Source organism: Schistocerca americana, chromosome 3 (genome assembly GCF_021461395.2).
Source record: "Schistocerca americana isolate TAMUIC-IGC-003095 chromosome 3, iqSchAmer2.1, whole genome shotgun sequence".
NCBI classification, from domain to species: Eukaryota; Metazoa; Arthropoda; class Insecta; order Orthoptera; family Acrididae; genus Schistocerca; species Schistocerca americana.
Genome location: NC_060121.1, coordinates 557,859,710 through 558,003,888, shown reverse-complemented (window position 1 = coordinate 558,003,888; position 144,179 = coordinate 557,859,710). Strand labels below are relative to the sequence as shown.

The following is a 144,179-nucleotide window of genomic DNA, read 5'->3' as shown; positions in this document are numbered from 1 at the left end:
AGTCCATGCTGCTGCAAACGTAGTCGAACTGTTCGTGCAGATGGTTGTTGTCTTGCAAACGTCCCCGTCTGTTGACTCAGGGATCGAGACGTGGCTGCACGATCCGTTACAGCCATGCGGATAAGATGCCTCTCATCTCGACTGCTAGTGATACGAGGCCGTTGGGATCCAGCACAGCGATCCGTACTACCCTCCTGAACCCACCGATTCCATATTCTGCTAACAGTCATTGGATCTCGACCAACGCGAGCAGCAATGTGGCAATACGATAAACCGCAATCGCGATAGGCTACAATCCGACATTTATCAAAGTTGGAAACGTGATGGTACGCATTTCTCCTCCTTACACGAGGCAACGCCGGTCAACTGCTGTTTGTGTATGAGAAATCGGTTGGAAACTTTCCTCATGTCAGCAAGGTTTAGGTGTTGCCACCGGCGCCAACCTTGTGTGAATGGTCTGAAAAGCTAATCATTTGCATATCACAGCATCTTCTTCTTATTGGTTAAATTTCGCTTCTGTAGCACGTCATCTTCGTGGTGTAGCCATTTTAATGGCCAGTAGTGTACCTGTATGTTAGAAGAGAATTGTAAACAAGCTTTCTTTTACGTACCGTTCAATACTTCCCACAGTCCTTAGAAATCTAAAGAAAATCAAATGAGGTGAAATTTTTAGTCAGTGCCATTTTAATATCGGCTGGAACGCTGTTGTCACAGTGTATAACAAAAATGATCAGGAGTGTCGTGACTCTATATGGTATATCAGCGGGATGACATTTGGCGGTGACTAATTTCTTGTTCGTTACCATTACACTCCTGGAGAAAACTTCTTTCTGGTGCACTGCGATCGTACAGTGGCCCGACTGCTAATTTTGGCGAGTGTTTAGAATATCTGGAAAGTTAACATTATGAAATGAATGAAGAATAAGCCAAGAACTCCAGTTCTTTGTTATTACGGACAATGGCTACAGCGTGTCTGTATGATATAACGACAAAACGATAGAAGCTAGAGAGCAGACCAAGTGGAGTACTTTAAGATTACAAACCAAAAAGATGTTCGTATCGCACTTGTTGTAGCTGGGATTCACAGTCGTAAAAAAATTTTTTTGTAGGACATTATCTTTACACCAGTCACTGTTACAAGTTTTTATTACACTATTGCAATTTCGGTCTTAGGCCATATCAAGTGCTGATATTATGGCAGGATTGACAACGACACACAAATGCGTCAGTTTACATTACGTTGACATGGCTTAAAGCCATAATATCAGCCCTTGATAGTGGCCTAAGGCCGAAATTGCAGTAGTGTAATAAAAACTTATAACAGTCACTGCCGTAAAGTCGATGTCCTTCAAAAAATGTTCGTATCGCTTAACATGCATCAAGGCAATCCACTTCCGTATCGAATCCGGATGCCGGGTTGAGAACATTTTTCTCTGCCTGCCTAATAGTTGTTGTTGGATTGTTTATCACCTCCGTCTAAACCAATACTTGGCTGGTCCCTTATATATGAGAAGTACAACACGCAAACATTTGAAACAAAAAAAAACACAGTGCACAAATATCAACTAATCACAGGCAGACGGTCAAGCAACTTTGCTACCTTAATGTAACTGACGTTTATGACAACAGAAAGAGCATCTTGTAATAAAGATAAATGAAATAAAAATAAAATTTTGGAAGTGTGACTTACATTTGGTAACGAGTGGCGGCGAAGTGATATCACTCTTATATCCGTCGTGGTGGTCTCTCCTATATATGTCTTCATAATAAGAATCTTAACCGTTAAAAATTATTAACTTAAAGTCCGTCGTAGTATGTGTTTCTTCAACAAAATTCTGTTGTAGACCACGCACACAAAAAACTTATAACTCACCGTAGATGTTTCAAGTGGATACTAGCACTTCAATATTTGGGCGGCTCTGATCCAAAGGTTCTAAGTGTACTCGAGAATACAGAATAATGCAATTACTGTCATACAGCTGTCACACTATTGATATGGCTAAAATCGACAGTAATAACATTTCATCTTGATCTACTTTGACTGCACCTTCAGATCTAGGTTATATTTCCAATTAAGTCTGCCCTGAAATATTTCGAAGTGTGAGCACTCATTACATCAATCCCACTTGGAATCCAGACTGATGAAAAACAGAAGGAGACATGAAAGTTTCTGTTCGAAGGCCGTACAGTCCAGAATCGATAAGCCAATCGGACGAAATCGCCGTGAACATTGAGGCAATTATCCAACCGGCGCACCTGGCTGAGGTACCCATTTGGTAAAACGCCGTATCCTGCGCCTGGAGAGATCCGTAACGACCTGCTGCCCATCCTCGTCCGACAGCAATCGTCGACCCTTCAAGGCCTCTTTTGAGGGACCGAAGGCGTGGTAATCGCATACTATAGGGCGGGTACTCGACTGGCTCCCACATGAGTTAGCGTAACTTCGGCGGTACGACATTTGCGATACGGGGACGTGCGTTATCAGGAAGCAACAGAGCCACTTGGCGTATCATTCCACAACGCTGGTTTCCGACATACACACCCTCATTCTCCGATAGATATGTACCGGTGGTTATCCCTCGGCAGCCAAGAAAAGAATAACAGCGCGTTGGTTCTGTTTGGAAACATTTGCTAATAGTGTCACCATAGTTCACGTTTCCGCATTTACCGCACGCACATTGGGAAGACACGAATGCCACACTAATCCGTTGCCTACATGTCGGTGCTTGTATACGCGCATTGGAGACGCGCTACCTTACATATACGCTGCATCAACGCTCTCAAAGGATACATTTTGTTCGTTCTTTATACTGATAGTAGGTCTTACAAATATTTTTTAAAGTACTTCTTTCGTGGTTGAATTACACTTCATGTGGAGTCTCCCAAAGAAAGCCTGGCATGTTTTTCGTGCACATAGTTTTATGTGGTCATAGCAGTTTAGGCCGCTTCTAGGTATTTTTCAGTAGTGTTTTTCCGGGACTTCACTGTCAATAGTGTAATAAGACAACAGCATACCTCTTGAAATGTTTATGAGCAGTGAGTGTTTTTCTTCTCCTTCAGCGGATCAGCTGCCAGTTGCAGTTGCACCAAATGTCGCTCCTTTGCAGGTTTCCCCACATTTCATCACAGCCCGTTGCAACCTTCTTACAGATCAGCCAGTCAGCAAATAGCCTCACGTTCCTGTCAACATCCTCCACTAATTCATTTATACAGGGTGACAATTACTGAACTATATGAAGAAAAACGTAAATTAGTTACAAACTTTATACAACGTATGAACGTACCCAGATATTCGAATTTAGGTTATGATTTGTTCCATATACCTGCTATCGCTGACGTTTATGTGGCGCAGACGAATAGCGAAATTCTGCATGACCTGCTGAAGTGTCGGAACATCGATGCGTGCTTCTCCAGAACATCAAACACTTTTCTGCTTCGATGGGGTCGAGCTCCGTCTTGCATGAAACCACATCTGTCCAAATCAGGGACACTTTGGATAACGGGGATGAAATCATCTTCCAAAACCTCGACGTACGGTTCAAGGAATATGGCACCAGTTATTCCGTGACTAGACTTTGCGCACCACACTATCACCTGTTTCAGGGTGAAGAGACTTCTCGATCGCGAAATGCGGATTCTCAGTCCCCCAAATGTGCCAGTTTTGCTTATTGATGAACCCATCCAAATGAGAGTGGGCTTCGTCGCTAAAGCAAACCATACAGATACATATTAATTCCCATACCGGCCCGCGGCCAACCGTGCAGTTTGAGCGCCCCACGGTAAACCGTACAGATTTTACTGAGCCGAGGCGCCTTTAAGTTAGTAGACTGTTCCGTCTGGCGCCACTAGTTCAAGGGTAGTATCGACTGTCCCTCATGCCAATATCTATGAGGAAGATTTGGTATCTGTAGGTTGTGTCCGTCTTTGCTTGCCGATATATACATGGGTTCGCTGGCCCGAGAGCTGGAGGCACCAAGTTTGGGGATTGGCGGTAGCGGCGCGATAAGACGCGGTCACGGGGTCCGAGCGGCCGAAATCACGAGCTGCGCAAGGAGGGCCTGCGCAGAGGAAAGATACCGGAGTACTTCACCGGCGTCAGCGTCGACTACAAGCAGCAGACCGACATCCCGACGGTTGATTGGCAACATTCGTGTCGGACGACCGCTCGTGGCTTGGCAGCCCTCTTCTACCTGGCTGTCATCGGCACCACTCAGTAGCTATAGCGATGCACCGTGGATCCATGAACTGCTTGCTGATAAAGGGGAGTAACATTCTGTAATCCTCACTGTGTCGTTGTCTACCTGACCTCTTAATTATTTTCTGGTTTGTACCCGACCCTCAGAGTTTTACTCGGTCGGCTCTTTAGTCGTAAATATAGGCCGTAGTATTATACTAGACACTAGCTGTCGTTTGAAAATTTGTTCTGATATGATATTGCCTTTCCTTTCTGGTTTATACCCGATCATTAATGTTTTAATGAATCAGCTCCTGGTCGTAAATACAGCCAGAACAGTTGTACCAAGGCACAGGATGCCGTTAAACAAACTGGGGTCTTGTGGTTAGATTTAGATGTTAACCAGTTCACTTCTTTGGTTTTAGTTGCGTTAGTTACAATCTGAACAACCTGTTGTACTAAGCTGTGCGTTGCTGTCTTTGAAAGAATGGGTCTTTACTGGTGTATTTTTAATTGGATCTTGTGGTTCCCTCGAGTGAGTTCTCTTTGTTCATATGTAATGTTTTAAAGCGTTCCTTCATAACAGACAATAAGTTTAACTTTTCAAATATTAACAGCCAACTGAGCCGTGGTAAAAACTTCTGTTTTGAAGAGCGCGCCGCATCGCGTAGTGTGAAGCATTCGTCCTCCGTTTCTGGCCGTGGCGCCGCTGTGGCAATCGCAGCTTTGGTGTCTCCCTCTGGTGGGAAAGGGGGAAGGTTGCCTGTTCACGTGCATTTAAGGGGCGCTATGCATGCTCGCCAGTCAGTCAGTCTGGGTCAGTCTCTCGTCCGCATTTGTTAGGCATAAGAGAACTCAGCGAGTGGTCGCCCGGTCGGGGCTTAGTTCCTGCATCTGAGTTTGCGCATTAGGCCGCCAGTCTGCTCGAATTTGCTCAGACAATGGTCATTGGCGGTTGGATCGATCGGTTGGTCGGTCGCACACTGAGACACAAGATGACTTGTCCGTCTTGAGCGTCGGCGCATGTGAGGTCGCCACGTGTCCAGTGGGCCGCGGCATATAGCGAGGGGAGTGACTTCGCGGTCGACACGGGAGCAACAAGAGTCAACCCACGATATCAGTCTGGCCGGTGCGAGCTGCGACGCCGTGAGACGGGAGATCGGCGCGCCTTCCTGCGTCCCTTGAAGCGGCTGGCAGCGGATGGATCGGGAGAGCGATTTGGGGGTGCTGCGCCAGGTCTTCTCGAGAAATCGCAGTTTATAATTATTGTCATGTTGTTCTTGTTTTGATTTCTCTTGCAGAAGCTTATTCATTTCACAAATTTGTTACTTTTGTAAATAAGAATAAAATTTATGATTATATATTATTAAATAAACAGGTTCTTCTAAAGTCACATTGGTGGGTCCTCCCTTCCACGTTTTCGTTAATTCCAGTAAATACCACGTCTTAGTTATGACGATTTTATTTCTTATAGTTCACTAATTGTTTCATGTGGTCTTGGGGTAGCGTCTTTCATACCTATTCAAAACATCTTCGGTCCCGAGTTCGAATCCCGCCGCTGTTTAAATTCTGATTAATAATCAGCATTGGCGACCGAAGACTTCTGGCGTACGAAGTCACCCTCATTCTGCCAACGGCCTTGTCAAAGAGGGCGGAGGACTGCACAGAGGTTCAGGACACTCTCTTGTCCTAGGGGTGGGAAACTGCCCCTGAAGGCGGAAGAATCAACAAAGATCAACGGCATGAGGATGCAGAAGGAAATGGAGACCACTGCATTAAAGACACTTAAAGTGTATCCACAAGACATGTGGCCTGTAACTGAAGAAGTTTCATGATGATACCTCCTTTAGCAAAAGATTCCGGAATAGTCCCCCATTCGGATCTCCGGAAGGGGACTGCCAAGGGGGAGGTTACAATGAGAAAAAGGTTAAATAATCAACGAAATAATAGCAGTCTACGAGTCGTGGCGTGAATTTCAGAAGCTTGAACGTTGTAGGGAAACTAGAAAGCAGGCCGGGGTGGCCGAGCGTTTCTCGGCGCTACAGTCTGGAACCGCGTGAGCGTTACGGTCGCAGGTTCGAATCCTGCCTCGAACATGGATGTGACGGACGGAACAAAGGGGATATCAAAAGCAGACTAGCAATGACAAAAAGGGCATTCCTGGCCAAGAGAAGGCTACTAATATCAAATATCGGCCTTAATTTGAGGAAGAAATTTCTGGGAATGTACGTCTGGAGTACAGCATTGTATGGTAGTGAAACATGGACTGCGAGAAAACCGGAACGGAAGGGAATCGAAGCATTTGAGATGTGGTGCTACAGACGAATGTTGAAAATTAGGTGGACTGTTAAGGTAAGGAATGAGGAGGTTCTGTGCGGGCCGCATCAAATCAGTCAGAAGACTGGTGGATATATATATATATATATATAACGGCTGCTGAAGGGAATGAATCGTCTAATGATTGCAGAATGTGGACTGAAAGTAAATCGAAGAAAGACGAAAGTAATGAGAAGTAGCAGAAATGAGAACAGCGAGAAACTTAACATCAGGATTGATGGTCACGAAGTAGATGAGGTTAAGGAATTCTGCTACCTAGGCAGTAAAATAACGAGTGACGGACGGAACAAAAGGGGATATCAAAAGCAGACTAGCAATGACAAAAAGGGCATTCCTGGCCAAGAGAAGGCTACTAATATCAAATATCGGCCTTAATTTAAGGAAGAAATTTCTGGGAATGTACGTCTGGAGTACAGCATTGTATGGTAGTGAAACATGGACTGCGAGAAAACCGGAACGGAAGGGAATCGAAGCATTTGAGATGTGGTGCTACAGACGAATGTTGAAAATTAGGTGGACTGTTAAGGTGAGGAATGAGGAGGTTCTGTGCAGAATCGGAGAGGAAAGAATTATGATGAAAAACACTGATAAGCAGAAGGGACAGGATGATAAGACATGTCTTAAGATATGAGGGAATGACTTCTATGGTACTAGAGGGAGTTGTAGAAGGCAAGTAACAAAGGACGTAGGTTGCAAGTGCTACTCTGAGATGAAGAGGTTAGCACAGGAGAGGAATTAGTGGCGGGTCGCATCAAATCAGTCAGAAGACTGGTGGATATATATATATATATATATATATATATATATATATATATATATATATATATATATATATATAGTAAGTGATAACGGCTCTTTTTTTCCCTCTCTTAGATGATTACCGAAAACAGTTTTGTTCCGTTACCTGTTGAGTTGTGTCTGAAAGGAAATCCCAAATCCACTCGTAGATCTAGTCCGGTACTCGATAAGTTCGTATTTTATTCACAAAACAGCCGTGCAGAACTGTGTCGAATGCCTTCCGAAATTAAGGGAACGTGGCATCTTTATAAACAAAGCAGCTAGCTTCATATTGTTTCTAAGATACGGAGCAGAGTTACAAATTATCTATAAAGCCATAGAGCAAATATCATAGTCTTTTAGATGTATCCTGTGCAATTTTTCTTGAAAGGAATCCGCAGAATCATTGGTCACCGAGCTAGTATGAAGTATTGCTTTAAAAAGTGGGCGTGGCAGGAAGATAGCGTCACACATTTCATTATTTTTCAGGCACTTCAGATGCTGTTTCATCACTATAACTTGGGAACGTATTTTCCATGAGTTCTACGAGTACTATAGTCCGATTCATTAACAATGGCGGTTCGCGCAGGCCGAGGCACGGATGAGGATTGAATTGCTGCTGGTTGCATGCGACAGTTGCGGTACGCAAATACACATGCTTTGCGCTTGAAGAAAGCGTATAACCTGCAAGTTATGTTTCTTTCTTGCTAATGTAGAATTTGTCACTTACCTCCACCATCAGCGATGATAACTAGCAACAAATGAAATAACAAATCACTAAATAATTCGCTACGATCACGTTTTATGCTCGTACTGGCTATGAATTTCACGGCAGAGCGATCAGAACATTACTGAACGCTCACTGGCTGACGGAGAATACGTGACTTAGGTGCTCAGAACGAGCCTAAATTCTATCGCCATCGTTCGTAACTCCAGCTATAATAGATAATAAGTAAATTGAAAATTGTTATTTTGGCCAGTTTCATGAAAGTTTCCTCTTAAGTGGGTTTGAATATGACTATGAGAAGTAGACAGGCTAAACTTCTCGTTCTCTGTCTCTGGAAAAAATAATATTTACTACCACACAAAGTTAGTAAATAACTCTCCTCTACTTAAGGATTACTTTATTTTAAAAGCTGCATTTCTTCTATGTTGTCAAGATATGGAAGTACATCCATTGACATCATTGCGAGACAGTGCAGGAGTACTGACGACTCTAATGGAAAAGAAAATTGTAGATTATGCAATGGGTTAGTTTGTGTTATTAGGCATGGCAAATCTCTCTCATAGCTTAAATTTAATATCACTTATTCATTCTTGAAAGGTGGCTGGGTGTCACCGCCAGTACGTCTGAGGTAGTGTCCTTGGTCCCTCTTCTCCTTCATCACTGGCCACAAAAACATCCCTAACTCAAAACAAAAACATCACTGTTCGCCATCAGCGATGTCGCAACATGTTTGTCCGCGTACGGAGTGAAGATTTAGACGGTGATATGCAGCCTTCGCAGAAGAGTCGTTTTAATAACTAGCCAAATACTGCAGCAAAAAGGAAAGTCTTACACGTTTTGCTGCTAACCATATACATCAACTTCCTCATCTCACAGATAGGTCGTACCCATGATATTTGATCCAAAATATTTCGAAACCGTTGTCAAAGGACGCTCACTGGAAAATACAAGCCATCAGGAATAAAACAGACCTCACTAAACGATACAGTGAGTCTGAGTGTCTTTCCAAGTTGGATTAATAGAAGAGATAGAGAAACTATGAGAAATAGTGACACGTTTTGACAAGGTGTCACTTAGTCGGTGCTAGAGCATTACAAAACTCCAGTGCCTGTTGTCGTGTTTAAATATGCGGGATCATTCAATAAGTAATGCCCTACATTTTTTTTAAAAAAGGCATTGTTATGCATAGACAAACGTCCTTGTTGGTGCTTCACATTTTATGTTTGTTCCGTGCGCCGGTGAAGTTTCGAACCGTTCTGGCAGTGGCAGCAGAAATGTATTATGGGCAAATGTTAAGTTTGCTCAAAGTCTTCTCTAGCCAGCACCAAGCCAACACAAGCCAGGCCAGCGCTCTTTGTCGCACTTAGAACGACAAAGAGGAAGAAAGCTGACATTGCCCACAGCAGTGTCAACCGGGAAGATATTGAGAGAGAACAAGTTACTCTCTCATCTATTTTTCGTATACGGAAAATTATTAAAGATTTTATTACAACCTGATGTACCTTGAGCGAGTCTCTAGAAAGTTAACAGCCTGAGCAGACGTTGATGGAGTCTGGTAGGGTTCTAGGGCGCTAAAAGCATGAGGTATTTTAATGGTTATTAGCTCGTAGAAATGGCATATTTGGAGCTGGAAGCCATTTGCGGCGAGCTACGAGGATATTTGCTTCTAAGTCGCTCTGTTGGCAGCAGTTCTTGATTCGGATTCTGGAACATTTACTTCGTCTTCTTTGGTGCAGGAATTTCGGAAGGCTGTGTTTAGTAACTTTGCTTTAGCAGCACTATCATTGATAGTATTTCCTTAGCTATCGTGCAGGGAAGGCATTGATTGGGTCTTGCCCATCCCTCAGTGATCCAGGCGGTGTTTTCATTCAGTATACGAAAAGAGATCACGGTTTCCTGTTCTAACAGTTTCTTGAGACATACGGTCAATTATGAAATCTTCAAATGGTATTTCAGGCATCGTACTAAAACCTTGTCTTGATATAAGTATGACAGCGTCCACGCTTTTGTAAACCGTTGAAGAGTCATGCAATAGTTCCTGAAAGAATATTCAAAAGTATTCAGTGCAACCAGTGCATGCGCTTTGTTATACCGTACTGTGATTTCCATTGTTTTTCTAGGTCTTTACGGGATAAATATTTCCAAATGACAGACCTGCTTAATAACTGCAGACATAGCAAAGGCAACTGGTGGCCTACTAATATATATAATTGGTTAAATGGCTCTGAGCACTATGGGACTTAACATCTGAAGTCATCAGTCCCCTAGAACTTAGAACTACTAAAAACTAACTAACCTAAGGACATCACATACATTCATGCCCGAGGCAGGGTTCGAACCTGTGACCGTAGCGGTCACGCGGTTTCAGACTGAAGTGCCTAGAACCGCTCGGCCACAAAGGCCAGATAATCTTTGTCTGTTTTCACATTATGAGGACTAAGAGAAACAGTGCTGCCTGAGAATAATGTCGGTAACGTGGAATCTCGTTACCTGACTGACTCTCATAATTTTGATTTTCCTGCCGTGCTTCTGAAGTATAATGAAAGTTGTAGTGTTTACAAGAGCATTAAAGGCATTCCCTTTACAAGGACAGTCATATTTTAACAACAGAAAGAGGAGAGTCAAATGAAGTAATGCATTCACGAAAATAATACTAAGTTGTAGTGCAGAAACATTAAATACGCTGTTTCACAAAGTTTGGTGCTTGGCGCATCCGTCTTCTTGAGCTCCAAAAATGATTTACCAGGGACAATGGAGAACTCATAAAAACTGTCATGTTTAATAATGACACAAGTGTACTGGTACAGGACCCAAAAGAATCCATTGCAGACACAACTGGGAGAATAATGGAACTGGCTAACAACTAGTTCACATCGAACAGTGTAACCCTTTAATATTATGAAACCTCGTATTATGCAGCTCCAAATAATTAAAAATGACAGTATCGAGGAGTCAAATTGCAGTCAGTCAACTCTTACAAAGCCGGCCGGAGTGGCCGTGCGGTTCTAGGCGCTGCAGTCTGGAACCGAGCGACCGCTACGGTCGCAGGTTCGAATCCTGCCTCGGGCATGGATGTGTGTGATGTCCTTAGGTTAGTTAGGTTTAAGTAGTTATAAGTTCTAGGCGACTGATGACCTCAGAAGTTTAAACGCATAGTGCTCAGAGCCATTTGAACCATTTTTTGAACTCTTACAAATATCTGGATGAAACAACATTTAGGGATTTTAAATGGAACAATCACGTAGGCTCAATCGTATCATACAAATGTATCACAAATTTCTTCTTCTGAAATTAACAAAATTAGGTGACAGAGATCCGTTTTAGATCGAAAACACTGTAGTCAAAGAATACTTACACATACCAGAAACAGAAGTCAATAGGCACATTGGATGGGACACCATGAGTGAAGTTACTAGGCGTCTAAACTTAAAACTAGAGCTTCAACGTTCAATGTGTACAAAAAGATAAGAATTGCACCACCAAAACAAAGGTGGTTCAATTATGATTCATTAACCAACATTTCTACAATCTTTGTTTGTTTTCAGATAATAAGGACCAAGAAAATTAGTGCTGCCTGAGAATAATGTTGGTAACGTGGAATCTCGTTACCTGACTGTCATAATTTTGATTTTCCCGCTGTGCTTCTGAAGTATAATGACAGTTGTAGTATTGCCATGTAAGTGTTAACTTACGCTGTGTTCGCTTCTACAGACAGCCTGTTGCTTTGCTCGATTAATTTCCAATGACTTTCCTGCATGGCTTATAATAGGCACCTATGTCTATAGTTTTGACTTGTCCTTTCCTTTCTTATGGAGGAATTTTATTACTGATATTGTATAAATAATTTTCCAATTTCCTTTTTTATCGTCTTTACTCCAGCTTGAACCATTTCCATTGAAATACCAATTATTTCCAGTAGCTTCTCCTTTTTCCATACCTCATACGTCTTTATCCATATCACCTCTCATTACTGGTGAGATGTAACTATTTTCGTTATTAACAATATTTCTGACCTTTCCCTTGAAATATAAAAATATTCAAAGAATTTTTCGAACTGTTATGTAACTTTCTTACTGTTGTTAGTTATTGTGTCGTCTGTCATTTCAACTAAAGAAATGTGGTATCCAGCGAAAACGTTTCATTTTGTTTCCTTGACACTCTTATTTTCTATTTTTTATAAGTAGACCTATTGCAATACTATAAAGATAATATAAGGAAGAGAAAAAGTAGTAATGTGTACAAACGTGGAACGAAGTCCCTGGTAATAGAGCTAAATTAGTATAGAACTGAACAGCTTTTTTCAGTGCTGTGCTTGAGTGACACTCGAGAAAGGATATGCAAAATAGAGATTCCGACAGTGTGTAGACCTGCAACTGAAAACGCTTTAAACTCCGCAGTCATTTAAGAAGAGTAATAATAAGACTCAGTAGAAATAACTGAGAAGTCACTGAATGTGGTGATTTCAATATTGATTTCATTTTGGATTGTACTCAAGACACCTAGCGCTAATCATGTTCAGATTTCGCTTGTTCCCTACAGCACCACTGAAAGCAAGAATGAAAGGACGTAGCACTGCAGTAGTTTGTTAGATTTCTTTTAAGACCTACCGTCTTTTATAAAAGAGATATTACCCTCACTATAAATAAATTAAAAATGACTTCAAAGAACTAAGTAACGAGTTTTTCTATGTAGGGCTTTTAAAGACCGCAAATAGATGGACAACAGAAGAAATAAGATTCCAGTGTGTCTCAGAAGGAACTTCAGTCAGTATCTATCGCCATTTTTCGCTAATTTTTTATCCACACCTACATAAATACTTCGCTAGCCGCCGTACGCTGCACAGCGGAGGTTACGTGGAATCACCACTTATTTCATTTCCTGTTCCATTCGCAAATAGAGCGAGGAAAAACAATATTTATATGCCCCCCCCCCCCTACGAACCCTACTTTTTCTCATCTTCGTGGTCCTTACGCGAAATGTACATTGGTTGTAATCGTTCTTCAGTCAGCTTCAAATGTCAGTTCTCTGAGGTATTACAATTGTGTTTCGCAAAAAGAACTTTGTCTTCCCTCCAGTGATTTCTATTTGGGTTTATGACGCATTTCCGTAATGATTGCAAGTTGATCAGACTTCTGGATAACAAATCTTGCACCACCCCTCTAAATTGCTTCGACGTGTTCGTTTAATCTGGCTTAGTTGGGATCCCAAACAATCGAGCTGTATTAAAGAAAGTCGTTCTAGTGCTCGCACACATGCTCTCCTTTATAGGTGAGGAATACTTTCCTAAATTCTTCCAATAAGCCTAAGTGCCTACTCGCCTTCCCTACTACTGTCCTTAAGGGCTAATTTCATTTCACATACAGTAGCTTGCAATGTTATGCCGAAATGTTTAGAAAGGCGTCTGTTTCTGCCAGCTTTCAAGAAATTATTACTTGTAATGATTAACTTGGTTTCATTTAGGTTGGCAGATGGTTTCTCTGTTATTTGTTTAACTTATCTTCTAGTAACTTTCTTCCCCACCTGTAGCGAGTGCTTGAGTCTTAGTGCGTTCACAAGAGCTCCTGTCTTCCATCCTTCTCATGACACTATCCTTCGCTGAGAGAATTATATCAAGAGAGAAATGACTTCGCTTTGTTAAAAGATTGCTAAAATCCAGCAGAGAGTATCTCACTCGTAATAAATGTACTCTTTCATGGGTTATTGTCCGTTAGTCTTTTCTCCTACATGCAATCCACCACACCCTTCCACCTCCTGTGGTTGACAGTAGCTGACCTGGTTGAGCAATGTCTTTACACATGATTAATGTCATTCATTCTCTGATCAGTCGTGCTGAAGTCGCTTAGTTACTTTCAGTTGCGCTTTACAGTTAGGTCTTAAGGCTAAATTGCTTTAAAATCTCTTAATGACTTCACTGTAGGTCGCAAATACAGAGGCACTGGTTGTTCATGATAGTTTTCAAAAAATGGCTCTGAGAACTATGGGACTTAACTTCTGAGGTCATCAGTCCCCTAGAACTTAGAACTACTTAAACCTAACTAACCTAAGGACATCACACACATCCATGTCCGAGGCAGGATTCGAACCTGCGACCGTAGTGGTCGCGCGGTTCCAGACTGTAGCGCCTAGAACCGCTCGGCCACTCCAGCCGGCCATGATGGTTTTATGAAATGGCGAAAGATGTATCCCTTATTTTACTAAAATCGTCAGTTAGGCCATGATGAGGTGACAGATAGTACCAGTGCGTAAAGTAAATATTATAGAAAAAGCAACGGCCATCTTTCGACTTAATCGACGTGACTGTGCCAAGCAGCACACTAGTACTCTGTATTCGAACATCAAGGGATTGTTTATCCTTCTTATCTGCATTAAATTATATTTTCTACATTTGGAGCAACCTGCCACTCATCATACTGACTAGAAATTTTTTTGAAGCTATCATGTATCCCCCTACAGTCACTCAACGACGACACCTTCCCGTACTCCTCAGGGTCGTCAACAAACGGCTGCTGATAGCTGTGCCCGTAGAGAGAGAGAGAATAAGAACGGTCCTACCACACTTCCCTAGGGCAATCCTGACGATACCCGTGGCTTTGATAAAACTCACCTTCGAGGACCACGTATCGGCTTCTGGTACTTTAGTATTCGAGCCGCTCACATACCTCGAAACCTAAACCGTATGCTGCGACCACCTTTAACAGCTTGCACTGGGGCTCCGAGTCAAACGTTTAACGCAAATCTAAGAATATGAAGTCTTACAATTAAACATGGCTGTGCTTCAGCAATGGTGAACGTAGAAACTTAATAGGATTAGAAAATAACAGCCAACCAGTTGCTGAAGGTTTTTAACCCTTCACCATGGTTTCGACAAATTTAATTTTGTCTTCTTCAGAAGGAAAATGGACACACAAAATCACAAAATCACCTAGTGCAATGTGCATGTCACCCACAAATATAAACAACTGAAACGCATAATTGAAGGTAGTAGCCGAATACTGTATAGCTTAGTCGTAAATATTTAAAATAAAATAGACGTGACATTGACTCCAGTAGAATTTAGTATGGCACAACTTTTATGTGCCGTAATACGTCCATAGCGGATACTATGTACCATACTGCACAAATTTTTGTTGGGTGATACCATAACGAACAGCGTACCAAGGTATTTTTGTGCCTTGCTCTTTGAGGCTATTCATTAAAGCTAATTAATATCCTTCGTGCGCTAAAACGAGTAGGCGTAGCAAATTGAAATTTATGTCACATACTAAGTTTTGTATTCCCTTGGCAGCGTATAAATTTTAAGCTTCTAAGTCAGTTCAATCAAAAGATTCGGCCATTTATGTGACTTATTTTGATACTCGAAAACTCACTCTCATAACGTATAGGTTACGTTCTTTTGACGTAGAATCGTAAAATTAGGCAAGAAGCAAGGTTTCACAGTACCAATAAAGTAAAAAATCTGAAAATTGTTTATTTATAATTACATAACACGAAAAAATATTTTTTATTGTTTTTCATCCGTCTGTCTGTTTCTGTCGGTCTGATACGACCTCTTTACTTGTGAGCAGATTGGCGTAACGAGTTCAAATTTGCATCACTTTCTAAGGTAGATGTTCTCTTGGCGGTGTAAGAATTTTAAGCTTCTAAGTCACACCAATCAAAAGATACGGCCATTTATATCATATCTTGATACTCGAAAACTTAGTGATCAAAGCCTACAGGACACTTCCCGTTGACTTAGAATCGTGAAATTTGCCAACGAGCAAGGTTTCAGAGCACAGCCGAAGGAAAAAAATTATCAGACGAAAAATTTTTTTTTTTTTTGACTTTTGTTATCAGGCTGTCTTTCTGTCCGTCTTTTTCTCAGGAACGGGTAGACGTATGAAGTTGAAACTTATGTCACATATTAAAGTCTATGAACCCTTGACGATGTAAAAAAAAATGAAGCTTCTTAGTACTCTTATCACACGGAAAAATATTCTTTTGTCATTTCTTATCCGAGTTCAAGCTTTAATTTAAAACATTCTCGAAAATCTTGGAATCACAGGGACCGATATCTTGACAGTATCAATGTCGATAACAGGCAAAGATCTTTGAGATTCTCGGTTCCCTGAATGGATGAACTGTCTATATACATAATAAAGTTTGTACGGAAAGTTTGTACTCACACCTGGCCAATTTCCTTTTATTTGTTCTCTGACAAACCAGGTACAAAGTTACGGGTCATTTTACTTCTTAAAAACTGACTATGCTTTTGCAATCGGGATCAGCTTTAAGCTTCGCGAAAGCGAGGCAATAACAATGGGATACAAAGAGACACATTATTAGTCGTTTCTAGGGAACGAAATTTGTTTCGTCACGGAGCCAGCGATTGCATAAAATTATCAGGTATGTGTGAATGAGCTAAGTAGTTAACATAATTTCAGAATCATTTGGTTACATTACCTGTTTAGATTCTTTCACGGCATTTTAGAAGTAAGGTACTAACTTTAGCCTTAGCGAATATACATCATCTAATCAGTATTTGGACACTGCTACGTAATGCGGAATTGACTGTAAAATCTTACGAGAAGCCGACCCGCCAGTATGAAAAGAGGCGGGGAGTACTGCAGAATGGGTCGGTTGGGAGAGATCCATGTCTTGGAACGTGGACTACGTATTGAATGACTTCTGAGTAACAAATGCATCACGAACGATTCAGTTCTTCCAAAGCTGCCATGTCAACTGTGAAGTGATTATGAAGTGGAAACGCGAAGGGCATCCACGACTAAGCAAAAACCAGGCAGACCTCACATACTGATGAACAGATACCGTCGAACATTGTGGAGTATGGTTGTACAAAATTCGCGTAAAATCAGCGGAAGGAATCACTGCTGAGTTTCAAAGAGCTACTAACTGTGCAGCTAGTATGGTGATTGTGCCTAAGCGACGCTTCAGATGGCGTAAAGAGCTACGTCACTGGAAAGTAGATAACAGGAAACAAGTGATTTGAAGTGGTGAATCACACTATACCAAGTGGCAATCCAATGAAAGGGGTTAGGTTTGGTGGATGCCTGGACAACGTTACCTGCTATCGCGTGTAGTGCCAACAGTGAAGCACGGAAGAGATGATGTTAAGGTGTGGGTTTCTTTCGTGGTTATGGTGTGGGTCACTTATTGCGCTTAAGGTTTTACAGCATTGACTTGAGCAATAATGGGCCGCTATTCTTCCATAGACTTTCAGATACACTATGTTATCAAAAGTATCAGGACACCTGGCTGAAAATAACTTACAAAAAAATGGTTCAAATGGCTCTGAGCACTATGGGACTTAACTTCTGAGGTCATCAGTCCCCTAGAACTTAGAACTACTTAAACCTAACTAACCTAAGGACATCACACACATCCATGCCCGATGCAGGATTCGAACCTGCGACCGTAGCGGTCACGCGGTTCCAGACTGTAGCCCCTAGAACCGCCGGTCACTCCGACCGGCTATAACTTACAAGTTTGTGGGGCCACCATTGGTAATGCTAGAATTCAATATGGTGTTGGCCCCCCTTAGGCTTGATGACAGCTTCCACTCTCGCAGGAATACGTTCAATCAGGTGCTGGAATGTTTCTTGGGGAATGGCAGTCCGTTCTTCACGGAGTGCTGAACTGAGGAGAGGTATCGATGTAGGTCGGTGAGATCTGGCACAAAGTCTTTGTTCCAAACCATCCCTAAGGTATTCCACAAGATTCCGGTCAGGGATCTGTGCAGGCCAGTCCATTACAGTTAACGTCGTGTAACCACGCCGCCACAGGCCGTGTGTTATGAACAGGTGCTCCATCGTGTTTAAAGATGCAATCGCCATCCCCGAATTGCTCTTCAACAGTGGGAAGCAAGAAGGTGCTTAAAACATCAATGTAGGCCCGTGCTTCCATAACACCACCACCTCCGAATTTTACTGTTATCACTACACACGCTGGCAGATGACGTTCACGGGGCATTCGCCATACCCATACCCCCCTCCCCCCCCCCCCCCCCCGCCCATTGGATCGCCACTCCACACAACGTTTTTCCACTGTTCAATCGTCCAGTGTTTACGCTCCTTACACCAAGCGAGGCGTCATTTCGCATTTAACGCCGTGATGTGTGGCTTATGAGCAGCCACTCGACCGTGAAATCCAAGTTTTCTCACCTCCCGCCTAACCGTCACAGTACTTGCAGTGGATCCTGATGAAGTTTGGAATTCCTGTGTGATGATCTGGATAGATGTCTGCCTGTTACACATTACGACCCTCTTCAACTGTCGGTGGTCTCTGGCAGCCAACAGACGAGGTCGGCCTACACGTTTTTGTGCTGGACGTGCCCCTTCACGTTTCCACTTCACTATCACCTCAGAAACAGTGGGCCTATGGATATTTAGCAGTGTGTAAATCCCGCGTACAGACGTATGACACAAAGAACACCCAATCACCTGACCACATTGGAAGCCGTGAGTTCCACGAACCACCCCATTCTGCTCTCTCACAATGTCCAATGACCGCTAAGATCGCTGGTATGGTGTACTAGGCAGTAGGTGGCAGCACAATGCACCTAACATGAAGAACGTATGTTTTTGCGGGTATCCGGATGCTTTTGATCACACAGTGTATCTCACTGAAAATGTCCCCAGCAGAGGTCAAGCCGTCATAAAGGCGAAAGGAGAATACATCTTATGGCTGTGTTGAATATCACTCCACGTTACAACCACTACAACGGAGGACAGGACAACCAACCACAGGACAGGATACGATTACTATTGAACTGACTGGAAGGACTATAAATGATGTGTCACAGGTAGCAAATGTATTTAATTATCATTCTTAAGTACAGCAGGAACTATAGGGACCAACAGTTCAAGAGAAAAATCACTGCAGTATGTTAAAGAAGCGACTCTCATGAAATTGTCATATCAATATATCACCAACTTCTCCTTCTGAAATTAAGAAAATTATGTATTCTATCAAGAATAAAACCTCATCTGGTTTTGATAGTGTTACCAATAGAGTACTACAGATTTGTTCCTGTTTAATATGCTCTGTCTTACCTGAAATATGTAATGCTTCACTAATTCAAGGCAGTTTTCTAGAGAGACCCTTCCATCAGATAGATGACGGGGGAGATGTCAATAACTATGGACCTGTTTCGTTCCTGACGTAATTTCCCAAATTTTTTGAGATGGTGATGTGTTCTAGAACAGAACCTCATCTGAGCAACAACAATATCCTCAGCAAATCACAGTATGGATCTCAGAAGAGTTACGGTACTGAGGATGCCATGTACATGTTTATTCACTAAATTTTACAACAGTAAATAATAAAAGAGTGCCGGTTGGTATTTTCTGTGACCTATGTAAGACATATAGCTGTGTGACTCACAGCATTCTCCTCAATAAATTGAATTTTATGGGGCTGATGGTATAACCAAACAATGTATAATGTCATATCTAACCAAAAGAATGCAGAAAGTTGTACTGAGTAGTAAAACCGATGTAGCCCTTGAACATGATTCTGACTGGAGATAAGTTACACATGGTGTTTCCCAAGGCTCAATCTTAAGCTCACTGTTGTTCCTTATATATGTGTACGGTCTTCCGTTGAATATGTAAGGAGCATAATTAGTCCTTTTTGCAGATGGCACTAGTATTACAATCAATCCAAGCATACATGCTAAGTATCATTGGCTGGTTTTCTGCGAGTGGTCTCACCGTCAGCTTTAAAAAGTTCCGCACATCTAGAGGTACTACACCAGTGATAAATGTAACAGATGATGCGGAAAGAATAAACAGGGAGGAAACTCCAAAAAAATAGGTGTCCATATTGATGAGAATTTAAACTAGAGAATGCACTTCTTGGAACTCCTAAAAACAGTTTAGCCGCTTTTGCACTTAGAATCATTGCAAATCTTGGGGAGAGACAAGTTAGGAAGTTGACACATTTTGCAAATTTTCATTCAGTAATGTCATGTGGAATAATGTTGCAGGGTAAGTCATCTTTAAAAGTCTTCATTGCTGAAAAACGTGCTGGAAGAATAATATGGATGCTCTTCCTTGATTATCTTCTACGTCTGTATTAGGAGTTGGGTATTCTCACTACTGCTTTACAGTGTATTTACTCCCTCATGATGTTTGTTGAAAATAATACATTACATTTCAAAAGCGACAATGACTTACGTAAGTAGAGCACACGAAGAAAAAATGACGTTAATTACTCCACATTCAGGCTGTCTTTAGCACAAAGAGCGTTGCACAATGCCGCAGCAAAACTTTTTGATAACTTAACCAGAGATATAAAATGTCCGACAGACAGCAAAGTAAAGTTGTAAAACAAACCGAAAAAGATTCGCCTTGACGACGTCTTCTATTCGATAGAAAGATTTCTGTTATTGTAACGTGTGAAAGGTAGTAGGTAGGAATTACTATCTCGCATCTGTATATTTTAAAAAAAAAGCCTTATAAATTTTCAACATGAAACCATGTTTACAAATTTGCTATGTTAATGTAAAATAACTCACTCCACATCATAACAATTTGTCGTGCAAATGATTCATGCAACATGAAACTAACTAAAACTAAACGCTTATCACATCGTATGCCGAGGATCATAATGTTATTTAACTAAACAGGATGACTGACCTAAGTCGTTAAACTCAGGTGATTCTGGTGTTAATGAAGATGTCCAAAGAAGTTTTTCGAAAGTCCCCTTGAATAGGCGTTTCAGTAATGTCGTATTTACGTGTTGGAAAGTTTAATATTTTGGTTTATATAAATGTTTTTAACAGATCTTTATCTCGGCTACTCTCTGTTTCGTATACAGGTTGAGAAATGTACGACAGGCCGTCCCAAAAATATCCAAAACCAGTGGATGCAGCGAGATACGATTTTTGCTCAGTTATAGCGGACAATGTGGAGAATTTTCTTAAATATGCTATATAATTTTTAACATCTATGGCTACCGAAATATGACATCTTTTAAAATGGAACTGGGTACGTCTTTTCGCATTAGAAAGAGCTTTCGAAGAGGGCTTCATGGTCATGACATGTGTGGAACTTGATGAAACAGTAACAAGATACCAGCACCGCAGACCACTATCCCGCCCTTCATGAGGCGAGATCCATCGAGAATGGATTGCTGTAAACTGGATTGAGAACCTGAGTTGTCATGCACCGTTTACCGCTGACGATATACCACAGGCTACAGAGAGTAGCACGACGCAGAGCCAGAGTCAAATGGTTCAAATGGCTCTGAGCACTATAGGACTTAACTTCTGTGGTCATCAGTCCCCTAGAGCTTAGAACTACTTAAACCTAACTAACCTAAGGACATCACACACATCCATGCCCGAGGCAGGATTCGAACCTGCGACCGTAGCAGTCCCGCGGTTCCGGACTGCGCACCTAGAAGAGCCAGAGTCAATTGGGACGTTAAGTGGAATTTTGTCGTGGTCACCAACGAATCTGGTTCTGTTTGTGGCGGCCAAATCGCCCTTAGACGACCTAGACAGGGGTCAGAGGCAGCAACGATTCTCAAGACCCATGTTTCTCCAAATCCTGATATCATGGTGTAGGGAGCTATTAGATACGACAAAAGGACTGGTTTCGTAGCTGAAAGGAGGGTGAAAGCCCGACAACATGATGCCATTTGTGGCCACGGAGCAATGCATATTCCGGCAGGATAATACAAGAGCCCACACTACAGTTCACACCACATACGTATGCCTTGACGAATTTACGGGCCACTGACTGATCTGCCTGGTCCTCTCATTTGTCACCCATAAAACGTGTCTGGGATGCGATGGGAAGACGTTTACTCGTACTTTCATACCAGCGTCCTGCTGGCGATCTTCATGGACTGACATAAAATGTGTTACTGACATAAAATGTGTTTCAGGGATGATACGAAATTCCTCAAGATGACATTAGAAGGGTATTTAATTGCATACCACAACGAATACAAGAGTGTATTCGAGTGCATCGGGCGGGGGGCACATGTTGAAAATGGAAACCAGTTACAGATGGAATGAAACTTTAGTCATTTAATAACAGTTATGTGAATAACATCTTCGAAAAGTTGATAAATGGCAGATTTCTAAATGGCTCATATTAACCATGTAGGCTGAGAAGCTTTTTAAAATAATTTAGTAATACCAGCAACTACTGTGGTTTCAGCAGCTTAACCACCTGAAAATTCCTCTCAAGTGACCATCTTTAAGCCATCTACATATTAATAAAACTGCATAAGAAATATTACATGCCAGAATACACTGCTCAGAATAAATGGGGGAATATCTATATCAACGTCCGGTATGTTAAATCTATTTCGGTATGTGCTGTACCTGTGGTCTTCTTGCATAGCTAGAGATCTTCGCTTTCAGCATATGCAATAATTAAACTCATTCTCCATGTATTGACTGGTTTATACATTACAGTATCAGATGACCCCTCAGAAGGAAGTGAGTACCGGTGTCCCAGTGCTCTATGGTGAGGTACACTGATGACAGTTGTCAATTGTGGAACTTCTATTCAGCCAAACGCATGTAATGCAACATCTTACTTCAGTGTAGGTTGTAAGGGCGATCCGTTTGATACCAGAAAGATGGAATATCAGTCATTTTGCTGCAGGTGCCAGCTTCCGTGATTGATAGGTTGTGGCCAGTCTACAGGGAGACACGTCAGTACAGAAGGCGAATTGCACAAGTTTGCGACACATTACAAACCTACATGAAGACCAATGTATGGCCATCTCAGCATTACAGCTATTACCAGGGCTCTGCTAGACCATCTCCAGAAGCGCCACTGGAGCCGGTGTGTCCTATGAAACTGTATGGAACAGGTTACGTCAAAGGACCTTACGTTCCTGAAGACTTGTTCGACTACCCCGCTTGACACCACGACTGTTCGCTTTCACTACTGTCGTTCACATTTCAACTCACAACTTCATCAGTTGCGAAAAGTGTTATATACAGACGAGTCCAAATTTCCTCTGACACAAGCTGATGGCAGTGTTCATGGGTGGAGACGCCGTGGTGGCAACTGTTGTTCAGAAAATCCGCAGATTCGACCAAGGCTCTGTGATGGTGCGGGGATACATCAGTGTTGACAGCCATATAGATCTTGTCAATGTCCAAGCTCACCTTACCGGCAGGCGCTACATAAAACAGATCCTGTTGGGCTATGTGGTGGCTGTTGAATACGTTGGTGGCCCTGAATTTCTTTTCATACGTGATAATGCCAGGGTCCAAGTGGCGTGTGAAAACAGGGATGTCTTGCAAAACCTGGACACCGAACCAATGGAATGGCTACCGGTGACTCCCAACCTAAGCCCCATCAGGCATTTGTGGGACGTGTTTGACAGACATTTTCATGGTCGCCCTGTTCCACCACAGACTCTCCAAGAGCTCTCAAGGACTCTCACTGAAGAGCGGGAACAGATACCACAGAGTTACATCTGTAGACTTATACGGAGCATGCCATGTAGGTGTCAGGCGGTGATCAACGGTCATAGGGGGTACACACGTTATTGAAGCTCTCAAAGTCCAATAAAAAGTACGATGATGGGATGAATGATTGTTTCAACTCTTTCGGACATACGTTGTATTTTTCAGTTCTTGATGTGTAAATTAACGGGGATGTAATGATATGTGTTGTGTACTTGACTTGTGGAGGATAAAGGTATAAGTTGGTAACACAACCAGTGCTCAAGAGCTGCTCACTGGACTACGGCAGACGCCCAAAATCCCTCTGAACAGCTTAATTATTCTGATTCATTGTATTATATCATGATAATGGCACGTTTCTTGGCGTAAGTACATAATTATTATCAGCTTCTACATCTAAATGAAATTATTGAAATACAACATGCGTGAAGATATTAAAATACATGATATATATATATATATATATATATATATATATATATATATACGTTATAGGTATATAGATATGTATTATTAGGGACTTTGCTATATATAATGGTTCACCATAATTTTTTTGGCGTGAAATATTCCTTTGCAGTATTATTAATATGCAGAGGACTTCAAGATACTTGCTTGAGCTAAAGTGGTTGTCTGTGAATAAATACATACACTATTTGATCAAAAGTACCCGGCACCTGGCTGAAAATGACTTACAATTTCGTGGCTCCCTTCATCGGTAATGCTGAAATTCAGTATGGTGTTGGCCCACCCTTAGCCTTGATGACGGCTTCCACTCTCGCAGCCATATGTTCAATCAGGTGCTGGAAGGTCTCTTGGGGAATGGCAGCTCATTCCTCACGGAGTGCTGCACTGAGAGGTATCGATGTCGATCTCTGAGGCCTGGCACGAAGTCGGCGTTCCAACACGTCCCAAAGGTCTTTTATACGATTCAGGTCAGGAATCTGTGCAGGCCAGTCCATTACAGGGGTGTTATTGTCGTGTAACTACGCCGCCACAGGCCGTGCATTATGAACAGGTGTTCGATCGTGTTGAAAGATGCAATCGCTATCCCCGAATTGCTCTTCAACAGTGGGAAGCAAGAAGGTGCTTAAAACATCAACGTAGCCCTGTGCTATGATAGTACCGCGCAAAACAACAAGGGGTGCAAGCCCCCTCCATGAAAAACACGACCACACCATAACACCACCGCCTCCGAATTTTGCTGTTGGCACTACAGACGTTGGCAGATGACGTTCGCCGGGCATTCGCCATACCCACACCCTCCCATCTGATCGCCACGTTGTATACCGTGATTAGTCACTCCACGAAACGTTTTTCCACTGTTCAGTCGTCCAATGTTTACGCTCCTTACACCAAGCAAGGCGTCGTTTGGCATTTACCGGCTTGATGTGTGGCTCATGAGCAGCCGCTCGACCATGAAATCCAAGTTTTTTCACCTCCCCTCTAACTGTCATAGTACTTGCAGTGGATCCTGATGCAGTTTGGATTTTCTGTGTGATGATCTGAATAGATGTCTGCCTATTACACATTACGACCCTCTTCAACTGTCGGCTGTCTCTGTCAGTCAACAGACGATGTCGGCCTATACGTTATTATTGTGTACGTGTCCCTTCACGTTTCCATTTCACTATCACATCGGACCTAGGGATGTTTAGGAGTGTGGAAATCTCGCGTACAGACGTATGACACAAGTGACGCCCAACCACCTGACGACGTTCGAAGTCCGTGAGTTCTGCAGAGCGCCCCATTCTGCCCCCTCACGATGTCTAATGACTTCTGAGGTAGCTGATATGGAGTACGTGGCAGCACGATGCACATAATATGAAAAACGTATTTTTGGGGGGGGGGGGGGGGTGAGTCCGGATACTTTTGATCACATAGTGTATGACAACAGCTTTTCGGGGTTCCATGCGCCTATTTATTTTCTTATTTTTTTCCTACAGTTGCTTAACCTATCTTCACTCTCCCGTTGTGATCTTCAGTCGGAAGACTGGTTTTATGCAGCTCTCCTCACTATTCTGTGCAAGCCACTCCAACGCTGTATTACAATTGCAATCTATATACATTTGAACCCATTTAGTGTGTTCATGCTCGTCTCCCTCTGCAATTTTTAACCCCCACACATTCCGCCATTACCAGATTAACTATTATTTGGTGCCTCCGGATTTTTTCTATCAACCGATCCCTTCATTTCGTTAGTTGTGCCACAAATTTCTTTTCTCCCAAATTCTATTCATTATCTTCTCATTAGTTATCGGATCGACCCATCCGAACTTCAACATTGTGCTGTTGTTCCACACTTAAGATGCTTCTGATCTCTTTCCTTCTGAGCCGTTTTGGTCCACGTATAAGTTCCGGACAAGGCTACACACAACAAAAACTTCATAACAGTTTTGTATTCGATGTTAACCAAATTCTACATTCCACAAACACTTTTCTTGCTAATGCCAGTCTACATTTTACGCCCTCTCTACTTCGGCCACCATCAGTTATTCTGATGCCCAAATAGCATAACACTTAGACTATTTCTAATCGAATTCCCTCAGCATCACCTGATTTCATTCAACTACATTCCATTATCCTTGTTTTGCTTTTGTTGATATTCATCTTATATCCTCCTTTCAAGGCACTATCCGTTCCGTTCAACTACTCTTCCAAGTCTTTTGCTGTCTTTGACAGAACTACAATGTCATCCGCAAATCTCAAAGTTTATATTTCTTCTCCCTGAACTTTAATTCCTTCTCCAAATTTTGCTTTGGTTTCCTTTACTGCTTGATGAATGTACAGATTGAATAACTTCGGCAATAAGCTACAAACCTATCTCCCTTCTTAACCACTGCTTCCCTTTCATGCCCCTCGACACCTGCAACTGCTGTCTGGTTTCTGTACAAGTTGTAAATAGCCTTTCGCTCTCCATATTTTATCCTTACCATCTTCAGAATTTCAAAGAATATGTTCCAGTTAACATTGACAAAAGCTTCCTCTAAATCTACAAGTGCGATAAAAGTAGGCTTATCTTTCTTCAGTCTAAGAAATGCCATAGGGCCAGTAACGCCACGCGTGTTCCTACATTTCTCCTGAAACCAAAATGATGTTCCCCGAGATTCGCTTCTAACCAGTTTCTCCATTCTTCTGTAAATAATTCGTGTCAGTATTTTGTATCCAAGACTGATTGAACTATAGGATCCGTAGTGTTCAGATCTGCCAGCATGTGCCTTCTGTGGAATAGGAATGATGTTACTTTTCATGAAGTCGGAGAGTTAGCTAGATAGTTACATTATACCTGTCTCATATATCTCGCATACAAAGTGGAATAGTTTTGTCATGGCTGGCACTCAAAGACCTCAGTAATTCTGAGAGAACGTCGTCTCGTTTCATCTTAGATCTTTCAGATCCTTCAGATTTGTGTCAAATTTTTATCGCAGTATCATATCTCTCATCTCATCTTCATTTCCTTCCTCTTGTCTTGCTATAACAGTATCTTCAAATTTGTCCCCCTTCTGTCTATCCCCTAGGTATTCCTTCTACCCATCTTCTTCCCTTATTTTCTTATTACAAACTTGACATCTGAGCTCTTAATATTCGTACTGGTGCTTCTCTTTTTGCAAAAGGTTCTTGAACTTTCCTATACACATCTATCTTTCCCGTTGTCGTGCATGCTTCTATAGCCTTGCATAGTGCACTTCTCTTTGAAAGTTTGTAGGTCCTGTCAGTATCACTTTCAAGACTTCCATACCAATGTTTTTAGACTTTTGTGCCGAATTTTTAAGATGTCTCTTCATTATCATTTCCTCACCACCAATGGAAGGCAACGGGAAACCACTGCTGGAATCACTTCCCTAGACACTCATGCGGTGGATCTCTCTGACGAGGCTTCCCCCATGACAAGACCTGCCGTAAGGCAGGACACAAGCTTACAGAGCAGAACATATAGGTTTATTCATTAGTAGCTCTGGGGTTTCAGAAGGCGACTGTGTGAAATCTACAAGACATACAGGAAAACGGGATCAACGCGTAGAGCATGTCTGAAAGTTTTTAACTCACATTTCGGATGGTAAGTATGGGCTCACTTTGTGATGTTTCAAACGTCAACAACAGCTTCGAAATTGCCTGGGAAATTGACCGGCAAGGCGGGACTGCAGCTCACTTTGTAAATCTGTCTAAAGGGGTGCCCATCTGAAGATACGAGCAAGTTTGGTGCTACAGTTATACTACTGTTCGTGGAAATTGCAACACCAAGAAGGAGACGTATGGGTTCATTGAAACTGATTCCTCAGGTTAGGGAAATGACAACGCGCAAATGATTAGAATTACAGAATTGTACATGCAGTTTAACTAACGGTTTGAAGCTGCCAGATGCTGCAATCAGAGCCTCCAGATGTCGTGGTATGGAATCAAAGAGGATCTCCTTATGCTGTTGGGGGAAACACTGCCACGTTATTTGTAGGAGCAGCCACAAACCATGGGCAGTGGTTGCATGAGAACCAAAACGAACAAGCTGCTGGAAGACCGTTTTCCAGACAAATTTGATGGACGACTTGGTCAGGCTCACGTGCACGATTGGGAATTAGTCGTACACGTCATTCTCTGGAGGAGGTTTGCACATTCCTCCCCACACGTAGCTAGCCTCTGTCGTGTTCGTATATGGCATGTGGAGCTGCCTGCAAAATGGGCAGTGCCCCGGGCTCTAGCATGTCTCTGATGCTGTGAGTGCTGTTCAGATTGCCCTCAGTACATAGGAGACGAGATTGCACATTGTAGTCAATGACGCCCGGAACCATCACATTTGGTGTTGTCGGTTACGCCGCTCAATGAACACGGTAGCATGTAACGTATATGCTACCATCACTGTAGAACATGTAGAAGCAGTATCCATCTGAAATTACTGACTTTTGCCACTCAGCACTCCAGGTGGCATTTACGCGGCCATAGCAGTGTGAGGCGTTTGTGGTTTCTGGACAATGGAAGCCGACGCAATGACATGTGTCCCACCAGCCCAGTCAGCGGAAGGTGTCAAACCGTCGACACAGACACGTCCACTCCCGTTGCAGCACTCTAACATCGAGTCAGTGCTATGGAAGTAAGTTACGGCTACACGAACAAGACGGCTGTCATCCTGCGCTATGGTAATATTGCGTGGTCCAGTAACCACTTGTTGGTGTATGCGACCCTTCTCTGTCCAGTGGTTCCACACAGGCATTACTCTCACACCAATGTGCTCCGTACAAGCTGCAGTGTCACAGTGCGACAAATTCGTTTCCCGGAGACAAATCATTCTACCCCGTTCGAGCTCGCTCACATACTTTTATTTCAGAGTTTGACATTACGAGGCGTACCGGAACTTGTCTGGACATTTCTACTTTGTTCGACAGCTTTGCACCAACTGAGCTTGGCATAACACTTACCTGTTTGGACACACAAAAGGAAGCATTGCTGGGCCTACGTGCGTGCCATCACTCTGAAATCTTAATCACTTATTATGATTCCACTGTTCTACGCATCTACCGGTTTGGGAGTGATTCAGAGCATTAATTATGGGTGTTGCAGTATTCGCAAACACTAGAGTGGAAGAAAAAAATTCGTATACCGCCCCCCTATTGCAATTACACCTTGGCGCGTATTGCGAATCGAGAACTGGACAGATGCTCTATCCACTGATTTGTATCCGTTTTCTGCATGTCTTGGCAGTTGTCGCGTAGTCGTCTTCTGAAACCACAGAAGTACTTCTGAGTAGCGCCGTACTGCGTATTCCTGAGGGCAAGTGAGACGCTACATTTTTTTTCCCCTAAGGCTGCATTTCATTTAGACAACTACGGCCCATCACCTGACATGGCTTGTGCTGTCCGTAGTTTCCCACTCAGTCCACTTAGCCGGTACTCACGGCCCCCCGCCGCACACTGAAATTTGACTGCGCAACTAAAGCCGTAGGCACCGTTGCCCATGCAGCACCTCGTGGAGGTGGGACTCCATGGAAGTTTTTAGTTCTATTTTGTGCTGTGATTACTTCTAGAAATTTTAGTACATGAAAGTACAAAACGGAAAGTTAAAACATATTAACTTTTAAGAAGAGAAAAGAAGAAGTTAAAAAACATCAGTGCCGGTGATAGTCGTTCCTTAACCGGCGCTGCTCAGGAAGGTGGTCTCCGAATGTACACTCCTGGAAATTGAAATAAGAACACCGTGAATTCATTGTCCCAGGAAGGGGAAACTTTATTGACACATTCCTGGGGTCAGATACATCACATGATCACACTGACAGAACCACAGGCACATAGACACAGGCAACAGAGCATGCACAATGTCGGCACTAGTACAGTGTATATCCACCTTTAGCAGCAATGCAGGCTGCTATTCTCCCATGGAGACGATCGTAGAGATGCTGGATGTAGTCCTGTGGAACGGCTTGCCATGCCATTTCCACCTGGCGCCTCAGCTGGACCGGCGTTCGTGCTGGACGTGCAGACCGCGTGAGACGACGCTTCATCTAGCCCCAAACATGCTCAATGGGGGACAGATCCGGAGATCTTGCTGGCCAGGGTAGTTGACTTACACCTTCTAGAGCACGTTGGGTGGCACGGGATACATGCGGACGTGCATTGTCCTGTTGGAACAGCAAGTTCCCTTGCCGGTCTAGGAATGGTAGAACGATGGGTTCGATGACGGTTTGGATGTACCGTGCGCTATTCAGTGTCCCCTCGACGATCACCAGTGGTGTACGGCCAGTGTAGGAGATCGCTCCCCACACCATGATGCCGCGTGTTGGCCCTGTGTGCCTCGGTCGTATGCAGTCCTGATTGTGGCGCTCACCTGCACGGCGCCAAACACGCATACGACCATCATTGGCACCAAGGCAGAAGCGACTCTCATCGCTGAAGACGACACGTCTCCATTCGTCCCTCCATTCACGCCTGTCGCGACACCACTGGAGGCGGGCTGCACGATGTTGGGGCGTGAGCGGAAGACGGCCTAACGGTGTGCGGGACCGTAGCCCAGCTTCATGGAGACGGTTGCGAATGGTCCTCGCCGATACCCCAGGAGCAACAGTGTCCCTAATTTGCTGGGAAGTGGCGGTGCGGTCCCCTACGGCACTGCGTAGGATCCTACGGTCTTGGCGTGCATCCGTGCGTCGCTGCGGTCCGGTGCCTGGTCGACGGGCACGTGCACCTTCCGCCGACCACTGGCGACAACATCGATGTACTGTGGAGACCTCACGCCCCACGTGTTGAGCAATTCGGTGGTACGTCCACCCGACCTCCCGCATGCCCACTATACGCCCTCGCTCAAAGTCCGTCAACTGCACATACGGTTCACGTCCACGCTGTCGTGGCATGCTACCAGTGTTAAAGACTGCGATGGAGCTCCGTATGCCACGGCAAACTGGCTGACACTGACGGCGGCGGTGCACAAATGCTGCGCAGCTAGCGCCATTCGACGGCTAACACCGCGGTTCCTGGTGTGTCCGCTGTGCCGTGCGTGTGATCATTGCTTGTACAGCCCTCTCGCAGTGTCCGGAGCAAGTATGGTGGGTCTGACACACCGGTGTCAATGTGTTCTTTTTTCCATTTCCAGGAGTGTATTCTCGAGGCGGACGTCTCTGAGCAGCGCGTCGCCGTGTTAGTTCGTTACACGAGATAATTCACGTCTCGGATGTCACGATCCGGTTCATCTCTCGTATAACTGTTCAAATACCTAAGTTTCGTTAGTGTTTTATACTTTCTGTGTGCTGGTTAGCTAGATTATTTGTGTTGCAGTTTTTCTACGCCAGCGTAGTCAGTTACACATTTTGCGTGGCTCCTAGTACAATAATCGGCCGCCATGTATCCAACTTAATGTATTAGCAACTTTCTATTCTAATCTACATACACATCTATACGATTACGCTGCAATTCACAATTAAGTGCCTGGGAGAGGGATCATCGAACCACCTACATCTACATCAACATGGATACTCTGCAAATCACATTTAAGTACATGGCAGAGGGTTCATCGAATCACAATCACAATTCTCTATTATTCCAATCTCTTGCAGCGAGTGGAAAAAGCGAATTCCTGTATCTTTCCGTGCGAGTTCTGATTTCCCTTATTTTATTATGGTGATCGTTTTCTCCTAGGTCGGCGTCAACAAAATATTTTCGCATTCGGAGGAGATTGAAGTTTCGTGAGAAGATTCCACCGCAACGAAAAACGCCTTTGTTTTAGTGATGTCCACCCCACATCTTTTCAGTGGCTCTCTCTCTCCTATTTCGCGATAATACAAAACGTGCTGGCCTTCTTTGAACTTTTCCGATGTACTTAGTTAATCCTATCTGATAAGGATCCCATACCGCGCAGCAGTACTCTAGAAGATGACGGACAAGCGTAGTGTGGCCAGTCTCTTTAGTAGATCTGTTACATTTTCTAAGTGTCCTGCCAAGAAACGCAGTCTCTGGTTAGCCTTTCTCACAACATTTTCTGTGTGTTCCTTCCAATTTAAGTTGTTAGGAACTGTAATTCCTGGGTATTTAGTTGAATTTACGGTCTTTAGATTTGACTGATTTATCGTGTAACCGAACTTTAACGGCTTCCTTTTAGCACTAATGTGGATGACCTCACACTTTTCGTTATTTAGGGTTAACTGTCAATTTTCGCACCAAGCTGAAATCTTTTCTAAATCTTTTGCAATTTTGTTTTGATCTTCTGATGACTTTACTAGTCGATAAACGACAGTGTCATCTGCAATCGACGAAATATGGCTGCTCAGATTGTCTCCCAAATCGTTTATGTAGATAAGGAACAGCAAAAGTCTATAACACTACCTTGGGAAACGCCAGAAATCACTTCTATTTTACCCGATGACTTTCCGTCAATTACTACGAACTGTGACCTCTCTGACAGGAAGTCGCATAACTGAGACGATATTCCATAAACACGCAATTTCATTACAAGCCGCTTGTGTGGTACTGTGTCAAAAGCCTTCCGGAAATCCAGAAATACGGAATCAATTTGAAATCCCTTATCAATAGCACTCAACACTTCGCGCGAGTAAAGCGCTAGTTGTGGTTCATCAGAACGACGATTTCTAAATCCGTGTTGACTGCGTGTCAATAGACTGTTTTCTACGAGGTAGTTCATAATATTCGAACACAATATATGTTCAAAAATTCTGTTGCATATCGACGTTAATGATAAGGGCCTGTAATTTAGTGGATTACTTTTACTACCTTTTTTGAATACTGGTGTGACTGTGTAACTTTCCAGTCTTTCGGTACGGATCTTTCGTCGAGCGAACGGTTTTATATGATTGTTAAGTAGGGAGGTATTGCATCAACATACTCTGAAAGGAACCTAGTTGGTACACAGTCTGGACCAGAAGGCTTGCCTGCTTTTATTAAGTGATTTAAGTTGCTTCACTACTCCGAGCATCTCTACTTCTACGTTACTCATGTTGGCAGCTGTTCTTGATTCGAATTCTGGAATATTTACTTCGTCGTCATTGGTGAAGGAATTTTGGAAGGCTGTGTTTAGTAACTCTAGTTTGGCAGCACTTTCTTCGATAATATCTCCACTGCTATCGCGCAGAGAAGGCATTGATTGTGTCTTGCCGCAAGCATACTTCGCATGCGACCAGAATCTCCTTGGATTTTCTGCCAGGAGTCGAGGCAAAGTTTCGTTGTGGAAACTATTATAAGCATCTCGCATTGAAGTCCACGCGAAATTTCGAGCTTCTGTAAAAGATCGCCAATCTTGGAGATCTTGTTTCCCTTTAAATTTGGCACTTTTTTTTCGTTGTTCCTGCAACAGTGTTCTGACCCGTTTAGTGTACCAAGGAGGATCAGCTCTGCGTTTGTTAATTTATTTGGTGTAAATTTCTCAATTGCCGCCGATACTATTTCTTTGAATTCAAGCCGCATCTGGTCTACCTTTACTTTGTTAATTTGGAAGGAGTGGAGATTGTCTCTCAGCGACGCATCAAGTGAATTTTTATCTGCTTTTTTGAGTAGGTATATTTTTCTTGTAGTTTTGTAGGTTTTGGGAGTTACAATATTCAATCTCGCTATGTCAGTCCTGTGTTCTCTAATCCCTGTATCCGTTATGATGCTCGTTATTAGCTCAGGATTATTTGTTTCTAAGATGTCAAACGTGTTTTCACAACCGTTTACTATTCACGTGGGCTATGAACTAACTGCTCGAAAGAATTTTCGGAGAATGCGTTTAGTACAATTTCGGATGATGTTTTACGCGTACCTCCGGAATTAAACATGTATTTTCGCCAACATATCGAGGGTAAATTAAAGTCACCACCAACTATAATTGTATGAGTCCTGTAGGTGTTTGAAATCAAACTCAATTTTTCTTTGAACCTTTCAGCAATTGTATCATTTGAATTGGGAGGTTGGTAAATTGATCCAATTATTATTTTATTCCGGTTACCAGGAATGATCTCTGCCCATACTAACTCACAGGAACTCTCTACTTCAGTTTCGCGACAAGGTAAACTACTTCTAACAGCAACAAATACACCACCGCCAACGATATTTACCCTATCCTTTCGGAACACCGTTAGCTTCTTCGCAATAATTTCGGCTGAACTTCTCTCAGTGCTATAACGATTTGAGCATCATTGTTTTCTATTAGTGCTTGGAGCTCTGGTAGTTCCCCAACACAGCTACGACAATTTACAACTGTTATACCGACAGTTCCTGTATCTACGTTCTTCCAGTAATCGGCGTGCACCCTTTGTGAGTGAAGCCCTTTTTGTGTTTTCTCGAGACCCTCTAACGTAAAAAACCTCCCAGTCCACGCCACATAACCGCTGCTACTCGTTTACCCGCCTCCTGCGTGTAGTGGACTCTGACCTATTCGGCGGAACCCGAAACCCAAATACCCTAAGGCTCAAGTCGAGGAATCTGCAGCCTACACGGACGCAGAACCGTTTGTGCCTCTGATTCAGATCCTCCACTCGGCTCTGTACCAGAGGTCCGCCATCGGTTCCGTCGACTATGTTGCAAATGGTCAGCTTAGATTTCCTCTCGCAAGCAAGACTGGCAACCTTTACCACTTCTGTTAGCCGCTCGAAACCAGAGAGAATCTCTTCCGATCCAAAGTGACACACATCATTGGTTCCGACCTGAGCTATTTCTGTACAGTTACGCACTCTAACGGCGCGGGGGGAAACGAACACCTATATTTTTCCAAATGGTTCAAATGGCTCTGAGCACTATGGGACTCAACTGCTGAGGTCATTAGTCCCCTAGAACTTAGAACTAGTTAAACCTAACTGATCTAAGGACATCACAAACATCCATGCCCGAGGCAGGATTCGAACCTGCGACCGTAGCGGTCCTGCGGTTCCAGACTGCAGCGCCTTTAACCGCACGGCCACTTCGGCCGGCTATATTTTTCCGTGCGATCTCTGATTTCCCTTATTTTATTATGGTGATCATTCCTCCCTATGTAGATCGGCGTCAAAAATATATTTTAGTATTCGGAGGAGAAAGTTGATAACTGATATTTCACTAGAAGCTCCTGCAGCAACGAGAAAAGCCTTCGTTTTAATGGTTACTACCCCCCTTCACGTACTTGTCCGTGGCATTCTCTCCCCTGTTTCACGATATTACAGACGAGCTGTCCTTCTTTGAACCTTTTCAATGTCCTGCTTCAGTCCACTTTGTTGTAGATCCCACGCTGCACAGCAATGCTCAAAGAGAGGGCGGACAAGCGTTATGTAAGCAGTCTCTTTCGTAGACCTGCTGCACTTTGTGAATTATTGGCAGAACAGTTAGAGTCTTTGGTCTGCTTTCCCCACGATTTAAGTTATTCGTAATTTTAATCTCTAAGTATTTATTTGAATTTACAGCCTTTAGACTTGTGTGGTTTACCGTGTAACAGAAATTTAGCGGATTTCTTTTAGTAGTAATGCGGATTTTACGCACGATACAGATATCTCGTCTAAATCTTTTCCAATTGGATTTGGTTATCTCCTGACTTTACAAGATGCTAAATGACATCATCATCTGCATACAACATAAGACGGCTGCTCAGATAGTCTGATACGTCGTTTATGTGGATGAGGAACAGAAGAGGGCCTATAACACTTCCTTGGAAATCGCCATTTATTACTTCTGTTTTACTCAATGACTTTCCGTCTATAACTTCGAACTGCGACCTTTCTGATAGGAAATCACGAATCCAGTCGTACAACAGAGATGATACTCGAAAGGCACGCTATTTTATTAGAAGTCTCTTGTGAGAAACGGTGTCAAACGTTTTCTGGAAATCTAAAAATATGGAATCAGTTTCACATCCCTAGTCGATAGCACTCATTACTTCGTGAGATTAAAAAGCTAGTTGTGTTTCACAAGAGCGACATTTTCTGAATCCGAGCTGTCTATTTGTCAACAAATCGTTTTCTTCGCGGCACTTCATATTGTTCTAACACAGTGTACGTTCCAAAATCCTACTACAAATCGAGGTTAATGATATGGGTCCGTAATTCAGCGGGTTACTCCTATTTCCTTTCTGGGTATTGGTGTAACTTGCGCAGCCTTCTAGTCTTCGTGTATGGATATTTCGACGAGCGAGCGGTTGTATATGATTGCTAAGGGTTAAGCTATTATATCAGCATACTCTGAAATGAATCTGACTGGCATATAATCTGGACTGGAGGCCTTGCCCTTATTAAGTAACATAAGGTGCTTCGCTACACCGAGGATACCTACTTCTCAGTTATTCATGTTGGCAGTTGTACTTCATTCGAATTCTGGAATATTTACTTCGTCTATGTCTGTGTATTACTACTTCGTCGTTTAGTGATTTAGTGTCATGTATGGGTCATGTACATGTTACTGTTCGTTTGTCTCGTGGTTGGTGTTAATGTCAGAGGAATCCGTTGTGCCGGAGTCTTCATCTGAGCTAATCCACTCGCCTCGCGCTCATCTAAATCGATATGGGTATATTCTCATTTCCTTCTAGACTTTTTTTCCTTTTTCTCAACAGTGTCCTGACTGGTTTGATGCGGCTCATCACGAATTCCTCGCCTGCGTTAGCATCTTAATCTCAGAGTAGTACTTGCAGCCTACGCCGTCAATTAATTGCTATATGTAATCCAATCTCTGTTTTCCTCTACAGTTTTTACCCTCTAGTACCACGGAGGTGGTGTCTTCACAGATGCCCAACCATTCTGGCCCTTCTTCTTGTCATTGTATTTCATATCTTCCTTTCCTCGACGATTCTCCGGAGAATCCCCTCATTCCTTATCTTATTAGTCCACCTTATAGCACCACATCTCAAATGTTTCGATTCTCTTCAGTACTGGTTTTCCCACAGTCCATGTTTCACTACCACCGTGCCTTCTCAGAAATTTCTTCCTCAAATTAAGGCCTATGTTTAACACTAGTAGACTTCTCTTGCCCAGGAATCCCCTTTTTGCCAGTTCTAGTCCACTTCTGATGTTCTCCCTGCTCCGTCCGTCGTAGGCTATTTTGCTGCCTAGGTATCAGAATTCCTTAACTTCATCTACTTTGCGATGACCAATCCTGATGTTAAGTTTCTCGCAGTCCTCATTTCTGCTACTTCTCATTACTTTCGCCTTTCTTCAACTTACTCTCATTCCATATTCTGTAATCATTAAACTGTTCATTCCAGTCAACAGATCCTGTAATTATGCATCACTTTCACTGAGCACAGCAATGTCATCAGAAAGTCTTATCGTTGATATCCTTTCACCTTGAGTTTTAAGTTAACTCCTGAACTTTTCTTTTACTTCCGTAATTGCTTCTTCGATGTATAGATTGAACAATAGGAGCAAAAGACTACACCTCTGTCTTACACTCTTCTTAATCCGAGAATTTCGTTCTTGGTCTTCCACTCTTATTGTTCCCTCTCGTTTCTTGGACATATTGTACATTATGCGTCTTTCCCTGCAGCTTACCGCTATTTTTCTCAGAATTTCGGACATCTTGCACCATTCTACATTGTCAAACGCCTTTTCCAGGTCGACAGATCCCATGAACGTTCCTTGATTTTTCTTTAATCTTGCTTCCATTATCAACCGCAACGTCAGAATTGACCTGTCTGGTGCCTTTGCCTTTCCTAAAGCCAAACAGTCATCTAACAAATTCTCAACTTCATTTTCCTCTCTTCTGCATATTATCCTTGTCAGCAACTTGAATACATGAACCGCTAAGCCGATGGTACGATAACTCTTGCACTTGTCGGCGCTTGCAGTCTTCGGGACTGTGTGGATGATGGTTCTCCGAAAGTCAGATGGTATTTTGCCAGACTCATACATTCTACACACCAATGTGAATAGTCGTTTTGTTGCCACTTCTCCCAATGATTTTAGAAATTCTGATGAAATATGTTCTATCCATACTGACTGTTTCGATATTAAATCTTCCAAAGCTCTTCTAAATTCTGCTTCCAATACTAGATCCCCTGTCTATTCTAAATCGACTCCTATTTTCTCCCCTATCACGTCGTCAGACAAGTCTTTGCTCTTGTAGAGGTCTTCAATGTACTCTTTCCATATATCCGCCCTCTCGTCTGCATTTAACAGTGGAATTCCCATTGCACTATTAATGTTACCATCCTTACTTTTAATTTTGTCGAAAGTTGTTTTGACTTTTCTATACGCTGAGTCAATTCTTCTGACAACGATTTCTTTTTCGATTTCTTCACATTTTTCATGCAGCCATTTCGCCTTAGCTTCTCTGCACCTCCTATTTATTTCATTCCTCAGCGACTAGTATTTCTGTATTCCTGAATTTCTCTGAACATTTTTATACTTTCTTCTTTCCTTGACCAACTGAAATATTCTTGGTTTCTTTGCAGTTACCTTCTTTGTACCTATGTTTTTCTTTCCAGCTTCTGTGATTGCCGTTTTTAGAGATGTCCATTCTACTTCAACAGAACTGGGCACTGATCTATTCCTTATTGCTGTATCTAATGTCTCTTCCTGACTAGTCTCTCGAACTTCAGCCTCCACTTCATCACTACTAAATTGTAATCTGAGCCTATATCTGCTTCAGGGTACGCCTGACAATCCAGTTTATGATTTCAGAATCTCACCTGGCCACGATGTAATCTAATTGAGATCTTCTCGTATCTCCCGGACTTTTCCAGGTATACGTCCTGCTCTTGTTATTCTTCAACAGATTATTCGCTATTACTAGCTGAAATTTATTGCAGAACCCAATTAGTCTTTCTACTCTCTCGTTCCTAGTCGCAAACTCCTATTCTCCCATAACCGCTTCTACTAACGAATTCCAGTCTCCCATGACAATTAGATTTTCATCTCCCTTTACGTACTTAATTATCCTTTCAATATCCTCATATACTTTCTCCATGTCATCATCTTCTGCTTGCGAGGTTGGCATGTATACCTGAACTATTGCTGCCGATGTTTTGATTTGCTGTCGATTCTGATGAGAACAACCCTATCACTGAACTGTTCACAGCAACTCACTCTCTGCCCTACCTTCCTATTCATAACGAAACCTACTGCCGTTATACCATTTTCTGCTGTTGTTGAAATTGTGCACTCAGTTGATCAGAAGTCCTTGTCTTCTTTCCATTTCACTACACTGACCCCAACTATATCTAGATTGAACCTTAACATTTCCCTTTTCAGATTTTCTAACTTCACTACCACGTTCAAACTTCTGACATTCAACGCCCAGACTCGTAAAACGTTATCCTTTCGTTGGTCATTCAATCTTTTTCTAATGGTCGTCTCCTCTGGCAGTCCCCTCCCGGAGACCCGAATGGGGGCTATTCAGGAATCTTTTGCCAGTGGAGAGATCATCATGACACTTTTCAGTTACAGGCCACATGTCCTGTGGATACACATTCTGCGTCTTTAATGCAATGGTTTCCTCCGTCTTTAGCGTCTTTAGAAACAGTTTGCCACCCCAAGCACAAGAGAATGTGCTGGAACTCTGTCCCCCCCTCCGCCCTCTTTGACAAGGCTGTTGGTACAATGAGGGAGACTTCTTGTGCTGGAAGTCTTCGGCCGTCATTGCTGCTGATTTTATTTCAAAATTTAAGCGGTGCCGCATTTCGAACCCGGAACCGAGGACGCTTTGATTGGTAATCAGAGACCCCACGCCTAAATGACGGGTGGCTTCTAGATAGGACGACCAATTTTGGAGGTTTGATCTTTGTGTTTGTTTAATAGCTCCTATTTGTCTCCGTCCATGAGCGTTTCTTGTAGTGTCTCTGTGGTAGTTCCTGGTACGTTTCTATATAAGTGGTCGTACCGCTCACCGTACGGACTCCAGTTGCAGAGATATCCTGTTCCAGGATGAAAACCGAGATGTGTTCGTGCGACGTTATAGAAGAGGCGCGCAAGAACCTCTGGCCAAAGGACGAGAAAATTGCCGGTCAGGAAGGTCTGACAAAATTTTGGAGCGCTGTCACCGCAGAGATTAGGAAGAACTTACTGGACGGGAAGGCCACTCTGCTGAAGAATGTGGGCACTTTCTCGGTGTCCAAGTGGCAGATCGGCAAGAACACGTTCGAGAGCTCGCCGGCGTTCACGCTGTACGGCCGCGCGCTGCAGAAGTTCGGCGTCCGCGCCGAGAAGAAGTGGTGCCCGAAGTCTGCGCCGCGGCTGATGACCGCCGCCACGATGGCGAGCTCGAGCGAGCGCGGCCTGCGGGGGGCGGACGCGTGCCTGGGGGCGGTGCAGCGGGCGCTCGACCGCCGCCTCGCCGCCGGCAGCGCCTCGCTAGTCTTCCCCGGCCTGGGCACACTGCTGGTGGCGCGCGGCGCCGCCCGCATGGTCTTCACCAGGCAGTTCCTCGAGGAGTTCCGCAGGCGCGAGAGGGAGAATCTGCGCAGACTGCGGCCGCCGTCCCCGCAGCCGAAGCCGCCGCCGCCACCGCAGCCGCCGGAGAAGCGTCCCAAGGTGGAGGCGGCCCCGCGCGACAAACCTCAGCAGCCGGCGTTCGTCAGCTGCGAGTGCCCCGACCGCCCGCCTTCCACTCACGACCTGAAGCCGCTCGGAATCCCCAAACAGCAAGTGCCGCACAGTGGTAAGGCATAGTTTTCAAACGTTCTCTTTTGTCCCGGACGGCGACACACTGCCTCGCTGGCTGCCGTCGGATGAGTTACGACAGTCAACACCGGCCTCCTTATACCCGGTTTGAACTGGCGTATTTTTTTAAATTATTTTGTACAACTAGCAATGTAGGACCAAATTGAGGGGCAGTACATGAAATCAACGCCAGGAAATTAATAGCAGATAAAATAAAGTGTATAGGGTAGTAATAATTAAACGTACACTGCTTAAGGGGGCCCCCATGAAAAATGGAACTTGGACAAACATGAGCTGTAGATCGTCAACTGACTATTGCAAAGTACACTACTGGCCATTAAAATTGCTACACCACGAAGATGGCCGGCCGGAGTGGCCGAGCGGTTCTAGGCGCTTAAGTCTGGAACCGCACGACCGCTACGGTCGCAGGTTCGAATCCTGCCTCGGGCATGGGTGTGTGTGATGTCCTTAGGTTAGTTAGGTTTAAGCAGTACTAGGGTACTAGGGTACTGATCACCTCAGAAGTTAAGTCCCATAGTGCTCAGAGTCATTTGAACCATTTTGAACACCACGAAGATGACGTGATACAGACGCGAAATTTAATCGACAGGAAGAAGATGCTGTGATATGCAAATGATTAGCTTTTCAGAGCATTCACACAAGGTTGGCGCCGGTGGCGACACCTACAACGTGCTGACATGAGGAAAGTTTCTAACCGATTTCTCATACACAAACAGCAGTTGACCGGCGTTGCCTGGTGAAACGTTGTTGTGATGCCTCGTGTAAGAAGGAGAAATGCGTACCATCACGTTTCTGACTCTGATAAAGGTGGGATTGTAGCATATCGCAATTGCGGTTTAGTGTATCTCGACATTGCTGCTCGCGTTGGTCGAGATCCAATGACTGTTAGCAGAATATTGAATCGGTGGGTTCAGGAGGTTAATACGGAACGCCGTGCTTGATCCCAACGGCCTCGTATCACTAGCAGTCGAGATGACAGGCATCTTATCTGCATGGCTGTAACGGATCGTGCGGCCACGTCTCGATCCCGGAGTCAACAGATGGGGACGTTTGCAAGACAACAACCATCTGCACGAACAGTTCGACGACGTTTGCAGCAGCATGGACTATCAGCTCGGAGACCATGGCTGCGGTTACCCTTGACGCTGCATCACAGACAGGAGCGCCTGCGATGGTGTACTCAACGACGAAAATGGGTGCACGAATGGCAAAACGTCATTTTTTTGGATGAATCCAGGTTCTGTTTACAGCATCATGGTGGTCGCATCCGTGTTTGGCGACATCGCGGTGAACGCACATTGGAAGCGTGTATTCGTCATCGCCATACTGGCGTACCACCCGGCGTGATTGTAGGGGGTGCCATTGGTCACACGTCTCGGTCACCTCTTGTTCGCATTGACGACACTTTGAACAGTGGACGTTACATTTCAGATGTCTTACGACCCGTAGCTCTACCTTTCATTCGATCCCTGCGAAACCCTACATTTCAGCAGGATAATGCACGACCGCATGTTGCAGCTCATGTACGGGCCTTTCTGGATACAGAAAATGTTCGAGTGCTGCCCTGGCCAGCACTTTCTCCAGATCTCTCACCAATTGAAAACGTCTGGCATGGGCAGCTGTACCTGTACACGCCATCCAAGCTCTGTTTGACTCAACGCCCAGGGGTATCAAGGCCGTTATTACGGCCAGAGGTGGTTGTTCTGGGTACTGATTTCTCAGGATCTATGCACCCAGATTGTGTGAAAATGTAATCACATGTCAGTTCTAGTATAATATATTTGTCCAATGAATACCTATTTATCATCTGCATTTCTTCTTGGTGTAGCAATTTTAATGGCCAGTACTGTAAATCACCTATATACCGTAGCTGCAGTATGTCACTATTCCATCTGGACGCGCGATTTCTTTTCAATAAAAATTAATTTTGTATTTTTACTGTGTAACGCCATTCTTACGACGGCACTTGCGTTATTTTAAAGAAACGTGGTCACATCGATGTTTGATAGTGGCATAAACTTTATCTAATGGTAAAATGTGATCTTAGCTGAATACTTCAATCCCGCGTCCGGCCATCCTGATTTAGGTTTTCCGTGATTTCCCTAAATCACTACAGGCTAATTCCGGGATGGTTCCTTTGAAAGGGCACGGCCGACTTCCTTCCCTATCCTTCCCTAATCCGATGAGACCGATGACCTTGCAGTTTGGTCTCTTCCCCCAAACAACCCAAACCCTAGCTGAATACGTTTGCGGTTTTGCTTTCAATCTTTTATTACAGGGGGGAGGGACTATTTTATTAACTAATTTATTATTTTCAGATTTTTGCTATTCTTAGATATCTTTTACGTTGCGACTTTCTGACGAGGCAAAAGACATAAATATAACAATAATAATAGTAATAATAGTAAACTCTGTTTATATGAGGCACTCTTATCACTGCTGGCCGCAATTTACATATATTTATATATTTTTAAAGTTTCTTTTAGCATTTGACCACACTTACTTGGGAAGCAAGCGTGACGACTGTGTGCCACGGCTAAGATGCTACCTGTACGTTTTAAGGTCCCTATATATCAAGCGTCTGCTGCCATAATGTATAATATGAGGGCTGGAAGTTAAATAGAGGCAACTATTTATTCACAACCGATACAAAAGAGTTAGATGTCTGCACCTGTTACTGTACTTCAGAGTAGTCACCAGCGTAGTGTAGAACCGTTGCCAGCGATGTGGAAGGCGTAGTATATTATTAGCAGAGCCTGTTCTGTTGATGGTGGGAATGGAGCGGTGTACTGCCTGTCGAATCTCTGGAACAGTTCTGAAGCGAATGCCACGAAGTGGTTCGTTCATCTTCGGAATCAAATCAAAGTCACAAGGACTTAAGTCTAGGGAGTATGGTGGATGGTACAGTACTTACCAGTTCCATCGACCGAACAGAGCAGGCGCAGCTTGCGCTGTATGCGCCCGCGCATTGTCATGCAAAATGATGGGTGGGTTGCGCAGAAAGTGTCGCCGCTTCCTTCGCAAAGCTGGTCGCAGATGATGCTCGAAAAACGAACAGTAATACTGTGCAGTGACAGTCTGCCGTGGAGGAACGTAATGCGTCAGGATAATACCGTCACAGTCGTACACGAGAATCACCATAACTTTAGACCGCTCCATTCGCACCATCAACAGAACAGGCTCTGCTAACGGTATACTACGCAACCCCCGTATTTTTGTAAGTTGCTCTAGAACTACTGTTCTAACGTTGTAATAGAATTTTTTGATAGCCTAAGGATGGTACTGTTTACTGAAACCGGTCGCCAGCAGGCAAAACAAATAAACTGCGACTGTAGACACAAAAATATATTTTTTGATAGTAATACAATGAACTTTTAAAAACATACGAGTATGTAAGAAGACGCGGAAGAGAAATAACGGATAAACTGTTGAAACAAACACATTTTAATGTCCACATGAGATAATAACAGGCCGCGCGGGATTAGCCGAGTGGTCTGGGCGCTGCAGTCATGGACTGTGCGGCTGGTCCCGGCGAAGGTTAGAGTCCTCCCTCGGGCATGGGTGTGTGTGTCTGTCCTTAGGATAAGCTTAGGGACTGATGACCTTAGCAGTTAAGTCCGATAAGATTTCACACACGTAACATTTCTTAATTACGTACCATGTTTACTTTAAGGACGACACACCTTGCTCAATCTGACGACTATACGCATCCAAAACAGCATGGAGTCGCACTAGGGATATCACTTCACAGTTGTTCGCAGCACTTTTCGAACAGTCGTCTATACAATGTTCAGCTCACGCACTGCTTGAATATCGCACACTGAGTCCAACATTCTCAGCCACACACAACCGGCCTTCTGCCTCTCCCAGGAGCAATTCCCAAATCACTATTTAATTCGAACTTCCGAATCATGTTCCTCAATCCCAGCGCGGAAAGAGGACCTCCTTTTATCGCGTAGATATTCGCGAAGAGCAGCAGCAATGTTGCTGTTATTTTGATAAAAACGCTTTATCACCAAAGAACTCCTCACCTTTTCCAGATCCATGTTGACTGTCTGCAACTGTGATGCACACTGATGCCTGTGATTCAATCCTACGTCGCCGCATCAGTACCGGCGCCTAACGGCAACTCATGACATTAACACTACTAACAACGCAAATCCTGCAGCGCAGTCTTAATATCATTCCAATGACGCTTGATCTCCGTCGACACTGCCTCAAGTAGCAAACGTTTGATTAGAACCACACTGTACACAAATCCTAAGCAGAAAAACAAATCCTAAGCAAGTAAACTGGGTGATACAAAAAGCGTGTCCCACAGGACAGACAGGATGAAACAGAACTCCATCGACAAACTCTTAGAGGTGGTAGTATGGACCAAAACAAGAAAAAAAAAATTCCAGTAAATAAGTGCTGCCAGCCGGTGTGGCCGAGCGGTTGTAGGCGCTTCAGTCTGGAACTGCTGGACCGCTACGGTCGCAGGTTCGAATCCTGCCTCGGGCATGGATGTGTGTGATGTCCTTAGGTTAGTTAGGTCTAAGTAGTTTTAAGTTCTAGGAGACTGATGACCTCAGCTGTTAAGTCCCATAGTGCTCAGAGCCATTTTTGAAATAAGTACTATAAAATGCGTACCTTACGAGCTATGACCACTTGTTCATCTTGGCTACTGTGAAAAACATTTCATCTATCGAACAAGTGCTCATAACTCTTAAAGTATGCGCTTTAAAGCTCTTGTTTGCTGAATATTTTTTCCTTGTTTTGGTTCATACGGCCATACCTCAAAATATGGAAAGCAAAGAGTTTGCAGGAAAAGAGATTTGTTTCACAGCAACAAAGATGAAGATGTGCTCTTATCTTAAGGTACGTATTTTAGACCCCATGTTTACTAGACTTTTTTTTTGTTTGGTCCATACTATCACCCTATTTGTCGTATTGGACGTGACTTTTGAATCACACTTTAAATTAGCATGATCAACAATGTAGCACAGGAATTAACTTAATTCTTTACCAGGAACTCCCCAATAGAATAGGAGTGAACGATGAGGGAATTCTTCTGTTTGGACTTGAAAGAGCCAGGATTGCTGCTACATTTTCTTAGTTCTTATTTGAAAATCCATGCAGCAGAATAGTCGGTTACTTTTCGGTTCAATAAACGTTGCTGTGTGATATTTTTTGTTCGGCACACTTCAGTTTAGTAGATCGTTGTCAGCACTATTTACGCTTTGCTGTTTGTTCGCGGTATCAAGGAAGTTCACAGGTCTAGTGGCTGCAAAAAAAGAGGCAGTCTATCGATTTAACGTCATGAGCCTTTAAAAATGAATGGGAATGACATAAGAGAGAGATGAGAATTCTCAATATATATTATGCAGACGCATAAGGAACGGGTACTTCAAATTTGCTATGAAACGATATTACAGCACCGTTCAGAAAGAATTGAAAGATTTAGTTGACAATGAAAAAGTGCAAAAAGTTACGACAATCGACAGACGGGATTCATTGTTCTGTACATCAAGAAGCACTTTACGCAAAATTTCCAGGCCGCAGCGTGTGAAGAAATTAGTGTTTTGAATAGTAAAATTCCTGAAGTTGCACTTATTAATCCACTATCACATGCAACAATTTTCGATGGAAATCAACGGAGAGTACGGAGACTTATGTACTGTTGCAAGGTACGCTGATTAAGTCACGTGGTATACCTGGAACGATTTTTTTGTTTCAAACTGGCTGTTATTGAATTTATAAAGAAGAAAATGAGTACATGAACAAAAATTAGAACATCCAGACTGGATTGCAGACCTCTCATTTTAAGTGGACATGTCTGCACACTGCAAAGTGAGAAACAGCTTCTTTCTGTTTTGATGGGGATGCATTTAAAAAGGAAATTGGTTTATAGAAGGGACGAATTCTGACACACACACAGTCCAGTTCCCCTAGCTCATCGCCGTTAAAGAAAACGCGATGTTTGAAGAATTCATTGCAGCTTGAAAGAATTACAGGGTAGTTTCCTAAACGTTTTGAGCACACTGCCAATCGTACAACTGTTTTCGAGCTGTTTTGGAGACCGTTTGCAATTTCGTTGAAAGTGCCACTGTGCATATACAGATGTAAATGACTGACCTGCAAGGTGACTCCCGTTTTAGCGACAAATCCTTTTACGTTAAGACTATCTAGCCCATTTACATTGCTTTCCTTCGGTAGAGTTTGCACGTCTCCACAACGAGGTTGTAAAAGTGATACAATATTTCGATCGACATACTTGTGTGAAAGAGCTTTTTTAGATTATGAAACTAAATAAGTCATGATTGCGTGGCAACCTGAGTGCGAAAATCTGTGAAACTATTTTCGTGTGCCTGCATGCCGACAATTTGTACCGGGTGACAATTACTGGGTGATTATAATTAAACTTTCAAACCGCTGTAGAAATAGCACCACAGGTCAGAATGACGCCAAATTGCAACGGAATATTATCGGAGAAGGGGGAAAACGTATGGTAGAAGAAAAATAAATAGTTACAAAATGTAGCAATAGGTGGCGCTGTAGGCATCATAATTTAATAGTGGTCGACTACAAATGACAAATGAATCATACAACAATGCCTAAGGTGTACGTTTGACGTTAAACAAACTGTACTACTCAGTGTGCATGGGTGTACAGATTTGGTACTGTTAGTTACGTAAGCCCATCCACCACGGCAAGGTCGTATCACGTCGGATGGGAAAAATCGGTTTTTAATTGTCCTGATGCAAAAACCGCATAAAAAGCATCAATCAAAATCAAATCGGATTATTAATTTCCGATTGACTGGCGCAAAACATGTTCAATATGCTGTCCACTGTCTTCTGCAACAAGCTGAAATCGAGGAACAGCATGTTCCACAACTGATCGAAGTGTTTCCGGGGTCACGTTCAGAATGTGTTGCGCAACGCGTGCCTTCAATGCAGCTAAGTTTGCAATTGGAACACTGAACTCGACATCTTTCAGATAGCCCCACAGCCAGAAGTCGCACGGATTAAGGTCAGGTGATCGGGACGATCATGCTGCAGGGAAATGGCGGCTGATAATTCTAGCACTTCCGAAATGGCACTTCAGCAGCTGCTTAACTGGATTTGCAATGTGCGGAGGCGCGCCATCTTGGATAAAAATGATCCCATCCACACATCCACGCTGTTGGAGAGCTGAAATGAGGTGGTTGCACAAAAGACACTCATAACGCTTACCAGTGACGGTACAGGTAACAGGACTTGAAGCACCTGTCTCTTCGAAAAAATATGGTCCTATGGTAAATGATGCCGTAAACCCGCACCACACAGTAACCTTTTCAGCATGAAGTGGTACTGGTTGATCTGCGTGTGGATTTTCCGTTGCCCATATTCGACAATTCTGTGTATTGGCATATCCTGTCAGATGGAAGTGGGCTTCGTCTGTCCACAAAATCTTCCACAGCCAATCATTGTCCACTTCCATGCGAGTAAGAAATTCCAAAGCAACGGTCTGTCTTGCTGGCAGGTCAACAGGAAGCAACTCGTGCACATGGGTAATTTTGAATGGATAGCAAAGAAGGGTGTTACGTAGGATTTTACGCACCGTGCTCATTGTTATGTCCAATGTTCGAGTAATTCTTCGTGCACTACACGTTTGTACACCACCATTCGTCTCCTCCTGCATTGTTGTGGCCACTGCTTCCACTGATGTCGAATCAATTCGTTCCCTCCCTCTACCAGGTTGCACACCAAAAGAACCCATCTTTTCGGATTTCCGAATCATTTTCTCCACATCCACGGCAGTCATCGGACCAATGCCTTTTTTCAAAGCTTTCAGTGTCCGGAACTTCTGATGAGCGACGTGTGCATAGTCACCATTCTTGTAATACAGCTTTACGAGCAGAGCGCGATCCTGCATTGAGACAGTCATGGTGAACGTCGCAGACGCGAAAGGAGGAAAAGCCGTGTACCCGGCGTGTTTGTACAATCTTCAACGGGTAGTGGGCATGACAGGTGTTTCCATTTACGTATTCTGACTCATACAGCACCATCTATTGATCAATTTTCACGCTATTGTTTTTCTTCTGCCTTTTTTTTCTTTTAATTTGTTGTAAAGTCTTATGGGACCAAACTGCTGAGGTCATCGTTCCCTAAGCTTACACACTACTTAATCTAACTTTAACTTACGCTAAGGACAACACACATACCCACGCGAGAGGGAGGACTCGAACCTCCACGGGGGTAGCCGTACGAACCGTGCAAGGCGCTACAGACTACGCGGCTACCCCGCGCTTCTGCGATATGTTTTCCCCCTTCTCCGATAATATTCCGTTGCAATTTGACGTCATTTTGACCAGTGGCGTTATTTCTGCAGCATTTTGAAAGTTTAATTATAATCACCATGTATATTATCTTTTGAATGCGCCAAAAATAATTGAATAATGCTGGAAAGTCGTTTTGTTCGTAATCTATGCTGTGCATAGTGTGAAATACAAAACCAAGTCCTACACTACTACAAACGCAACTGCACAGTCACTTCAACAGGCACGTTCGCTGTTTTCCCCTCTTCCCCTACTCACACTCAGACAGTGAAGTGTGGCAGTGGGGGAAGTGTGCAGCCAGGTGGAGCCCTATGGCACTTGTGTCAGGACACGACTTGCGAGCCGTACTCTTGGCCACCACTTATCTAACTGGATATGGTGACACTGCCTGAAAATCTCTTCCGGGCTGGCTGGCTCATCAACCTTCGTCGTTTGTCTGCGTGGCAGATTCGGAGGCAGCTCGCCCCCTCAAATACTGGAAGTGGTTCATTGATGCGCTCGGCTGTATGGGCGGGTCGCTGAGATGCTTTTAAATTATACTTCAAAATGCAAAAATTCGACAGGAATATGATTCTTGCATCAATTGAAAGGGAAAAATATGTACGTTATAGAAATGTGTGTTTATTTTAGTGTACACAATTCAAATAGACGACATAACGAGAATAAGAAATACGAAAATCGCGTAAAAGGAAATTTTATTTACTCTCTTTCTCTCTTCAGTGGTACTATTAAGTTCCTGTCTGCACTCACAGAAATAGTACTGAAACGTTGGAAAACCCCACAGTGTCGACTCTCCCTTAACCTTCCAAAACTAACGGTCGACAGACCACCTCTTGGAGAACTAACCTCTAAATTTTTGTGTATAAAGTTACATGGATAACGCGAAAATTGCCGCCCTAGTAATAGCTCTTAAAGTGGGGAATTTGCAAAAAATTTCACTCTGACTACATCCTGTAATTCTCGGTCAGAACAGTGACTGGAAGTTAGTAACTAAATACCAGAAGTCCACACATTCATTACCAGTGCAAATGATGACACAGGCGATCGTCCTGGATTCCTCAAGTATGAAATCGAATTGAACTGCTCTGAAGGTGCTGCGATTTACGCTCACCGTAAGTATGACTGCAGATGTGCTGCTCCCTTCATTACGACGGAGTCGTCAGCACCTTTGTGGGACTCCAAGGCGTGGCAGCCTCTATTGCGCTACTATGCCAAGTCGATAAGGACAGATCTGCTGCTAGCCCCAATTCGATGTGGACACTCTCGCGTCCTACCCCGATCTGCTTCCCTCGTGACGTTCACTTACGCTCCGCCTATTCCTTTGCCGTTAGCAGTCCTATTCACCAATTGCAAAATTACGAACCACTGCGGTCAAATGACAAGGATTCCTTCCAACAGAGACTCCAACCCGCTATAAACAGCGCATCTTTTTTCAGACTCAAGTGACAACATGAGTCTCTCCCCTATTACCACAAAGCATTTATTTTTTATGCTTCAGATAGAATTAATTTTGGTATGGTAATCCTGGAAGCGTTGCAGGACGCTAAGGCCTCAACTTATTCAAATCCGCACCCCAAAACGAGACTGCTGAGCAGTAATCAGTGACTTTTGGGAATCTAAGGAAGCACATATGCATAGTAATATTGAAAAATCAGTGAAGTTCACTTAATTTTGCTGCAGACCGTTTACACTACACATAGTTTACTGTTAGGTTGTCTTAACAATTCATTGTTGCAGTAAAGTTACCAGCATGCCGATTCTTTTCACGTTTAATGTGACGAATTATACAGTCATCAGAGCCCGAAAACTGAGAGGATATACCCACCTCTTCCTGGGACATTGGCTGTTGTGGCTGATCGTCTATTTCCCATAATTCTTGCTCACTTCCCTTTGACAGAAACATGCGACTACAGACGGTGACTGATATTGTGTACCAATCTTTGAACATAGAAAGAACATTTAGATCAGGACTTGGACGTCAGAAATGGAAATGAAGACAGAGACTTCAGTCACGAAACAAAATGAACTACTCGTTTTACAGACAAACGAAACACAAACTTACGTGATTCATCACTTGTAAGGTCTGGAGAGCACGAATCTCCTCTATCATATCTTCTATTTCTGATCCTGGAACTCAATAAAAAAAATTTTTAATAATCCGAAATCTCCGCCTCTGTCTGCTTGCTAAGGGTCATATAAGTAATACAACACAATTTTTTTCTGAAATCAGGTCTGTTTTATCCAGGATTCCAATATACCATATTATTCTCCACTCTTTCGATTACAAAAACCAATTTTTCAACTTAATCTCCGTTCAATGCGACGGCCTTACGCCACCTTACTGGGAGGGCCTCTATCCCGCATGATACCATTATATGGGTCGACGTCAGAGCCAATGTCTTGCAGTGTCAGTAACTTCCCCATCATCCACGCGCTACTTCTCGAGTTGTGCATCGTTCATCCGGCCAAACAGACGGAAGTCGGAAGGTACTGCAGGGTGGATAAGTCCAATGAAAAGTTGTGAGCTCCTCTCGCGAGTGCAACTTGTGTGAGGCCTTGCGTTGTGATGGAGAACAAGAAGTTCGTTGCATTTTTGTGGCGACCACCACGCTGAAGTCGTTTCTTCAATTTCCTGGGATAGCACAATATGCTTCAGAGCTGGTTGTTGCAGAATGATGGAGATCATCAAACAGAAGAACCCAATAAGAGTTCCAGAAGACGGTCGCCATGACTTTACCGACGACAGGTGCGTCTTTGAACTTTTCTTTCGATGTGGTACGGCGTGGCGCTATTCAATGGATTGCCGTTTCGTTGCCGGTTCGAAGTGATGAACCCATGTTCTGTCTCTTGCGCGATTTCGACAAAAAAATGTCACTATCTTCCTCGTAACGCGAAGCAATTCCGCTCGGATGGTCCTTCGTTGCTCTTCACGGTCTTATATTAGGCGGCGAGGAACCCAGTAGGCCCGGCCGGTGTGGCCGTGCGGTTCTAGGCACTTTAGTCTGCAACAGCGTGACCGTTACGGTCGCAGGTTCGAATCCTGCCTCGGGCATGGGTGTGTGTGATGTCCTTAGGTTAGTTAGGTTTAAGTAGTTCTAAGTTCTAGGGGACTGATGACTTCAGATGTTAAGTCCCACAGTGGTCAGAGCCATTTGAACCATTTTTGAACCGAGTGTGCGCACACCTTTGAGTACCCCAACTGGTGGCAGAATGTGTCAGCACTACATAGGCGTCCAGTAGAGCTGTGCGGTGTTTGACTGTGACCCATCGATCATCTCGAATACGAGTGTCCGCACGTTCCAGCACCGCAGGAGTCACAACTATGTGCGGCCGGCCGGCACGCGGGAAATCGGACAGATTTGCGTGACCTTGTTGCGATGGCGACAGACGCCTCGCCCACGATCGCAGTGCGTTTTTTCACTGACAGGTCTCCATGGACATTATGCAAGCGCTTATGAATATTTGCCAGGCTCTGATTTTTCCGCCAAAAGAAACTGAGTAACGGCTCTCTGCTTCGAACGCACCTTGTTACACACGCCATTTTCAACACTACGTGTAGCCCCACCATTTATCGGCATTTATGGAAACTATAGGGCCTGAAGGGGGAATAGTTCGTGGTGTCCCACAGCAAATTCCGCATCTTTTCAGCCGAATTTGGTAGAAGAAAAAACATGTTGCATTACTTATTGAACGCCCCTCGTACTTCCGTAAACACCAGCGAAAGAACTACAAATGTCTCTTTACCTGTACTTCTCTCAGTCACCACTGGGTAGAGAAACCCGATATTAGCAGCCACAGAACGAGGAACTACTTGCACATTACGTGACGAAATGGTTTCCGCGACACGTCGAGTGACCTTCAGGTGACAGGAAGTCGCTAGCCCGTAGGCGAACGACAGGCGAGCGTGCCCGAACCGCGTACAAGCACCGTGCTAATAGCATCTTAGTTGAACGTGCTGGCAGATAAAAACTGTGTGCCCGACCGGGACCGGGATTCCAATAATGTTTTAAACTGCTTTCGGAACGGAGGTGGGGTAATTTGAGTTGGGGTGTCTCACTCGACTCTATCTGCTCTACCAGCCGCCCTTGCCACCCACCTCTTACTCTGTTTTAACTGCTTCCAGATGTGTTTAGCCCTTTGTTCTGCCACGCACCCTCTTTTGGTTTCTTAGGAGTAGCTCTCTGGTGAATATAAGATCTTAACGATTCACCATCCTTGAGACTAGCTGATGATGGAAGAACAGCTGAAGAAGTTGACATGTTTTCCTCTGAGAGAGTGGGTTCTGTTCACACCTTTAATACTTTGACTATAATTGATGTGGTGTGGGACGGTGTCGCATGTTGAGCCCGGGGGCAAACTCCACTACGTGCTACCATCTACCGAATTCACTATTTCTCTCACCTTACGCCGAGGTGACAAAAGTCATGGGATATCCCCTAATATCGTGTCGGATCTCCTTCCTTTCGGCATAGTGGAGCAGCTCGGCGTTGTATGGAATCAACAAGTCGTTAGAAGCCCCCTGCAGAAATACTGAGACGTGCTGCCTCTATAGCCGTCCACAATTGTGGAAGTGTTGCCGGTGCAGGATTTTGTGCACGAACAGACCGCTCGATTGTGTCCTATAAATGTTCGATTGAATTCTCGCCGGGAAATCTGGATAGCCAAATCGTTGGCTCGAATTGTCCAGAATGTTTTTCTAACCAATCGCGAACATCTGTGATCCGGTGGCACGGCGCGTTGCCATCCATAACAGTTCCATCGTTGTTTTCGAACATGAGGTCCACGAGTGATTGCAGTTGGTCTACAAGTAGCCGAACATAACCATTTCCAGTCAATGATTGGTTCAGTTCGACCAGAGCACCCATTCAGTTCTGTGTAAGCATAATCCATTATAGAGCCGCCAGCAGTTTTCACAGTGCTTTGTTGACGACTTGTGCCCGTGACTTCGTGAGGTCTGCGCCACACTAGAACCTATAACCAGCTCTTGCCCGCTGAAAACGGGACTCACCTGCACAGGCCACCGTTTCACAGTCGTCTGGGGTCCAACCCATATGGTCACAAGTCCAGGAGATGCGCTGCAAACGATGTCGTGCTGTTAACAAAGGCACTCGTGTCGATCGTCTTGCGCCGCACTGTGCTAACGGATACGTCCGTCTTACGTCCCACATTGATTTCTGCGGCATTTGAGACAGTGTTGCTTTTCCGTTAGCACTGACAATGGCAAACCCACTGATCTCGGTCGTTAGGTGAAGGCCGTCGGTCACTGTGTTGTCTTTGGTGTGAGATAATGCCTGAAATTTGATATTCTCGACACACTCTTGACACTGTGGATCCTGGAATACTGAATTTCCTAACGATCTCCGAATTGGAATGCCCCATGCATCCAGCCCCAACTACTATTTCATGCTCAAAGTCTGTTCATTTCCGTCGAGCAACCATAATCACGTAAGAAAACTTTTTCACATGAATCACCTGAGTACAAATGACAGCTCCGCCAATGCACAGCCATTTTATACCTTGTATGCGCGATACTATAGCCATTTGTCTATGTGCATATAGCTATCCCGTGACTTTTGTCACCTCAGTGTGTTTTACTATTGTCGATCCTACCGGTGTTCATGACGTTTATAGCCTTCTCACTTTTACTATTAAGAATGTCCCTGCTTGAAACAATTATTATTCCCTTATTGTCTCTGCACGTCATACTGTTGATGGGGAAAGAGGTGGGGGGGGGGGGGTAGGGTAAGATGTGGGTGAGGTGAGGTGCCTCTGACCGTAGATTAGCCCTGCTGGGAGTGTGCCTTAACTGTTCTGTGACCTGCATACTGGCCAAATGGTTCAAATGGCTCTGAGCGCTATGGGACTCAACTGCTGTGGTCATCAGTCCCCTAGAACTTAGAACTACTTAAACCTAACTAACCTAAGGACATCACATACACCCATGCCCGAGGCAGGATTCGAACCTGCGACCGTAGCAACAGTGTGGCTCCGGACTGGAGCGCCTAGAACCGCACGGCCACCGCGGCCGGCTGCATACTGGCCAGCCAATACACTTTTATTTCACTTTTATTTCTCATCTCTGCCATCAATATTGCTTTGAGTGCCTCAATTTTACCACTGCTACAAACTACCACAGTTCGGAGAAATTTCTGGCTAAAGTCACTGACTCCAAATAGACAGTTTCTTGAACGAGGGAGAGATATCCTCACTGCCTAGGCCCTTAAACAGCCCTCCCGAACAAACCGATATTGAACCTGGAACCCTTGCCTTTTGTGGACGAGGTTACAAGAGAAACTCTGTGAAATTTGGAAGGTAGAAGAGAGGTACTGGCGGAAGCACAGCTGTGAAGGCGAGTGTGATTAGGGCTTGGATAGCTCAATGGGTAGAGCTCTTGCCCACAGAAGACAAGGGATCTTTTTCGAATCCCAGCGCAGCATGTAGTTTTAATCTTCCACGAAGTTTCACATCAACACACAATCCGCTGCAGACTGAAAATTCGTTTTGAAATCGTGTTAATTTATTCATCCGTTACTGCTCGGTAGAATAATTTCATTTAAGTTATGTGCTCAGATTCTAAGGTCTGCGAGTTTCTTTCTCGGAATCAGGGAATCAGGAGCAGATACCGTCCGGTTTTAATGAAAGTGCAGCTACTCATGGACGTCCAGTGTGGGCTGCAATTATCGTATGCCAGCTAAATTTGGCAGATATACTAATGCGTTAATGCGGAAACGATTTAAGCGGGAAAAAAATTAGTTCCAGTTTTGGCCACCAAACGCAAATCTGGCGGTGTACAGCATCTCGTCGACGTCTCCAGAGGTAATATTGAACAAATCAACATTGTGCCTTTCACTTTTTTTTTACTTTTTGTGCCCATCTCCCGTTCCTAGTCGAGTGCTAGTCAAGCCCAACAGCACTTATGCTCAGTGATGTGACAGGAGCCGGCGTCACCACTGCGGCGAGGCCGCTGGCGGCCTCCATGAGTAGCTGCACTGTAAATATGACCGCCCAGTAGAAATGGTTTGGCTTAAGATAGGCGGGCACTTTTCCTGTATGAACGGCGCCGATGGCAACACTGTACAGCACACGCAACTCTAGGGGCTGCGGCGAGAGCGAGGAGCGATTCTGATAGTACACGCTGTCAGAGACAGCGTCATTTGCTTTCAAAAGTTTGCTAAGTACACAGTTATAAGATGAAACAGGGCACAGTTAGTTTTAATTATCGGTATGGCTATGAGCCGATGTGCAGAGATTTCTGCACAGGGTGAACCAGAATTCCACTGATAAACTTTCAGATGTATTATTATAGACAAAAACAAGAACAATAAGCCTTATAAACATGGGCGTTAAAATGATAGCTTAAGATTTATGAGCACTTGTAAAACAGGAGAGGTGTGTTTCACAGTAGCGAAGATGAGAAAATGCTCATAGCTCTTAAGGTATGCATTTTACAGCCCATGCCTATCAGCTTTTTTTTCTTGTTTTCGTCCACTCTGTCAATTCTGAAAGTATGTCTGTGGAGTTGTGGTTCATCCTGTCGAGAAAATGGCGTTGGTACAGTAACTTTAAAAAATTTATTCCTTGAATAGGTACACATTACAGGTCAACTACTAGAGACATCGTTTTGTTTCTCTGAGGCTGGTAATGTAGTCAACATATCTCGAAAGATGATGTAAATAAAAACAACATTTTTGGTGAAACTTTCAGTTTTGAGTGCCAAAAAATACGATAAAATTGTTGATATAAATATCAATAATACTAATTAGTATCATTTGGATTTGCAGCTCGTTGTGTTGACCGTGTTTGCAGTTACAACTGTAGGGTGTGAGGTCTGCTAGATATGCAAAACACTGTTTTTTCTCAGTACCCAAACATGTTTCAGCACCACTGTGCCATAATCAGTGGGTTTCCGTTTTATTTACTCTTTACACTTGCTGTGCTTGATTTTTCCGGATCACTTGTGTATTATTTACTACAGGTAGCTTGTCATGTTTTCGTGGGGCAAGTGTTTTTTGTGTTTTGGTGAAGTGAAAAGTGTTTTACGACCTTATTTGTGGAAAACACGTGTTATATTTACGTATGCATCCCGACACCTCACCATAATGCGGAGAATAAAAGGGCTTGCCACATTTGTACACCCAACAGAAGGATAGTCTTAGTGTCACTATTCTACAGCAGAGGATCAAAAAAATGGTTCAAATGACTCTGAACACTATGGGACTTAACATATGAGGTCATCAGTCCCCTAGAACTTAGAACTACTTAAACCTAATTAACCTAAGGACACTACACACATCCATGCCCGAGGCAGGATTCGAACCTGCGACCGTAGCGGTCGCGCGGTTCCGGACTGAAGCGCCTAGAACCGCTCGGCCACCGCAGCCGGCTAGCACAGGGTCAAAGTATGAATATTACAGGATTCATCTCCTCATTTCCAAAAAACTGTATCCGTTATCAAGAAACACCCCAAACACTTTCCTTTTGGTTATCGAACTCAGCGGCGGATTCTGAGGCGGCCATGAGCAGAAAATGACTGCAATTTTTATCATGTATTCCTAAGATCACGATCTCGAAGAGTCTTTAAAGTTTTCTTCATATATTTATCCCTTTCCGAGATACAGAGGTTCAAAGTTAGACTAGTTGTACACATAAAAACTACTTACGTAAAGTCAAATGTGAGCAAAAACTTAGTTTATAAAGCGACATAGCAAGGAGAAATATGCTGTAAACAGTCTCCGTTATCATCTGGGAATCCCATGTTGTAGTACAGAAAAGCACATGGATTTTTTTTTTTTTTTTTTTGGTACATAAATCCTGCCTGAACTGTAAAATTAGTTTTGCGTTATTTCAATTTCACGTAATTAAACGATTTAAATTTTATTGACCAATAAATTTCCTTTCATATGAGCTACATGCCTTGCTGGAGCAGGCAAAAGAAGGGCAACAGCAGAAAAATAATGCTGTCGGAGCACAAAAAGTGCGAATATATTCGCGTTTATTTAAAAGACTCTGACAAAAAAGTAGGGTACTAGCTGCCTCATTCTACCTTCCTAAGCACTTTAAAAAATTTTCAAACAAGTTTGCCATGTCAGCATATTTGCGCATTTTTACGCCGAGAGAGAAAAAAGCAGTGGCGTGGCAAAGAGACGGGAAAGTAATAAATACTGGAAGACAATGGCAGTACGAGAGAAACAGAGGGACATAGTCACAGTGGAACATAGTTGAAGTGGTAGAACACTGCTAGGAAAAGAGGGAAGGAGAGAATACCAGCCAGGGAGGTGGAGGGGGGGGGGGGGGAGAAATATAGAGAAAGAGAAAGTGGAAGTGCGTGAGAACCAGTGATTGACAGAGTCTGTGACAATGACAATGAGGGAGAGAGAGGCAATGACTGTGAGAAGAGACAGCAGCAGTAGGAAGGAAAAAGGATAGACATATTAGCTTTGAGAGAGTGTAAGAGGTAGATTGACAGTGAGAGGAGATTGTAGTACTAGGACAGATCGAAGGGGACTGTGGCTGTGAGACAGGAGACAATGACAGAGAGACACAAAGAGATAATTACCATGAGCTGGGCTGAATGAGTGAGTGAGAAAGGGCAACGGGGTATGAGCGACTTAACAGCGATGGACTAGCGGGTGTGAACGAGTTACAGTTAGGGGAGCTTGCGAGCGTTTGAGAAGAGTTGCATGTTAAAAAACGCACGGATATGTTCGCATGCCAAAACTTCTGGCAAAATTTTTAAAGGTGCTGAAGAAGGTGGAAGGGGACAGCTGGTACCCAAATTTTCAGTCAGAATCTTCTATTCGTAAATACATATTGGCCTTTTTTTTTTTTTTTTTTTTTTTTTGCTGCGGTAGGAGCACTTACCTGCTAGTTATTACCGTTAACCTTCACTTTTACTAAACTACTACTACCACATGTACCTCCCACATTATTATCTCTGTTACCACTTTGATGTAAACTACAGAAAACTATCTAGCCGCTTTACAATTTTTGCATCGTAAATTCCCATAGGTAGACCGCCGAACACGTGGGCATTGCATTTAAACAGAAGGAATGGGGTTTCCTGATCTAAGGGAGATCATTCTGTGCAAGAGATGGATAGGAACCCACTTCATGTTGTGTTATAGGCCGGGATGTTATCAAGATACCTGTTCGGACCTTGCCATGCCATACATCCCATTATGAGGAATAATGAAGTTTCGCGTGGCTCCATCGCTGTATGAGACCAATGAAAAATTGTGCAGAAATGTTGATGATCCCTTTCTGAAAATATCTTCTAAGATGGAGATGCAAATACTTCTGAGTAAGGCACGATAGCACACACAGAGATCCGCTGAATACATAACTTTTATATATATGTACTCCAATATTCACTATACTGATTCGACGTAGGGGTATGGGAACTTCTCCGCAGAACTGTAGAAATGGGGACGTTTTTGTTACAATAGCAGCGAGTAATCATTCGTTTTCTCCATTAATAGTCATCAGAAGTTCAGTGACAGATTTGGTGATGGTATTATGAATGTGAAAAATGAGCGCTCATGGGTGCGACAGTCTAATGAAGGCCGAACGTAGTGTCACAACGAACCAGAACAATCTCGCCTCGCTCCTGTCGGTCTGACCACACAATCGGATCGTGCAGCCGATCGCTTTGGAGGATAACACTACTGAGTGCGAAGGACATCGTCTTCATAGTTGGCATTTCCGTACTATCTGTGTACACAATCCCGTAAGACGAGGTGAAAATGCTGAGAGTGTCCCCCATATGGCTGCCACAATACCTGGCGGACAACCTCATGGCAGCGAGCGTGGAAATGTGCCAGACGATGTTTACACGTGATGGCGGCACGAGTGGGACATCTTTTTGTGACAACAAAAGAGACGTGGCTGCCGTGTTGCAATCCTGAAGCAAAGCGCCATTCTGCTCAGTGAAATTACACAGATTCACCGCCACCAAAAAACTTCGGGTAAAGACTGGAGCTGAAAAAGTGATGATAGTCACGTATTGAGAGAGTGACGATGCAATGCTTAACACATTATGTTCCAAAGAGCGATAGCAGCGTGCTGCCAAGATGTCTGGAGAACAAGTTTCTTCTCTCATTGCTAGAAAAACGGACGGTAAAGGCTGTGCGTGTGCTCTTTTCCTTGACAATGCACCAACGGATTGGGTCAACGCGAGTTTCATCGTGAAAAGTACTTTGATGTGGTTTCACATGCTCCCTACCCATCTCACCTGGTTCCTAGCGAGTTTTGGCGCTCTCCAACGATGAAAAGATACTCCGTGGACACAGTTTACCAAGTTTTCCTGTGTAACTATTTTTCAGTGCTCAAAGCAGACTCTTAACGAAGTATTCACACCGGCCATTGAATAATGTCGTCGACGTCGTTGTAGGTCTGTAGGACTGCTGCGATACTTCTTTGAGAAATGACTGAAGTATCAAATTTTTTGTGCGTCTATTTTGTGATAAAGATAACTGGTGGCCGTAGAAATTAAACTGTACCTTGCATAAATGAAAGGCACAAAACTGTGGGCATCCTACAGTATTATGTTTCTTGGTTGACCGGTTTTCAGCTTACAAGGTCATCACCAAATTATAAATGACTATCGCCACCAAAGAGGATACAGCACTGTTGAAAAATATATTACACACGAGAAATAAGGCGGAAAGGCAGCATAAATAAGTCCAGCGGCTCTAGACACGCCTAGCTATATGTGTCCGTTGTCACCGATGCAACAGTTGAAGGAGGAACGTCTACTTGGCCTCACTAGAAGCCTTTAAGACCGACATCACGGTATATCTTCGCACAACGACAATGATAACAGTTGTACCGAATGATCAGATCAGAACAGTTTCTGAGATTTTATACGTAGTACAAGGGCAAAACAAATTTAAAGTCAGTGCACTGCAAATGAATCGGAAATAATTTTTTTCAAAATGTGGTACTTATATAATTTTGACCAGTTCTTATAGCCAGGTTCACGTAACACGGTCCCTCATTTAATCCCAAAAGCCATAGTTCATCTTGTTCCTATGCAGCACAAAATTGCAGACGTGGACAATTAAAAAGATGAAAAACATGGAACACAACTCAACAAAACACTTAGGCTTGAATTATTGCATCTACTTGTAACAGCAATACGATCACAGTAACAAGATGTCACTATTTCTGTTCTTCCTGTGGTATGATTGGATATCCAGAACGAACCAATCACAGAAAAACCAGTTTTTACCATCTAGAAGAGAGACATCGCAGTGAGTGATGAATGCAGTCCACTCCACACGCTGTTGCAAAAGCTCATTCTGGAAAGGTGACTGTGTTACACCAATACGGTATTTCAATTACATTCTTCGTTGGTACGATTCACAGAGAAACACAACAAAAAGTCTGTACTATGACCATGATAATGTACAATAAATAAATATGGTTTACAAAGAGAAGTACGAGTGCCGTTCAACCAGTAATGCAACACTTTTTTCTGAAAGCAGGTTGGTTTTCTTCAGGATTCCAACACACCATATTATTACACACTCTTTAGGCTACAAGACCCCGTTTTCCAACATAATCTCCGCTCAAAGCGACGGCGTTACGCCAACTTACTAGGAGCACCTGTGTGCCCGCATGGTATCACTCTACTGGTCACTGTGGGAGCCACAGTAACCTCCACATCATCCGTGTACTGCTTCTCGCGGAGTGCATCCTTCATTGGGCCAGATGGAAGTCGGAAGGAGCGAGACACGGGCTGTAGGGTGGATGAGGAAGAACAGTCCAATAAAGTACTGTGAGCTCCTCTCGGGTGCGCAGACTTCTGTGAGGCCTTGCGTTGTCTTGGAGAAGGAAGAGTTCTTTGGCTTTTTTGTGGCGACGAACACACTAAGTCATTTCTTCAATTTCCTGAGTATGTGCACCAGGATTCTGTTCTCTCCCCTCTCCTCTACCTCCTGTACACGGCAGATATGCTCCAACCCCCCCCCCCCCCCTCCAGTACACCTCTTGCAGTATGCCGATGACACCGCATTCCTCGCCCTCCCTCCTACCCTTCAACGGTCCCAACGTCTTCTCCAGAATCACCGTGACCTTTTTGCCGCATGGTGTAACCAGTAATTCCTGACAATCAATCCTTCCAAGACCCAGGCACTCATCGTAGGTCACACCACTCGCTCCTTCTGGCTCCTGGATTTCTCCCTTACTGTCTGCGCCCGTCCTGTCCGCCTCACCCCCACCCTCACCTACCTTGGCCTCACCATTGACCGTCACCTCACCTGGATCACTCATCTCTGCTCCATCCAGTCCAAAGCCCACAACCACCTCAGACTCGTCAAACTCCTCTCTGGCTGGACATGGGGGTTGCACTTCTCTACCATCCTCCACACCTACAAATCCTTAATCCATCCCATCCTCTGTTATGCCAGTCCTGCCTGGATATCTAACCCCCCCCCCCTAATTCTATAAGTCCCTCCAGCTCCTCGAGCATCATGCACTCCGCCTCGAGTTCCGTATACGCCTCCCATCCCTACGCGGATCCTCTATGACCTCATTCCTTTCCCCCATCTGGTCCTATTCCTCGAACATATCCGCATACTCTACACCTCCCTCTGCCTTGATCCCCCTCACACCCTGGTTGCTCCTCTCCTCTCCCGCCTCTGCCCCCTACCATGCCTTCACTGTTGTGTCCCCCCTACCCTCCATCTCTACACCCTTCATCTCCTTTCCCAAGGTGGCTTCCATCAACTCCCCCTCCCGGATGATGCCCTCTCTCCCTCCATCTATCCCTCCTATCAACTCTGATCCTCACCCCCCCTCCTTTCCTCCGTTCTTTCCCTGGGCTCCCTCTCCCCCCCTTCCATTCTGTTTTCTCCCTGCCAAACCTCTCCTTATCTCCCTTCTCCCCCCCCCCCAAGTCCTTTTGTGTTCCCCTCCTCTGCGTTCCCCACTTCCTGTCGCGTCTGTCCAGCACCCCCCACCCCTCTTATGGGTCCTCATCCTCCATCAGCTCCTTTCCCCCCTCCCCCCCTTCGATTTTCCTCTTCTTTCTCCCCTTTTTTACTTTTCAATCATCTGTCCAGTTTCCCCTCACCTGCTCTCGGCTGTGGTGTGTCACATTTGCCAACTTTTTAGTGCAGTGTTCCAGTGAATGTCCAGTGTTGTTTCGTCTTTCTAGTGTTGCGAACAGAAACCATGCTGTCGCTGGATGTGAATTTTATGTCTTCTGCGAACAGAAACCAGACTGTCGCCGTGTTTTTTTAATTGTCTGTCTATTATTTTACCTGTCTGCTTCGTATGTATTTTATTAGCATCATCACCTCTTTGTTCTATGTTTTAAGTTCCACAATTTTTTATCCATGTTACTATTTAAGTCTCCTATTTTATCGCCTGTTTTTATTATTTATTCTCTTCATCTTATTAAAACAAAGTCTGTAGGCTGAAGGGCGGCATACTAAGCTGCTGCCAGCCCACCCCCTTTGGAGGGAATCGAAATTCAATAAAGGAAAAAAAAATACTGAGAATGTGGACTTCCCCCCGCCCGTGAGAGATCGGACAGGTATGTGCGACCTTGTTGCGATGATTAACAGACGCTACTCATAACGACTGACTGCTTTTCTTCACTACCAGGTATCCGGAGACATTCTGCAAGCGCCCATGAATGTCTGAGATACCCTGTTTTTCCGCGAAAAGAAATTCAATGACAGCTCTGTGCTTGGAACGCACCACCTTTACAGACGCCATTTCGAAGGCTACGTACAGCGCCGCCACCTATCGGAAACTTCATGAAACTACAGCGCATCAAGCGGGAATAATCCACGTAGTCCCACAAAAAATTCCGCATTTTTTTACCTAAATTGGCCAAGAAAAAAAGTGTTGCGTTACTTATTGAACGCCCCTCGTGAAACGTTTCAGCATGTTAGTAAAAGGAGTAAATTTTTCGGGCCAAAAGATATGCTCGTACACTGCTTTGCAGATCTATTGTAAATGACCTGACTAAATAAGAAAAAAGGAAAACATTATATTTTCGAAAACTGTAAGACCTTGACAATGTATAAAATTTCAGAATTTTAGATGTGATATATTTCATACTTATACTGCAAAAACTTGTGTGCTATGTGCATAGTACCGGGACAGTTGTACATCTTTCTTCTTTCTAATTGATTTGGCCAATAGTGGACTGGAGGAACAAAAGATTTACCGAATTATCTCTCTTCCTCCATCATCCTTTCATTGAGTGTCTTCCCATTTTCTTCTTCACAAGTGAGCTAGATCTTTGACTCGAAATTCCCGACCTTAGTTGGGAATAACTTTTCATTCCAGATTTGCTATGGATCGATTTCAGTTTCCTCCGAGTATTTATTTATTTTCTCCAGCCATTCTGTAGCCATTTTTAATTTGATGACATATTTAAAAATCTTTCTGGGGGAATCTGCTCTCGTTGTCTCTTGTAATGTGCACATATAATTTACAATTTTACTTGAGTATCAGGTCTGTCCCATTTCCTGGCTGTCCGTGAAGATCTATTCTTATCTCTCCATAAATTATATTTTTCTCTGTCTGATGCTAACATCTTCCTGGAGATATTTGTTTCTTTCTTCTCTAGATCTTCGCTCTCCCTTTGTTGTTCAATGTCAAGACATGCTGGCCATAAAATGTTTCTGTCTTCACTATAATTATATTTTTTCAGTCCGTGTTCGAGATCCTCCATCCTAGCCCGTTGTTTATTCGTCTGTATTAAGTGTATTTTAGATATATGCATTCTCTGGGATTTTTGCCTTCTCTTACTATTTTTCCAAACTTGGTTTCCAGATACATCACTTTATCTCGTCCTTTTTTGTGCACTCGGTATTTTAATGAATGATGCTGAGTCTTGACTTTTCTGTAGTCAGGTGTATTTTATGGTGCATGTCATCCATTATCTATCAACATGACTGAAAGCCTTTTAACTAACCATGTTTGATTGTTATTTTCAACATCTGAATCGTTTTGCATTCTAGCGATATTCCCGCTTCATGGATCCGTGAAATTCGGCATAAATTAATATAAAAATAAATGTACGCAGGTCGTTCACCACCCTACGATGAAGCAAAATCAGAGCGCCTTGAGACTAGGCAGACCGAACCGCCCCCTGCGCACCAGAAACCACCATCAGTGCCTGCATCCACGGCTGGCACGCCGCGAGCACCAGAGACTGCTCGAAGCCAAAAATCTTCCAGCCGTCTTAGCCGCAGGTCTTCCGGTCACAAGCCACAGGGTCCGCCACCGGTGCCTGAAGAAGTCACGGAGGTATGTAGAATCTTTCCGTCGTATGTACCACTCGCTGTATGTTATGTAAGTTCTTGTCTGTATGACGTAATGGTAGCACGACTGTGTGCTACGTGTTTAAGACCAACCGTAACAAGAACATTGATAAACAACAGGCACAAAAGAGTAATATGTTGTTGTTTTCAGTCCGAATATTGTGTTCAAACCTTGGTCGCCCCCTACGTGTCTACCTCCCTCACGTACCTCCATCGACAAATTAACTTTTCCTATACGCCATTTTAGGCATGTTGTGCCATAGGTCTACATTTCTTTTCTTTCCAGATTGTTTCAGTATCTCCACTTTGGTTATTCGCTCTGCCCATCTAATCTTCAGCATTCTGCTGTCGCACAATATTTCAAAGCTTCCATTCTCTTGTGTGAACTGTTTATCGTCCACTTTTCACTTTCGTACAAGGCTACACCCATACGAAGAGCTTCAGGAAATACGTCGTAGTGCTTAAATTTACATTCGACGTTAACATTTTTCTTCTTTTCAGAAAAGATTTCGTTGATATCGGCAGTCTGCATTTTATATCCTCTTCATTTCTGTCACTGGTTATTTTGCTACCTAAGTAGCGTTTTAAGGTCTCATTTCATAATCGGATTACCTCGGCATCACCTGATTTATCTTTTCAAGACTCTTTTCATTCTGTTCAACTATCATTGAAAGTCCTTTAACATCTTTGACAGAAAAGTAATGTCATCTTGTCCCGAAACTGTAATCCCTTCTCTAAATTTCTCCTACTTTCCTTTACTGATAGTGTAATCTACGAAGTCAATAATAGTGTGCATAGGCTCCATCCTAATTTCCTCCTTTCTCAATTACTGCTTCACACCTACACGTCCTTCGACTCTTACAGCCGCAATCTACTTTCTGTACAAGTTGTAGATGAATAACTTTTCGCTCTCTGTATTTTATTTCTTATAACTTCAGAATTTCAAAGAATGTATTCCAGTCTTTATTACCAAAAGCTTTTTCTAAATCTAAGAATTTCGTGAAGACGGATATGCGTTGCTTTAATCTATTTTATAAGTCAGTATTGCCTTCGTTTTCCTACCTCACTCCCTGCGTCGATCTTCTCCCCATGTCGGTTTCTGACAGTCTTTCCACCTTCCATCATTCTTATAATTATTATGCAACTACATCCTGTTAAACTGATGATTCGGTAATACACCTATCACTACATGCCATCTTTGGTATTGGAAGCATTACATTGGTCTTCATGTCAGAGTTAGTGGTGTAAACAAGAGTTAATGCTGCAATTCCTGACTAAGACAATGAGAATAATGAAGGCGCTGGGAGGGGTATGGTTTTAATACGGTTTCCGATTTTGAGCCAAACTGACATGCTTCCACGGCGGCCTGATAACGTAATTTACTATAAGGGATCCGAAAAATTAAATACGCTGACGTACTCTGATAATACTGCTCTGACTACAATTTTGAGCATGTGTCGCACAAATGATATAGCTATGATTAGTTAGTTTCATGTTCCATGGATCATTTTCACGATAAATCGCAATGAAGTGGAATGAATCGTTTCACATTCACTACGTAAACTTTTCTTTTAGAACGCATTACTTTGCACTTGTCTGTGAAGTGTACACCATATGTTATAGCTGTTTACAAAGACAATCGTAATCGTAACGTGAACGTGCATTCGTTATAATACTGTAATTATGAAAAGGAAAGTTGCTGCTCACCACATAGCGGAGATGCTGAGTCGCAGATAGGCACAACAAAAAGACTGTCACAATACAAGCTTTCGGCCATCAAGGCCTTTGTCGAAAATAGACGATTGCAACCAGCTGCCAGAGGCTGCAGTCATGTGTGTGAGAGTTGCGTTTGCGCGTGTGTGTGTGTGTTTTTTGTGTGTGTGTGTTTGTGTGTCTGTCGTCTATTTTCGACAAACGCCTTGATAGCCGAAAGCTTATACTGTGACAGTCTTTTGGTTGTGCCGATCTGCGACCCAGCATCTCCGCTAAATGGTGAGTAGCAACTTCTCTTTTCATAATATTGTTACATTCCATCCTGGATTTTCCATTGTTTCATACTGTAATTACATATACGAGGATCGAGATTCAAATCCTGTCAGTCCACCCAGAATAACTTTTCTGTGGTGTCTGGAAGTTAGTTAAGACGAATGCCGGGAAGTTTCCTCTGAAAGGGACAAGGATGAATATTTGTCCCGTCCTTGGCCAATCCAACTTAGGGTCCATCTCTGAAAAGGTTCAAACAATCTCGCAAGAAAAATCGTATCTACTGAACCGATGAAACAGACGGAGAAGTGTTGATGTTACGTGAAGTCAGTCAACGGTTCAGAATCATATATGGTCAGACAGCTAAGACAGGGAAACCCAGATATATCCAAAATGAGTAGATAACTCGATATTCTATTTTCGATAAGTTACAGCGGACAATGTGGTGGATATTCTGACGTATGTAATTTAATTTTTAACTTTTATAGTTGCCGAATTACTACATCGACCTTTCTAATGGAATTAAATATTTTTTTCTCTGGTGTTGAACAGAGGCTTCGTTGATGACTTGAACTACGTAATGGAGTGGAACTCGATCAAATACACTGGTGTACAAAAAATATGGACGAAAGCACCTTTCGCGTGATGTCTCACTGGCAAGTAACGTAGGATGATTCAGCTTGCTGCATGCATATAAAGAACTGCTACAGTACAGCGCAGAAGGTAACTGAAAGAAATACGGAAGACGAACAGAAATGACATCTTTTATACAATGACGATAATTTCATTGAAATAAAAACACGATTCACAGTTGTGCCCTGGTCTACATGGTCTACATGGTTCTTCATTGGGTGTGTGTCCACCACGGACAACCATGAATGTTCTGAAGCGTGCTCCCATGCCAGGCACAAGGTAGGTGAAGAGTTCCTGTGGTAAGGCGCTGCTCTCCTCAACGAGCGTGTTTCCAGAGAACTGGATGGCCGTTGGCGCATTTGGGCACGTTGCAGTAAGTCTCCCCAACGCATTTGACTCGTGCTCGACGGGATTTATCTGGGAGAAACTGGCAGTCCTTTCGCCGAATACTTTCGAAGAGCTCCTCCGCCAGCGCCGTTCGATGCGGTCACGCGTTATCACCCATAAAAATGAAATCTGGGACGAATGCACTCACGAAACAACGCACAAGGGAAAGGACTACAGTGCCACAATGACGCTGACTGGTGAGTGTAAAGTGTTGAAAGATTTGGGGGTCAGTACGCCCATGCAATATTATGTCTTCCCACGCCATAACACGTGGACCACCAAAACGATCTTGTTCGACAATGTTACTGGGCACTTTACATTTTCTTACCTACCGCCATATGAGGGCACGTCGAGAACAATCACTCAGAATTTGTTCTCATCTCAGAAGGGCACGTGACTCCACTCCTCGTTGGTTCACTCCCTATGCTCCTGGCACCATCGCAAACAGTACAGCCGGCGTGCTGGTGTCAGCAGAAGACCAAGTACTGGTGGTCGGGCAAAACGAACGCCCTGATGAAATCACCGTGCTGTTGTGGTGAGATTGCGTGCTTTGCAGCCCTGTTAAATCTGGTTGCAATGGGACCCGCTGTTTGACATGGATCCCTTCTTGCCTGTTACACAATGCAGCGGTCATCTGCTGCTGTAGCTGACAGTCGTCGACCACCAGCTCTGCTTCGAGCAGCAGAGTGCCCAAGGTTCGGAACTCCGTGCACGTGGAACAATGCTGTGAGCAGTATCAAACTCCTGGGCTACACCTGTCAGACCCGGCAGACATACCGAGTGCACATTGGGTTGCTTTTCTGCCCTGAATACTATTTCCCTAAGAAGCTCCATAATGCACCTAACAGTGGAGATCCCGAAAACTAGGAAACCCCTTCCCTCGTGTGCCTGCTCGCACGCTGGTGAAGGGATGGCCACCTGTTCACTCACACGTTGAACGGGTGAGACCAGACGGTCAGCCTCCTATTAGCTCTCTGCCTCGAGCGATGCAATCGCGTTAACAGCCACCACTAATCACTTGTCCTAAATGAGGGGGAATTCCCCTCCCCCACGACCACCTCGCCGGAACCACTGGAAGGTGCCTCGACAGCATATATATATATGACTAATGCTGGCCGTTTACGTGTTTCTAAATTACGTAATGGCCTAAATTTAACATTAATGAACGCATTAATTTTCAGTTCCTTTCACGCAGCTGTACTTGAAGCTAGGGTTCCTTCAGCCTGCAAGTTTTTAAATCAAAATACCTCTATGACTTACAAGGAGTTGTCTAGACTAAAGGATTTTAGATTAAAAATTAAAACTTCTTGTATTACTTTCACACGTTTTATGTTATTAGTTAAATTATCAAAAATATTGTTGATGTACATCGTAAACCTTTCTTAGCCAGTGATAGCTTTAGTACAGATTAATGAATGTCTTTTTCCTTCTACTGTTGGTATGGACATCGCTGTTCTTTTCAACTAGTGGTATATCTCTTAATATCGTGTTGGACCTCCTTTTGCTCGGCATAGTGAAGCAACTGGAAGTGGCATGGACTCAACACGTCGTTGGGAGTCCCCTTCAGAATTACTGAGCCATCCTGCCTCTACAGCCGTCGAAAATTTCGAAAGTATTGCCGGGGCAGGATTTTGCACACGAACTGTCCTCTCGATTATATTCCATAAATGATCGATGGGAAAGACGCTGGGCGATCCGTGTGGCCAAATCATTCAATCGAATCGTCCAGAATGTTCTCCAAACCAATCGCGAACAATTGTGTCCCACTGATCTGGCGCATTGACATCCATAAAAATTCCACCGTTGTTTGGGAACATGATGTCCATGAATGGAAGATTTTAGAAAAAGACGTAATTGAGGAAACTGGTGATAGTTATTTAAGTTTTTCTTGTCACTTTGCTTATAAAGAGGTTTAGAAAATCTCCTATGCCAGTGATGCATGATACATATCACTAAGCCCATTACATATTGAGTTACAACAACTCTTCAGAATTCGCTTGGAAATTGCATCAGCACCATATGAGCTTTTGTTTTTGAGAACTTCTATAATTCTACTATGTTCAGTGATTCAGATAGGTTACACTTCTAGCTGCCTAACGTTTCATTGGGTGACATTTCAAATAAAATCTCTAGCTTCTTCAACTGAACCTATTAATCCTATTTTTGTTAGTACATGTAGAAAGCGATCATTAAAAATATTCACAACTTGTGATATGTCAGTCACAACGTTATCATTCCCTTGATTGTGGTAGTTTCTAGTGCCTTGCCTGGTTACCCTGTCTTTCTCTTTGAAGAACATTAGTAACAATTTCCTCTGTTGCTTTCTCTCTAATGGGATTCATTATAACTGTAGTATTCTCTGAAAAAAGTACCTGTTCCGCTTGATGAATGTAAAGTAGTAGCCATTCATATATACAAGCTGTTTTCAGGCTATTTTAATCAAACGTTTAGGGGGTGATAGATCACGTCATGGAAAATAGCTTTTATTACCGACAAAACGTTCGCTGACGCTTCCCAGCGATGTCAGGCGTCGATTGTGTTGATATGCCCCTGAGAGGCGGCAGGCTGTTAGCACTGTAAGGCGTGTATATGAATTGCGCGTTGCCTATAATCCAGTCATCCGCTCCGCGTCAAAAAGGATAGGCGCACCAAAATTAAAGTAACTGATTCACTTCTAAAATATCTTTATTCTCTTAGAGACGCTCATTTTTAAGGTTTCCTAGTTGAAAATCACTCTGTCAGTTTACTGGGGTAGAGAGTACATGGAACACCTGGTTAGTAAACCCTGGTTGTTGTTGTTGTGGTCTTCAGTCCTGAGACTGGTTTGATGCAGCTCTCCATGCTACTCTATCCTGTGCAAGCTTCTTCATCTCCCAGTACCTACTGCAGCCTACATCCTTCTGAATCTGCTTAGTGTATTCATCTCTTGGTCTCCCACTACGATTTTTACCCTCCAAGCTGCCCTCCAGTACCAAACTGGTGATCCCTTGATGCCTCAGAACATGTCCTACCAACCGATCCCTTCTTCTAGTCAAGTTGTGCTACAAACTCCTCTTCTCCCCTATTCTACTCAATACCTCCTCATTAGTTATGTGATCTACCCATCTAATATTCAGCATTCTCCTGTAGCACCACATTTCGAAAGCTTCTATTCTCTTCTTGTCTAAGCTATTTATCGTCCATGTTTCACTTCCATACATGGCTACACTCCATGCAAATACTTTCAGAAATGACTTCCTGACACTTAAATCTATACTCGATGCTAACAAATTTTTCTTCTTCAGAAACGCTTTCCTTGCCATTGCCAGTCTACATTTTATATCCTCTCTACTTCGACCATCATCAGTTATTTTGCTCCCCAAATAGCAAAACTCCCTTACTACTTTAAGTGTCTCATTTCCTAACCTAATTCCCTCAGCATCACCCGACTTAATTCGACTACATTCCATTATCCTCGTTTTACTTTTGTTGATGTTCATCTTATACCCTCCTTTCAAGACACTATCCATTCCGTTCAACTGCTCTTCCAAGTCCTTTGCTGTCTCTGACAGAATTACAATGTCATCGGCGAACCTCAAAGTTTTTATTTCTTCTCCATGAATTTTAATACCTACTCCGAACTTTTCTTTTGTTTCCTTTATTGCTTGCTCAATATACAGATTGAATAACATCGGGGATAGGCTACAACCCTGTCTCACTCCCTTCCCCACCACTGCTTCCCTTTCATACCCCTCGACTCTTATAACTGCCATCTGGTTTCTGTACAAATTGTAAATAGCCTTTCGCTCTCTGTATTTTATCCCTACCACCTTCAGAATTTGAAAGAGAGTATTCCAATCAACATTGTCAAAAGCTTTCTCTAAGTCTACAAATGCTAGGAACGTAGGTTTGCCTTTCCTTAATCTTTCTTCTAAGATAAGTCGTAAGGTCAGTATTGCCTCACGTGTTCCAACATTTCTACGGAATCCAAACTGATCTTCCCCGAGGTCGGCTTCTACCAGTTTTTCCATTCGTCTGTAAAGAATTCGCGTTAGTATTTTGCAGCTGTGACTTATTAAACTAATAGTTCGGTAATTTTCAACATCTGTCAACACCTGCTTTCTTTGGGATTGGAATTATTATATTCTTCCTGAAGTCTGAGGGTATTTCGCCTGTCTCATACATCTTGCTCACCAGATGGTAGAGTTTTGTCAGGACTGGCTCTCCCAAGGCTGTCAGAACTTCTAATGCAAATGTTGTCTACTCCGGGGGCCTTGTTTCGACTCAGGTCTTTCAGTGCTCTGTCAAACTCTTCACGCAATATCATATCTCCCATTTCATCTTCATCTACATCCTCTTCCATTTCCATAATATTGTCCTCAAGTACATCGCCCTTGTATAGACCCTCTATATATTCCTTCCACCTTTCTGCTTTCCCTTCTTTGCTTAGATCTGGGTTTCCATCAAAGCTCTTGATTTTCATGCAAGTGATTCTCTTTCTCCAAAGGTCTCTTTAATTTTCCTGTAGGCAGTATCTATCTTACCCCTAGTGAGATAAGCCTCTACATCCTTACATTTGTCCTCTAGCCATCCCTGCTTAGCCATTTTGCACTTCCTGTCGATATCATTTTTGAGACGTTTGTATTCCTTTTTGTCTGCTTCATTTACTGCATTTTTATATTTTCTCCTTTCATCAATTAAATTCAGTATTTCTTCTGTTACCCAAGGGTTTCTACTAGCCCTCGTCTTTTTACCTATTTGATCCTCTGCTGCCTTCACTATTTCATCCCTCAAAGCTACCCATTCTTCTTCTACTGCATTTCTTTCCTCCTATTCCTGTTAATTGTTCCCTAATGCTCTCCTTGAAACTCTCTACAACTTCTGGTTCTTTCAGTTTATCCAGGTCCCATCTCCTTAAATTCCCACCGTTTTGCAGTTTCTTCAGTTTTAATCTACAGTTTATAACCAATAGATTGTGGTCAGAGTCCACATCTGCCCCTGGAAATGTCTTACAATTTAAAAGCTGGTTCCTAAATCTCTGTCTTACCATTATATAATCTATCTGATACCTTTTAGTGTCTCCAGGGTTCTTCCATGTATACAACCTTCTTTCATGATTCTTAAACCAAGTGTTAAACCCTGGTAGTTCGATGAAAACTCATCGTCCCATGGTCACCAAATACTAAACGTTACCTAACGTCTACAGGATTCGCCAGTGAGTATCATTTTGTCTCTAACAAAAGTATTTCCCCATGACGTGATCTATCACCTCTACAGGTTTGATGCAAAAACGTTGGAACAGTGTGTATAAGTAATAGAGCTGGACCCAAAACTGAACCCTGTGGGACTCTATTCGTGATTTATTCTCAGCTGCCTGACATTGTTTGAATTATTCAGTTTGCGAAGCAGTTATGTGTGACGTGGCAGGTGTGTGTGTACAGGAGGAGTGCGTGGTGCAGCTGCCGCCGCCCCCACCGCCGGGCGTGGACCCACGCCTGTGCTATGTGTGCCAGCTCAAGAAGCTGAGGGAGGAACGTGCCGCGTCAGCACCCAGGGAGCCGCCGGAGGTCACAGCCGCCAAGGAGCGGGTGAGTACTGGCGCCACCGCTCCCCTCTACTCAAGCACAGCCGCTAAGTCAGCACTTGCGCTACGCAAGCTACCGTTAAACAGTACTGAGAGGGGTTACGTGGTATCTTCATGCCAACCAGCACAGGTGTCCAAAACATCAGTCATGCGAAATGACATGGCCTCCTCACAGCAGTCGATCGAGGCAGTCAGGTAGATACAGTATTTCATGAGTTCAGGAAAGCATTTTATTCTGCCGCTCTGTTAAATAGGGAAAGTTACGAACAGGTTCTCCATTGAAAACGTGAACGTAAGTGGCATTATTTATAGGCACTATACAAGAAACCTTTGTTTCGTCTGTGCTGGTGATGCATGATGCAAAAAAGAAAAGAAAATATTCGTATTATCCCAGTGATAAAAACTATGGAATATGATATAAACACGTATCACTTATTATTGTGAAAGTAAGTTAATGTACACTGAGGCGACAAGAGTCCTCAGATACCTTCCAATATCGAGTTGGACCTTATTTTACCCTGATTAGTAAAGCATTTAGACGTGGCATGGACTCAACATGTCGTAGGAAGTCTCCTGCAGAAATATTGAGCCATGTTGCCTCCATAATTGTGAAGGTATCGCCAGTGCAGTACTTGCGCACGAACTGAACTAATGTGAGACCTGAGTTTCTCCTGGCGTATACAACTTTCAAATAACTTCCGGGAATTCAGACAGGTAACACTTTCAGCGACCGCCGATATTTCGGCGGGAGAACACCCCGCCATTTTCAAGGCAAACTGCAACGGACAGGCGGCGTACATGCAAATTTAATACCTCGGTTCTCGGACAGAAGCAGGAAAGATAACACACACACGCACACACACTGAACCCTAGTGCCACCAAAGATGACCAAAGTCAGAGCTATCGATAGTGAGACTATGAATTCGCAGGTGAGGCAGCATTGACTCTGTTCCTCTGTTTTTTGACAAGGGAGAGAGCCGGATTCCAAACAGAGTTTAAACAGAAACCTCCATCCCTGTTAACGAGGTTTCTCGCTAATTTAATCTCAACTGCCTCCCTAATAACACTGTCCCAATAGCTGGACGTGCATGCCAATATCTCGGTGTTATTATATAACATGGGGTGACCAGTATCCAAGCAATGTTCGGCAATAGCAGATCTATTTGGCTGCTGTAATCGTGTGTGCCGTTTATGCTCAGTACATCTGTCCTCCACGGTCCTGATAGTAGACTTAGGTGTTGACTCAGAATTATCGTCAATCACCCGATGTACAGTTGGTCGATAGCGCAACGCACGTTCAATCTTTCTATCACTATAACCATTTTGACGAAATGTAACTTCAAGATGGGACAGCTCAGCTGGCAAAGTCTCAGCGTCAGAAACGACATGTGCCCTGTGTACCAAGGTACGAAGTACCCCTTCACGCTGAGCCGAATGGTGACAACTATTAGCTTGTAAGTACAAGTCGGTGTGAGTACGTTTCCTGTAGACTGCATGTCCCAATGATCCATCATCCTTCCTCCTAACCAACACGTCGAGAAAGGGAAGGCAACCATCCTCTTCCACCTCCATCGTAAAACGAATGTTCGGGTGGATCGAGTTCAGATGTTCTAGAAAGACATTCAAATTCTCCCTACCGTGAGGCCAAACAACGAAGGTATCGTCAACGTATCTAAAGAAACAGGCGGGTTTTAAAGGCGCCGACTCCAATGCACGTTCCTCGAAGTCTTCCATAAACAAATTTGCGATCACAGGAGACAACGGACTACCCATCGCAACTCCATCTGTCTGCTCGTAATACTGGTCATTAAATAAAAAGTAAGTGGATGTCAACACATGCCTAAAGAGATTAGTTAAATCAGCACCAAACCAGGCTTCAATTAACCGCAACGAATCAGACAGAGGAACACGAGTGAAGAGAGAGACCACATCGAAACTCACTAAAATATCAGAGTCATTCAGCCTCAGTCCCTCCAAACGACGTAAAAAATCAGCAGAGTTCCTGATATGATGTTCACACCGTCCTACTTGTGGACTCAACAGAGAAGCAAGATGCTTGGATACACGATATGTCGGAGCGCCGATGTTACTCACTATAGGACGGAAAGGAACCCCTTCCTTATGAACCTTTGGAAGGCCATATAACCTAGGGGGAACAGCACTATAGGTGTTAAGCCTCTTGATTGTGTCCTGCGACAAACCACTTTTCTTCAGGAGGCTGTTGGTCTTTCTCTCAACACTTTTCGTGGGGTCAGCATCGATTCTGCGATACGTTGAATCAGATAGTAAACGTTGCATCTTTTGTACATAATCATGTTTATTTAAAACAACGGTGGCATTGCCCTTGTCAGCAGGTAGAATAACAATACTGGGATCAACTTTGAGAGAGCGTAAAGCAGCCCTCTCTGCTGCTGTTACATTACTCTTGGGTGGACGAGCCCTAGTCAAAACACGGCATGCCTCCCTCCTAACTTCCTCTGCAGCGTCAGGAGGTAGTTAGCAAACTGCCTGTCCAATTGAACTAATAAAATCAACTACCGGCAAATTCTTCGGAGTGGGTGCAAAATTTAAACCCTTCCCTAGCACGGATAAGGTTGCGTCGTCAAAAGATTTCTCCGTGAGATTTATCACAGAACGTCGAGATATAACATCCGACTCCGCGCGATGAAAACGTTCAAACTTTGCCAAATGCCGGGCAGTAACGGAGTTGTACTCCCAGTCAGCATGGGTCCATGAGGCACCGTCCAACCAATCCCAAGTGAAATCAGACACTTCAGATGCAATCATTAAATGAAAACGATACAATTCTTTGGAAACAGAATCCAAACGTCGACGAGTAAAACGAATCCTTTCGCGAACAAGAGCCAAGCCAGCACGTTGCTTAATACGATTGGCGGCAGGAGAATTAATATGGTGCACAACCTTAGCAAATGTTGGAACATTATTTTCATCACGACACCTACATAAAAACGACAAAGCACATTGCAGTCTAACTCGACAGCTACGAAGTTTATCCAACTTACGTAAACACCGATACATTTTCTCCCCGTAGAGGTAAACAATGTGAGACCTGAGTTTCTCCTGGCGTATACAACTTTCAAATAACTTACAGAAATACGATGTGAAATGTGTTTTCCGACCTCCATCTAAAATTAGAGCACTTTTGAGTTCCGTTAAGGATGATCTTGGACTGCGTAAGGCGGGTGTATATCCTATTCCTTGTAGCTGCGGCATGGCATATATTGGTCAAACTATCAGGACCGTGGAGGACAGATGCACTGAGCATAAACGGCACACACGATTACAGCAGCCAAATAGATCTGCTATTGCCGAACATTGCTTGGATACTGGTCACCCCATGTTATATAATAACACCGAGATATTGGCATGCACGTCCAGCTATTGGGACAGTGTTAGGGAAGCAGTTGAGATTAAATTAGCGAGAAACCTCGTTAACAGGGATGGAGGTTTCTGTTTAAACTCTGTTTGGAATCCGGCTCTCTCCCTTGTCAAAAAACAGAGGAACAGAGTCAATGCTGCCTCACCTGCGAATTCATAGTCTCACTATCGATAGCTCTGACTTTGGTCATCTTTGGTGGCACTAGTGTTCAGTGTGTGTGCGTGTGTGTGTTATCTTTCCTGCTTCTGTCCGAGAACCGAGGTATTAAATTTGCATGTACGCCGCCTGTCCGTTGCAGTTTGCCTTGAAAATGGCGGGGTGTTCTCCCGCCGAAATATCGGCGGTCGCTGAAAGTGTTACCTGGCTGAATTCCCGGAAGTAATTTGGAACTGAACTAATGTTCGATGGGATTCATATTGGGCGATCTTAGTTACCAAATCTTTCGCTAGAATTGACCAGAATGTTCTTCTAACGAATAGCAATCTATTGTGGCCCTCTGACGTGGTGCATTGTCATTCACAAAAGTTCCATTGTGTTTGGGAACTTGAAGTCCATGAATGGTTGCAAATGGTCTCCAAGTAGCTGAACATAACCATTTTCAGTCAATGGTTGGTTCACTTGGACCAGACGACCACTCCACATAAACACAGCCCACACCATTATCGAGCCATGACCAGCCTCCACAGTGCCTTGGCTCCATGGCTTCATGGCACCTGCACCACACTCTAACTCTACCATCAGCTATTACCAAATGGAAACAGGACTCATCTGACTAGGCCACGGTTTTCCAGTCATCGAGAGTCCAACTTGTATGGTCCTGAGTCCATGAGAGGCGCTGCAGGAGATGTCGTGCTGTCAGCAAAGGCATTCACATCGGTCGTCTGCTGCCTTAGCCCATTAAAGCCAGATTTCACAACACTGTTCTAAAGGGTACGCTCCTCTTACGTCCTAATCGATTTCTGTGGTTATTTACCCTAGTGTTGCTTGTTTATTAGCACCAACAACTCTATGCAAACACAGCTGCCCTCGGTCATTAATTGAAGGGTATCGCCACTGTGGTACCCGTGGTGAAAGGTAATGCCTGAAATTTGGTATTCTCGGTACACTATTGACACTTTGGATCTCGGAATATTGAATTCCCTAACGATTTCCGAAATGGAATGTTCCATGCATCTATCTCCAACTACCATTCCGTGTTCAAAGTCTGTTGGTTGGTTGATTTGGGGGAGGGGGCCAAACAGCGAGATCATTGGTACCATCCGATTAGCGAAAGATGGAGAAGAAAGTCAGCCGTGCCCTTTCAGAGGAACCATCCCGGAATTTGCCTAAAGCGATTTAGGGAAATCATGGAAAACCTGAATCAGGATGGCCGGATGCGAGTCTGAACCGTCATCCTCCCAAATGCGAGTCCAGTGTGCTAATCACTGCGCCACCTCCATCCGTCAAAGTCTGTTAATTCCCGTCTTGCAGCCATAATCACGTGGGAACCCTTCCACATGCATCACCTGAGTACAAATGACAGCTGTGCTTCTTTTTTTTCCCTTTATTGAGTTTCGATTCCCCTCGAAGGGGGCGGACTGGCAGCAGCTTAGTACGCCGCTCTTCAGCCTACAGAATTTGTTTTAGAGAAATGAAGATAATAAATAATAAAAGCAGGTGATAACATCGGTGACTTAAATAGTAAAATGGCGGAAAATTGTGGAACTTAAAACATTAAAAAAGGGTTGGTGATGCTAATAAAATACATAGGAAGCAGACAGGAAAATAATAGACAGACAATGAAAAAGCACAGCGACAGTCTGGTTTCTGTTCGCAAGAGATACAAAAATCATACCCAGCGGCAGCATGATTTCTGTTCGCAACACTTTGGAAAGACGCACAACACTGAACACCCACTCGAACACTGCACTAAAAGTTAGCACAAATATGTCACACCACAGCTGAAAGCACATGGGAGGAACCTAGACAGATGATGGAAAAGAAAAGGGGGGAAGGAGAGGAAAAACGAAGTGAGGGAGTGAGGGAAGGAGCCGACAGAGGACGAGTCATAAGAGGGGAGGGGGGCTGAGCAGACGCAAGAGGGAGTGGGGAAAGGCAGAGGAGGGGAATGCAAAAGGACTCGGGGGGGGGGGGGGGCGGGGGGGAGAAGAGAGGCAGAGAGAGAGTAGGTGGGGGAAAAACAGGATGGAAGGGGGGGGGGACAGCCCTGCCAATCCTCTGTCCTGTTTACTTCGTGTACGCGATGCTACCGCCATCTGTATGTGTCATATCGCTATCTCATGACTTTTGTCACCTCAGTGTACTTAGCTTAATGGAGGTCATCCATCAGACGCCTGATGCACATTATTTGCATTATGCAAAGTCACTAGCTTCCCCATTCCATTACATTAACATAGTCCTGTTCGCCTATTCCTACTACATTACAGCTTTAACATTTTTCACATCTGTAATAGCTTTCCTTTTTGCCTATCGCAGTGTTTCTCGTTGTATGACGTTTGAGCACTCACCCTTTATATGTGGTAGCGTTGCTTTTATTCGCGATGAAATTTTTGAATTTTCTTGTTTCTAGTGCTTGACTTCGTTTGTGTGTGCGTTTTAGTTGGTGGCAAATCACCGACTTAATATTTAATTGGCTACAGGATCCTAAAATGCTTTTGTTTTCTTAGAGTGACCTCTATTACCCATGTCATCCCCCATTTTATATTTGCTTCCCAATTTCTATCTCTATTTCGCTGTTCTGTGTGGAACTCATCAAAGAGTCTTTCTGTTAACTGATTACGTAGAATCTCGCATGGTGCTATCGCAATAATAGCAGGCAATAGTTCGCTTAATTCATTCTCAGAATCCTCTAAATGGACCTTTCATTTTCTATGTTTGTGATGCCAGTAGACAACATCCTAAAGCCGATAAATATGTTTGGGGTATGTGTACGTAAACTGCTTTCTTGTTTGTTTGTTTTCCTTCTTTTTAACGGTTTACTTCATCTACATAAGCGGTACTACGTGCAGTAGTAACACGCAAACACCTGTGCTGTGTCTACAGTGGAGTTAACCACTGCTTCATGTTCATGACTCGTCAGATATGAGGCATTACTATTTACAGGGATGTACAATCGAGATTTAATACATGTTGCAGCAACAACCGTTGACATTTATTGTAGTGGATTGAAGTTCACGGGAAACTGGACTACTCAGCTAACGCAGAGCTGGCCAGGCTTATCGACAATAAAACTATTCGTACAGTAGAATTTCAGCAGCTGCTTCTGGATTTTGCTCCGGAAATTCATCAGTAAGCAATCTTCAACTAGCTCGTAAAATGCACACGTAGAAGAGCAGAGGTGGAGCAGCGAATCTAGTACTATCACAAGATGGAGCAACGAATCTAGTACTATCACAATGCGTGTATCCAGACAGTGGTGCCAAATTATTTTGAATCCATGCTTTGCTATCTATATGATTTTGATCCTAAGTTTGAGAACACTGTAAAACAGGAACAGTTTCACGTCTGTCATACCTCCCTACATTATGCCTAGTATTACTGTAGTGATTGCAGATGATTTCATATCCCAGGGCAGAGTGCTGCACTCTCAGGAAGTCTGACATCTGAAACTGTATTTCTTAGTTCTTCTTAATCAATAAAATTTAGAATCCCAAAGTATCTGCTGTGATACACCTTAATTCTCGATAACTCGTAAAAAGTGAAGACTTAACTTCGTTGGCTCTAGTTTACATCATCTAGAAGAACAGTCGCCGAATTTAATACAGAGATGAATTACTTTAAAGTGATGCATTGTCGGTACTTGACAGTGATCTTCTTGAAATAAAACTGATAAGCAGTTACAAATTTGATTTTTCGCTAAGTTCCTATAGGACCAAACTGCCGAGATCATCGGTCCCAAATTTGATTTTGTTTGACAGTTGTTCATTCTACAACGTTTTCACGCATTTACGTCATTTGCTGCGCATACATCCACGATTATACCACACTTAGTCATCAGATTATTTATGTTTGCCAACGTATATAAAATATTACACCTATCTAGAAACCACCTCTCAAAACTCTCGAAAAATTCTCCCAGGGAACTCGAAAGTCGGAGGTGTCCCAAACGGCCGTCTGTCCGGCAGCCAACGCACTACTTGTAGGTACACAGGTCGGTCGACAGCAAACCATCCAATCGTTTCACAAATCCATTTGTGAACCTTGCTATATGTGCTGTGTGTTCATATTTTCTTTAGGTACGGTAGTGGTAATGTTGTGGTAAATCGAAAGATTTTTCGAAAGTCTAGAAGTACCAAATCCAACACTGAAGTGTTCAAAGCCAAATATCAGGTTGATAACTGTTTCAATTTTACGCCAACACTTTGGAGCGGACATGTCAAATGCTGTCATCGCTGTATGCCATTTTCCTGGATTAGATGTCCTCTACACCTACATCTACATCTACGCGATTACTCTCCTATTCACAATAAAGTGCCTGGCAGAGGGTCCAATGAACCACCTTCAAGCTGTCTCTCTACCGTTCCACTCTCGAACGGCGCGCGCCAAAAAAGGAAAACTTAAATTTTTCTGTGCGAGCCCTGATTTCTCTTATTTTACCGTCATGATCATTTCTCCCTATGTAGGTGGGTGCCAACAGAATGTTTTTGCAATCGGAGGAGAAAACTGGTGATTGAAATTTCATGAGAAGATCCCGTCGCAACGAAAAACGCCTTTGTTTTAATGATTGCCACTCCAATTCACGTATCATGTCTGTAGCACTATCTCCCCTATTTCGGAATAATACAAAACGAGCTGCCTTTCTATGAACTTTTTCGATGTCAGTCCCACCTGATGCGGATCCCACACCACACAGCAATACTCCAGGATAGGGCGGACAAGTGAAAGCAGTCTCTTTAGTATACCTTTTGCACCTAAGCGTTCTAGCAATGAATCGCAGTCTTTGGTTTGCTCTACCCACAACATTACCTATGTGATCGTTCCAATTTAGGCTATTTGCAATTGTAATTCGTAAGTATTTTGTTGGATTTACGACCTTCAGGTTTGTATGACTCATCAAGTGAAACATCCCCTTTTGAACAATTATACAGGACTGTGCTTAAACTGACACACAATATTTTTTAGCGCAACGCAATCTGACTTTCAAAAATCCCTACAAAAGAATGGCCCTGACTAACATTAACCTATACCTTTCACAAATCACTTACCTCACAAAAATCTTAGTTACTCGAACTACTGCAATACAGCGAGCGCCACTACTGCCAGCTAAATTAAAGTTTCAAACTACCGAAGGCACTAACTACTGATAGGGATAGTTAGCAAATGAAAGATTTTAATAGAGCACAAACAATGTATTTACCTTAATAGTCATAATATATATAGCAGTTCATGCCATCCAGTCTTACAAATTTCAAAACTCCGCCATCTCTCTCCCACATCCACCACTGCTGGCGGCTCACCTCCAACTGCGCAACACTATGCGCTGTTCACATCCAGCTGCCCAACACTACAATGGCAGACAACAATGCTAACTAGCCACAGACTGCACACAGCACAGCCAGTGATTTTCATACAGAGCGTTACGTAACGTTGCCAATAAGAAAATATAAACAGCCTACTTACACAGCCCCCATGCTCCCCACAAAAAAAATTTACAAATTGTTTTGGGCAATGGCCAATAATGATTTGATAAAATTTTTCATAATTACAATAACAAAGATATCAAATGCAGACACTTATTGATACAATGTTGGTCAAAAGCTAAAATTTTCTCACAGTCCATAAAGACAGTCCAGATTGTTCATCACAGTAAAATAGCAGTGTTTTTCTCAAAGTCTGAGCAGTAGAAGAAAATGCACAGGGAAGTAGTGGATTTCCATGCAGTCTTGAAGAAGTAGTGTTGTCCTTCCAACGAAAAGACAGTGCTGACTCTTGACATGCAGACAGGTAATGCGTCACAACATAGCAGACGCACAGCAGAGTCATTCGAAGTTTTGAGGAATATTGGTAGGTAGGTCATCACAGAGCAGACCACTGTAGTCCTGGTAGAGATTACGGTATTGGTGGGCCACCAGAGGTGCAGACCCACTGTAGTCCTTGTAGAAATAATGGTATTGGTGAGTCATCAAAGGTGCAGACCCACTGTAGTCCTTGTAGAAATAATGGTATTGGTGGGTCATCAAAGGTGCAGACCCACTGTAGTCCTTGTAGAAATAATGGTATTGGTGGGTCATCAAAGATGCAGACCCACTGTAGTCCTTGTAGAGATGGCCAGCGGCCATCTGTTGTGACTGTGCAGGTGCACAATCACCATTGAAGAGTCTTGCGGATAATAGAGCAAGTCCATAACCACCACTTGTGCACTCACAAAGTTTTTGGAATTGTCCTTAGAACCAGCAATGCTGTTATCCAGTCCCTTGCTGAATTATTAACACACGTGCAAACACTAACAGTCCCTACTTCTCACATATTGTCCATATACTATGACCAACAGAAACGTGTGCAGTGAAATGTAACTTACAAGTTACTTAATTTGATGAACTGGTGTCAATTACAATTTTATAACATAAGAGTACAATAACAAAGGTACAAAATGCATAATTAAAGAACATAACAGTATAGATAACATTTGTAGTACAGGCTTTACAAAAGAATCGAAATAACATATACATCAGTGTTACAGGAATTATGACATAAGTACATACATAAAAGATCAGAATAACTTTTGAAACATCAACTTCACACATGAGCAAAAAAACAGAACAGATAAATAATGTCTAAACATCTTTACAAAGTAAATAACATAGTATTAGAAAAATTCTACAACATAACTCTCATCGTCTAAACACATAAAGACAGGAAAAACACAAATAAACAAGGATACACAAACACATAGCAGAATAACACAAAGGAAAAGGACAGGGTTTGTTTTACTACAGTATCTTGTAAACAAAACTTTCTTTACTTCTTGGAGATCTCCCTTCGTTCTTCATTATTTCAAAAAGTGCTATCTATACCTGCTTTCTGTACTTTTTTCGTAAAACTTCTCAATGCATTTCTTCCAATTCATCGCAACTCATTCTCTTATATAGTCTACCCCCTCTTAAGCTAACTAAAATCTACTGAGCTCAGATGCTAAACTAAGGGATGAGGCAATTCAGCAGCACAAAACAATTAACACAAACATCAATGACAAAAAAATTTAAATAGGCAAAGCAATTGCATTAGTATAACTAATATAAGGCAATGAGCAGCAAACAAGAGAAATAAATCAGTAGTAAAACTGGCTTAACAGAGTAATGTAAAGTGAAATTTAGTGGCACTATGCCTGGCAAACAGCAGCAGCAAATGCAGTAACTAATATCTAAACACAACAAAGCTCAAGCAGAAAGAATATTACACTAAAGACAACAATGCAGATAAGGGAAATGTATATTCACATCTTAATGTCTATGTAATTAAAGTGGTGCACCACAACTTATTCTACAAAAGAAATTACCAAGTACTTGAAAAGAAAATTCTGTATGCAATTCCTGTGAAATGTTTTGTGCTCCTTCGTTTTTTTTAAGTATATCATAAACTGATTATTAACTGGATCTGTAGGCATAAAATATCTATATTAGTACATCTATGAAATTTTATTTTAACCAATGCTGCAGTGCAGCTAGAAACTAGATATTAAACAAAATGAGCAATCTCTCTACTAGAAAGACAATAGATATAAAATGTTTCTCATCATTTCATTAGGCATTTCAGTAAATATCATAAATTAAGAGCTCCACAGTGTAATCATATGTTTTCAAGTTTGAGTGTGTCGTATTTGCGATGCTTTCTACAAAGGAATGACAATAGCGAGGATAATGGCCTCCCTTTTTTTTTACCTGTGCCTCTGAAAAGGCACACACTAATGGCTTTTTCTCCAGGCGTCTGACACAGCTGGGTGCCCACGATGCATTACGTGCAGGTGGTCATTTAACTTTCTTACTGAAATATTTACGACAGCAGTTTCCGCTACAGTGACAGTCTCATATAAAAATATTTCACAGGTCAAGAATTTGCGTTACAGATCTGTAGAAACAAAATCTTATGAATATAACAGTGTCCAAAAAATTTTCGCCGGCATTGTGATACATTCACACATTTACACACATTTCATAACTCTTAAAGTACGATTCTTGGTTTCCAACACCCTGTTTCACAAGTCAGAGTCCCTAACCACTATTCCTTACCTTATTACACATATACATATTCATAGACATTCTTCAATATTTCATCATAATAAATATGTAGCATAATCAAATTCCTCATATAGCATCATCTCATTGATCATAAACATACCTCAACAACATAATACACATTGTCGTTGTAATAATAACAACGTAACACCTCAGTCAAATCTCAAAATCGTCGTAGCTTTCTGCAATAATTTCAAAACCTAAAGAAAATTCTCTGCTCATTTCAGTACTGTCATTTACCTCAAACGTACTTTAAACATCGTGATCCCATACCAAATATATCATTCAAAGCTCTCATAATATCACAATGGGTCCGAAATATATGAACAGTTCATAAAGTACAGACAAAATACAATTTCGTAAGTGTGAAGTTACCCAGCTGTGTAATTGCGTAAACATGTGTCACTGATGTAGTAAAAAAATGTTTGTCTCTCTCAGTTAAATGATCAGCTAGCTGTGTAATTTATGTGTTAGAGGAATATGGTACCAATGTGTAAAGTTGTATAAGCAAATACCATATTAGCTAGGGCTCCTTGTGCTTGCCACACACATGGTACACAAAGTAAGCGTGCACCCCCCTGAGGATTAATGTAATTATACCCTCAGGTGTTACAGATTACAACAATGGAATGAAATGTATTACGGAAAACCTTTGTATCATTATCCTTGAAATATCTTTAAAAACAAATGATTTAAGTACAAAATTAATCACTCAAATACGTGTCCTGTAGCGCTACATGTGCGTCTTGCTGTAAGATAATCTCTGTGGAAGTGTCGTAGTTATTGTCCTCTGAAAGCTAAGTTCTGCAGAAGCCAATGTACTTACCTCATGATAAACAAAAGTGAAATGCTTTGCATATAGATATCTTAGTTATTACGCTTATTGTTGTGATGAAGAAAGTACTGTGCTGTAATGTATTGTTGTGCTGAGGAAAAGGCTGTCTCATTGTAGCTATACCACAAAAGTTACTACTAAAACATGTTTTACTTTCCAGAATAATTCAGAAAAACTGTGCAGATATAAAACAGAAACACTGCAAAAGCAACATTGTAAATTGTCACTCATTAGTAGTGTCGTAATAAAATCGTGTAGCTGTCACATAAACTAACCACTGTGTCATCTGGTATCTCACAGAAAGTACTTTAAATCCAGAATGTATTTTCAAGTAAACCAAAATGTTGCATTAAAATCTCATTAGCAGTACCAGTATATGTTCTAAGTATGGAAGCCTTATAGTCGTTACGTAATTGTGAAACTAACAAGCAAGAATGTACACACACAATACCACTGTGACGTCTGTTCACTATAACAATGCATTCATAATTTCTGTTTAAATAAGTTCTCTTGGTTCTTGACTGGATAGTTAACTTTAAAACATTGTTGCATGTTAACAGTTTCTCAGTGTGACAAATCGTACTAGTAGCGTGAAGTGAAATATTTTATAGCAAAGACTAAGTTAAAAACAGATTATCTCTCAATAAACGGTTTTACATGTGAAATGTGGTGTAACCCTTTGCTCTTCCTAGTACGCAGAGTTTGAACTTGAATTCAATTATCATGCGGTATACGTCGGTAAAGAATACTGGAATTTTTCTCAAGGTTAGCGTCAATGTTATTTTTCCCTGAGCCAGCCGGCGCACGTGGCTGCCTGCGGTGCGAGTCATTGTCTGTTTCTTTGTTGGCGCACGTCGTTACTGGGATTAGGAGACCTAACTTCTACAAATTCGCCTTGCCGAGAGGGCCCAGCCCTGTTAGAATCCCGCCAGTTCTGATGAAATTCACGTCTGTCGTTATGATTATATCGTCTGTCGTCATGTCGGTAGTTCCTGTAGTTTCTTTCTTGTCGGTTAAGTGGTGGAGAATTTCTCCCTGAATTATCACTGCACTGTGGACCGTTACGTCTGAAGTTATTCTGTCTCCCGTAATAATAATAGTTCTGGTTGCCAAATTGTCTGTTTCTATGATTGTCTCTGTCATATTCATTACTACGGAAATGTGATCTTTCTCTATAACTATTACTCTGCCAGTGATTGTCATACGGGTGGTGTCTGTTTTGGTCACGATTTACATTGTAAGAATAGGCTTGTCGTGTCCAGTTATTGTTTCTGTCGTCACAGAATTGTGATGGATGTGACCTGTAGTGATTGTTTTCCTGTTTTCGCATCCCGCGACTGTCAATTTATAATTCTTGTAAGAGCCCCTGAAAAGCTTTAATGTCGTCTTTGCAACGCCCTGCCAAAATAATATTTCTTAAATGTTCAGGCAATTTCATTAAGCAAATGCGGATGAGTTCTGAAGGGCTGCATGGGTTTGAAAGATATTGATTCTTATGCAACATGTCTTCAAAATATTTGACAAGACTGGAAAATTCAAATTGTTCAAAGTGTTTCATCATCATGATGCTATGTTTTACTCGGTCTTGTGTAGCTTGAGACCAATATGTTGAGAGGAAGGCATGGTAAAATTTTCCTTCACTGTGACAATCGTGAATGACTGATCGCATTCTTACAGCTGGTTCATTCTCCAAGTAGCCACACATAAATTCTAATCTGTGTTCTAATGACCATTTGGGAGGAAAACAATGAGAGAATTGATGGAGCCACGCTTGCGGATGAATGTCGTTGGCAGAATTCTTAAACGTTTTGAATTTACGTGTAGTAATGAACAGCTTATAGTCAAAATCATCGTGTCGGCGAGTAGCATGTCGGTCATTGTTACGTCGTTTCGGCGATTCCATCTCAAAATTCGGTGTACCTTGCCAATTTCTTCCATAATTTCCGAAGTGCCCTGAGTTATTATTTTGTTGCTGTTCCGTATTTCTATGTCCCTCTTCCCGTATTGAAGCGCGAGTGGCCTCTGAAATACGTAATTCTTGTATTACCTGTGTCAGCTAATCTTGTACTTCCCAGATTTCTCTTTGTTGTTGCGTATTAATTTGATTCTGATTTTGTTTGAATTTCCTAATTTGTTCGCACTCTTCTGTGTCATTAAAGACTACTGGTTTTGTGTCATTCAGATTATCACCTACCTTCGTAGATAAATTATTTAGCTGATCCGAAAGTTCAACTACTTTCTCTGATAATGAACTAATTTCCTCCATGTGTCTTTCTACTGTGTCCTTTAAGTTTTCCTGAGTTTTTGCAAGTTGCGTAACCGAATCGGTAGATGCAACTGAGTCCATTTTAGCTTGCAAGGTCTCATGATTTTCATGAACAATAGTTTGCAGTTCTTTTATGGCTGCTTCGTGATTCTGTAGTGCATTTTCATGACGCGAAAAAATAGGTTGGAAATGCTCACAAATTTGTGTTTTTACGTCATTACAGACTTTTTGACATTTCGATTCTATTTTATGTAACTCAGTAGTTAAATCTTCACGTGTTTGTTCAAGCGTGGTGTGAAGATTTTGTTCCATTGCGTCTAACTGTTGCTGTGTTTGTCTCTGGTGTTGTTCCATTGTGTCTAACTTTTGAAGATTTTGTTCCATTGTGTCTAACTTTTGAAGCTTTTGTCCCATTTGTTGCATTAATTGTAATAACAATGCACTGGTGTCTGAAACATGTTCCTCAGTGCTTTTCGGCAGTGAATTTGCACCGGCAACATTCACATTTTGACAAGCGGAAAATGTGTCTTGACTCATTTGAGAAAACGGTGAGAACCCAAAACCTGAGTCTACAGTATTTGCAATATTGTGTTCTGTCATTCCCGATTCCTGAGGCGAGCTGTTGCCGACCGATCGATCGATAATGCTTCCCTGTTCACTAATTGTTTCACTGCCTACACCATTATTTGCAGCCCGCTCCATTTCCCTATGTACAGTTACCAAATTACTACTTTGAACATTAGTTAATTCATTACACAGTGGCGCTAACACGCTGCTTTCGTCTTCACTGTCATTTCTCAGTTTACTTTGGAGCCTAGTATTACGTTTTTCACACGCCATTATTTACGGAAGGCACTAACTACTGATAGGGGTAGTTAGCAAATGAAAGATTTTAATAGAGCACAAACAATGTATTTACCTTAATAGTCATAATATATATAGCAGTTCATGCCATCCAGTCTTACAAATTTCAAAACTCCGCCATCTCTCTCCCCACATCCACCATTGCTGGCGGCTCACCTCCAACTGCGCAACGCTACGCGCTATTCACATCCAGCTGCCCAACACTACAATGACAGACAACAATGCTAACTAGCCACAGACTGCACACAGCACAGCCAGTGATTTTCATACAGAGCGCTACGTAACGTTGCCAATAAGAAAATATAAACAGCCTACTTACACAAGTAATCGAAACTCAGCGGATTTCTTTTAGTACTCATGTGAGTAACTTCACACTTTTCTTTATTCATGGTCAATTGCCACTTTTCGCAGCATACAGATATCGTATCTAAATCATTTTGTAATTCATTATGGTCATCTGATGACTGCACAAGACGCTAAATGACAGCACTATCTGCAAAAAATCTAAGAGGATTACTCAGATTGTCTCGTATGTCGTTAATATAGATCAGGAACAATAGACGGCATATAACACTTCCTTGGCGAACGCCGGATATTGCTACTGATTTACTCGATGACTTTCCGTCTATTACTATGAACTGTGACCTTTCTGACAGGAAATCACGAATCCAGTCGCACAACTGTGGCGATAATCCATAGGCACGCAGTTTTGTTAGAAACGCTTGTGAGGAACGGTGTCGAAAGCCCTCTGGAAATCTAAAAATATGGAATCAATTTGAAATCTCCTGTCAATAGCACTCCTTACCTCATGAGTATAAGGAGCTAGCTGTGTTTCACAAGGACGGTGTTTTTTGCATCCCTGCTGACTACGTGTAAATAAGTCATTTTCTTCGAGGTAATTCATAACGTTCAAACACAGCATATGTGCCAAAACTCTACTGCAAATCGGCGTTAGTGATATGGGCCTGTAATTCAGCTGATTACTCCTTTTCTTTTTTTGGATATTGGTGTGACTTGAGCAATTTTCCAGTCTTTAGGTACGGATCTTTCTACGAGCGAGCGGTTGTATATAATTGATAAATGTGGAGAAACTGTATCAGCATACTCTGTAAGGAACCTGACTGGTATACGTTCTGAACCGTTCTTACAATGGGTCACGTCCTGTGGATTTGTATTACAGAAATCATATATTTCATTTTGGGACTTTCACAGCTAAAGATACAGATTTCTACTTTTTTGCTATCTGAACTTCCGTATTTCATCTTTATTTCTGCTAACGAATGTCTTACTTAATGTGTTACAGGTGATAAACCTGGATATTATGAGGGTCGACGCAGGAGGCGCAATAGATGCTATGAAAGAGGCGGACGCGCGTCGGTCAAGAAATATAGAATTCGCTCTCTACAACAAACATATCGGCGAGCAACGGCGGATGGACATGATGGAAGAAAAGCAGAGGAATTTAAACGTAAGCCCCGCACCACTAATTGAGTTTCATGTGTTTTCATTCGGTTTCCTCATAAGACATCCTCACACTGACCTAAAGAACCGTGTAGTTAGTATCATCCACACTAACGTTTCTGAAAATTTCAACATCAAAAAGTGTCTGTAGGGCTGAAACGTCTATTATATTACATTACATATTTATCCTGCCAGAACCCTTTCGTTACTTGAAACTAACAAACAATCTATGACATTCAGAATATGCCATTTTCACTATGTATGAGAAAATATGGTTAACGACATAGCTCTTACAAGTGATCTTTGTCCAGAAATTAGTTTCTGCCGTTTCCTCTGTAAGATCAATCTCAGTGCTTCAAGTCGGATACAGATTGTAGTGGGTTAGAGAAATCGTTAACTCCACTTTAAGAGCACACGTGTGCGAAGGAAGATATCATAAATCCGACCACACATTATAAGTAGGAAAAAGCACGCTAGCAAGATATCAGCCTCAGCAATGACGCCGCGCGAAATTCTGGGCCATAATTCTGATAGTACTCAGTTATGACCTTCTGAATGCACAGCCTTTAAATTTCGGTACGCACCAGTTGTTTGTCACTCACTGCGTCCCACTGCAGCCGCCTAATGCCGGAGTGCGAAGTCGTAACTGTTTACTGTCATAATTATGGCCCACATTTACACGTGGGATCGCTTAGTGAGGCTGATATCTTGCAAGTGTGCTTCTTTCTACTTTAAATTTGGCGGTTTTTCCTTGTTAGAAGCTATCTTTAAAGAACTGGATAAGCGAGAACACGTTACAGATATTTTTATAGATTGGTCAAAAAAACTTGACATAACTGATAATGACATTCCTATTCACAAATCAACACAAAAAGATGTCAGAGTGGTCCAAAATCCGTGGATTAAAGTCTTACATAGAAGACACGCATCAAATGGTAATATCAGGTGGTTATAATTATAGTGCAGCTACTCACAGAGGTCCAATATGGGTTGTAAATATCGTATGGCAGCGAAACTTGGTATATATTCTACGCTGGAAAAAATTAGTTACAATTTGGCCACCAGGTGCAAATCTGGCGGTGTGAATGCAATAAAGAAGTATTTGAATATTTCTATATATAATGGATTAGGAACAGGACGTGGACAGAAAAGGTCAAACAAGTGGGAAAGGCATATGTTGACTTTATTATTAACCACCACTTACGCACTTTGCTCAACATGAGCACCGGACTCGTCGACGAGATGTTGTACAGCGCCATATTTGCGTCTAGTATCCAAAATTGGAATTAATTTTTTTCCAGAGTAAATCGGTTCCGCATTTACGCAATAGCATATCTACCAAGTTTCTCTGTTATCCAATAATTACACCCCACACTGGACCTCCGTGAGTAACTACTCTTTAATTATAAACACCCGACATTAAGGCATGAGGACATTTAAGAAAATGTCATTACAGCAATAACACATATATCCAGCAAATCACAGCTGAAGTAGCCCTACAGAGCACAACAGGGCTATGTCCTAGGACCTCTTTTGTTCCTCCTTTATGATGATGACGTAAATGACTTTATTAAAGCAGATGACAGTATAATTTTAATTAAAGCTTCGAATAGAACGTCTATGGCACCAGCCATAGATGCTTGAATCTCTCTGATTACTAGCTGGTTAGAAATAATAAGACAATAAATAAAGAAAAAAATTGTCTTCATGAATTTCCACTCTACTCTATTTATACAAGAACATGATACTACACCACGTCAGGACAACAGATTACTGAGACGAGTTACTGAAGCTAAAATTGTAGGTATATATCTGTAAAAGAAATTAAAATGGGACTGTCATATGAAAGTACTGGAAAGAAAGATCTGAAAACCTTGTTAGCTCTTCGTGTTCTAAGCCAAAGTTCAAGCAGGTGAACAGTAATTCAGGCACTTTAAGCATACTTTCACTTACTATTCTGGTACGGGTTAATCTGATGAAACTCAGCTCCCAACCTAAAAGTTTGTAGGATACAGGAAAAATCTGTCATGGCTACCAGCAACTTAAAGAGACTTGAAACATGTAATCTATTGTTTATTCAGCTGAAAATAATAAGTCTCTCAAGCCTATACAAATATGAATCGATTCTGTTTGCAAATGAGTATCTTTCAAATAGAACCGGGGATCTACAGCAAAATAAAACTGTCCATAGGTGCAGCGCAAACAGCAGTGACACAAAAATTCCTTTAAATATAACTTAAGTTATTGATGATAGAACCATGGTTTCAATTCTTGAGTTATCAGACAGAGCTTTTGTGAACTGAATTTGTACTTATGGAGAATTCCTACCACTTAAGACACAAAGGAATTACTGACATTGGCCGCGAGCTGTCATTGACTGAAATGGCTGCTCGCAGCCAGTATCTGTAATTCCTTTGTGCCTTAATTCATAATGGCTGCTGGATCAAAAAATATCAGATAAAACAGACACGACATATATCTATCATTTACTTTGTATTGCTTGTTATTTGTACTTTATGATTACAATTTGTAATCTGAAATTTTTCTCTGTTATCTCTCTCCCTCTCTCTCTATCTCTCTCTCTTTGTCTCTCTCTCTCTCTCTCTCTCTCTTTCTCTTTCACTTTCTTTTTCTCAAATTCGACTTGTCGTACATTCAATAAACTCTATATGTATGTAATGGATCCGAACGGGTCATTACATGATTACGCTGCTGCTGCTGATGATGATGTGATGCCGTGCAGACAAAGGCATTGTTGCATAATTTTTGTACATCATTACTCCAGTTCATTAAAAAGATGGTAATTTTCGCCAAGATGTCGTTTTCCGATAAAGGTATGGCGAGACGGGAGACGCCAGCTGTCTATGACGACCCATCTGTATTGGTGAAAGCCTTGGAGGCCCCTGAAACAGTTCCTCAGGTGCCCCCAGCGTCTTGCAGCGCCAGTGCTTCTGTTGCCCTCTGATCGAGCCCAGGCGCACCGCTACACCGACAAGCCGACGGGGCGGTGGAACTTGAAGAACAGGATGGCGCGCCTCCCCCTGGTGGCACCAGATACAGGGGCGAGACAGCGTAAACAGAAATCGCCGAAACGCAATAAGAAACGGCCATAACAATCAATGCATTAGAACAGCCAGAGACAGCAACGATGGATGATGAAGTGCGTCAGCCGATAAACCGATCCGACACGGGCGATATTGACGTACCACACGGTTCGACGTCTTCTCCCACTACCGGTGGGCCTGCGCACAGTGGAGATGCGGGAGGTCACCGAAGCCCCGACCCCGGAGGTGCGCCCACGACTATGTCTGCCTCTCGAGATCCAGTGGTATCGACGTCCCTGGGAGACTGGGTGCAGGAGATGGAGATGCAGGATACGTTTCAGGACCCTTACGATACACGGATGCCGTTGGCAGCGTCTACGTTGACGGCGACAGACGCCTATGCCGGCATGACCCACACCCATCGCTTCCTATCTCTAAGCCCTAACGGCGCTCCACACCACCGCACCACAACTACCGCCCACCTATAATACCAATGACACCCCCCCCCCCCCGCGACTTGATGCAACAGGCATACCGCGTCGCCAAGATCAATGTCAAAGGCGTTACTTCTGCTCTCAAAACCCGTATGCTGCAAGATACGTTAGGAGCTGCGGATCTGGATGTTGTCTTCCTTCAAGAAGTCCGATCAGGACTCTGCTTCGATATCTACGGATATGACGCCTACACTATGCCTTCAGATGTGGGCGGAGGAGGTACGGCTATTCTGCTGTGGGAAGGGATTATGGCAACTGATGTCTCCTATTTACCGTCGGCCCGTGGGGTGGGAGGTTGGGGGGGGGGGGGGTCGCACTCACGGTTGGTACAGTTCGTCTGGGGAACCTGTATGCTCCTTCTGGCAAGGACAGAGAGAGACAACGCCTCACCTTTATTGCCGAAGACATAGCTCTGCTCTTCCAGGGTAATGCCGACCACTTGGTAGTAGGCGGATATTTCAGCTGTGTGCTCAGACCATCCGACCAGGTGCCGCACTATATCATCTGCCCAGCACTTCAGGCACTTGTAAAGGACTTGGCTTTGTCAGACACTTGGGTCATACAACACGACGACCGAAAGGCATACACGTACTTTACTAGTCATTCCGCGAGCCGTTTGGATCGAGTCTATGTCACACGCAGCCTGCGTTCGGCAGTTGCCGACGCTGAGATGTGGCCGGCAGCATTCACGGATCACCTAGCGTATGTGTGTACTCTCACCGTCACCCGCCAACGCGTCTGACGAAGTAGAGGTCCGTGGCGCCTCAATGTGGCCCTTCTTGATGAGATAAATGGCAGACACGATGTTGAGTCCACAAGGAGTAAATGCCACCGGCGATTACCCGCCTACTGTGCCGTACTTCAATGGTGGTTACGGTGTGTTAAACCCGCCTTGTGCCGAATACTAGCCAGTTATGGACGAGAAAGAGCGCGCTGGTGTACCGCGACCACTGATTTCTTCTGCGCTTGCGCTCCGCGAACTGGCTGTGCAACCGCTGTCGCCGGAACGACAATGGGCAGAACACCAAGGCACGGTTTCTACGTATCACCGCCATAAGTCTCGCGGGCGTGCGGGTGCGAGCGAGGACAACTGATGATGTTAGCGGAGAAAGACCTTCCCTCCGCCATATCATTCAAGGTGGGAGAAGACGCAAGAGGCAGCTCATTAAGGAGATCGAGACGGAGGATGGACGACGAGGTGAAACGCAAATGGACATCGTCCGAGCGTTCACACAGTCATATACACTTCTCTACGAGCGAGAGTACAACATGGATGTAGGAGTCAAGGAAGTCCTATCTGCGCTGCACGTCTCCCGGACCCACAAGATGATGCTACGCCCTTGTCGAAGGTGACTTTAGAAGAACTACGAGAAGCTACGTTGCGCGGTGCTCCCGACAAAACACCAGACCCTGACGGACTTCCTCTTGAATTTTACAAAAGGTTTTTTGATCTTATGGGCCCAAAGTGGGTCAGGATGTACAGAGACTCCTGTATCCCGATTTTCAGGTACCATCTGAATTCACTGAGGGTGTCTTGATTCCGATGCCCAAACCCGGAGGAGGCTGTCGCCCACTTGATTTTCGCCCATTGACAAGCTGTTGACACGCATCCTCCGTGAGAGGCTCAAATCTACCGTAATGGCGGCCATTCACACTGATCAAACCTGCCTCGGAGGTTACACTAACACGTTTACAACTTTAAGCACCTATAGAGACGTCGTGACGCTCAAGCAAACATTCCGCCTCCACGGCGCTCTTGTTGCGCTGGATTTTGACCATGCTTTCGATCGCGTCGAACATGGTTCCCTGCGTGCAGTTACGGAACACATTGGTATCCCGCGCATGATGACATCTGTTGTGCTTCGTTTGATCCATGGGGCGGTCAGGAGGATTATGGTAAATGGCTATCGGTCCGCCCCCGTCCGTGTCAACAGGTCCGTCAGACAGGGTTGTCATCTTTCTGCCATGTTATTGGCCATTGCCCTCGAACCAGCTCTTCACGGACTGCGGAGACACTTGGAACGACTTAGCCTCCACTCCGTGACCTTTCGATGTGATGTTCTTCGCACAGAGTGGTGACGAAATACAAACGGCGCTTTCCTGGCTCCAACAGTATGGGGCGGTGGCAGGCAGTGTGATCAACTTCCGGAAATCACGCTACATGGAGGTGGGACGAGGCATGTCTGCAGAACTGGATCTACCTTTCACAAAGGTGTCAATGCTCAAATGTTTAGTGATATCGCTCCACCGACAAATACAACGTACGGCGGCCTTCACGTATCACAAAGTCTTACGACGACTCTGCATAGAGGCTCGTCTCAACAAATTCAGATCTTTGGACATTTTGAAACGCGCTCAATACGTCAATGTCTACATGGCTTCTCACCTTAACCATTACGCCGGCGTACTACCGATGACACACACGATAGCTTCCAGGATACAGGCAGTGTTTGGACACGTGATGAAAGCCGGTGCCGTTTTTAAGATCTGTTTTGTTACTCTTACTTTACCATCTACAAAGGAGGTGTTGGACTCACTCACGTCAAGAACAGAGCGATGACGCTGGCTTTCACCAACAGACAGTCTTCCTGGCATCCTGATAGCAGAGGTGGCCCCCACACACGCTGTGCCTTCAGGTACCTATTGGACTTTTATGCCCTCGCTGTCACATATTAGGACGTTTTTCGAGGAGCACAGCTATATTGTGGGAATTATACCGGAGACACGGAACCCGACAGTAAAGACTTATTATAGTGTTCTCCAGCGCTGGAATCCGGCTAACGACATCGTATGACGCCACCCCACGATCGACTGGACACGGGTTTGGCGAGCTATCCACGCTCCCTTTCTGTCAACTTTAGTGCGGTTGACGTGGTATGTGGTCACTAACGAGAAATTTCCGACCCGACGAAGGCTACATGCCATTCACCTAATTGACGACCAGGTGTGCCCCCGTTGCGCGACGGTACACACGGGCGAACACAGACTGAACTGTGGCCCCGCACGCGAGTGCTGGAAACTCACCCGCCGGATACTGGCTTTCCTGCTACGCCGCCCCTATGTTTCGATTGTGCCCCTGGAACTCTTTCATCCCGACGCTGTCTATTTGCAGATGACCCGGATGAATGCGGTCACTTGTATACAAGCAATAGCGATACATTACATGTACCGCGACGGCGAAATGGAAGTCCTCGATTTGTTGCAATACGTGATCGACGAGATCCTGGTCTTAACGAACAGAACGGGATACCGGAACCTTTCTGCTAACTATTTGGGATCGTCATTCATGGACCCACCGCCCAGCTGGGGTCTGCCGCGTGTGAGAAGAAATTGAGTTGTAGACGTGATGTTTCCACAATTTCCCTACGGTAACAGAAACAGTCTCTGTGTGCAGCGGACCCGGACGCTCCGACGGTTGATGACTGGCGAAGTCCACTGCAATGACGACCGCTTCTTACTAGCCGCCCGCTTCTATAAGGCGATGCCAGTGGGCGAGATGGCCCTTTTTAGTTCACATTATCGGCATAATATTTGGCGTATGACTCCCTTGTTTTTGCTTCTTATAAAAAAATTAAATTAAATTTAAAAAATGTTATGGTACGCTTAAGTGGTAGGAGGGGGGAGGCATCGTGGCTAGGCCTCGGTATCCGACCCCTACCCGTCTCGCCTCCACCAGCCTGTCGCTGACTGTGCTATTAAAAAAAAAAAAAAAAAGTTGGTAGAGCCCTTGCCCGCAGAAAGAAAGGTTGATAGAGAACTTGTCGGTGAAAGGCAGAGGCCCCGAGATCGACTGTCGGTGCAGCACACTTTTTATCTGCCAGATAGTTTCATATCAGCGCACTCTCCGCCGCGGAGTGAAAATTTCATTCTGGAATTAACTTTATGTTCCCTGCAGTCTTTTTCTGAAATTACGGAGGTTACTCCGGAAAAGTAAGATATTTGCAAATGTGAAAAATTGTTCCAACGTCCATAGTCATATACCGAGGAACAAATATCCAGTTCAAATTTAAAAGTGTTGCAATTGAGAAAATGTTGCAAGTACTGTATTTAATAGTCAATGTGTTGCATTATTATTCTGCTACACTCCGATAATGAGTAAATGAAATCAAATGAAGAATAAATATTGTCACAAACCACCTACAATTAAAAACTTTCTGAAATAGCATCTATTGGCAACTAACACAGATTTCCATTTTGAAGACAGAGAAAATTGTTAAAACATTTTAAAAAATTCAGTTCATTTGTAGATATCACATGTTTCATGGTACAAGACCTTTAGTTTCAAGGCACAAGATAGTGCTTGACAGGCGATGTGTGACTCAACCGTGAACACGTTATGTGGAATTTTAGTCACCATAAAACTCTGTAACTGAAGAATTAACAATTCCTTCAAAACAATTGTAATATATTATTCAGTACTTAAATATGTTGAACTTGCAATATTTACGGACTCTGCATCAAACACAACCTTATGTCTCAAAACAACAAAGATAGAATAAATTGACGGAAACTGTTTATGGCAGTCTCTATTGCACGTCTCTTCATGCGATTCTAAAATCGGTCACAGATTGAGATACCGACCACGAAACAACATGTGTTCCTAGGATCGCTATCCTCCAGGTACAACAATGTCCCCTAACAGAACATAGGCAACCTGCCGTGGTGTGTAGATTAGTTAACTAAATATATTCAGTTTCCAAATAGTTAATATTTTTTAAAACAAGTGGTAATAGACTATAAACAATTATAAGAGCCGTTACAGTTCATGCAAGACTACTGTCCCGTGCGCAGAAATTCTCATTCTCAGCGGTGGACGAGTCCACCCCCTCTGTTCAGGAAGGGGTGCCGCCTCGGGAGTTGACACCTACGGACGAGCTCCGCACATCGCCTGTTACGAACGACCTTCTTTGCCCACCTAGGCTACATTGGGGGTACAAAGGCGTGTGCGCGGCAAGTGCACTGAAACATTTCTCGAACGATTTTAAATATACTATTAAGTAAAAAAGATTCATTCTCACGCATCTCATAGTTTCAGTTTGAGAAAGGTGCTGCGCTAAATTTCAGTAGTTTGCACAAGAAAATAAGGGTCACTATGAGGCTGTGTTTGGTGAATGTTATATCATATATCAGTGCAAACAAAATGGAGATAACGTAGGTTAGGTTCGGAAAACTCCCAAAAAATTATTTCTTTACTATGTTTTCGCCGTCACCAGCGAGTCAAAACCCGTCCGAGGATTCCGAGATGTCTACGCACAGCAAATGAGTGAATTTTTTACGATGTATACTGAAATCCCGATCTCGAACTACCTTGAGCATTTTCTTGATATCTTTATTCATTTCCAAAATACAGAGGTTAACAGTTACACTACTAGTACAAGTGATACAAGAACGAAAAAATTATTAGATAAATTAATACCCCGGATTTAAACTGACGGGTACGCCCGTGATGAATGACAGAATGAATGAAAGGTGCTGCTGCGTAAATTTTGTGGGTACAGTTGATTCCACGATGGCTAGCAAGCAAACGGCTGAATTTTTTACGGTACATTCCTAAGAATCCAATCTCGAACATCCTTGAAAATTTTCTACACGTCTTTATCCCTTTCCCTGGAACAGAGGTTCAGAGTTAAGGGTAACAAGTAAAATATGCACGTAAAAATTAAAGAAATTCACTGATGACAGGTGTAGACGTGATAAACCGATAATTTGATTAAACTGACGGGTGTATCCATGAATAAATGAATAAAAGCATTTGCATAAATTCATGGGCGGTTCCTGAGGAAATCCCCCAAAAAGGAATTCTCCATCATTTCTTTGCCATCAGCAACGGACCATACCACAGTCGCAGATTCCAAGACAGCTATGCTCGACAAATGACTGTAATTTTTACGATATAATTGTAAGATTCCGGTTCCGAACGACCTTGAAAGTTTTATAGATATCTTCATGCGTTACCGAGGTAAAGAAGTTCAAAGTAACCCTAATTTTTGCACGTAAATGCGATCGAGTCGAAAATGTAGTTTATAAGGTGACGTAGCATGGAGAAATATGATGTAAAGTGTCACTGTTATCATCAGAAAGCTTCTGGAAACTCCACGTTGTAGTGCTGTAGCACATGGAAAATTTTTTTGCATGTAATAATCCGATCTGAAATGTAGAATTAGTTTTGCCTTATTTCAATTTCACATAAGTAAACTATCAATATTTTACCGACGCGTAAAGTTCTTTTCATACTATTGACTACTAAAGACGAATATGCTCCTCTTTATTGGAAATGTCGTGTGGCTAGGGCCTCCCGTCGGGTAGACCGTTCGCCTGGTGCAGGTCTTTCAATTTGACACCACTTCAGCGACCTGCGCGTCGATGTGGATGAAATGATGATGATTGGGACAACACAACACCAAGTCCCTGAGCGGAGAAAATTTCCGACCCAGCCGGGAATCGAACCCGGGCCCTTAGGAATGACAGTCTGTCACGCTGACCACTCAGCTACCGGGGCGGACACTCCTCTTTATTAAAAGACTCTGACTTAAAAGACTGACTGAAAAGTGAGCCACCAGATGCCTCATTTCACCTTCTTCAGCACATTTGAAAATTTTCGCAACAATGTTGGCATGCGAACACATCGCGCTTTTATATGCTGAGAGAGAATGAGACAGTGGCAGCAGGAAAGAGACCGAGAAGTAGTAAATACTGGAAGGTAGTAGATGGTGATTATGGTATAGAAAGAGCAGGGTAAGCGAAAGAGAGGGACACATTGGCGGTGGAACATAGCAGACAGAGAGAGAACAGTGCTAGGAAAAGAGTGAAAAAGACAGTGCCAGTGGGAGAGGAAAAAAGAGATGGGCAAAGTGAAAGTGAGTGAGACCCAGTGACAATGACAGGCAGAGAAAAAGCGAACGTGCAAGCCAACAGATAACACCTTTACATCCTATCCAGCGTCCAAGTAAGAGCTCGGTGAGCGCTCTCCCAGCCACTAACGAATTGTAAGCCGAACACACATTGTGCTGGTACCATGTACCTACATCTCCGCATTTGAAGTGGTATTTTTTCTGGGAGAGCCAGTAGCTCATAGGTAATAAATTGTGCACATCTGTGCGCGTTGAGGTTCATTCAGTGAAGTAAATACCAATCACTTAGTCTCCAATAATCCTGCACCAAAAAGTTCGCAGCTCACTGCGGTTGATGTTCGTCAGATCGCAGCCAGTGCGGATTCTCAGCAGCCCAGTCACGCATATTTCTTACATTCACTTTCTCATGATTTGTAAAGGTAGCTTCGTCGGTAAAGAGAATTCTTTAACGAAAGAACCCTTTGTCCTACATCGAATCAGAACCAAGCAACAGAATTCCCCGAGTCTTCTGCATTCCCACTGGTGAATCTCCTGGTAAAACGACACACGACACAGATTGAAACTGTTTGTGTGCAAAATGCGTACAACGCTGGACTGATATTCCACAGGCACTCGCAGTTTCTTTGGAGCTAACATGTGGATATTGAGCAACAGCCGATCTGTTTCCCTCGCTCTGCTAGTTGGAGACTTGCTCCGTACCTTCCACGTAGTATTCTAATGCCCTTCAGATAACTTTGATTTCCAGATTTGCTGAACTGTCGTTCTTGTTGGATACCTTTTGTCGGGATATCTTTGTCCTTTCTCTTCTTGTTCCTTCTGTGTTCTCCGTAAAGAAGCAGTATATCTAGTTTCTCCTGGTTTGTGAAAATACTTTCCTTCAAAACAAACGCCACTGCACACACGTCAACGGTCGCTTAATTTCCTCTGCGTCCCTTCTATAGCAGTATCGCGGCGGTGCAACTCACTGTTTCCGCCGGTTGCTGTAGCCGAGCGGTTCTAGGCGCTTCAGTCTGGAACCGCACGACCGCTACGCTCGTAGGTTCGAATCGTGCCTCGGGCATGGATGTGTGTGATGTCCTTAGGTTAATTAGGTTTAAGTAGTTCGAAGTTCTAGGGGACTGATGACCTTAGAAGTTAAGTCCCATAGTGCTCAGAGCCATTTGAGCCTTTCGACTGTTCAGAGATCTCACTAAACCCGTCCAAAGATGTAAACAGCCATGGATGAGCAGCGCGTATTAGGTGGAGGGGTCCGTCAGCCCATCATTTCAGGTCGTTCCACCACGAAGGAGGTAACGGCTCGTGTTGTCTATAGTTCAACCATGCCTAGACGGTCAATACCGCGGTTCACTCACGTCCGCAGTGTTGCTTTGTGCCAGGAAGGGCTCTCAACAAGGGAAGTGTCCAGGCGTCTCGGAGTGAACCAAAGCGATGTTGTTCGGACATGGAGTAGATACAGAGAGACAGGAACTGTCGATGACATGCCTCGCTCAGGCAGCCCAAGGGCTACTACTGCAGTGGATGACCACTAACTACGGATTATGGCTCGGAGGAACCCTGACAGCAACGCCACCATGTTGAATAATGCTTTTCGTGCAGCCACAGGACGTGTTACGACTCAAACCGTGCGAAGTAGGCTGCATGATGAGCAACTTCACTCCCGATGTCCATGGCGAAGTCTATCTTTGCAACCAGGACATCATGCAGCGCGGTACAGATGGGCCCAACAACATGCCGAATGGACCGCTCAGGATTGGCATCACATTCTCTTCACCGATGAGTGTCGCACATGCCTTCAACCAGACAATGGTTGGAGACGTGTTTAGAGGCAGCCCGGTCAGGCCGAACTCCTTAGACACATTGTCCAGCGATTGCAGCAAGGTGCAGTTCCCTGATGTTTTGGGATGGCATTATGCGGAGCCGACGTACGCCGCTGGTGTCCATGGAAAGCGCTGTAACGGCTGTACGATATGTGAATGTCATCCTCCGACCGATAGTGCAACCATATCGGCAGTATTTTGGTGAGGCATTCGTCTTCATGGACGACAATTCGCGCCCCCATCGTGCACATCTTGTGAACGACTTTTTTCAGGATAACGACATCGCTCGACTAGAGTGGCCAGCATGTTCTCCAGACATGAATCCTATCGCACATGCCTGGGATAGATTGAAAAGGGCTGTTTATGAACGACGCTACCCACCAACCACTGTGAGGGATCTACGCCGAATCGCCGTTGAGGAGTAGGACAATCTGGACCAACAGTGCCTTGAGAAACTTATGGATAGTATACCACTATGAATACAGGCATGCATCAATGCAAGAGGACGTGCTGCTGTGTGTTAGAGGCACCGCTGTATATCTGGACCACCACCTCTGAAGATCTCACTGTATGGTGGTACAACACGCAATGTGTGGTTTTCATGAGCAGTAAAAAGGGCGGAAATGATGTTTATGTTGAAATCTACTCTAATTTACTGTACAGTTTCCGGAACTCACGGAACCGAGGTGATGCAAGACCTCTTTTTTATGTGTGTAGTACAGGGTGGGCCCAGTGAACAGAGGCTCGCCACCCCCACACCAAGTAATCGCGCACTGACAGATCAGGTGACGTGGTTGGCCAGCTACGGCCGCCACGAGACCGACCTCTGCTAACAACTCTTTCCAGACGTGAAGAATATGTAAATGTGCTCCAAGGTTCGGCCAGCTGTATGAGCAGTTGCTCCATCCTGTTGGACGTAAGTGTCTCTTCCTCCTCCGTTAATGCTGCCACAAATGATAATCCATTCATATCCACTCGTCCGGACCAGTTTTATTTCACCGATGTAACATTCCCCTCATCGGAGTTAACGAACCCGTGGATGCTCCGCTTTCTTCCAAACTTTTATCGATGAGCCAGAAAAGCAATTAACAATAATTACTCTTAAAAAAATAAGGACAGCGTCTGCATGGAGTCGTGAAGTTCGTCTTCCTAACACATTTGGCCTGACTGCAGACGCAATAGCGGTCAGTTTACAGTCGACAGCGGACGAACTTCATTCAGCCTCGAAGCTCGTTCGTTGCGCGCAAAAAAAGGAAAGAAGAAACCCCGGAAATAATCAGTCCTTATGAAAGCAAACGTAAACATACTACCCATCATTTCCCATATCAAAAGAATTCCGTCCTGCACTCTTAACCAAGAGTGCACAACATATCAGCGATTGAGGGTATTTTGATGTGGAATTGCAAAGAATGTGCTCGTTCGCATCGGTAGCTGCGCCGTCAGCGCATCGGATTGCTAAGCAAAGAAGCTCGGGTTCGATTCCCGACCGGGTCGGAGATTTTCTCCACTTGGGGACTGGGTGCTGTGTTGTCCATAATTTCGTATCCTCATAATTGACACTGCTATGGAAAAAAATGGTTCAAATGGCTCTGAGCACTATGGGACTCAACTTCTGAGGTTATTAGTCTCCTAGAACTTAGAACTAGTTAAACCTAACTAACTTAAGGACAGCACAAACATCCATGCCCGAGGCAGGATTCGAACCTGCGACCATAGCGGTCTTGCGGTTCCAGACTGCAGCGCCTTTAACCGCACTGCTATGGAGATGGAGATGGCTGACTGGGTACGGCCTGAAAGCCAACAAATTGAAAAAAAAAAAAAAAAAATGACTGATCCAATCCAGCTTCGGCGTCAATGGCTACAACAGAGCAACGCTTAGGAGTTTGGTATACTGTATGCGTGTGTGCTTTCCGTTTGACGTTCAGTGCTGTTGATAGCTTCCGTTTTCTGTGTTAACCGAAAAAACTTAAGTCTTTTCTGTTTCTGTATTACCCCGACGAAACTGAAGTCTCTTATGTCAAACCTTGTTTCAGGCGCCGCCTATGTCGGATGTGCTTTATCAGCGGCCCACGTCACCACGCGAGAATGACGCGTACTACGTGGAGATACGGGAGATGGCGAGGAAAAAACGCGAATCGGATCAGAAACAAGCGGAAAAGCAGCACAAGGAAGACTGCGAAACGTTGAGAAATCTCATACGAGCCGCTGAGGAAGCCAGGTGGAACGAAGCGAGAGAGCGGAAGGCGGCGATGGACACCCAGCGAGGTGACCTCATGGTACAGTGGGCGGAAAAGCGAGAAAGGGACAGCAGGGAGCACAAGGTAAGTACTTATTTATTCGTTTATTGCAGCTAACAAATGAAACTGGAGTCTCGCTACAATTATAATTGTACAAATATTTAAGTGTGCCTTCATAAATCATCGTACGATGCTGAATAATTTGCTACAGCAAGGACAATCTATCCTAAGAACTTACCATATAGCCCCATAAAACTGAAATCGAAAGTATGCCACATTGAGTAGCTCTGCCATTGTACATAGAAATTATGACCTGGTATTCTTGCAGTGATTGGTGCTCCGTAACCCGTCTATACTCAACCATTGTAACTAACCTGTTTCTACGGGTTATTACGTTATTATTGGGAATGTAAATACTTATTGCTTGGGAAGTTAACGTGAGAAGATTAGGGCCGCCACCGATTCTAACCATACAACTAATCGAAGGTTTGGTCGAGTCGGAAAATAAATTAATTTGATCACAGACCAAAAACTCACAAAAATGAATACGTTGTGATGTCGCTCATAGCGGATACAGTGTAATTAATAGTATTGCCCGCGCACTGTTCACGACAATCAAACATTTAAAATAAAATAGAAAATGCATGAACACTGCATAAGATCAGCTCCCAGAACACACCTGAAAATAAGACTTAATCTAAAGCACTTGTTTTAAAATAAAAAAGGAAACTAATCACTGGACCTGTGCGTAAGGAAACGCGTTGGATGTGCTAATGGGAAAGCTATGAGGTGAGTGGTTTAGGTGCAAAAACATAACCTCGGAACACGAGAGAAAATTGTGGATAAAATCATTTATTCCTAAGACATTAAAGAAAAGCATCGATACATTCTCCGTTATAATCTACTCGTAAAATCATTGGTGTGAGTCATTCATACCACTGCTGTTGCCTGATCGCAATAACTCGTAAAGCGGTACACGTTTCGCAGTACACCCGCGTGCCCACGTGGTTTGTGGAGACGCACTTCGTAGGTATCGTGTTCAAGTTGCAACAATATCACATCACACAATCATGAGCGGTTAAAGTTCTTTAAAACAAGCATGAGACCGCACAGTTAGTGATGACGGTAGCCCAACAAAACTTTAATGTTCAACCACGTGGTCGGCTCCCCACGAACGAAAGATACATTAAGCAAGGAAAATTTACGAGAAGGCAAAGCTATTAATATTTAGAAAAATAAAAGCTTATACAGGCACAGCTGAAGGCAAACAGACATTCATACAGAAGCGAGTGCTCACTTCTTATCGACACCTTTGTGTGGCGCTCTTCCGGCGGATCCAAGTCTGTTATAGAAATTTACTAAGTGAAACATCTGCCAAAGTTTTGCATTCCTTGCTGCGACAAGGCAAAGCAATCTTTCAGAGTTGAAAAGCGAGACCAAAAGCTAACAGTTCTCCCATGGCCAAGTAACAACGCGCCACGCGGTCAGTCTAACTCACCCTTCTTCGACTGGAGCACAGCTGTGGACGCTTCCCGTACCGGCGGCAGACTGCCTCCCGCTTCTCCAGCCTCTTCCACGCTCCGCGTGGCCCGGAAAACCCAAAGATGCCATTTCCGCCACCAACCTAATGCAGGTGGATTTCTCACAAGTAGTGAAAACCTCTTTGCCGACTTGACCACTACGAGAGTTGGCTATTCTGTACCACTGCTGCTGAATCTGTACGACTATCGCAGACTTTCTGCAGCAGACTACGCCACCGTCTAGCAATGTGACACACAACCACATTCATTCAATCACGCCACTATGAGAGTAAAGAGAAAAGAGAAACAAGGAAAAGAAAGAGAAATGGTAATGGAAATGGGCTACCGGACTAATGAAAGGTGGCTACAGGACCCTTTCACCATTCAAGAAAAACTAATTATTACTATACACAATAACTATACACTATTTTTTTTAAGTACTGCAGTCAGAGTTCTAATGATTTACTCTGTCGAATTTTACACTATAGGAAGCACTGGAAGTCTTTCTAACTCGTAACTGTTTTCTGTCTTTGAGCGCGAGATGACCACTGTGTGACCAGGGGAGTTGTCCTCGTATCACATCGTTAGCTTTACATCCACAGAGTGAAGTATGCTAGCATCCAACATCGCATCCCATGGGACTAAAAAAAAAAAAAAAAAAAAAAAAAAAAAAAAAAAAAAAAAAAAAAAAAAAAATGTACAAATGGCTCTGAGCACTATAAGACTTAACTGCTGAGGACATCAGTCCCCTAGAACTTAGAACCACTTAAACCTAACTAACCTAAGGACATTACACACATCCATGCCCGAGGCAGGATTCGAACCTGCGATCGTAGCGGTCGCGCGGTTCCAGACTGTAGCGCCTAGAACCGCTCGGCCACCCCTGCCGGCAGGCATTTCTCCCGGATTGTCCCGGCACAACACAGCAACGGACACGCAGCTCCACCGCTTAGTTACACTAGGAAAAATTGTCTTCTATCAGTACTCCCTTTGTAACTGATCTTCTGTAGACACTCCACGATTCGTATCATTGGAAAGACCACGTCTTGATCTTGACACAACTCATAGTGATGATTCTCCGCCTGCAGTGGTCGTTAGATCTTGCTGAACTGCAGTGTCTAAAATTGATATTCATTAAGTTTAGCTTTGTGTATTTAATTCGCTAGATTATCAAACGGCTTCCACTTTCCTTTGTTAGGGACTATGTCATATACACAATCTGATCTTATATGCACTGTCTGCCTAAATTTAGTACATGATCAAACAAACAGCGTCAGAACAAGCCTTGAAAGCCCAAAGGTACGAACTGGTCGCCGTGTCATCCTCAGCCCCTAGAAGTCACCAGATGCGGGTATGGAGGACCATGTAGTCAGCATATCGCTCTCCCAGCCATTCAGCTTTAGTGACCGGTGTCGCTACTTCTCAGTCCAGTAGCTCCTCAATTGGCCTTACAACGGCTGACTACACTTCGCTTGTCAAGAGCACTCAGTAGACCCGGACGGAGATCCATCCAAGTGCTAGCCAAACCCGACAGCGCTTAACTTCGGTGATCTGACGGGAACTGGTGTTCCACTGCGGCACTGCCGTTGACAGTACATTGATCGTATTCGAAGAAAATGTTTTTAGGTGTGCCTACCAATCCACAGTGTACTAATCTTCTTAATTCTAGACAGGATCAAGGTTAAGTCCTACAAGAAATGCATCAGCGCTTTGGAGGCGTTCGTACGAGGGGGCTTCATCAAATAAGTTAGACACTATTATGTAAGGCCAAGTACATTTTTTTAAATGATGCATTAGACTAAGAAGTTCGCAGACACATGACACTATTTTCCAACACAGGCACCAAGTCTCTGTAAACAACAGTTGGAACGTTGTACCAGTCGTTCAACTCCTGGACGTTATTCACTCTTTGGTCACGGAGTCATCCAAGAACCTCTGTGTGAAGTGGTCATCGTTGGGAAGTCCCCAAATGCTGCCAAACAGCTCCTCGATTGCCTGGACATTCTCGTCTGTTGTTGATGTCAGTGGCCTTCTTTCCTGAGCAACACCCCCCACGTCGCACGGCCTTGGTCAGATTGTTAACGCCCTTCACTAAGGCTATAGGAGACATTGCGTTTGGCCCATACACTGCCATAATCTCATGGCGACTCTTCGTGCAGTTTAAGCGGTTTGCGCACAAGAATCGTACTGTCCCGCGTGCTTTAGTTTTGGAATACGTTTCCAGTTGGCACGCACGTCACTCACATACTTCAACGCACCAGTTATCCGTACCAAGCAGAACTGTGTCTGTAGCAGAGGTGTACAAACTCTCCTTGCAGCCTCCCTGCACCTATTCCGTCTCACTGGAGACACAAGAGTACCTGTGTACTGAAGCACAATGGTTAAAGCAGGTCAGCTTAAGTATCCACAAGCCTGGCAAGCTTCACGGGACCCATTCAGCCTGCTGCACCTGACAACAGCTAGTGTTATCAGTCCTTCGTGAATAGCCAAGTATATGTTTGCGTCGGAAGTTTCACTGCACTTCATTTATCATAACGGTGGGAGCTGCAGAATGAACAAACCAAACTTAAAGGAGATTGAGGAGATATTAAGAACTGGAGATGATGATGATGATATTTGGTTTGTGGGGCGTTCAACTGCGTGGTTATCAGTGCCCGCCGGCCGGTGTGGCCGAGCGGTTCTAGGCGCTTCAGTCTGGAACCGCGCGACCGCTACAGTCGCAGGTTCGAATTCTGCCTCGGGCATGGATGTATGTGATGTCCTTAGGTTAGTTACGTTTACGTAGTTCTAAGTTCTAGGGGACTGATGACCTCAGAAGCTAAGTCCCATAGTGCTCAGAACCATCCATCAGTGCCCATACAAATTCCAAATATTTTCACTGTCCAGTCTCGCCACTTTCCCGAATGATGATGAAATGATGAGGACGACACAAGCACCCATTCCCCGGGCAAAGAAAATCCCTGATTTGGCCGGGAATCGAATGCGGGACCCCGTGATCCAGAGGCAGCTAAGAACTGTAGAATATGCAGCAGTCACGAAACGTGACCACGTTCAGCTGAGGAAACGTTGTCCTATGTTTATGAGGCAGCTTTAGATAAATCGGTAGGTGAATCGCAGTTCAAACTGTGTAAAAAGTTACTAAATGGTCATTCGGGAACCTTGTGTGTGTTACGACATGTTCTCACTCCATATACACTCCTGGAAATTGAAATAAGAACACCGTGAATTCATTGTCCCAGGAAGGGGAAACTTTATTGACAAATTCCTGGGGTCAGATACATCACATGATCACACTGACTGAACCACAGGCACATAGACACAGGCAACAGAGCATGCACAATGTCGGCACTAGTACAGTGTATATCCACCTTTCGCAGCAATGCAGGCTGCTATTCTCCCATGGAGACGATCGTAGAGATGCTGGATGTAGTCCTGTGGAACGGCTTGCCATGCCATTTCCACCTGGCGCCTCAGTTGGACCAGCGTTCGTGCTGGACGTGCAGACCGCGTGAGACGACGCTTCATCCAGTCCCAAACATGCTCAATGGGGGACAGATCCGGAGATCTTGCTGGCCAGGGTAGTTGACTTACACCTTCTAGAGCACGTTGGGTGGCACGGGATACATGCGGACGTGCATTGTCCTGTTGGAACAGCAAGTTCCCTTGCCGGTCTAGGAATGGTAGAACGATGGGTTCGATGACGGTTTGGATGTACCGTGCACTATTCAGTGTCCCCTCGACGATCACCAGTGGTGTACGGCCAGTGTAGGAGATCGCTCCCCACACCATGATGCCGGGTGTTGGCCCTGTGTGCCTCGGTCGTATGCAGTCCTGATTGTGGCGCTCACCTGCACGGCGCCAAACACGCATACGACCATCATTGGCACCAAGGCAGAAGCGACTCTCATCGCTGAAGACGACACGTCTCCATTCGTCCCTCCATTCACGCCTGTCGCGACACCACTGGAGGCGGGCTGCACGATGTTGGGGCGTGAGCGGAAGACGGCCTAACGGTGTGCGGGACCGTAGCCCAGCTTCATGGAGACGGTTGCGAATGGTCCTCGCCGATACCCCAGGAGCAACAGTGTCCCTAATTTGCTGGGAAGTGGCGGTGCGGTCCCCTACGGCACTGCATAGGATCCTACGGTCTTGGCGTGCATCCGTGCGTCGCTGCGGTCCGGTCCCAGGTCGACGGGCACGTGCACCTTCCGCCGACCACTGGCGACAACATCGATGTACTGTGGAGACCTCACGCCCCAAGTGTTGAGCAATTCGGCGGTACGTCCACCCGGCCTCCCGCATGCCCACTATACGCCCTCGCTCAAAGTCCGTCAACTGCACATACGGTTCACGTCCACGCTGTCGCGGCATGCTACCAGTGTTAAAGGCTGCGATGGAGCTCCGTATGCCACGGCAAACTGGCTGACACTGACGGCGGCGGTGCACAAATGCTGCGCAGCTAGCGCCATTCGACGGCCAACACCGCGGTTCCTGGTGTGTCCGCTGTGCCGTGCGTGTGATCATTGCTTGTACAGCCCTCTCGCAGTGTCCGGAGCAAGTATGGTGGGTCTGACACACCGGTGTCAATGTGTTCTTTTTTCCATTTCCAGGAGTGTATATTCTGAAGGAGGCCAAAGTCTTAGAGGCTGATAAGTATGTGGGAATGTGTGCTAATGACTTTGAGGCCATTTAGCAGAATATAGGATTTCTAAATTTAGAACAAACTTTTGATTAAAGTTGGGGAAAAATATGGTTCAGCGGATTCTGGTGGTATGCAGCGTAGTGCGAAGAAACCTTAGTATGTAAGAAAAACTTCTTCTTTCAGACATGTGCTTTTTAGATTAACGTAATATGAAAAACGAACTTCGTGATTGCTAAAATTCATTTGAGGAATTTAGAATGAACTATTTTGGCCACTTAGAGTGCATTCAGCAAATTTGGCGTTGCAGTATAACAGACATCCTCAGGTTCTTAGGTACAAAAGATCTCTACTTTCATTGATGGTTTGGCTTGCTACAGAACATGTACCGGAGGTGACCTGGTATGATGGTTCGAATTGAGAATAGCCAGTACTATAGATGGAGTCAAGAACGATGGCGGTCGAATTTAGACTTGTTCTGCGCGCCTATGTCACGCATATCCCGACCGCCAATGAGCGTTCTGTAGGGTTCTGAGTGCTTTGCTCTGAAAGCAGTAGCTAAAGCGAGAATTAAACATGAACGTAGAGAGTTGTTTAGTGCATTTATATTTCGTTTGCTGCGAGTTGTCATTACTGATGATGGTGGTAAATGATAAATTCTGCATAAGCAAGGGAGAGACATAATTTGCAGGATATATGCTGCCTTCAAGCGGAAAGCTTGCCCATGCGCGTACCGCAACTGTCGCTTGGAATCATCAACAATGCCATTCCCGTCCGTGCCTCGATATGCGCGAACCGCCATCTTTCGTGGTAGTATAGACGGAAGAGTGTGAAAAACCGTTCATATCTAAATAAAGAAATAAGCCCGAAACGCGTCGAAAGAGAAAAAATTACAAATAAAATGCACAATTATCTTATCTACAATGACAATATTAATATATACTTCGTTGAGCCTCGTCTTGTGACACCCGAGATAAAAAAAAGGCTTTTCATCAACTTCCAATCCCTACTCATAACACTGTAATGAAAGCGTACAGAGTAAACTGCCATGTACCGTAAAACAGCAGGAAGATGCGCAGGCAAGCAAGATCTCTTTAGCCTGCTTGGGCTGGGCATAGCTTCGCTTCGATGGGAGTAAAGCACCGTACTCGTTCCGTTGATAACGTGCGACAGCTTGCTTGCGTGGCAAACGGGCAAGCATGGGCAGGTCAAAAGCGGAATGTGTACACCTCTGCCCTATAGAGAAACCAGAATATGTACTCTCTTCTGACAAGGCGCCACTCTAGTTGCGTAATGGCCTTAGCGTGGGCTGACATGTGTAACTTACTTTTTGAAGGCCTCTCGTATGATTTAGTTGAAGTCTTTCACCGATGTCTGGGAAAACCCAGCACCCGCGTCCCACTCCGTTATTTCATATTACTGCTACTCTGGCAAGTAAAGTCTAGTACATTCGCTAGCTTACCTCTGCGCAGTCAATGACAAGTCCATAGATATCGTCTTATATGTCTATGGGGCAAATTACTAACAAGACGAGGAGTGCTTCGATAGGCGTTTTACTAAAAGAGCCCATCAGCATGAGTTCTATGGATGCAACCCATATTTGTCTGCGACATGTTCACTTCGTAATTTTGCAATCCCACATACCTGCTGCGAAGCTGAATATTGTTGTCAAAACGGCATCGTGATACTTTTTAAACTCAGATATTGATAGCCGGTATTCATTTGTAAATAGCGTCGTAATCTTACGCATAACTTTTGTAAGGGGTGCCCCACTGATAACATAACTTCTGAGTGAATAACAATATACAAATTTATTCATGAAATTAAGCAGTTTACATATTGCCGTGTATGCTATAAGTGATTACGTATGAAATATACAGAGTGGGGCACGTAAAACCGGCCCCTGCGCTGAAAGGAATATGAATGAAGAAAATCAATGTACATCATCGCTTTCTTACATTTTTATTGTGCAGTTTCACTATTAACTATGTAATTAACAGTTTGAGTAACAGATTTATTTTTATTAGTTTAATAAGCATTTTTAGAAAGGAATTTAAAGTCTGTGTTCAAAATGTTCTCCACCAACATCCAAGCAAAGTTGTGCACGTCAAAGCATGTTAAGGAAAACACTTTTCAGTACTCTTTGAGGAACGTTCGGAATTTCTTCACATTTGTTGTTTTTCAATGTGCCAAGCGTTCTGGGATTGTTGCGGTAGACTCTAGCCTTTAGAAATCCCCAGAGCTAAAAGTCACATGGTGACAAGTCAGGAGAGCGGGGTGGCCACAAGCTCTTACTACTGGTCCTCTCTTCTGTAAGATCAGTATGTACACGAGCTAAGGACAAGTCCGACATGTGAGAAGTTGCGCCATCTTGCTGGAAATATGCACAACATTTTTCGTTGTAGAGTTGTAGAGTTGCAAGTAAACATGTGTGTTGACAGTTTCGTTGAAGATCAATGGCCCGATAATTATGTTACCAGATACAGCGCAGCATACACCAATTTTTAACCCGTGTAACGGCTTTTGCAGTATGCCATGGGGGTTCTCTGTATCCCAGTGTCTTCGATTTAGTGAATTAACGAAATCCGACAGATGAAACCAAGCTTCATCCGTCGAAAAAAGGAGGAACAGATCAGGATGTCCTCCAGCGATATTTTCCAGCACCCAATTACAGTAATGTGTACGCTTACTCTTGTCCGCTTCTTTTATTTGCTGAACAACACTCACACGGTAAGGTTTCATTTTTAAGCCATGAATGATGCGTTGACATGACCTGCGAGATATTCAACAATGCTGTGATAATCGTCGTGTTGACTTGTAGGGACTTCTTTCAATGTGTGTCATCACGTTTGCCACAACTTCAGGTGTATGTACAGTCGGTGCCTTATTTATCTTTGAATTAACAACACTGCCTGTCGAACGCCACTTTCTCACTAGATCCTGAATCGTTGATTTTGCAGGAATAGTACTTCCTGGAAACGTTTCATGGAAAGTGTCACGAACAACTTTAATCGATTCAGACCGCACATATTCTTCAACAATGAGCACACGTTCTTCAATGGAGTAAGGCATGACAATGACGTCCACGGTTTATAACGACTATTTTCCGTATGAACTACTCACACGCTACTGCTGTTGGAAGATAGAAAAGAAATTGACAAGCTAGTAATGCTACTCACGCGCGTTCGCATTCCGGTTCGGGCCGGTTTTATATGCACCACTCTGTATTACTCAAATGTCCTCCACGACTCTGCTGGCAAACTCTCGTTGTTTCGATGAAGCTTTCCATAACTTTCCGATGTACTTGCACTTCTAGCTCTAAAATTACCCCCTAACTCTCGCTCTTGAGCTCTGGAAGTGATAGTGGTTTACTGAAGTACACACGAGATGCCAAGATACGAGGGGCGTTCAGTAAGTAATGCAACTCATTTTTCTTATGAAAGCAGGTTGGCTCTATTCAGGATTGATATGTGACAGGTTGCGCCATTTTGTTCATACCAAACTTTCTCAGCATCCACGCGATCCAGTTCAGACCAAAAATGTTGCAGCAGCGTCCTCGGAGCATTTTGAGCTATGACGCAACAGTTTCCACCGAGGGTCGTCAAACTGCTTCATCGTTTCTTTACCGCAACGAATTTTGTGATGGAGCACTTTGAGGAGCAACCCTTTAACTCTTGCTTCCCTTGGTACGTTGATGATACCTTCGGGATATGGCCTCAGACTCTCAGAGTGAAAATGCACTGCACCAGTTCGTCGACCGCGTCAACGGTGTTCAACCCAACATTAAAGTTACCTTCGAGATGGGGAAGGATGGCAAGCTTCTGTTCTTGGATGTTTTAGTTGAGCGGAAGGCAGGAGGCCGACTTCGTCGTTCATTATGGATGAAGTGTACGCTCACCGACGGATACCCTTAATTCCAACAGTTTTCATCACCCTATACGCAAGTAAGCGGTCCTGAGCTCCTTACTAGCCAGGGCAAAGATTATTTCTGACGGCAACCATCCACAGTCTCAGTTTCAACATTTAAGACGCGTGTTCGTGGAAAATGCTTACAGCAAAGGAGAGAGTGCAGAACCTTTCAGGTACCACTGCCAAAGGCGTCTCGTGAATAGGCGGAACAGGCCAAACCGGCTGCATTCCATACATACTGTGACGCAACGACTAGCAAGATAGGACGCGTGTTGCAGATACATGGACAAGTGTTCCTCTCCACCTCTAAGATACGATATATGTTATGTTCTATTAAAGAAAGCCCAGGCCTTTGAGTTCCTGGCACGTATGGTGTCAGTTCTTGTGTCAGCTTCATTTTATACGCCCAAAGGTGCACATCATCTTTCAGAAATCCCCGCATGCAGAACGACCAAAACGAGCGTGACCCGAGGGTTTAATGTACACAACCCAACCGGTTTTCGATTTGTTGGTTCCATTACGTAGACCGCAATAAAACCAGGCACATGGAAAACTGAAACCATTCCGGAAAACGGGAAAACTAGATTAATAATACCCATCTATAAAAAAGGAGATATAACAGCACATGAAAAATACAGAGGTATAACACTACTAAGCTCGACTTAAAAGTTCTTCATAACTATACTAAATGAAAGGATATAAAAGTGCGTAGAAGGTGTACTTAGGGAAAATCTAGGTTACTACTAGACAGAGGAACAACTGATCAAGTTTTTGTCAACCAACAAACGATGGAAAAGTTGTATGGACATAATTTACATCCGAATTTCCTATTCTTCGACTTCATACAAGCCTTTCACAGCATAAACAAGCAAATTTTATACAGAGTGGAGAAAAGTTGATAGATGTGTTAATCTAATAAATCTAATCAGGATGACAATGAGACAAGAGTAAAAGTAAAGATATTCAGTAGGACAAGTGGAGGCCTTGTCTTTAATAAAGGTGTGAAGCAAGGTGCTGGCGTCTCCACTGTCTTATTCAATACAGCCCTGCTCAGGGTAGTAAATAAAATAAATGAAAGAGGCACCATGTTTAGGAAAAATTGCCAGGTATGTGCATATGTTGTTGACATTGCAATAGTAGGAAAAAATACGAACACACTTGAAGTAATTTACCTGGCAACGGAAACAGAAGCATTAAAAATCATCCTCATAGTAAATGAAAATAAAATAAAGTAAAAAGTGCACTCTGAGGCCAGAAGAACCCTTACAGATCTAAATATAAATGAGGAATTTTTCAAAGGAGTGGCCTCTTTTAGCTACCTGGGAGCCTTAATAAGAAATGATAACCGCATTGGGGAGGCTATAAGACAAAAGATATAACCGGGGAACAGAGCTTACTTTGCAAACCTACAGCTCATCAGGAGCACTATTTTGCAGTGCATTTAACAGTGTACTACGCCTTTCCTTGAGATATACACGCATATCTGAAGGGACACACACGGTTACGACCTACAGTTGTATCAAACAAAAGAAATGTATTCGCAGTTGTAAATACGATTAGACTTCAGCTGCATAATTTATAGGTGCCATAAGAAAATTAGTGGCAGACTAGAACTCACACACGGGCCTTCCACTTTATGTGAGGCGCTCACATCAACTACTTCGGCTGTCCGACCATGCATGTCTGAATGACATTGCATAGTACACCATCAAACATAGACGCTGCAAAATACATATTACATGCCCAGATAGACTGTGATAGTAAAAGTCTCTCCTTATGAGAGAGTCACAACTGTGTAACTGCAGGACCTGGATGCGTAGTAACGGTTTGGTTAGATCTGATACCCGAAGATGTTAAGGCGACCATTCGCGTAGATCCGGAAATGTTGGTTCGAGTCCCGGTCTGGCACAAATTTTCATATGACACCAATAAATTACGCAACTGAAGTCTAATTGTATTCTCAGTTGCGAATACATTTCTTCCTCTTCATAAACAGCCTTGTTATAAGGACTAAACTCCTGGCGTATTACACCTTCAGGGGTCACGCACAGGCGGGCTGTGAGTTGTGACGTCACCGTGAAACCCCCCGCTACGCCGTACTTCATTGGAGCTTATACGCACCCGAATTTAACGTGTACGCAGATATGAATGGAATCGTGATTTTCCATGTTTTAGTGTATTTACTGTTGTTATTATTAAGATTTTCATCAGTTAGACTACTTTTTTTACGGTCGGTGAAATGCTAGTGTAAATCCTCCAAAGGACGTCAATCTCCTTCACTATCTCGGAAGGCACTGCTCTTTCTTTAGGAGAAGAGACTTACAGAGGCTTAATCCTCATAGACCTGCAATACGTAGAAGCCCTCTATAATGTAATTGTAAACTCTTTAACTATACTAACAGGTTTTCTTTTTCTACTCTGGAAAGTTATGTACAATATTTTTTCAATTATTTAACTTTTGTATTTGTTCACTCTCAATACGCTTACTACCTTTGCATTTTCCCCTTGCTGATAGCTTTCATTCTGATAAAAGTCCGTGTCCATAAGAAACACATCGGCAAAGTCCTTACAAAAGATAACACAAGATAAGCAACATAAAATCGCAGCCATTGCAATATCTTCAGATGACCAGTACGCACATTGTCCTTTCGTAACCACTTGTTGGTGAATCGGAGAAAGAGCCATGAATCACTTTTTGAACATGTTTCAATTTTAGTAACTCGGCACTACATCGAGAGGGATTATCTAGTAAATCTGCAATATTTTACCTGAGGTCTTTTACTTCTGTTTCCATAATTTCTAATTGTTGGCGTAAGCACGCATTGCCGCATTCAAAGCAGTGTTTTGCTTCATGGTTAAAGTTTTGTCTAGAAGAAATTTCTCATTGGCTAGTAATATATAGACCTGTAAAGTATCTTCTATTTCTTTACGGGTGCTTCGTTTTTGTGCCTGAATATTTCTATCATTTCATCTGAGGTTGGAGCATTTGGAGTCAAAACAGCATCAGTCTTCAGCTTGTACTTCTAATGAATATTCAGCAGTTCATTTTTCATGCCCCTTTAATAATCCGAATCAGTAAAATGTTTGATTAGACGAGGTTTTTCAACTACACATGAGCATTTTCAACTGAAAATGGACCTCCATGTTTACAAGAATTTACTCATTTTCGTTTCGTCTCATTGTTTTTAAGAAACGTATGACATTTAATTCCTAACTTTTTACTTGTCTGCTGTGATTAGTACAACTGGCGATCGTGCAGCAAAGCATTATTTTTCACCTACAAACATAATCTAAAAATAATCTCCGAATATACTGATAGTAACAGAGACGACTTGTACTAATTCGCCAGTTGCTACTAAAAATTCACATTGCCGTAAATAACCTTGTTTTCACTCGTAAACGAAATTATCACACAATACATTATGGCAACTGCCAGCTACTTAGCGCCGGTTGGGTTCATTCTAACATCATCGGCGCGGTTTGCTTCTGCCTACATACCTCGTGATCCCTACTGTGTATTCTGGTTTGCGTGATTACATCCTAGTTCGCCCAGTGTCACATATGGGTCAGAGGAATGGAAGCTGACAGATATGAAAAATACGCTTTTACAACGTTTGAGCGAAAAATAGTACGCAAAAATTATGTCCCAGTAAGGGAGGAGAAGGTTGAAGAATACGCTATAACACTGAGCTCTAAGCATTAATACAATAAGAGATATGGTGTAATTTATCAAATCACAAGGAAAGCGATGGCTATGTCACATGGAGAGAATGGCGGAGGAAAATACAACAGAAAATAAAAGTGGATTGATGATGTAAATGGAGGATCTCACCAGTGTGGAAATTCAGGGGTGGAAAAGAGCTGCAAAAAACAGATAAGCATGGAGAAAAATAGTTGAAGAGGCGAAGTTTCCAAAGGGCTGCTGCAGTACGGAAGAAGAAGGAGAACACGTGGTCTGTCCATTATACTGAGTCTGCGAACGGTTCCAACGTGAAAACAGGTGAAGATCGTGGAAGATCCAGTGCTGTAAACTTACTAAAATGGAAATGCACGACATTTCAAGAAGTTGCGTTCTTTATCCCTTCGTTGCCTGAACCATCAAAAACACACATATTTCCCAGTTTTTTTAATGGATAGCAGCAGTAAATAGTAACAATAAAATAATGAAATTTTCGGAATTTTAAATGTGCTTTCCCATTTTATGAAGGTGGTACTTTATAGTATCGTCTGATTCTCTAGAGCCTTGCCGATCAACAGTTCTCACTGCAGCACATTTCCTATGTAACAAATCCAAATATCTTAGACTGCACTAAGGTTACATAGCAGCGAACATTAGGAAGGTAATTACACAGTTACTAAGTGGAGTTCAGCAAAAATATTTTTAATTTCGTTGCAGGAGAAAAATACTCCACAAAATAAACATCATGTGTTTGCTAGAGACTGAACCTTTCTTTTACTACATACATCAAATATTCCTCTGTTTACTGCAAAAGTGACAAAATTTAACACCTTTCTTTTCTAATTTTACATTTTCTGGCGCCAATTTCTTCCTTTTGTTGTATATATTGCTTTCTGTCAGGATGTGACTTTTAGCTCCGGGATTGATATGCTTCGCATTCATCTGTTGCATCAGTCCCTGAGCAACATTTCTCCTAAACTGTCGCGCGGCTCCCCCTGTCGGAGGTTCGAGTCCTCCCTCGGGCATGGGTGTGTGTGTGTGTTGTCCTTAGCATAAGTTAGTTTAAGTTAGATTAAGTAGTGTGTAAGCCTAGGGACCGATGATCTCAGCAGTTTGGTTCCATAGGAACTTACCACAACCACCACCACATCTCCTAAACTCCTGAAGTAGAATCTTTCCGCCGCGCGGGATTAGCCGAGCGGTCTTAGGCGCTGCAGTCATGGACTGTGCGGCTGGTCCCGGCGGAGGTTCGAGTCCTCCCTCGGGCATGGGTGTGTGTCTGTTTGTCCGTAGGATAATTTAGGTTAAGTAGTGCGTAAGCTTAGGGACTGACGACCTTAGCAGTTAAGTCCCATAAGATTTCACACACATCATCATCACATCAGAATCTTTCCGAATAGTTCAGAGTACAGTTCATAAGCAGTTTGAAATACTTTTTGGATCTTCTTCCCAGCCCATAAGCAGATCTACTTCTTCAGCATAATCGACAAATCCCATATTACAACTATACTACAAACGAGCACTGGATGTTGATTTCTGAATATTGATTTTCTTGCCGTCCTCCTGCTTCCTGGAGCCAAATATTACTTCTGCTCCATGGTAATTGGAAGCCAAATACTCAATTTTGCCGTTTTTCAACAAAGTACCCCAATTTCAGAGGATGACATCGTCTAATGAAAGTCACCTCTTTTCATTTCACTAGAACGTGAAAGGCCTGATGGGAAACTTTATGTACATACCGTCATTATGCCACAACCCAAAGTTTTCTTTACTCTTGCCCTACAGGAAAGAAAAAGTGAGTAAAACGGTTATCAAATGCCAGTCTCCTGTTTTTGAGCCTAAACATCTCTGAAGACTTAAGTATACCCTAATGCACAATTTTCAGATTCCCTCTCCAACGCTTCATTTTTCGTTTGATAAAAATCTAAGGCAAAAATGTAGCTATTCACGTCTGCACTACGCTGAAGTTAGTACTCGTGTTGTACAAGCTTCATTGCTTTGTATTGTTTCACCAAATTTCTTACTTTGAAGAAAATAATCAACTTATTACGTTTCCTCTGTTTCCCATCAAGTTTAGGCTCAAATATCTTTCTACTTTTGGGGTGGTTTGCATGTAAGCAATCATTTATCCCTTATTTTCACATTTCCCCACAGTTTAAGATAAATTTATTTCGAGCTCCACTGGTGCACATTCCATCAAAACTTTTTAAAAATTTGCATCAAAATCTAAATCTTTTTCAAAAATCTCCTCAAAACCTAAACCTGCAGGATTTGCATCACTGTTGTTGTCTTTATCATGCCCTACTTCCACAACGTCCGTATCATCTGGTAAATCTTTTAGAAGAGCTGCAACAATTATGTCATCTGTTAGTATTGCCAAAGCCCAAAACCAGGCACTTTTCTGTGAGACAACATTTACAGTAATGAGAACTGCTGCTAACACTAAAAGGGGCCGGACCCTTGTGTAACTAGGTGGACAAAGCTAGTAAAATGCAGAGAAAAGTGTCAAATAAAGCAACAAACAAGAGTCTTACGTGACAATACACGAAAAATGCACATACGGCCAGGTGGTGCTCTCACGGATACTACAATGAGCGGTAGGCATCATGTGGTGTACGCGCAGTAGCAAGCTGCGCCGCTGACTTGCACTCAGTAGCCCGCAATCATTATATTGTAATTCTGTTTACAAGTGAACATAAGGCTGTTTACGGCAGTGTGAATTTTTATTAGTAACTGCCAGTTGAGTACAGAGTTACACCGTAATTATCAGTGTACAGAAGGATTTTTAGAGTAAGTTTTTAAGAGGAACGTACATATGTTGTAAACGAAACACAGCATCAACAGTCTAGACAACAGTATGGTAGCACTACATAATGAAGCCAATGGTAAGACCCTAAATCTGTTAGAAGAACTGTAGATATACCTCCATAAAATAAAAAAACCCGGAATCTATGCTAAATGAACAAACGGATTTCGCAAGCCACAGTTATTTCAGTAATTTTAAACACCTATTCTAAAGTTATTCCCTGCATATGTGAATAGTTTAATAATTAGATCTCTGGCACTACGAATAAATTCATCTTTGATCAAACCATGTACAGTAACATCTGTGAAGTGTTTACAAATGTGTGTATGCAAATGTGCAACTTGAGTGAAGTGGTGTGCAGGAAGAGATAGAGGAGAAAATGTATGATGGTACTAAAAAGCTAAAAACGCTTTTCTTGGATTATGTGGCAAGTCTGTACCGTTCACTTATCCACTATTTCGCACATATTTTACGCACTTGATTTACGAAATTCATAACCTAACATCGAACTCTTCCGTGACAGGAATGTGCATTTCATCTCACCCAAGAGCAAAAATAAATCATGTAAGTTACACCAGATGATGTACCAACAGGGTCATAAATGCATTGTGTATTTAATAAAACACGAAAATTTTTTACGCAAGAGGGCCCGTGTTGGATTCCGGGCCGGGTTGGACATTTTCTCCGCTCGGGAACTGGGTGTCGTGTTGCCCTCATCATCATTTCACTCTCATCACCGGCGCGCAAGCCGCCCAATGTGGCGTCGACTGAAATACGACTTGCACTTGGCGGCCGAACTTCCCCGGATAGGGCCTCCCGCCCAACGATGCCATCCGTTCATTTCTTTTTTTTTTTTTTTTTCTTTTTACCAAAGGCGTCTTTTGATTCATACTTCCACTGTATTTAATACATCCAAGTTTGAAGCTGCCAAATATGGATAAAATTAAAATAATGATTTGCCATGCGATCGCCAATTGTACTAACCACAGCAAAGAAGTAGTCTAAGTAAGTTAGGAATTAAGGTTCATATACTTGCTGAAAACAATGCGACGAAACGAACATGGATAAATGCTTGTAAATCGGCAGATTCGTTTTCCGTCGAAAATGCTCGTGTCTGCTGGTGCTGTTGCAACTCTAAATCTACCATCCTCCAGTGCTGATTTACGGCTTAGTAATGAGCCTAATAATAACAAAAATATTCGGGCACAAAACGAAGCTAACGTAAAGAAGTAGAATTACCAACTAATGAAGAAATTACTACTAGACCAAAACGTCAACCTTGAAAACAAACACAGCTGTGAATGCGGCAATGCGTGCTTACGCCAACAATTAGAAATAATGGAAACACAAACAAAAGACCTCAGCCAAAAGAATGCAGATTAGAGATGGGCAAACTGAAACACGTAAATGTTTCGAAACAAATGAAACAGTACAATGTAATGTTTCGATACAGTGTTTCGAAACAGTGAAACAGTTTGTTTTGTAATCTAATAAACCTACACATTTTATCATGTTGAATGTCTACTGTATAAGTATGTCCATATAAACACAAATGAGGTGCGAGAGCGCTAATCATATCGCAGAAAGTATGAAACTATCACTTAGGCGTCTTGGCAGTTTCGTATTTCCTGCAGCAAATGCGCTGCTTTTGTGTCATGTGACTTTCATACTTTTCAATTGGCTGAGGAAAGCCTTAGCTGAAGACAGAAGAACCACCACGAACGGAACTGGAGGTGGGAGCAAACTGCAGAAACAACAGATATGCTACTGGGATTCCCACATTCCATTAGTATGGCTAATATACCCATCCTGCTAATTTCCATGCACACAAAGGGAATCATTGTGGATAATAGACACAGTGACTATAGACTCACAAATAACGCCAAATAATTCGAATAAATAACAAAATATAACAGAAAAAAATTGTGTTTCAAGGTGAATTTACGATGCTTCCCGTTCACCATTACACTATCAGTGATATGTCAAACAGATTGCTTGCAATTATACCTACATCAAATTTATATACATGTCTAATAACTGTCACTCTACACCTTTTTTTATTTAAAATGTTGCAGTCTTACTTGCGTTTCTTAATATGATTAGTGTACATGAACAGAGAAGCGTATGTTATAAAAAAAGTGTAATTTAACTGAATGATTTTCACATATTTATTATTTTGAATGCGAATAGTATGCGTTGTTTTATTGTTTGGTTAGTGTTTATAAAGCAGATGTTACGCCATTTCGGAATAGGACAGTCAGCTAGAAACGAAGCTTTATTTTCGGATATCTTCAGCTTCATGCTATTGCTTGTCAAAAGATTTCGACACTCTTGAAAGTGTTTCATGAAGTGGTATGTTGTGTTTCAGTACCTGTGCCGAGCCCGAATCTCGTCCGACACAGAGCGGAATGAAACATCACTGTTTCGATACAATTAGTCCGTTCCAGGCGCAGGTGGACTGAAACAGTCTTATTTTGAAACAACGATACAGTTTCTGTGTCTGGCTCGAGATCCGAGACAAGGGCGGAATGAACCACCACTGTTTCGAAACAGTGAACCATAGCCGTTCCGAAACACTGAAACAGTTCCAGGTATCGATACACTGTATCGAAACATAGAAACAGTGGCCAAGTCTAATGCAGATATACAGGATCGTCTCTGTCGATGCAGTGCTGAGTTACTAAACTTGCAACATGTTCAAAAACTGATTCAGAGTTCTTTTTCTGAATCGCCGACAAGTGGTTATAAAAGGACAGTGTACTTACAGGTCATCTGAAGATACTGCAATGGCTGAGACTTTATATTATCTATCTTATAAAGCGTTATCTTTTGTTAGGAATTTGCTGTAATGTTTCTCTTATAGACATCGATTTTCATCAGAATGAAAGCTATCAGTAAGGGGGAAAATGCAAAGGTAGAAAAAAGCAAACTGAGAGTGAACAAAGACAAAAGATTAAAGAAAATTAAAAAAATCAGAACGAAAGAGTTTAAAATGACAATATAGGGGGTTTCCCCGTTCTGCAGGCCCATGAGGTCTTAGCCTGCATGAGCCTCTCCTCCCAGAAAAAAATTCAGTACCCTCTGATTTGATGAAAGAGGATGACGCCCTTTGGAGACTTTACACAATAATACAGTATGAAAAAAATGGTTTGACTAATGTAAAGCATAATAAAAATAACAATAATATACTAAAACATGGAAAATCTTGATTACATTTAAGCCTGCGTTGAGTTAAATATGTGTGCACCGCATGCATATAAGCTTCAATGTAGTACGACGTAGTGAGATAATTCACGGTGACAACACAGCTGAAAGACCGCCTGCGTATGACCCCTACTGTGTATTATAGTGTCTGCAGCTACTCTGAAGTAACATACGATTTTCCACGTATTTCATAAATAAAAACTACAGATTCAATTAAAGAGGTGCATGCAACGGCGTAGCCAGCTTGGGTGGCACCCGCAGCAGATATCAGCGACGTCACTCCACTAATAAAAACTCTCAAAACCAATAAAACTGGATATGTGTCAAGACTGAATTTAAATAAGACAAATAAAGGCCTGACAGTCATTAATCATCTAATTGCAACATACACACCTCAAAAAAGTTTTGCATCACCTCAGTTCCGTGAGTTCTGGAACCTGTACAGAAAACTGGAATAGAGATCAACATGAACATCATTTCCGCCCTTTTTATTGTTCATGAAAACTACACATTGCATGTTGTACCACCATACAGTGAGACCTTCAGAGGTGGTGGTCCAGATTGCTGTACAAACCGGTACCTCTAATACCCAGCAGCACGGTTTCTTGCATTGTTGCATCCCTGTATTTGTCGTGGCATACTATCCACAAGTTCATCAAAGGACTGTTGCTCCAGATTGTCCCACTCCTCAACCGCGATTCGGCGTAGATCCCTCAGAGTGGTTGGAGGGTCACGTCATACATAAACAGCCCTTTTCAATCTAACCCAGGCATGATCGATAGGGTTCATATCTGGAGAATATGCTGGCCACTCTAGTCGAGCGATGTCGTTATCCTGAAGGAGGTCATTGACAAGATGTGCACGATGGGGGCGCGAATTGTCGTCCATGAAGACGAATGCCTCGCCAATATCCTGCCGATATGGTTGCACTGTCGGTCGGAGGATGACATTCACGTATCGTACAGCCGCTACAGCGCCTTCCATGACCACCAGCGGCGTACGTCGGCCCCACATAATGTCACCCCAAAACAGCAGGGAACCTCCACCTTGCTGCACTCGCTGGACAGAGTGTCTAAGGCGTTCAGCCTGACCGGGTTGCTTCCAAACACGTCTCCGACGATTGTCTGGTTGAAGGCATGTGCGACACTCATCGATGAAAAGAATGTGATGCCAATCTTGAGCGGTCCATTCAGCATATAGTTTGGCGCATCTGTATACTGCGCTGCATGGTGCAGTGGTTGCAAAGATGGACCTCGCCAGGGACGTCCTGTGGCTGCACTAAAAGCATTATTCAACGTGGGGGCGTTGCTCTCAATGTTCCTCCCAGCCATTATCCGTAAGTAACGGTCGTGCACTGCAGTAGTAGTCCTTGAGCGACCTGAGTGAGGCATGTCATCGACAGTTCCTGTCCCTCTGTATCCCCTCCATGTCCGAACAACATCGCTTTGGTTCACTCCGAGACTCCTGGAGTCCAGGCAATGGACACTTCCCTTGTTGAGAGCCCTTCCTGTCACAAAGTAACAATGTGGACGCTATCGAACCGTGGTATTGACCGTCTAGGCATGGTTGAACTACAAACAACTCGAACCGTGTACCTCCTTCCTGATGGAATGACTGGAACTGATCGGCTGTCGGACCCCCTCCGTCTAATAGGCGCTTCTCATGCATGGTTGTTTACATCTTTAAGCGGGTTTAGTGACATCTCTGAACAGTCAAAGAGACTATGTCTGTGATACAATATACACAGTCAACGTCTATCTACAGGAATTCTGGGGACTGGGGTGATGCAAAACTATTTTTGACATGTGTATATAATAGTATTCTTTTATTATGCATTATACATTAGCATATCGTATTATATGCTGTACATTAGTATATAGTATTATTCTCTACGCATAGATATACATTCTTCAGAAAACTATTTGCTAAAGCGAGACGTAAACACTTAAAATTTCTTTATAGCTTTAACAGCTGCCAACTCTAATATCACATCCCCAAAACTGATATTTTGTGGTTTCTCGGGTTCGATGGTTAAATAAATATGGCAAGATTGTGTAGCTTGGTGTAGCTCATTGTTGATCGTAAGTAATATTTAATTAATTTACTACAGCTCGTCCCACATGAAGCAACTAATACGCAAATCATCATAAATAATTTTAGAGCGCGCATAAGGTTTGGAAGAGTGTTTTTAAAATCCAATTCCACGATGGATTTCAAAAAATCAAGACTAACTAATCAAGACTCAAGCCCTTACTTTTCAATGCAATCTGAGTACAATTTACTTCTCTCGGTACATCATTTCAAATTTATAGATAAAAAATGTGAAATTACATACAACAGGCATAAGACCTTGTGCAGCATCTCTGTTGTCCAAATTCTCTTGTTGATCACATAATTCGTCAACTGCAGCGACAATCCTATCAAAAGTTTCCCCCAGTCCTTTTATTGCAGCACGATGAGCACTCCAATGCGTTGTTGAGTCTTTTAACAGATACTTTGCAGCGTTTAATAAGAACATCCCAGCGGCTAGTGGAAGCATGAACAAAGGTAAAAATGGTCTCTACTGTTCCGAAAAATGTTACACAAGAAACATTTTGTGCAACGGGATGTTGGCCACATAAATTAATTGAGTGATCAAAATATCCAACCAAACCTTCATTTTCAAGCTTCGTAACAATTTCGTCACTTAGATCAGCGGCTTTTTTTCCTTTAGAGGAAAAAATCCAAGTAAAACTTCTTTTACTTCCACCTCTCGATTATCAGTTTTCACTTCAGACTCCTGATCAATGTGTGGGACGTCATCTGTGCTATCAAACATAATACCAAAATATTTAGACGATTTAATGTCGTTGACAAGCGTAGATGTGTTCGTTCAACACTACATCATACTTTGAAATCAGTTCCACTAGTTCTAAGAAATTGCCTTTATTTGTAGAGCTTGTACTTCATCATGTCCACTAAATGCTAGGTTTTGTTCAGGCAAAAGAAAGTCATATCCAATAACCTCAATAAAAGATGCTCCTCTTTCACTTTTTCAGTATCCATTAATTGCAAGGCTGCGTCATCTATTGTTTTACGCAATTTTAGTCTCATTTCCGAAATTTTCCACTTTTCAAGATTTTCCCGGTGTTCATTTGTAGTTTTCTGGTCCGCCATTTTATGATTCAGTTTCCACCACTTCTGAAATCCAGTCACAAATATAGAACTTGCGCTAGCACTATGGGTGACAGCAAACAAACAACAGCAGAAGCAGAAGAGGTTGTTATTTGTTGGAGAGTAAACCATCCAAGACCTCAGAATTTTCTAGCATCACCTTATAAAACCATTCCTTTGAAAGATACCGCACGTCACCTTTTGTTTATAATCCGTTTAGATGAGTGTCAAACGCCCTTCCCTGTTTTGGAAATGGTCACTTCCCTTTCTCATGAACGCAATGCGAACATTATCAGGAACAGGTGTGCTCCAGTGAGAGACACGTCTCAAGTCATGCAGTGATTCATTTACACCGAAGAGCCAAAGGAACAGCTACACCTGACTGATATCGTGTAGGCCCCCCGTGAGTAGGCAGAAGTGCCGTAACACGACGTCGCATCCATTCGACAAATGTCTAAAGTAATGCTGGAGGGAACTGACACTATGAATCCTGTAGGGCTGTCCATAAATCCGTAAGAGTACGACGGGGTGAAGTTCTCTTCTGAACAGCACCATCCAAGGCATCCCAGATATGCTCAATAATGTTCACGTCTGGGGATTCTGGTGGCCAGCGGAAGTGTTTAAACTCAGAAGACTGTTCCTGGAGCCACTCTGTAGCAATTCTGGACGTGTGGGGTGTCGCATTGTCCTGCTGGAATTGCCCAAATCCGTCGGAATGCACTATGGACATGCAAGTAATCAGACGGGATGCTTACGTACGTGTCACCTGTCAGAGTCATATGTAGACTTATCAGAGGTCCCATATCTCTCCAAGTGCACGCGCCTCATACCGTTACAGAGCTTCTACCTGCTTGAACAGTCCCCTGCTGACATACAGCGTCCATGGATTCGTGAGGTTGCCTCCAAACCCGTACACGTCCATCCGCTCGATACAATTTGAAACGAGACTCGTCCGACCAGACAACGTGTTTCCAATCATCAATAGTCCAATGTCGGTGTTGAAGGGCCAAAGCGTGGCGTAAAGCTTTGTGTCATGCAGTCATCAAGGGTATACGAGTGGGCCTTCGGCTCCAAAAGCCCATATCGGTCATGTTTCGTTGAATGGTTCGCACGCTGACACTTGTTGATGGCCCAGCATTGAAATCTGTAGTACTTTGTGGAAGGGTTGCACTTCTGTCACGTTGAACGATTCTTTTCAATAGTCGTTGATTCAGTTCTTGCAGGATCTTTTTCTGGCCGCAGCGATGTCATAGATTTGATGTTTTACCGGATTACTGATATTCATGGTACACCCTCTTACGGGAAAATCCCCACCTCAACGCTACCTCGGAGATACTGAGTCGTATCGCTCGTGCGCCGGCTTAACACCACATTCACACACCACATTCAAACTCACTTAAATCTTGATAACCTGCCATTGTAGCAGCAACTGCGCCAGACACTTGATGCTGATCGCAGCGCCGTAATCTGGCTGTTTACATATCTCTGTATTTGAATACTCATGCCTATACCAGTTTTTTTGGCGCTTCAGTGTATATTATTACAATATTTGATAGTAATAACATTGTCAGTATTATAACAGTCATTTTCAGTACTTTTTCTGATTCGTTTTCTTCACGGGTTATCATCATACCTGTATTGCCGCTGTTGCCTTTTGAAGATGAGCTGCTATTATCTGAATCATTCCTTGCATCAACGTGAGAATCAGTTTCTTTGATGAACTTTGGCTATCATCAGTTTTTGTAACATATTAACATGATGCCAAATATGCTCTGAAGTGTATCAACTTTAGCCCATTTTGCTTTTCTCTGCTGAAATCCACTTTTTCTTTTAGATGTATGAACTCCTCGAGGCATCTGTATTTTATTAGGTCTTTGGTACGCGCGTCTATAAAAAGTATTGTCAATCAGTATAGCCGATTCATATACAGGGTACCGTATACATAAAGTCCGGGAACACTTTCAATTATTTATTGCACAAGAACTAAACATTGTACAGATGTCGCACATATTGCATTTTGAAGAGAAACTCTGAAAGTTTTTTTTATAAACATTCGATATGCGAACCATGAGTGACCCAGCAGACGTCAATACGGTAATCCAATGCTTGCCATACCCGTCCCAGAATGGCATCGTCGACTGTGGCAGTCGCTTACCGTATTCTCTCCCGGAGGTCTGCTACATACAACATATCTTTAATGTGTCCCCACAGAAAAAAGTTACACGGAGTGAGATCTGGTGGTCGGGGAGGCCATTTCATGAAACAGCTGTTCCCTTCTGTAGCAAGGACGATCCACCGATGCGGCATCTCTGTGTTCAGATACCCACGAACTTAACGATGAAAATGGAGTGGAGTCCCATCCTGCTGAAGGATGAACGGAGGGGCCGATTGAATTTGAGGCATCAGCCATTGCTGCAATATATCCAAGTAGAAATATTCAGTGACAGTGCTCTCCACGAAGAAGAATGGTCCGTACAGTTTTCGACGTGACAAGGCACAAAAACCATTTAGCTTTGGGGAATCACGCGCAAATTCAATGCATTCGTGTGGATAGTTTGTATCCCAGATTCGACAGTTATGCCTGTTCACTTTCCCCCTTAGTGTGAAAAGTGGCTTCGTCGCTAAAAATTAAGCGATCAACAATGCCATCCCCATCGTCATTCAATTGTTGCAACTGCTAACAAAACTCAAAACGCTTGTCTTAGTCGTCGCATTGAGCTTCTGCACTGGCTCCAATTTCAATTAGATAGCTTCTGTCGCTGGAATTTCCATACTGTCATTGGAGCCATTTAGAGTTCTCGGGATGAACGACGCACAGATTTCTTTGGACTGCTTATGTATGTCTCACGAACGCGCTCCACATTCACTTCAGTCACACTGGGACGTCCGCTTCTCTTCGTCGGGCACGAGCAACCCGTCATAACGAATTTGTTGTGTAAGTGGTAAATGGCCTTCTTTCTTGGTGGTTTCTTACTGTACTTGATTCTAAAAATCCGTTGTTTTTGTCGAACTTCAACACACAGAAAGCTCGCTCCGGACCTGAACTCGCCATGTTTGCTACTAGCGTTGACTATCGGCAAATTACCAAACTACGCTGCGGCGGTATACATGAAAAAAAAAAAAAAAAACTTTCAGGGTTTCTCTTCAAAATGACATATGTATGATATCTGTATAATGTTTGGTTCTTGTGCAATAAATAATTAAAAGTGTTCCCAGACTTTATGTACACTCTGTATATGATACTGTGTGGAAAAAAGTGATGAAAGGCAGTGAAAAAGAGATATTTTTTAGTTTCAAGAAAAGCATTAGTTAGCGTGGTGTTTCGTTAAAGCTTTCCAGTTGTCAGACAATGGCCTTCCCTGAGAACTACCTGTCTACTACTGTACATTGTATGTATTCATTGTTGTTGGTAAACGGAGGCGCATAAACAGTTTTTTATAAACCCACGCAAGAAATGATCACTTGCAGTCAAGTCTGGTTACCTTGGAGGCCAGTAACGCAAGGCTTAATCATTTGGTCCAGTGTGACCGATCTATCGTTCAGTAATCCTTTGATTTAAAAATTCCCTGACATCCAAATGCCAGTGTGGCGGTGCCCCATCCTGTTGGTAAGTGAAGTTCGAATCAGTCTCCAACTGTGGGAAAAGAAGGTTCTCAACCATGTAGAGATATGTGCTTCCTGTAACAGTGTTCTCGGCAAAGAAAAATGAACAATTCACCTTATCCCGTGAAACTGCACAAAACGCGTTAAATTTTAGAGAGTCTCTCTCATGCTGTACAACTTCGTGTGGTTGTTCCGTACCCCATATTCTCTCATTATGACGGTTCAAAAATGGTTGAAATGGCTCTGAGCACTATGGGACTTAACATCTGAGGTCATCAGTCCCCTAGAACTTAGAACTACTTAAACCCAACTAACCGAAGGACATCACACACATCCATGCCCGAGGCAGGATTCAAACCTGCGACCGTAGCGGTCGCTCGATTCCAGAGTGAAGCGCCTAGAACCGCTCGGCCACATCGGCCGGCGTTATGACGGTTCATCTTTTCATTTAAATGGAATTTTGTCTGGGCACTAAACACAAAGCGTGAAAGAAAACTGTCTTCCTCCATCTTGCAAGAACGAAATTACCTACTCCACACGTTGTTGATTGTCACCTTCACGAAAAGCTTGCATTAGCTGAATTTTGTTTGGTTTCATGTGTAAACGTTGGCGCAACACACGCAAGGCGGACATCGAGGGCATGTTGAGCTGTCGAGCTTCACGGCGAATGGATTTCTGCGGACTCCTTGTGAAACTGTGGCAGTTGCGTTCGACGTCTGTGTCAGACACTCGCGGACGGCTTGGCGATTTGCCTTTACACAAACAACCTGTTTCTCGGAATTGTTCATGCCATCGTCTGATGCTCTGTGCTATAGGAGGATCCACACCATATATAGTACGAAAGTCACAATGAAGAGTTATTACGGACCCGTACTGCGCGTAACGTAGAACAGAAAACGCATTTTGTTGTCCCTGTACCATTTTTACTAGAACTGCCTAGCAGCAACTATGTGAAACTCGAAAGCTTGCTCTTTCCAACAGTTAAGTTGTTCACGCACGTATCTCAAATAACATAAAAGCTTTGATTTTTTTTAAATCGGATGGTTCTTTTTGAAACACCCGGCATATAAAAAGATTACTCGCATACGGTTACGGACCGCCCCCCACCGTCCCCCTCCCCCTCTCAGCTACGCCACTGGCTCTATTAGAAGAAAATGTGACCCAAACTTCATCGTATCTGTGCTAGTAAACACAAAAGTTGCTAACAGTTGTGTGACGGTAAACAAAACAAATACAGTCTCTCCAAACAAACCTTCAGCGGCCGCCAAAGTTTATACAAACATACCAGGTGATCAAAAAGTCAATATAAATTTGAAAACTGAATAAATCACGGAATAATGCAGATAGAGAGGTACAAATTGACACACATGCTTGGAATGTCATGGGGTTTTATTAGAAGCAAAAAAAAAAAAAAAAAAATACAAAAGTTCAAAAAATGTCCGACAGATGGCGCTTCATCTGATCAGAATAGCAATAATTAGCACAACAAAGTAAGACAAAGCAAAGATGATGTCCTTTGCAGGAAATGCTCAATATGTCCACCATCATTCCTCAACAATAGCTGTAGTCGAGGAATAATGTTGTGAACAGCACTGTAAAGCACGTCCGGAGTATGGTGAGGCATTGGCGTCGGATGTTGTCTTTCAGCGTCCATAGAGATGTCGGTCGATCACGATACACTTGCGACCTCATGTAACCCCAAAGGCAATAATCGCACGGACTGAGGTCTGGGGACATAGGAGGCCAAGAATGACGAAAGTGGCGGCTGAGCACACGGTCATCACCAAACGACGCGCGCAAGAGATCTTTCACGCGTCTAGCAATATGGGGTGGAGCGCCATCCTGCACAAACATCGTACGTTCCAGGTGGTGTTTATCAGCCAGGCTGGGGATGATGTGATTCTGTAACATATCGGCGTACCTCTCACCCGTCACGGTAGCAGTTTTGCTGCCCAGCGCCATCTGTCGGACATTGTGTGAACTTTGCTTATTTTGGTTCTAATAAAACCCCATGTCATTCCAAGCACGTGTGTCAATTTTTACCTCTCTATCTACATTATCCCGTGGTAGTTTTCAAATTTATACTGAGTTTTTGAACACCAGGTATTCTTTGAGTAGCAAACGAGACCTAGAAGGCAGTGAACTGTTTCTAGCTCAACGTTAACACGTACAGCGTACCGTCAGCCCAGGCTGTGGGAAATACGTGTGACATCAGAATTAAGAACGATTGAACGAGGTGGTACTTAGAAGTACCGACAGCCAACAAAGGGTAATGGATCATCCATTAGCTCTCTGACTAAGATCCTTAATATGAGATCACAAATTACTTTTTTCGTCAAGAATGACGCCCCAATATTTGCACGTTTCGAACGCTTCTTCGTACGGAGACACTGTCTGGCTTTAAGCTGGGACTTCAAGTAGAACGTATGTACCAGGTGGTGGACAAGGCGCTGCCCGACCTGATGGGGCTGCCGTCGGACGAGCAGGCGTTCCGGGACAGGCGGCGCCAGGCGCTGGAGCTGGCGGACTTCAACCGCGGGCAGAAGGACGAGAAGCTGGGCCGCGACCGGAGCTGGCGCGAGGACAAGCTGGCCTGGGAGCGGCGCTGGCTGGACACGCTGGAGCGCGAGGCGCAGGCCGAGCGGCGGCGGCGCGCCGTGCTGCAGCACGCGGCGCAGGGCGGCCTGGTGTGCACGTGGCGCGACCAGGCCGCCGGCAAGGGCCGCCGCGACGCCGACGAGCGCGCCTTCCTGTCGCGCCCGGCCGGCTTCGTCATCACCGACATCTGCCCGCGCTGCGAGCGCTGCTTCCGCCGCCTCGGCTACCCCTCCGAGAGCATCAAGAAGTGACCGCGCCGCGCCGCGTGGTCGCAGGACAAATCCGTGTGCACGTTATTGGCAAATTTTTGACAAAGATATTGTTTTCTTGTGTTGAGTCTGATGTTCTTATGTTCCGAATAAATTATTATCCGTTAATTAAGCCTATCCATTACGGATGTTGTAAAACCCCGAGCTGTACACTGAATATAAAAGACAGAAAACTGTAACCAGTCTGTTTCCGATTTTTTTTTTTTTTTTTTCCCTGCTCATGTGAATAAGTTTTCGAGCATTTTCAACTTCGTATTCATATGGAGCTAGAATTGCGGTCTACCAAAACTATGCCTTAATAGCTTTGATATACTACACAAATGACGTAATAAATAATAGTATCGCTAACACCGTTGCTGCAGTGGTAATATCAGTTCCCATCTTACCGAAGTTAAGCGCTGTCGAACTTTGCTAGCACTCGCATGGCTGACCGTCCGGGCTGTTGCACTCAACCCTCGTGAGGTAAATTGAGGAGCACCTTGACTGAGATATAGCGGCTCTGGTCACGAAAACTAGCAACGGCTGCAAGTGCGTTGAGCACATGCTGCTCCATATCTACATCCAGTGACGCCTATTTCTGAGGATGACATGGCGGTCGGAGGGTGCCGCTGGCAGTTCCGAGGCCTGTTCGGACTTTATCTTTTTAAATGGTAGTATTATCGGCAGTATTCGTAGCGAAAGAATTTTTTGTTTTGCATGTAATTAGAACCGGACGTCATTCAGTGTTAGTCCATTGTGTATTTTATATCATTAGAGAAAATACGTTGCATTTTGTATGTAATTCACATTAGCTGATCTCGTAACTTCTGCAAATAGCAATTATTTTTTATGCAAGCACAGTTTACACGCACGAACGTAAGAATATATATATATATAGTACCCAATATAACATTCTACATCATATCAAAGACAAGAGTTTCCTGTTACTACTGATAAATGCGGAACTTAATTATGAATAACAGACATGTAAGTTCAACGAAGCATTAAAGCGATGTCTCATAATATAAAAATAGTTTCTGATATGCAGCCGCCAGCCAAGCCACACACATGCAGCACTTCGTAATGTGCCACTCTTGTACGACTCTGTCTAGCCATGTAGACACAGCTATGTCTTTTAATGTTCTACTTTCTTTTTATTGTGAGTCCTTTACAATGGTATGAATACAAACATGAGGTTTATTGCACAGCATGACTTCATAATCTCTACTCTCTGAATTTCAAGATGGCAGCTTAGCCCAGTGGAAACCAATAACCCAGTGCACACACACATGGTCAAATCAATAAAAAAAACTTCTTGTCAGAAGCTTTTTTTTACATTGAATTAATTAAACGCTCTCCAGCCAACAATGTCAGGTATTTATGATACATTTTTTATTTTTTTATTTAACCTTTTTATTCACGAAATTGCATTTTCTAGAGCCATGTGATAAATCTGTGTTCTTTTCTTTACTTTTACTGTATCACCACTCTGTTTCACATTAGAAATCAAAACCTGAATTAAACATTGATAATTTCTATTTTGGTACCTATACTGTTTATTTTTAAGTCATAGACAGTAGGATATGTAGAAAAAAAAATTTCTGTTTACCTAGACCTTTATACATCCTTACTCAGTTTCCAGACCGTTCACTGCTTCCAGTTTTTAGGAAAATCCAGAATGACACTGATTGCAAAAAAAAAAAAAAAAAAAAAAAAAAAAAAGCGATCATTATGAGGTAACGCCTGATAGGTATGCAGCACACTTAACATGCAGGTAATGTGGATATGACCTTAACTGACCAAAGCTACAAAGGAAACTACCATAGTCTACACTTACTTACGACAGTCTACAGTAGCCTAGGTAGGTACCATGAGAGTTTCATCTTTTTCCCATTTATGGGAACCAGTGATGATTCGAAAAGGGACTGGATGCAGTTTTCTGTATGTATATTTTGGTTAAATTACTGCCTGTTGGGTGCAAGTGGAGTTCTAGAAATTGTACTGTGCCAGTGTGGATGTCAAGGACTTACCGAGTAACACACGGTTCATCAACCAATCAATACACTGTTCGTGACCATTGTATCAAACAAGCCACGTGAGTACTGTCGGTCAATCCTGAACAATGTCAAATCAAGAAAGTGTGTTGATCGAATAGAAAAGGACCTTCCTGCAAAGCAGTAAAATCATAATCGCAAGCCCAGCCACTTATGTACTGGGATCAGTACCAATACGAATGCTTTTAGGTTAACTTAACCAATACCACATAAGAAACCAAACCAGATTAGGTATCTTATACAGGACGACTTCCCCGGTTTAACATCAGTTAATGATAGCTATCATCGTTCTCCAAGCCCTTCTTTCTGGGTTTTACTAGTAGTTAGTGTGATTTCTGTAGCTAGACGTTACTACTTGTCCTCCAGTATACTACTAGTAGGTGGATGTCATTGACAACTTACAGGTTACACTGATGTAAGCGCTAGTAAGGTTCGGCGTCAATCGTCGATTAAACTACACTCCTGGAAATGGACAAAAGAACACATTGACACCGGTGTGTCAGACCCGCCATACTTGCTCCGGACACTGCGAGAGGGCTGTACAAGCAATGATCACACGCACGGCACAGCGGACACACCAGGAACCGCGGTGTTGGCCGTCGAATGGCGCTAGCTGCGCAGCATTTGTGCACCGCCGCCGTCAGTGTCAGCCAGTTTGCCGTGGCATACGGAGCTCCATCGCAGTCTTTAACACTGGTAGCATGCCGCGACAGCGTGGACGTGAACCGTATGTGCAGTTGACGGACTTTGAGCGAGGGCGTATAGTGGGCATGCGGGAGGCCGGGTGGACGTACCGCCGAATTGCTCAACACGTGGGGCGTGAGGTCTCCACAGTACATCGATGTTGTCGCCAGTGGTCGGCGGAAGGTGCACGTGCCCGTCGACCTGGGACCGGACCGCAGCGACGCACGGATGCACGCCAAGACCGTAGGATCCTACGCAGTGCCGTAGGGGACCGCACCGCCACTTCCCAGCAAATTAGGGACACTGTTGCTCCTGGGGTATCGGCGAGGACCATTCGCAACCGTCTCCATGAAGCTGGGCTACGGTCCCGCACACCGTTATGCCGTCTTCCGCTCACGCCCCAACATCGTGCAGCCCGCCTCCAGTGGTGTCGCGACAGGCGTGAATGGAGGGACGAATGGAGACGTGTCGTCTTCAGCGATGAGAGTCGCTTCTGCCTTGGTGCCAATGATAGTCGTATGCGTGTTTGGCGCCGTGCAGGTGAGCGCCACAATCAGGACTGCATACGACCGAGGCACACAGGGCCAACACCCGGCATCATGGTGTGGGGAGCGATCTCCTACACTGGCCGTACACGACTGGTGATCGTCGAGGGGACACTGAATAGTGCACGGTACATCCAAACCGTCATCGAACCCATCGTTCTACCATTCCTAGACCGGCAAGGGAACTTGCTGTTCCAACAGGACAATGCACGTCCGCATGTATCCCGTGCCACCCAACGTGCTCTAGAAGGTGTAAGTCAACTACCCTGGCCAGCAAGATCTCCGGATCTGTCCCCCATTGAGCATGTTTGGGACTGGATGAAGCGTCGTCTCACGCGGTCTGCACGTCCAGCACGAACGCTGGTCCAACTGAGGCGCCAGGTGGAAATGGCATGGCAAGCCGTTCCACAGGACTACATCCAGCATCTCTACGATCGTCTCCATGGGAGAATAGCAGCCTGCATTGCTGCGAAAGGTGGATATACACTGTACTAGTGCCGACATTGTGCATGCTCTGTTGCCTGTGTCTATGTGCCTGTGGTTCTGTCAGTGTGATCATGTGATGTATCTGACCCCAGGAATGTGTCAATAAAGTTTCCCCTTCCTGGGACAATGAATTCACGGTGTTCTTATTTCAATTTCCAGGAGTGTAGATACCTAATTGGTAACAGACACCAAATTTTCGCATCCCGCAGAAAATCGCGCCTTGTTCACCCTTCACGTCACACTACAAACGATAAAGAACGTAGCTACAGTACAATTATTAAATGTCATCTGACCACAAAGAGATAATTCTTCCTAAGAATTGCAGGATCTTTTTCTGGCCGCAGCGATGTCATAGATTTGATGTTTTACAGGATTACTGATATTCGTGGTACACCCTTGAATAGTCAGTCTTACGGGAAAATCCCCACCTCATCGCTACCTCGGAGATACTGAGTCCTATCGCTCGTGCGCCGGCTTAACACCACATTCACACACCACATTCAAACTCACTTAAATCTTGATAACCTGCCATTGTAGCAGCAACTGCGCCAGACACTTGATGCTGACCGCAGCGCCGTAATCTGGCTGTTTACATATCTCTGTATTTGAATACTCACGCCTATACCAGTTTTTTTGGCGCTTCAGTGTATATTATTACAATATTTGATAGTAATAACATTGTCAGTATTATAACAGTCATTTTCAGTACTTTTTCTGATTCGTTTTCTTCACGGGTTATCATCATACCTGTATTGCCGCTGTTGCCTTTTGAAGATGAGCTGCTATTATCTGAATCATTCCTTGCATCAACGTGAGAATCAGTTTCTTTGATGAACTTTGGCTATCATCAGTTTTTGTAACATATTAACATGATGCCAAATATGCTCTGAAGTGTATCAACTTTAGCCCATTTTGCTTTTCTCTGCTGAAATCCACTTTTTCTTTTAGATGTATGAACTCCTCGAGGCATCTGTATTTTATTAGGTCTTTGGTACGCGCGTCTATAAAAAGTATTGTCAATCAGTATAGCCGATTCATATACAGGGTACCGTATACATAAAGTCCGGGAACACTTTCAATTATTTATTGCACAAGAACTAAACATTGTACAGATGTCGCACATATTGCATTTTGAAGAGAAACTCTGAAAGTTTTTTTTATAAACATTCGATATGCGAACCATGAGTGACCCAGCAGACGTCAATACGGTAATCCAATGCTTGCCATACCCGTCCCAGAATGGCATCGTCGACTGTGGCAGTCGCTTACCGTATTCTCTCCCGGAGGTCTGCTACATACAACATATCTTTAATGTGTCCCCACAGAAAAAAGTTACACGGAGTGAGATCTGGTGGTCGGGGAGGCCATTTCATGAAACAGCTGTTCCCTTCTGTAGCAAGGACGATCCACCGATGCGGCATCTCTGTGTTCAGATACCCACGAACTTAACGATGAAAATGGAGTGGAGTCCCATCCTGCTGAAGGATGAACGGAGGGGCCAATTGAATTTGAGGCATCAGCCATTGCTGCAATATATCCAAGTAGAAATATTCAGTGACAGTGCTCTCCACGAAGAAGAATGGTCCGTACAGTTTTCGACGTGACAAGGCACAAAAACCATTTAGCTTTGGGGAATCACGCGCAAATTCAATGCATTCGTGTGGATAGTTTGTATCCCAGATTCGACAGTTATGCCTGTTCACTTTCCCCATTAGTGTGAAAAGTGGCTTCGTCGCTAAAAATTAAGCGATCAACAATGCCATCCCCATCGTCATTCAATTGTTGCAACTGCTAACAAAACTCAAAACGCTTGTCAGTCGTCGCATTGAGCTTCTGCACTGGCTCCAATTTCAATTAGATAGCTTCTGTCGCTGGAATTTCCATACTGTCATTGGAGCCATTTAGAGTTCTCGGGATGAACGACGCACAGATTTCTTTGGACTGCTTATGTATGTCTCACGAACGCGCTCCACATTCACTTCAGTCACACTGGGACGTCCGCTTCTCTTCGTCGGGCACGAGCAACCCGTCATAACGAATTTGTTGTGTAAGTGGTAAATGGCCTTCTTTCTTGGTGGTTTCTTACTGTACTTGATTCTAAAAATCCGTTGTTTGTGTCGAACTTCAACACACAGAAAGCTCGCTCCGGACCTGAACTCGCCATGTTTGCTACTAGCGTTGACTATCGGCAAATTACCAAACTACGCTGCGGCGGTATACATGAAAAAAAAAAAAAAACTTTCAGGGTTTCTCTTCAAAATGACATATGTATGATATCTGTATAATGTTTGGTTCTTGTGCAATAAATAATTAAAAGTGTTCCCAGACTTTATGTACACTCTGTATATGATACTGTGTGGAAAAAAGTGATGAAAGGCAGTGAAAAAGAGATATTTTTTAGTTTCAAGAAAAGCATTAGTTAGCGTGGTGTTTCGTTAAAGCTTTCCAGTTGTCAGACAATGGCCTTCCCTGAGAACTACCTGTCTACTACTGTACATTGTATGTATTCATTGTTGTTGGTAAACGGAGGCGCATAAACAGTTTTTTATAAACCCACGCAAGAAATGATCACTTGCAGTCAAGTCTGGTTACCTTGGAGGCCAGTAACGCAAGGCTTAATCATTTGGTCCAGTGTGACCGATCTATCGTTCAGTAATCCTTTGATTTAAAAATTCCCTGACATCCAAATGCCAGTGTGGCGGTGCCCCATCCTGTTGGTAAGTGAAGTTCGAATCAGTCTCCAACTGTGGGAAAAGAAGGTTCTCAACCATGTAGAGATATGTGCTTCCTGTAACAGTGTTCTCGGCAAAGAAAAATGAACAATTCACCTTATCCCGTGAAACTGCACAAAACGCGTTAAATTTTAGAGAGTCTCTCTCATGCTGTACAACTTCGTGTGGTTGTTCCGTACCCCATATTCTCTCATTATGACGGTTCAAAAATGGTTGAAATGGCTCTGAGCACTATGGGACTTAACATCTGAGGTCATCAGTCCCCTAGAACTTAGAACTACTTAAACCCAACTAACCGAAGGACATCACACACATCCATGCCCGAGGCAGGATTCAAACCTGCGACCGTAGCGGTCGCTCGATTCCAGAGTGAAGCGCCTAGAACCGCTCGGCCACATCGGCCGGCGTTATGACGGTTCATCTTTTCATTTAAATGGAATTTTGTCTGGGCACTAAACACAAAGCGTGAAAGAAAACTGTCTTCCTCCATCTTGCAAGAACGAAATTACCTACTCCACACGTTGTTGATTGTCACCTTCACGAAAAGCTTGCATTAGCTGAATTTTGTTTGGTTTCATGTGTAAACGTTGGCGCAACACACGCAAGGCGGACATCGAGGGCATGTTGAGCTGTCGAGCTTCACGGCGAATGGATTTCTGCGGACTCCTTGTGAAACTGTGGCAGTTGCGTTCGACGTCTGTGTCAGACACTCGCGGACGGCTTGGCGATTTGCCTTTACACAAACAACCTGTTTCTCGGAATTGTTCATGCCATCGTCTGATGCTCTGTGCTATAGGAGGATCCACACCATATATAGTACGAAAGTCACAATGAAGAGTTATTACGGACCCGTACTGCGCGTAACGTAGAACAGAAAACGCATTTTGTTGTCCCTGTACCATTTTTACTAGAACTGCCTAGCAGCAACTATGTGAAACTCGAAAGCTTGCTCTTTCCAACAGTTAAGTTGTTCACGCACGTATCTCAAATAACATAAAAGCTTTGATTTTTTTTAAATCGGATGGTTCTTTTTGAAACACCCGGCATATAAAAAGATTACTCGCATACGGTTACGGACCGCCCCCCACCGTCCCCCTCCCCCTCTCAGCTACGCCACTGGCTCTATTAGAAGAAAATGTGACCCAAACTTCATCGTATCTGTGCTAGTAAACACAAAAGTTGCTAACAGTTGTGTGACGGTAAACAAAACAAATACAGTCTCTCCAAACAAACCTTCAGCGGCCGCCAAAGTTTATACAAACATACCAGGTGATCAAAAAGTCAATATAAATTTGAAAACTGAATAAATCACGGAATAATGCAGATAGAGAGGTACAAATTGACACACATGCTTGGAATGTCATGGGGTTTTATTAGAAGCAAAAAAAAAAAAAAAAAATACAAAAGTTCAAAAAATGTCCGACAGATGGCGCTTCATCTGATCAGAATAGCAATAATTAGCACAACAAAGTAAGACAAAGCAAAGATGATGTCCTTTGCAGGAAATGCTCAATATGTCCACCATCATTCCTCAACAATAGCTGTAGTCGAGGAATAATGTTGTGAACAGCACTGTAAAGCACGTCCGGAGTATGGTGAGGCATTGGCGTCGGATGTTGTCTTTCAGCGTCCATAGAGATGTCGGTCGATCACGATACACTTGCGACCTCATGTAACCCCAAAGGCAATAATCGCACGGACTGAGGTCTGGGGACATAGGAGGCCAAGAATGACGAAAGTGGCGGCTGAGCACACGGTCATCACCAAACGACGCGCGCAAGAGATCTTTCACGCGTCTAGCAATATGGGGTGGAGCGCCATCCTGCACAAACATCGTACGTTCCAGGTGGTGTTTATCAGCCAGGCTGGGGATGATGTGATTCTGTAACATATCGGCGTACCTCTCACCCGTCACGGTAGCAGTTTTGCTGCCCAGCGCCATCTGTCGGACATTGTGTGAACTTTGCTTATTTTGGTTCTAATAAAACCCCATGTCATTCCAAGCACGTGTGTCAATTTTTACCTCTCTATCTACATTATCCCGTGGTAGTTTTCAAATTTATACTGAGTTTTTGAACACCAGGTATTCTTTGAGTAGCAAACGAGACCTAGAAGGCAGTGAACTGTTTCTAGCTCAACGTTAACACGTACAGCGTACCGTCAGCCCAGGCTGTGGGAAATACGTGTGACATCAGAATTAAGAACGATTGAACGAGGTGGTACTTAGAAGTACCGACAGCCAACAAAGGGTAATGGATCATCCATTAGCTCTCTGACTAAGATCCTTAATATGAGATCACAAATTACTTTTTTCGTCAAGAATGACGCCCCAATATTTGCACGTTTCGAACGCTTCTTCGTACGGAGACACTGTCTGGCTTTAAGCTGGGACTTCAAGTAGAACGTATGTACCAGGTGGTGGACAAGGCGCTGCCCGACCTGATGGGGCTGCCGTCGGACGAGCAGGCGTTCCGGGACAGGCGGCGCCAGGCGCTGGAGCTGGCGGACTTCAACCGCGGGCAGAAGGACGAGAAGCTGGGCCGCGACCGGAGCTGGCGCGAGGACAAGCTGGCCTGGGAGCGGCGCTGGCTGGACACGCTGGAGCGCGAGGCGCAGGCCGAGCGGCGGCGGCGCGCCGTGCTGCAGCACGCGGCGCAGGGCGGCCTGGTGTGCACGTGGCGCGACCAGGCCGCCGGCAAGGGCCGCCGCGACGCCGACGAGCGCGCCTTCCTGTCGCGCCCGGCCGGCTTCGTCATCACCGACATCTGCCCGCGCTGCGAGCGCTGCTTCCGCCGCCTCGGCTACCCCTCCGAGAGCATCAAGAAGTGACCGCGCCGCGCCGCGTGGTCGCAGGACAAATCCGTGTGCACGTTATTGGCAAATTTTTGACAAAGATATTGTTTTCTTGTGTTGAGTCTGATGTTCTTATGTTCCGAATAAATTATTATCCGTTAATTAAGCCTATCCATTACGGATGTTGTAAAACCCCGAGCTGTACACTGAATATAAAAGACAGAAAACTGTAACCAGTCTGTTTCCGATTTTTTTTTTTTTTTTCCCTGCTCATGTGAATAAGTTTTCGAGCATTTTCAACTTCGTATTCATATGGAGCTAGAATTGCGGTCTACCAAAACTATGCCTTAATAGCTTTGATATACTACACAAATGACGTAATA

The 144,179-nt window shown here is 43.5% G+C and overlaps 1 protein-coding gene across 1 annotated transcript; it reads left to right on the top strand.

Annotated features, from left to right (window-relative positions):
* The first annotated feature begins 39,748 nt into the window (after positions 1-39,748).
* On the top strand, positions 39,749-134,505 carry LOC124606220 (bromodomain-containing protein 4-like). The gene is made up of 6 exons (XM_047138194.1): positions 39,749-40,469; positions 64,840-65,063; positions 73,501-73,647; positions 90,543-90,707; positions 104,940-105,227; positions 134,092-134,505. Exons 1-6 carry the CDS (start codon positions 39,749-39,751, stop codon positions 134,503-134,505), a joined length of 1,959 nt encoding a protein of 652 aa, XP_046994150.1.
* Positions 134,506-144,179: the final 9,674 nt, after the last annotated feature.

Bases quoted from the DNA above. Each gene is read 5' to 3' on its own strand.
- LOC124606220 (XM_047138194.1), top strand. From the start codon at position 39,749: ATGTGTTCGTGCGACGTTATAGAAGAGGCGCGCAAGAACCTCTGGCCA. The intron at 73,648-90,542 runs GTGAGTACTGGC...AATGTGTTACAG, and splicing joins TCACAGCCGCCAAGGAGCGG to GTGATAAACCTGGATATTAT. The intron at 105,228-134,091 runs GTAAGTACTTAT...CGTATGTACCAG, and splicing joins GGGACAGCAGGGAGCACAAG to GTGGTGGACAAGGCGCTGCC.